Below are 144,179 nucleotides of genomic sequence, written 5' to 3' on the forward strand. Positions count from 1 at the left end.
GGCATTTGGACCCGGCATTTGGACTCCCTGATGCTCCCATTTGGTGAGGTGTTATTCTGAAACGTGTACGCTGGGAGTCTGGAGTAGACGTGACAGTAGTTTACCAATAAAGTGGTCTGATGGTGATGTGGATATAGTGCTCGGTATACATATCCCGAAATAAATAAATAATCTCACTCCAATACATTTTTGTAGATAAGATCTTGCTACCATGGAAAGGTAAATACCTTCCTATTTGTGGAAAAATCACCCTGATTGACTCTTTCGTCATATCCCAGTTTACCTATTTGCTTATTGTCTTGCCTACACCTAGCAAACAGTTTTTTTAATATATAAGAAAAAAATATTCCATTTTATTTGGAACAACATTCCAGACAAAATTATATAATGAATATGAATTCGGAGGGCAGAAATGATTAAATATTATTGCATTAGACCTTTCACTAAAGGCTTCAGTCATACAAAAGTTAAACTTAAATTCAAACTGGTTCTCTAGGAAATTAGTAAGAATATCTCACCCTATGTTCAAGAAAGGTCTTCTTCCCTTTATTCAGATTACAACCTCTCACTTTCAGTTATTTGAAAAGGAAATAATCTCCCAAATATCTGTCACGGCTGTCGTAGGAGAGAGAGGACCAAGGCGCAGCGGGTTGCGTGCTCAACATTATAATTTATTAAATAAACGTGAACACGGAAAACAGAGACCGACAGTTTCCCAGGCTAACTAACAGCAGTGCGAAATACAACTACCCACAATTAACAACCCCAAACACATACCTATATATAGGACTCTCGATCAGAGGAAAATAGAAACACCTGCCTCCAATTGAGAGTCCACACCCAAACCTAAACATAGAAAAACGAAACTAGACAGAACTAGAAAATACAACCTAGAACATACCCAACACCCAGAATTAACAAATCACACACCCTAAACACAACCAACCACCCCGAACCAACCAAAACAAATACCCTCTGCCACGTCCTGACCAAACTACAATACAAATAATACCTAAACTGGTCAGGACGAGACAATATCGCTATTTATAAAAACAAGCCATACAAAGTTGGTTGCAATTTCAATTTAATCCACCAGAAAAGACAGAACAAATAATACAACAAATATTGTTGTTAAACTCAAATAAATTAATTGATAAAAAATTCTTTATTTTTTGTATAAAAAATGTAAATGGTATAATCTTCGTAAATGCTATCATAAATATGACTGGTAGAGTTATGTCATCCATACAGCTACCTAAAAGATATGGAAATGTCTGTATTTTCTGAAAAAACTTTTACAAAAAAAAAAGCTAAATCACAGGGATAAACAAAAATGAGCTAACTGCAGTAGCTTATAGAATCGTATAAGATGTCGCTGTGAGCACTCGTAATGATCTTTTTGAAAGCAGAAATGGTGATATTCAAGCAGTGTTGCCTCCTGCCGTAGGCTATATTTGAAGTTTATAACCCAGCCCCTGGAAGAGATAAAACAACTGGCTTTAGTGGTGATGTGATGTGACTGAATGACACCACTACCACCTAGTGAACAGCAGATGGAAGCCATTTTAGCTCAGTGGGGGAGAAATGGGATAATGGTGGATTCTAGTCGTGACTTTATTATGTAACTCTAGTATGTGACTTTATTTTAGGCAGTTCCTGTGATAAGAGATTGCGTCGGTCGTAATGTGTTTGAGTGTTAGCTTCAGCTAGCTAGCTAACATCTGTCAGGGGCTTCTCCATGTAACACCATTACTCTCAGTAATCACTACCATGGCAGGTGATTTTTAACAGTGGAGGAGAGGAGACCTGTTCTGCCTTACCTCCATCTTCCCTACACTCCTTCCTCTTCATTGCCTGTTCTGCCTTCTCTCTCTCTCTCTCTCTCTCTCTCTCTCTCTCTCTCTCTCTGAATGATGTGGTCTGGTCCAAACCTTATTAGGAAAAGGAGTCATGTCATTCCAGCCCAACCAGATCTATTAACCACACTTAATTTCTTTATGTAGTAGAGGTATTAATATCAGTGTACCCCAGCCAGAAACAACCCCTAGCCACTTGTAGAGATCAGAAAGGAGAGGTGTATGCAATATGGTCAAACTCCGTCCAAGCATATTAGAGTGAAGGTTGAGCTACTTCCATATTGAATGATGTCAAATCCTTTCACATCTACATGAGGTGCCTAGGCAGTAGTGGTTATGGGCCTAGGGGCTGTAACTAGTCCAGGGCGGTTTTAATAGTGTCTCAGAATATGAGTACTGATCGAGGATCAGTTTATCCTTTTAGATCCTAATGAATAAAACAGGGGGACCTGATCCTAGATCAGCACTCTTTATGAATACAGTCTTTTCCCAGAGCACTCTCCATGGTCCTGAAAGCCCAAACTGTCCACATTACATACAGAGATATAGCTACTGTTTGAAGATCATCATCTCATTTGATTGTTTGATTGTTTGCAGCTTGTTGAAAAACAGATAAATATGCTTGTTCATTTTCTGTTCAGTTTCTCCCACTGAACATGTAAACAGTGCCTCTAATCCTAGCCATAATCATTCAATCAGCCCCTCTGTTTGTCTGCACTCATCATACATAGGAGCTGTGTGTGTGTGTGTGTGCGCGCATGTGTGCACGTGTGAATATGTGTGTTTGGCAGTGTGGCCAGTCTGAGTCACAAATTAGCACTGCCCAGAAAGCTAGAGAGAGGCCACACATTTCTGGTCATTGATCTGCCTGGCTTGGCTGCAGTTCGGGTCTCCCTTTTCTACCGCACCTCTCTCCCTCAGGCCTCAAATATAGGATGGATTCCCAGGGCAGTGTGTGGGGGGAGGGGGGCTGTTTTGGATTGTGTTGAGCATTGTCATAGTATTGGATCATCCAACGTCTGTCTGTCTGTCTGTCTGTCTGTCTGTCTGTCTGTCTGTCTGTCTGTCTGTCTGTCTGTCTGTCTGTCTGTCTGTCTGTCTGTCTGTCTGTCTGTCTGTCTGTCTGTCTGTCTGTCTGTCTGTCTGTATGTATGTATGTATGTGTTTGTACCTGTGGTAGGGCTTGGACCACCGTATCCAGCAGAGCTCTCATTCCTTTAGGCAGCTTCAGAACTGGGATGGAGAGAATAGATGGAGAGAGAGAGATAGAGAGAGAGAGAGAGAGAGGCAGAAAGACAGAAAAAGGTTAAGATGAGGGCTGGGGAGAGGAGAAGTGGAGAGGGAGATTATAAATGCTGGGCCTTTAGGTTATTCCCTCCGGTTCAATTCTGGACTAAACGGGAAACATCCAGCCACCGAAAGGTCATAGCTAAATTTACACCCAGCACACACACTTTCACAGATACGGTCATACACACAGACTCTCACACACACTGTCATACACACACACACTCTCGCTCTCTCATGGCCCTCTCACTGGCCCAAACATTAGTCATGACCTGTAGCTTTGGTAGGATTAATGATGAAGCAGTGATCCCCTGCTGTACACTGGGTCTGAACACTGGGTCTGAACACTGGGTCTGCGGACTGGGTCTGAACACTGGGTCTGAACACTGGGTCTGTACACTGGGTCTGCACGCTGGGTCTGTACGCTGGGTCTGTACGCTGGGTCTGTAAACTGGGTCTGTACACTGGGTCTGTACACTGGGTCTGAACACTGGGTGTGTGCATGCTATCCATAGATTCCAGAGAGGGGTGAGTAGGAAAGGTGTTGTACTGTGTGTGTGTGTGTGTGTGTGTGTGTGTGTGTGTGTGTGTGTGTGTGTGTGTGTGTGCCAGGGTGCGTGCATGCGTGCGCTACCTCGTGCGATCCTCAACACCCTCATGATGCGTATGATGGTAGGGTTGATGGGGAGAGAAGCGCTGTAGTCAATCTCCTCCAGAGTGATGCCCATCACTGACAGCAACACGATGGCCAGATCCAACTGGTTCCACCTACACACAGAGTCAGAGAGCAAAGGGTCGTCACACTGGAGGACATGTTCCATCAGGGTCATTCATGTACTGTACAGGTACAGGCATGTGTGTGTGTGGTGTGTGTGTACTGTATGTGTGTGCCCAGTAACCCAGTCTGTTTCCATCTGCCTGCATCTCCACTATGTCCCAGTTTAAGACACACTGAGAAAACTCTGATCCCTAAATCTGAGTGTGCAGAGAGACTGTCCTGCCAGATGTCACTGATGTCATAGAAAAGAGACAAGGTGCTGTCCAATCACACTAACATACATCTCTCTCTCTACCCCCCTGTACTCTCTCTTCCTTTTTCTCTCTCTCTCTCCATCCTTTACCTCTCTCTTCTTTCTCATTTATTTTATCTCCTCTCTCTTCCAACCCCTCCCCCCTTTTCTCTTCTACCCCCTCCCCCTCTCTCTCTTTCTCTGCCTCCATCATAGAAAATGGGTCAATACCATTAAAGCACCAGGTAAATGTTTGTGTTTTGTTCGCGTCAACATCTTCAACGTGTATGTGTTGTCAACAGCAGCAGCAGTTCAGCACCAACCATTCAGTACTGAGTCAATTAAATGAATAGATATCCAACATCAGCCACAATCTATCTGCTTCATCACTAACCCATTATGTTGAATGGGAAAACAATTAGAGAAAGAGAATGAGTAGGAATGGCTCTAGTGATGCTCCATGTATCTGTGAGTGGGTTGATCAGGGTCCTGTTAACAGTAATGTGGGTGTAATTGAATTAATAACAGTAATAATAGAATGGGAGAAATCACTGCTCCACCATATTGCTCACAGTGTGGGTGAGATATTGGACTGTAGAAACTAGAGAAAACACACACAGACACACAGGATTTCTGTCAGGAAACTGGCAGGTCGCCTGAAATGATCCCATAGCCTGCTACAGTCTTGCCAAAGATGACATCTGAGATACCGGGTTGCTGTTCTGTGTGTGTGTGTGTGTGTGTGTGTGTGTGTGTGTGTGTGTGTGTGTGTGTGTGTGTGTGTGTGTGTGTGTGTGTGTGTGTGTGTGTGTGTGTGTGTGTGTGTGTGTGTGTGTGTGTGTGTGTGTGTGTGTGTGTACAGGAGGAGAGAGGAAAGAAGAAAGAGGGGACAAAGAGAAAGGGGAAGAAAATAAGTGAGAGATGCACACGCACACACACGCACACACACACCCGCTTGTCACAGTCTCTCACTTCCTCTTACTGGAGTGGCAAAGAGAGGATTAGTGATCAGCACCACGGACAGCCTACAGGAATGTGACAGTATGTGATAAAACCAAAACAGCCCATTGCTACACGTTGACTTGTCTGTCGTACTGACAAAGCCCCGAATCACATAGTGTAGTTACAGTACATAAAACAGTCACAATATAGATAGTATTAGTGTTGGGAAAAACATTTCTGAATTAGGCCTATAATAATATCAATTCCCAACCAGCCAGTCGGTATAATGTGTGGTCAGATGTGTTGATAATTCAAAGAAAAGCAAAAAGGTTGAGTAAATATTTTGTCCAAAATATTGGGTCACTGAAACTAAAACGGTTCATCCCCTGAATGAGGTAGCAAACAATGTACTAGCTGTGATTTACATCCTAATAGCAATATTTATTTGACTACCTTGATATTTTAGACCGATATGATTATCTATTCGTTTCATTTCTAGAAATTAGTTAAATCATCCATTTTAAGAAATAGCTGATATCACCGAACTATGAGAAAAACGATTTTTGGTGTATTTTCTATTATTATTGGTCGCTTGGCGCCTCCTAGTGGTGTTATCGACAATAGTTGATGAGTGACCAATAAATCCATCATTTCAAATTCGGTGTTGAGTGATTGCTCACCTGAGACACCTCGTCATCTTCTTACTACTTATTTCTTTAATGTCGATGTGGACCTCTAGTTCCCACATTGTCCTGCATGAATTCCATTCTATGAGGATCACGCTTTCCCCAAAAGTAGCAAGTGTGACCTGGGAGGTAGGCATAACAGTACATTACCAAATGACATGATGGGGGCGATGAGACAACGGAGCCCCATTTATTTTCTTTTGACGGAAGCGAAGTGGCCGGGGAACCATTGGGCTATGCCAGCATGGGCTAGGGAACGTGAACATGTCTGGAACAAAGTTGTGGAAAGCTGAACTTTAAGTAAATACCCTGCGACATCGCTGTGCTATTGACCAATCGAAGATCACTATAGTTTCTTGCCCCTACTGGATTGGCTGTTGATACCTAGCACTACTTTATTTTTACATTTAAAAAAAAAAAATTACACTAACATGCAAAACATAAAGATAACATCCAGAGGGATTCCAAAGAAGTGAGAAACGTTTTAAAGACTCTAAATAGTTTTCCAAATCAGATAAAAAAATTAAGAAAAGGGGCTTTTTCTTCATAAATTTTGATTTGAGTATGAAATATTTTCAGAATAAAATAAAGAGATTTATGACATACTCACGTTCAATTGTGGAATCAGTGTAGCCTTCCCTGTAGCTCAGTTGGTAGAGCATGGTGTTTGCAACGCCAGGGTTGTGGGTTCGATTCCCACGGGGGGCCAGCACAGGAAAAAAATGTATGAAATGTATGCGTTCACTACTGTAAGTCGCTCTGGATAAGAGCGTCTGCTAAAATGAAAAAAATAAATAAATAAATAAAATAAAAAAATAAAATAAAATGTCAAACTTAGAAATTTCAATGGTTGTATGCAATTTGAGGCCAAGATGTATTTTTACATCAGTCCAGAACACTTCACTATATAAACAATTACAGAATAAGTGTTCAATAGATTCAGTTTCTAGTTCACAAAAACTGCATTCACTGGTAACATCAAGTATATACACTGCTCAAAAAAATAAAGGGAACACTTAAACAACACAATGTAACTCCAAGTCAATCACACTTCTGTGAAATCAAACTGTCCACTTAGGAAGCAACACTGATTGACAATAAATTTCACATGCTATTGTGCAAATGGAATAGACAACAGGTGGAAATTATAGGCAATTAGCAAGACACCCCCAATAAAGGAGTGGTTCTGCAGGTGGGGACCACAGACCACTTCTCAGTTCCTATGCTTCCTGGCTGATGTTTTGGTCACTTTTGAATGCTGGCGGTGCTTTCACTCTAGTGGTAGCATGAGACGGAGTCTACAACCCACACAAGTGGCTCAGGTAGTGCAGCTCATCCAGGATGGCACATCAATGCGAGCTGTGGCAAGAAGGTTTGCTGTGTCTGTCAGCGTAGTGTCCAGAGCATGGAGGCGCTACCAGGAGACAGGCCAGTACATCAGGAGATGTGGAGGAGGCCGTAGGAGGGCAACAACCCAGCAGCAGAACCGCTACCTCCGCCTTTGTGCAAGGAGGAGCAGGAGAAGCACTGCCAGAGCCCTGCAAAATGACCTCCAGCAGGCCACAAATGTGCATGTGTCTGCTCAAACGGTCAGAAACGGACTCCATGAGGGTGGTATGAGGGCCCGACGTCCACAGGTGGGGGTTGTGCTTACAGCCCAACACCGTGCAGGACGTTTGGCATTTGCCAGAGAACACCAAGATTGGCAAATTCGCCACTGACGCCCTGTGCTCTTCACAGATGAAAGCGGGTTCACACTGAGCACGTGACAGACGTGACAGAGTCTGGAGACGCCGTGGAGAACGTTCTGCTGCCTGCAACATCCTCCAGCATGACCGGTTTGGCGGTGGGTCAGTCATGGTGTGGGGTGGCATTTCTTTGGGGGGCCGCACAGCCCTCCATGTGCTCGCCAGAGGTAGCCTGACTGCCATTAGGTACCGAGATGAGATCCTCAGACCCCTTGTGAGACCATATGCTGGTGCGGTTGGCCCTGGGTTCCTCCTAATGCAAGACAATACCTGACCTCATGTGGCTGGAGTGTGTCAGCAGTTCCTGCAAGAGGAAGGCATTGATGCTATGGACTGGCCCGCCCATTCCCCAGACCTGAATCCAATTGAGCACATCTGGGACATCATGTCTCGCTCCATCCACCAACGCCACGTTGCACCACAGACTGTCCAGGAGTTGGCGGATGCTTTAGTCCAGGTTTGGGAGGAGATCCCTCAGGAGACCATCCGCCACCTCATCAGGAGCATGCCCAGGCGTTGTAGGGAGGTCATACAGGCACGTGGAGGTCACACACACTACTGAGCCTCATTTTTACTTGTTTTAAGGACATTACATCAAAGTTGGATCAGCCTGTAGTGTGGTTTTCCACTTTAATTTTGAGTGTGACTCCAAATCCAGACCTCCATGGGTTGATAAATTGGATTTCCATTGATTATTTTAGTGTGATTTTGTTGTCAGCACATTCAACTATGTAAAGAAATAAGTATTTAATAAGATTATTTCTTTCATTCAGATCTCGGATGTTTTGTTTAAGTGTTCCCTTTATTTTTTTGAGCAGTATATTTAGAAATCAAGCTATTACGCGGATAGAATCTATGGATTATCTTAAAGGAGATCTCCTTTACTTTATTGGTCACCATAAATGTGTGTGGAGTGAGCCAAGCACCGCGCCAGTTTACATCAAACGATGAAGCCCAACAAAATATCGCAGAGGGAATAGACTTCCTCGTATCTAGTAGACCAATGCCATTCACCTGAATATCGCTTACAATCGGAGATATTCCAAAATAAGCATTATTCTGAAGTAAAGTTTTTATCCCACTAGGTATAGCTTTAATAACAGTGTCATATTCCTTGCTTGAAATCTCAAAGTTGTATCTTTCCATAAATTCTCTCCGTGTAAATAGATTCCCACTAATATTAACTAATTGGCTGACAAGGACAATGTTTTTCGAGAACCATTTATGGTTAAATAACATCTTGTTTCTATATAATATCCACCCATTGTTCCATATAAAACATTTATGAGGTGAAAAGTTGTGTTTATACAACAAAGCCCAGCACATTAAAGCCTGCTTGTGAAAATCTGCCAGTTTCACAGGAAGTTTACCCACAATATATGGACATTGTAGTAAAAAATGAAGCCCTCCGAGCTTCTGAAAAACAAAATGAGGTATAATATTCCAGAAACTATGAGGATTTTTTATGTATCTTTTAATCCAGTTGACTTGATATCTGATTGAAGAGAGTGAAATCTAAGACATTTAGACCGCCATCACAAACCCTGTTGGTGATAACATCTCTTATTATCTTATGTGGCTTGTTTTTCCATATGAAGTTGTTCAAAAGCCTATCTAAGGTACAGCAAGTGGATTTGGGAATATCAATAGATGAAAAAAGATAGCATGCACAAGATAGCCCCTCAGCTTTGGATAAAAGCACCCTTCCTTGAAGACTTAAATCCCTCCCTATCCATGAGGATAATTTTTTTTGACAGATTCAGTTACAGGGTTCAACTTAAGATCATTCATAGCCTTAAGATTTTTGGTGATCTTTACACCAAGGTAGGTTACAGTATCTTTTTCAGAGATGTTACAATCTGCTGGATTGACAGCTCCATTCAAAACAAACATCTCACATTTGGAAAGATTTAATGCCAAACCTGAGATTTTGGAGAACTGCTTCACGATATCCAATGCTAATCTAGCTTGAGACACATTTTTCAAAAAAAGTGAGGTGTCATCCGCCAGTTGGGATATCTTGATCTCTCTGGCCTGGAATGTAATGCCTTCAAATGGACTTTTATGAACTAATGAGCATAACATTTGAGATACTAACAAAAATAAAAAAGGTGAAATTGGACAACCTTGTCGTATTCCTTTGTAAATGTTAAACCTCGAGGATGTTCCATGACAGAGTTTGATACAGCTATTGCCACCATTATACAGAGTTCTAATAGCATCAACAAAAAAAAGACCAAATTTCAAATACTTATTAAGACAATCAAAGATAAAATTGTGACTTACTGTATCAAATGCTTTCTGAAAATCCAAAAATAGGATAACAGGGAACTCATCTAATAGAGCACAATACTCAACCAAGTCTAACACCAGCCTCAAATTATTAGATATATGGCGCGCTTTCATAAACCCTGATTGACATTCATCAATCAGATCATTTAAGCAAGACTTTAACCTTTTTGCAAAGATTAAGGCTATAATTTTGTAGTCGTTATTTAGGAGTGTGATTGGACGCCAATTATCAATACTTAGGAGATCCTTGTGTGGTTTAGGTATAAGAGTAATAACCCCTTGCTTCAGAGAGGCAGGTAGTTCTCCCTTCTCTATAGCCTTCTTAAAGGTTTCAAGTAAAAAAGGTGCTATTTCTTCAAAGAATGTTCTGTAAAATTCAGAGGTTAATCCATCACAACCTGGAGATTTGTTATTTTTTAACTGAGCAACCCCGTACTGGATGTCCATAATGGATACATCTTGGCAACAAGACTGATTGAGTTCTTCACTAACCGAATTAACATTCTCTATAGAATCAAGGAGGTCCTTAGAGTTACTCAAATGGTTATCTAAGGAGTAAAGATTCTCATAAAACTTAGTGGTAAAGTCTGATAACAACTCTCTATCCTCAGTGGTAACCCCATTAATCTTAAGTTTCCGAAGTGTGTTGAGTTCCCCTCTCATCTTCTCCAAATTAAAAAAGTATCTACTGTTCTTTTCACCTTTTTCAAGCCATTGTTTTCTGGATCGTATGAAAGCTCCTCTAGCCTTTTCCTCATACAATGTATCTAGTTGATTCTGTAAATCATTAAATTTAGCTTTCTCATTAAGATCAAGATGCTCAATCTCTGTGATATCGGCAATTGTTTTAGAGAGTTCAGCTACCTCACATCTCCTTCTTAAAGCAAGCCGTTTTCCATAAGTAATACAGGCTGAGTGGATTTTAAATTTCAGCAGTTCCCAATATTTCCCATATTCTGCATTAGATGTAGCTAAACTCCAGTAAACAGAAATTAGATTCTTAATCACATTTTTTTAAATCATCATGCAATAACAATGAGTTATTTAATTTCCAGCAACCACCAGAGTATTTCTTACCATCATTACTGCACATTCTTACAGTCAACCATATGACTTTATGATCCATCAGGACTGCAGGCAGTATTTTTACCCCTACAGTGTTGGGCTCAAGACTAGAGGTTATCACCCACAAATCAATTCTTGATTGTAAGGAACGATCTCTATTACTCCATGTGTATTGTATCTCTCCAGGGTTTTTTACTCTCCATATGTCAATTAAGTCCAGGTTTTGGCAGAAATTCACCAACTTCTTCACACCAATGTTAGGCCTATGAGGCAATCTATCAGTCTCATTATAATAAACCATATTAAAATCTCCACCAACTATAATCTGACTGGATGGATATTTTCTCAGAACACTTTTAAGAATTTCTTCAATTTCCTCTAGAAGTAAGTTATTTGGAGGACTAGAACAGTATCCATATACATTACACAACACAAATAATCTGTCCATGTGGTTGATGACCGCTACTAGCCAATGTCCATTGGAGTCCATTTGAGTAAACAAAAATTTCCCTTTGAAATTGTGTGCTAAAATTGCAACCCCAGCTGAATGATTAGTCCCGTGGGCCAAAAAATGTCACTGCCCCACTGATTTTTCCAATAATTATTGTCCTCTTTGCATGAATGTGTTTCTTCAACGAATACAAGATCTGCGTTGCAGTCCTTACAAAACAAAAAAAAGCTACCTAGCACTACTTAGCCTGCTATCACCAACATGAGGGTGACACTGGGCGCGAGCAAGATGGCAGTCAGTGCAGATGCGCTTTTTTGATAGCTCAAGGTATTGTTGGATTTCCTCACCCAAATATGACCAATTGCTCATTTCTAAGCCCATAAAACCCCTTTGTTTGTTTACCAAAGTAATTGATTACTCTCTGCAAGTTATTCACCTCTTAAACTATTAAGTTAGCGACAACACTAGCTAGCTCAAAAACTAGCTTGTCTACATGGAAACTTCCACGACCACAACCAAAAGAAATTGAGAAATCATCAGATTAGCAATTACCAGCAAAAGATGGTATGGTTTTGGGTATTCCTCTTCAGAATGTATCTGTGGGGGAACATACTGCTGTGGTTGATGAAAATTTGGTGAGCACGGACAACAATGCTGACAAGTTACACCCATCCAGTCCCCAGCTTACGACCCCGACACTCCAGTTCAACCCAAGGGGAAAAAGATGAGAGGACAAGAGGGTGTGTCACTTCTTGAGATGCACAAGAATATTGTGATGCTTTTGACAGCAAATATAGATGAAAGGCCAATTGGCTTGGAGGACATGGTTAGGGTGAATACGATGAAAATTGAGGCCATAAAAAAATCTGTTGACTTTATCTCTGAAGTGAAAACCTTCAAAAGTGACATGAAGAAAATGGAAGTTATCTGACGGGAAAATGAAAAGAAGGTGGCTGAACTCGAGCAAAAGGTGAATAAGGCGGAGAGATTCCAGCCCTGGTGAAACCTGAGGCTCCATGGAATTCCAGAGCAGGCGGGTGAGGACATCAAATGCAGAGTTGTTGACATCTGTGAAGCTGTCATTCCCGAATCAAAAGCCAAACTTCAGGAAAATGTAGACATCGTTCATTGTTTGGGAAGACTCAAGGATCAAGACAAGAGACCGAGGACAACCATCATCAGGTTCACCAACAGATCTACACGGGATCTTCTCTGGAGACGAGCAAAGAGCTGTGAGTTCCTCATCAAGCAAAAATTAAGGTTCACAGAGGATCTGACGTCAGTGGTGAAAGTGACACAGGAGAAACTGTGGCTGATGGCAGCTGCAGCTCGAAAGGCAGGGAAAACGTAATTTTTTGTCAGTACAAGAGTGATCATCGATGGGAAAGAAATGCGGCCAAATCAGAACATTTGAGAAAGAGACAAAGTCTAACTCGGACAGAACTGGTTGGCCTAAACACTGCCTATTTGCCAGGTGAAAAACAGCCTTTTATTGTAAACAATTTACACAAACACTTGAATGAGAAAAGGCTGACTTGAGAACTGGTAAACCAAACACTAACTATGGGTGAATAACTGCTTATTGTAAGGTCTACACAATGTCTCCCCCTTGTGGGAGTAAGAATAATTTGGTAACTTTATGACCAGTATTTCTTAGTTTTTTGTTGGAGGGGTTAATAATGGGACGGAAATCCTTTTGAGTTACATATCCTTTGGAAAAGCCTACATTAGCATACCAAGGATGTTGGTTGAAGTTTGTCTCTTTATCTCTTTGTTAAATTAACGTCAGGGGTATTCATAATTTACACAAACGTAAGGCTATTTTCATATATTGCAAATAGTTTAATGCAGACTTTTACTTCCTACAAGAGACTGTATTAATGCCTTCTCACATGTATCTAGTTTATCTCTGAATATTAGGAAATGTGAATTATTTGCGTTGAAAAGATGTGACTTAAACTCAGTATGTAATATCGGGGCTCCCGAGTGGTGCAGCCGTCTAAGGCACTGCATTTCAGTGCTAGAGGTGTCACTACAGACCCTGATTCAATTTGAGGATGTATCATAACCGGCCTTGGGAGTTGGAGTTGGATTCGGAGTTCCATAGGGCGGTGCACAATTGGCCCAGCGTTGTCCGGGTTAGTGTTTGGCCGGGGTAGGCCGTCATTGTAAATAAGAATTTGTTCTTAACTGACTTGCCTAGTTAAATGAAGGTTCAATTAAAAAAATAATATCCCTGTAAAAGATGTCATCACATATCTTGGTATTAAAGTTAGCAAAGATCAGAAAGAAAGGGCCAACTTAAATGTCTCTCCTATTGTAGAGAACATTGGAAAGAGATTTAACTCTTTCTTAATCTGGATGTGTACTTCTGTACTTTTGTCAAAATCTGAAGGGCTGTCCAGATTAGTTCATACCTCCATTGCCTTGGATGTTCCTCTGTCAGTAACTAAAATGGTTGATACTAAATTATTTAACTTCATATGGAGGAATAAATCTCATTATTTAAGAAAAGCGGTAATATGTAGCACCCAAAGTGAGGGAGGGTTGAATGCTCTGGATTTTAAAACCAACAATATAATCTTTAAGATCAAATGGCTACAAAACTGTTTGAGAAATAAGAATTGCATTTGGAATATAATCCAAACTTTGACATGGATGCCTATTAAGCTTGCTAACTTTCATAAACAGGTACTTCTAACTTGGAACCTCATGTACAAACATATTTTTTCCCAACATAGATATACAATCTGGAATAATAAAGATATAAAATACAACACACCAGAACTGGTTTGACAACAGCATTATTTGGGTTAAAAAATGATTGATGGACAACAATATGATTATCCAGAATTTATGAGAACACACAATGTTACATTCACTCCTGAGGAGTTTCTAATAGTTGTTAGAGCTGTCCCTAAAGGTGCTATTCTTCTTTTAGGAGAAAATAACATTACTCCAAGTGCAACTGTTGAGGATTTTGTAGCCTCAAAACAGCTAGAAGAAATGTACATTTTAAACTATAACTACTATTACATGTATATAAGAAAACTATGTCAAGATGTTACTATTCCCTCTGCTATGCAGCCCTAAGACAAGTGAACTGGAACATAGTCTCGTTGTTGTCTGGCAAATATTGTATCATACAAACTCATTCATAGACTCTACCGGGCGGTAGGTTGCTTAGCGGTTAGAGCATTGGGCCAGTAACTGAAAGGTTGCTGGATCAAATCCCTGAGCTGACAAGGTACTAAAAATCTGTTGTTCTTCCCCTGAAAAAGGCAGTTAACCCACTGTTCCCTGGTAGGCTGTCATTGTAAGTAAAACTTTGTTCAAAACTGACTTGCCTGGTTAAATAAAAAAATACCTTTATTATACACAGATTCAAATTAGCTACTGATAACAAATGTGTATTTTGTGGTTGTGACCCAGAGACTCCTGACCATTTATTTTGGCACAGTTCTTATGTCAGAAGATTTTGGAGTGAGTAAGATTTTATTTGAAAATAAACAACTATTAATGTTAACCTGAGAGACTCTGATATGATGTTTTATTTTTGATCCAAATGATTTGGACCCTGATTTAACTTTCATTGTTAATTTGTTTATCTTTCATGGAAGATTCTTTATCCATAAAATGAAGTGGGCGGAGAACAAGTCCCTCCTGAAGCAAAGCACCCCCATAACATGATGCTGCCACCCCTGTGCTTCACGGTTGGGATAGTGTTCTTCGGCTTGCAAGCCTCCACCTTTTTCCTCCAAACATAACAATGGTCATTATGGCCAAACAGTTCTATTTTTGTTTCATCAGACCAGAGGACATTTCTCCAAAAAGTACAATCTTCGTCCCCATGTGCAGTTGCAAACCGTAGTCTGGATTTTTTATGGTGGTTTTGGAGCATTGGCTTCTTCCTTGCTGAGCAGCCTTTCAGGTTATGTCGATATAGGACTCGTTTTAATGTGGATATAGATACTTTGTACCTGTTTCCTCCAGCATCTTCACAAGGACACTGTAAAGTCCATGGAGAATAAGAGCACCTCCTCCCAGCTGCCTGCCGCACTGAGGCTAGGAAACACTGTCACCACCGATAAATCTGCGATAATTGAGAATTTCAATAAGCATTTTTCTACGGCTGGCCATGCTTTCCACCTGGCTACCTCTACCCCGGTCAACAGCCCTGCACCCCTCACTGCTACTTGCCCAAGCCTCTCCCATTTCTCCTTCACCCAAATCCCGATAGCTGATGTTCTGAAAGAGCTGCAAAATCTGGACCCCTACCAATCAGCAGGGCTAGACAATCTGGACCCTCTCTTCCTAAAATTTGTAGAAGGCTACCCGAAACGTTTGACCCAAGTTAAACAATTTAAAGGCAATGCTATCAAATACTAATTGAGTGTATGTAAACTTCTGACCCACTGGGAATGTGATGAAAGAAATAAAAGCTGAAATAAATCATTCTCTCTACTATTATTCTGACATTTCACATTCTTAAAATAAAGTGGTGATCCTAACTGACCTAAGACATGGAATTTTTACAAGGATTACATTTCTGGAATTGTGAAAAACTGAGTTTAAATGTATTTGGCTAAGGTGTATGTAAACTTCCGACTTCAACTGTAACTGCAAAGGAGTTGCATCGCTCATTCAATTCATTAATAATTAGGCTGCATGAATGAATCTGTAACCTAACATCTTGTAATGCATGTAATAAAGTCACTGAAGAATACTAGCCTATCCAAAGTGCTATTATGGATAAATTATCTCTAACATTGATAGCTATACAGACATTTACAAAAAGAAAACCTGCTGATTAAAATCACACATTTTCACAAAGGAAGATACAATCTGAAATGGTTCATAAAAATATCATTTTAATGAACAAATACTTTGCACTTTTCTTAAACCACTTCTGGAATGATCTGGAATGATTGTTCCACATTAGTGAAATACACATTTATCTTCAATAAAACAATTGAAATGAATTTAACTCCCAGGGAACTTTTCACATTTCAACACTTCCAAGCTTGTAATGTGCTGCTCCTGTAAAATATATATTTTACTTGTAGGTTTCACTTGTTAGTGGCTCCATCCATTGGTTAGGAATGGCAGCATTAAAACTAACTTAAAACTATGGTGAGTGAGTAAAAAACAGAGAATAAGGCGTGTGTGTGTGTGTGTGTGTGTGTGTGTGTGTGTGTGTGTGGACCTCTGGAAAGCCAATGAGCAGCCGGACAAGAAAGCTAAAGATCCAATTGAGTGCCTAATGGAGGATTCTTCTCCACTCTGACTCGTCTACTTGATCTCGACGCCCTGGATCCTGACGTCGCCCTCGAAGTGCATGTATTTATACTTCTCGTCTCCTTGGCGATTGGGGAAGTGGATCTCAGAGCCGTCGGGAAGCGAAACTAGGAACTGCTCCTTGGTGAAAGTGATATTTATCTGAGACAGAAGTAATTACACATTTTTATCCAAAGAAGTGCTTAGGTATTTGGGATGCAGTGATTGCAAGTCATTACCACCAGAGGTCCCTAGTAGAACTCCCTTACACACATGGGAAGAGAGGAAGACATTCACATCAGCATGGGTTAAATTGAAAACGTACACATATCCACCTGTGCTCACACACACACACAGACACACACACACACACAGTGTAATTTCTCACCTTAAACTCCTCTCCCTGGTTGAAGGGGAATCCTCCCTCTCTGTGCTCCTCACACCACTTGCCTCCATGGTAGGAGTTACACACCACGGCCCGGGTGTCTCCGTGGGCGTCGAAGCGAGGGTTCATGTGCAAGGCGATGTCATCCTCGCTGTTGCCCACGTTGATGACAAAACTACAGGAAAGGAAGAGGAGAGCACACAGACAAGGGATAAGGAAATCCTTTAACCTACTGAGAAAGAGGATCTGGATTGATAATTACACAGAAACAGTTTATAGCTATAATCTACTTTTTCATTGTAGTTTGATAATGTATGTTGTGAATATGAACTGATCATTCTCGTGATACAGTGACTAGTTTCTCTATGAGGTCTCTAGTCTGCTGACTGAGAAGTGGAGTGACAATGAATTGTGTCTGAATTGGGTTAGCTACTCACTGTGTTGCTTCAGAGTTAGGGATCCCTGTTATGGTCAGGGTCTGGCCCAACTTGAAGGACATGTTCTTTACCACAACACCCTGTAGAGAGAGAAGGGAGAGACAGAGAGAGAGGGAGAGAAATAAGGGAGAGAGAGAGGGAGAGAAAGAGAAGGGATAGAGAGAGAGAAGGGAGAGACAGAGAGAGAGAAATACATCAATTGAAAAACATAAAATGTGCAATTAGCTGATAGTTAATACGTAATTGGCCATAAGTTATGGCCTATAACTTCTGAAAAAAAGATGGTTCTATAAAACCATTGTTATAGTAAGTACTCACAATGCACAGACGTCAATTCAATGTATATTCTACATTAAAATGATGTGGAAGAACGTTGATTCAACCAGTGTATGTTCAGTGGGTATAATGTAGATGTGGAGTCTTTACGTAGCTCTGGTGTAGAGAGCAATAGAGTATGGCTACACTTTGCTAAACCCTTTCCTGTACTTTTATCCTAGCCCCATCAGTCTAACAAATACAACATCTGTCTCCAATTAAAGGTTTTCCATCTATGGAACGGCCCAAAGATTTGTATAAATCCCAGTCCTGGACAGCGTTCCCATTTTCCCTTCAGTGATTTGGAATTTGGAAGGGGAGGCTAAATCTGTCCATAAATGATGGGGGAAGGAAGGCTGGGTTACACTCAGTAAGGCTGAAGTGAAGTCACATTTTCCGCAGGGCCCATATTATGGTGGGCAGCCAACATGGGACCAATGGAGGTTGGGCACGGCACAGAATCAAAGTAATGAGTGATCTTTACATGTGGCAGGGGAAATGGTGTTTAGATGATGTTTGTCTGCACATATACAGTTCTCTTAATGATCTGCATATAGACCTCTTATTGTTGCCCTTCTTTCCACATGACATCTATTGGCCGTGGTGTGTAGTAAATGTTACGCATTTCTGCCACTTGGCAACACCCTGTTCCTTCTCTGACAGAAGACATAGTTAGCCAGTTTAGCTAAAGACCAGGTTGATAATATACTGTATAACCCTGGGCAACAGCAGATAATCAAACAGGATACTCACCAAAGGGAAATGACATCAACATTTGTACTTCGGTTTTGTTTCTGTCAGCAACACAGTGGGCAGTTGACAAGAAAAAATGTCACACATTACCCCTTAATATGTGTTTTAACTTTCTTCCTTGAATGCACTTCTTGTACGTCACTGGGGGATAGGAGTGTGAACTTACACTGCTTACAGTGTAACATTGAACGTACAGTAAGTGCCTAATCATTGCTTACAAGACATATACAGTAGGACACAGTACCTGGCCTTTAACAGTCCAGAGCCAGACACAAACCCATTGACACCCAATCCAGACATAGAACAGGATAATATAACATTAAAGCTCTTAGTGTTGGCACAGACTAGAAGGCTACATTCTGGCAAGAGAGAGAGAGAGAGAGAGAGAGAGAGAATGTAGAGGAGAGAGAAATAAAGAGAGAGGAGTAGAAAGGGAGGGGTTGAGGTTGGATGAGAGGACCGACAGACAGAAAGAAGAGTTACAAAAATGAGAAATAGGGGTAGCGGTATAAAGTTCAAAGAGAGAGTGGGGGATTGTGAAGTGTTGCATTCTTTCCGTGTTAGTCCTCCCTCAATGTAAATCTATGGCGCTAGCTGGACTTGGCTACATGCAGCCCAGTGCTACTTCAGACTACAGTTCCCATCCCAGTGTGAGACATACCTCCCCACACTGTTTGAGAGACACAGGACAGCTGGGCTGCAGCTGCAGGCAATGCAGAAATAGGATGGGTAGAATGGATATACATAGTTTGGAAATCCACATGATAACTCCTGGCTGTATACATTACTTACTATAAAGCTTACCTGACTGACATTTACATTCTAGTTATTAAATATCAGATGCTCTTATCCAGAGTAACTGCACACATTTTCACACTGGTCCCCTGTGGGAATCAAACCAACAACCTTGGAGTTGCAAGCACAATGCTCTACCAACTGAGCTCTGGACATGACAACCAATCTAACCCTTGTTAACCTGACATTTACTGTAGGTATATCCTATAGCTCCGCTTGGGGAAGATCATACTGGCTCACTGGATATAACATCACTCTGCTACTCTATCTATTCTGACCTCTGTTTACGGTAACTTTAATTCATTTAGATCTGAATAGAATTAACCCTGTTGCTCTCCCAACACATCTATGATTACCATGGTAACCACAAAATAGCAAAGGTGAAACAAAGCCTTTATTATCACACACAGCCAGTTAACTCAGAGAGTGTTAACACACACACAGCCAGTTAACTCAGAGAGTGTTAGCACACACACAGCCAGTTAACTCAGAGAGTGTTAACACACACACAGCCAGTTAACTCAGAGAGTGTATTACAAGACCAAGGAGAGAGTCATTGTTAGTCACGTCCAAGACAAAATGCTGCACCTTCAGTTCCTGTTAAAAGTGAGGGACTGGAGTAAGTAATATTAATGGCTAAATGTGGATTGTAATGTCCAGGAACAGTAGGGGTGGCCCAGGTTGAACCCACAGTGATGTTGTTCATGATCATACTCTGATCAGAGGCTGTCTGTCCCACACTGCCTACTGTACCCACATAACTCCCAACCAGCCAACTGTACCGTACCCACACAACTAAATACATATGGGTTCAAATTACACACCCTAAAAATAGTGGTCCGGACCAAAGTCGATCTTATCAACACTCCTGGGGTTGCAGACATTGATAGCCTATACTTATGCTTATGGTTTCCTGATTTGTTAAGGGTGGACCAAGCACCCCCATAGTTCAACCCATTCAAACCCTACTAGTACATACTGATTAGATCACTATATCTAAAGATCACATGGAAGGTTTGAAGAGTATAAAGAACTATTTAGAAGACACATGGATCTTATTATCCCCCCCAAAAACATATCACTGCTGTCCTTCTTCTACATGCCTGCCCCACCCTGCCCTATGTCCACAACCTCTGCCATCAGTAGTAATTGCAATAAGTTTAAATCATTCACTGAGAGAATCAAATGAACTTTTGCAATGATAAAACTACATATCCTATTGCAATGAGACACCCTTCTCATCTGTAGTCACTGCAGAACAATAAAAAATGCCATGTAATAAAACCTAAACAAGACAGTCAAGCCATCTAGCATGCCAAAAGTCTGATTAGTCTTCTTAGACGCATTGACAACAAGGTTGACTATAAAAGGGCATTGTTAGAGGACATTGCTCTATTATATTGGGCTACAGCACATAGGCTATTCAAATCGACGCATTATGTTCCCAACAGCTGTTTAATAGCGCCAACATGAACCGTTATGAACTTGCACTGCATGTGGGCTACTTTTCAGATAACAATCAAATGAACTAACATATCAGACATTGTAAACCAATAAAATACAAAAAGTTGTACTTACACTCATCTTGACTGCACAAACCGCAAATGTTCACAGCGGGAAGAATGCTTAGCTGGCTTCGGACTGCAGTAGAACAGAGCAGGCGAGCTTATATGGTCAAGTGCACTAGCCAAATGTGAGTGACGCTATAATAAACCAATAGGAGTGTAGGCGCTCAAAAAGCGGACCAATCACAGATACGTTTTTAAAAGCGTTATAAACTATTTAGCAGGCAAGAGAGGACGAAAATAAAACGTCCATAGTTGAAGGTGATTGAGAGTGAGAAGATAATTAATGAAAGTTTATTTATGATCTACTTATAATAACATTATATTTGGGTGAGTCAGAGGACAGGATGTAGAACACCACAAGACCAGAGACACAAGTAGAGATCACTTTCTTGTTGCCTGGGAGACAGCAAAATATTTGGTGCCAGACAAACTTTTTTAGCTTTTGACCATGGGAAATTAAATTGTAGCCTTTAACTGAAATTTGGTTTTAAAATCATTGAGCAAGTTTGATGTAGGACGGTGTGGAAGAAAAAAAGAGTAGTCACAAGCTGACATCAAGATAGTCTTACAGTAGTGAATTTTGGCAGCAGGCTCCCATCAAACAATAAACGGACTCTTATGACTGCCTCTGCCTCTCTTTCCCAGGACAACATTTTAAGATCAGCAATAAAGCAGAAATGCATATTTTCGTCAAAATGTGGCATGATATTTCACCAACACAGAGTACATTTCATGGACTAGCTTGTTGGGGGTAAAGTGGTCTATTTGTGACTTTGGCCAGTGGTGGTGGGGCATCTGTGAGGTGTGTGTGAGAATGCTCTGGCGTGTGTGTAGGACGCAGGGAGAGAGAGGTGTGACCATTGGTTTGTTTATGTGAATATAGTTGGACTGAGCACTAGACTGATTAATTAGGCCGTATCTCAGCAATGGCTCTGTTTACACACCACTCATATAAATAATCAACAAGACTCTCTTTCTCTTGCATACACACTGACCTCATGCACGCGGGCACACACAAATAATCAACCCAGAACACACATGTAATAAAAATCGAATCAAATAATACTCATATTCCCTACTCAACACAAAATGATCACACATCATTTTGACAATGTCACCGTGAGTTCACAGTTATCAGAAAATATGGACTGCGATCAGTACGTTTTTACGTTCTGGTAGGTTCAATTGAACGGAAATGGTGCTGTACTGTACGGCCAGTTGAAAAATGGGGAGGGGTTTGGTTGGGGGTTGGGGGTTGGGGAACGCTGTCAAGTTTCAAGCCACAATTCGCAACACCCACCAAACGGGAGCAAACATACCTCAAAGTCTGTTCAAGAACTTACAAGAACGTTTTGGGGAAACGTGATGTTCAGTAAAAACCAGCGGTTGGAACCGGTTCAGGGAACAGAACCGATTTGTTTTGAGGAACAGAATCAGAACCACAAACTAAGGTGATCTATACTGTTCCAGAACAGAACCTTTATTTTAAAATCATAGGAACAGGTTAATAATCCGGGCATTTTTTTTGGTCACACAAAAAATGCAACAAAGCCCCTTTGCAAAGCCCTCATAGTATCATTCAGCAACTTATTCCAGTGTCTGCCTGCCAGAAAATATTTGCCAGTGTGTGCCAGGGGTTTATAGCCTATTTTTTGTTTTATTTTTTACTTTCTTAAAACAATAATTGTCCATCTCATGGTTCAGCTGTCAGAGATTTTGCCACTAAATACATCAGGACATTGCATGCATAGGCCTATAGGCTTAGATGTCCACTATATGATATTACAAAAAAATAATACCATCAAATATATATAATGTAAGAGAAGCTTAGGACTAGCCCCGAGAGATAGAGAGATAGAAAGAGAGAGAGGTATGCCAGCGGCATGCTACAACACCAACCTGCATTTCTTTATATCAGACGGCTACTGCATCTAATATACAGATATAGACCTACAGCTGGAGGCTACATCGTAACCGATGTGAAATGGCTAGTTAGTTAGCGGTGGTGCGCGCTAATAGCGTTTCAATCGGTGACGTCACTCGCTCTGAGACTTGAAGTAGGGTTGCCCCTTGCGTTGCAAGGGCCGCGGCTTTTGTGGCGCGATGGGTAACGATGCTTCGTGGGGTGTCAGTTGTTGATGTGTGCAAGGGTCCCTGGTTCGAGCCCAGGTTGGGGCGAAGAGAGGGACGGAACCTACACTGTTACATTGATGCTGTTGACCCGGATCGTTGGTTGCTGCGGAAAAGGAGGAGGTCAAAGGGGGGGTGAGTGTAACCGATGTGAAATGGCTAGTTAGTTAGCGGTGGTGCGCGCTAATAGCGTTTCAATCGGTGACGTCACTCGCTCTGAGACTTGAAGTAGGGTTGCCCCTTGCGTTGCAAGGGCCGCGGCTTTTGTGGCGCGATGGGTAACGATGCTTCGTGGGGTGTCAGTTGTTGATGTGTGCAAGGGTCCCTGGTTCGAGCCCGCGTTGAGGCGAAGAGAGGGACGGAACCTACACTGTTACATTGATGCTGTTGACCCGGATCATTGGTTGCTGCGGAAAAGGAGGAGGTCAAAGGGGGGGGTGAGTGTAACCGATGTGAAATGGCTAGTTAGTTAGCGGTGGTGCGCGCTAATAGCGTTTCAATCGGTGACGTCACTCGCTCTGAGACTTGAAGTAGGGTTGCCCCTTGCGTTGCAAGGGCCGCGGCTTTTGTGGCGCGATGGGTAACGATGCTTCGTGGGGTGTCAGTTGTTGATGTGTGCAAGGGTCCCTGGTTCGAGCCCAGGTTGGGGTGAAGAGAGGGACGGAACCTACACTGTTACATAAAGATAAGCATTATAATGTTAGATTATGGGAGTAACACTGGTAGGCCTTAAACATCTTCCTCACCTCAAGTTCAAATGTCAGAGGCAGTTGTTCAGGTGCTTACTGCCTTCATATCATAGGCCTGCAGTAGCTAAAGCTTAATAATAGCCACACCACACTAAACCTTCAGAAATGATTCTAAACTTATTTTAAGGTAATATCAAAACTAAGTCAGGCCATTGTTTATTGAGAAAATATGAGCATGCTATTATGTTGCCGCAAACACAGAATTACAGTTAGAACTTAATTTGGCCAAAGAAAATGTCTCAACAGAATAAACAAAACACTTGCAAACTGGTTTAACCCACTGTCGTAACGTTTGCTGTTATTAAATGTGAAGACTGTTATATTATCAAATCAATTCTCTATGTGTAATTATTCCGTGATTAAACGAATCACGGAATAGTAATTAACTAGGAAGTCGGGGCACCACGGGAAAATATTGTTTAAAGAGTTGCAATTTCCCGAATATAACTCTACAGATATTTTATTATCTTATCAATTACAGTGTTCTATTAATGTATTATTACCTCATCAGTCTCATTCCTGAATGTCGCAAACCCTTGGATATCTGCACAAACCCTAGCATCAGAAATCATGAATCAGCGATATACAAATTGGTTTAATTATTTATTTACTAACTAACTAATCAATCACAGAAATACATAATCACACACTCAATAGTTATATGTTGTTTACTGACATGATACACTGAAAAGTCCCTAGTGGGCTATGGTGATATGACGGCTTGGTAGACAAACGAAAGGGGTGGGGCCAGCTCAAGAGCGGGAAACTCAGAGTGAACCCACGTCGACTACACTACACTCATGGGAATGCTTATACTTTGGATAGTCAATCGACAGAAAGTCTCTGGTTTGTCCACCAGAGATCAAAGTCTTTCGTAGTTGTAGTTTGTTATAATGGATACGTCAGAGTACCATTTGGTCGTTCGACTTGTTGCGTTTACCAGACTAAAGTATTTAACCTTTCTGGCGCAGGCGTTCTGCTAGTGACCCACCTCGACAACATCCAGTGAAATTGCAGAGCGCGAAATTAAAATTACAGAAATAGAAATATTTAACATTCATGAAAATACAAGTGTCATACATCAAAATAAAACGTAACTTCTTGTTAATCCAGCCGCTGTGTCAGATTTCAAAAAGGCTTTACGGCGAAAGCACACCATGCGATTATCTGAGGACAGCGCCCCGCATACAAAAGCATGAAAAACATTTTTCAACCAGGCAGGTGCGCCACGAAAGTCAGAAATAGCGATATAATAAATGCCTTACCTTTGAAGATCTTCTTCTGTTGGCACTCCAAAAGGTCCCAGCTATATCACAAATGGTCCTTTTGTTCGATAAAGTCCTTCATTACATCCCCAAAAACTCAGTTTAGCTGACGCGCTCCATTCAATAATCCACCGGTTTCCCTCCTTCAAAATGCATACAAAATGAATCCCAAACATTACCAATAAACTTCTCCAAACAAGTCAAACAATGTTTATAATCAAACCTCAGGTACCCTAATACATAAATAAACGATAAAATTTAAGACAGAGAATCTTTATTGTCTTTACCGGAGATAAACAACAAAGAATGTGCTCTCATCCACACGCATGAAAACACTACAGACAAAATGGGAGCCACTTAGAAAAACTACAAATTCTAGCTCATTCTTCCAAAAACAAGCCTGAAACTCTTTCTAAAGACTGTTGACATCTAGTGGAAGCCCTAGGAACTGCAATCTGGGAGGATTTCGCCTCATAATAAACATGACAGCCATAGGAAACAGTGGTAGGCTGAACATTTTTTTGTTGTTGGATGGTTTGTCCTCGGGGTTTCGCCTGCCATATCAGTTATGTTATACTCACAGACATTATTTTAACGGTTTTCGAAACTTTAGAATGTTTTCTATCCAAATCTACCAATTATATGCATATCCTAGCTTCTGGGCCTGAGTAACAGGCAGTTTACTCTGGGCATGCTTTTCATCCGGACGTCAAAATACTGCCCTCTAGCCCAAAGAGGTTTTAAACAGCTGCAGCCTGAATAATTGGTCTTTAGTTTGTAGATTTCTTAACCATTTCAGCGTGGGGATGATCTCCACGTTCTCCGGTCTTGTCCTTTGGTAAAGTTGCCAACTATTTCAACATGTAGCGACAGCTCCATGTTTTCTGGTCTAATGTAATTTTGTCGGAAGTGGGTTTTATATTTAGTAGAAAAGGGGGCGTTCCATGACGCCGTGTAATGTCTGTGCTCATGGGGGCGTGGCCACTGACTGATCCTAAGTTACTATGAAAAACAATTCTTATTTAAAAGACTAAGATCACATTGTTATCTTTCCAAAAGTATTCCTATACTCAATCATTTATTTTATACAACATTCAGATGCAAACGCCATAATTGATAAGTGTATACAAACAAAGAAACAGTAATGTGTGTCTCCTGTCCTTCATGAGGTCACCAAATGAAACAAACTCGACATGACTGTTCCTTAAGTGTCCACGGACCACTCCAACTGCTTGAAATACTGTTTTATTATTCACCCTTTTGACGTCCATGTCTCTGTGTTCCACAGACATTCCAATCTCAATACTACAGAGCCCAGAAGCAGAGTATTTTACGACCGCCATAAAGCGGCCCCCTCCACCTCTGTGGGAGAGAGAGGGCGCTGTAGAGTGGACCCACTGTAACCTGATCCTTCAGATCTTCACATGAGAGTCATGACACCACAAATGTTTTGAACAGGCTATATTGCAGCAATTACCCAAAAAGGTTAGTGCCTACCATACCCAACAAATGACAACAATAGCCTACTGTTATTTATTTTACAACAGGCCTACTTATAATCTATCTTTATCTAAATATGGATCACACAATTAAAAAGACAGATTCAACTACATTTAGCCAATGAAAATGTTCAGATTTGGCATATTTAAAGAACTGATTTTGATTAATAAATAGGCTAACAATAATAACTATGATATACAATAACAATAATGATAAAACAAATGATTACAAATACAAAAATAAATACATGTAAGTTCCAAAATTGCAATCTACCTGAATATCGAGTTTCACAGTAGCCTGCATTTGTCCGCTCCAAAGTTCTTCTCATCTTAGTCCAATACAATATTAAAACTTGTCCACACAGAGAACATTCCTCTTGTAGGCTTTTCACTGTAGGCATTGTACAAACTGTTCCACAATTTAGCAAACGTTCAAGCGAACTGAACGTACCTCTGAACTTACTCTGCTAATCACCATTCCTCTCCCTTCCTCTGATATATAAGCAGCATGTTTTACCTCAGTATTTGTTGAGTGTTTGTGGTGACATAGACCATGTAACTGACAATGTCACAAAAATTATGTGCAAGCTTCAATGGGGCAGAAGTCCATGTGTTGTTGTGATTCTGGATAGCCAGATAACTAGTGACAAAGACAAGAAATTGCCATATGGGGAATCGTAGGCTAGTTTTATGTTGTTTTGAGTTTTTTTGACTGATGTCATGTCTATGCTAGTGGAGCAAAAAAATGGCTAGCTAGCTAACAACTGTAACAATGTATTTGAGAGACAATTGTTCATTGTACAAATGTATTTGTTTTCAATAAACATTGGAGATTAAATATAGTTTACATGTTGTCAACAATCTAATCCAACCTCTTCTGTTTTGCCCCATATTTGCGCACATAGCCATGGAAAGTAGGGGTGCTGAGGGTGCTGCAGCACCCCCTGAAAAATCTAATATTTTTCACAAAAGTAGCTGTTCTTGAAGTGTTCTTCTGCCAAGGCCTAGCTGTCCCTGTTCTCTAGGAACATGAGGGAAGCCTACATGAGCCATGATGATGATGTAATAGAACACAATTAGTGGGGGATAACGAGGCGATGCACAGCTGTGGGAAGTGAGGATAGCCCACATTTAGTATACTTGAGACTGCATTGCCACTGTTTACAAAAATATATCCTCCATTCAGTAGCACACACACACCATCCAGAGAATTAGACGTTTACAATGATCATTCTATGGTTCTGTGGTTTCATGCACACATACCCACATACCAGCACAGTATCAGGCCAAATTCAGATGACATTGTGTGTTGCTAAATGTGGTGTAAGAGTTTAATGTGTAGCACAGACTCAGTTCCCTTGGGCTGGTCTTGAGACAGTCATAAGACTCAATTACAACACAGAAACCAGAGCTGGATGGACAGAGGAAACAGCTGCATAACTGATAGTTCTACAGCAAACTGTACACTGGGTTAGATATAGAGGACAATGTTCCAGTCACATAATGTAGTCCAACAGATCTTTACACATTATCATTTTATTATAATAATTTGGTGGCTGCTTATATTTGTCATGTCCAAGTGTGTATTATACACATGTGGTTATTGGAAATGTGTTTTTTTGCATATCCTTCTCTTCCTGAGAAACCCTCGGAGAGTGGGGTCACGGCCAGGGTCTGCCATTATCAGTGGAGACCATGGAGCAGTTACGGTTAAGTGCCTTGCTCATGGGCACATCGACAAATGTTTCACCTTGTCGGTTGGGGGAATTTGCCCACTATCATTAGTAATATCTATGTTGGTCACCAGCCCACTATTTCTCAGGCTTGGGCACACCCAGTTACTGTAAACTGTGCACATGGCATCTGAATAACGATATCCACATAAACCATTCCTCCCTCATCATATACTGCCGTCGTGTGTTGTCACTGGGCAGTACACTTGCAATAGAAACCATAATATAGGCCTACAATAAATGCCAAGTTCAAATCACATTTTATTTGCCACATGCGCCGAATACAACAGGTGCAGACTTTACCGTGAAATGCTTACTTATGAGCCCTTTCCTAAAAATGTAGTTAAAAAGTAAAAACAAATGTGCCGAAAGGAAATCGTTGCCAACATACACATCATAGGCCATCATCCAGCCTACATATCAGTCAGTCAGACTGAGCGGTAAGGGTCATTACTAATTCATATTAAGTAGGTAGACTTGAGTAGGGAGAAAATGTTATTTAATTTCCATGGAAAAAATCCTTCTCTTAGGTATGAAACCTCCATGTACTGTATTTAGCCCCTGTACCTTCCTGTATGAAACTCATTCAATTCAATGGGCTTTATTGGCATGGGAAACATATGTTAACATTGCCAAGCAAGTGAAGTAGATAATATACAAAAGTGAAATAAACAATAAAAATGAACAGTAAACATTACGCTCACTCACTCTCTATATGTGTCATTGACTAACGTTACTACGGCCGCTGCCAAGAGGTCTACGTCTTAGCGTCACAGTTGGTAGTGTGCCTGCCCCATGACTGCACACTGGCTGACTCGCTGGCAGGCTACATCATAGCTTCGTGGTCTGTTTATACCAAAGTTCCATCAGAATCCTCAGTTGCTGTTGACAGCTCTTGCTGTTTCCCCTTTATCATCATAGTATCACATTGGCATCTCACGAGGAAGTGTTTCCTGTTTGCAGATTTCCCCTCAATGTCTGGTTATTACTTGGTTACAATTGACCTATGGCTTGTTTGGGAATAACGTTAGGCATGTCAGGCATGTTTTGCAGCTCTTTGCATCATTCCGTTTAAGGGACTTTATCTTTATTCAATGAATGAGCAGGAACCAATCCTGATATAATGAGTTGACGCATTGCTGATATCAACCACGCCTATATTTTAACCATGCTGGACGTTTTTAATAATTATATGTGACGGACTCACTTGCTCTGATTGGTTTATTCTGGAATATTATTTGGGTGTTCGGCGCGCAATTGGTTAGATTTTTGATAAAAAGGCGTGTCAGAAGAAAAAAAAAAAACAATGAACTCCCTTATGTTTTTTAATTTACGGCACCGCAATTTTCTCATATGTTTTATTGCTAGCTCACAGAAAGCAGATAGCCAAAACGTACGAGAGAAATTTTGTATTCTGCCTGTATCATACAATTGCTTTGTTTCTCAGTTCTGTGTAATAACTGCACATATCTGCTGTTTAGTGGTCTGAATTGTTTGCCAACGGTACTGAAGCTAGCTGGCTGTCATAATCATCAACACAAGAGACAGCAAGAAGACAATATAGCAATCGTTACTGCAAAGCTGACATAATGGCATCGTTGGCTGCACACGAGCCGAGTATAAGCCCAAATTCGATACCAGTCCTCGCAGACGCTCTGATGCCCGCGAGCATTTTCGCTCCGGATGGAGGAGGTTGTGGAGATCATGACGCCGGGGAAGAGTGCTTCGAGGACGGTGACCTCTTCAACGGCGAGACCGGGGATCTCGGTATTGACTTCACTAGCAAGGTAGTTAGCTAGGCCGCGCTAGTCGGGGCTGTGTTTATCATCTTCAAATTGGCATTTATTATGCCTAAACTTGCTGTCATTCTGGCTGCTGTATTGCAAGCTAAGTTAGCTAGTTAGATGAACGATTGTGCTATATACTAATCAATCTAGCTGAATGCCCAGCTTGCTTAAAACGTTATGCAGAATTGCATATCTAAAAGTTCATAACTATATTTTGTGGCAAATTTTTGTGGTTTTAAATGTCCTACTGACTCTGTCACCTTAAGCTTCGGTTGAGCTAACGTAGGCTAATGCAATTAGCATGAAGGTTGTAAGTAACAAGAACATTGAAAAAAAGGGGTTGATCCTTAAGAGGTTTTAGCTAGACTATCAGATCAGATGTGGTTTGAATGGGTCTTGAAGGTGTTATGGCTGATGGAACTGCTGGCTAGAGAGAGGACACTCCAGCAGCAGTGTGACTCACAAACAGGCTAGGTGTGTGTGTTTTTTTTACATTTTTTATTTAACCTTTATTTAACTAGGCAAGTCAGTTAAGAACAAATTCTTATTTACAATGACGGCCTACCAAAAGCCCCTGTGCAGGGACGGGGTTTGGGATAAAAAATACATTAAATATAGGACAAAACACAGACAACACTACATAAAGAGAGGCCTAAGACAACAACATAGCAAGGCAGCAACACATGACAACACCGCATGCTAGCAACACAACATAACAACAACATGGTAGCAACACAACATGGTAGTAGCACAAAATATGGTCCAAACATTATTGGGCACAGACAACAGCACAAAGGGCAAGAAGGTAGAGACAATAATACATCACACAAGCAGCCACAACTGTCAGTAAGAGTGTCCATAATTGAGTCTTTGAATGAAGAGATTGAGATAAAACGGTCCAGTTTGAGTGTTTGTTGCAGCTTGTTCCAGTCGCTAGCTGCAGCGAACTGAAAAGAGGACCTTTAACAGAATGTGACTGGCAGAACGAGTGTTATATGTGGAGGATGAGGGCTGCAGTAGGAATCTCAGGTAGGGGGGAGTGAGGCCTAAGAGGGTTTAATAAATAAGCATCAACCAGTGGGTCTTGCAACGGGTATACAGAGATGACCAGTTTACAGAGTAGTATAGAGTGCAGTGATGTGTCTTTTATAAGGACCATTGGTGGCAAATCTGATGGACGAATGGTAAAGCACATCTAGCCGCTCAAGAGCACCCTTACCTGACGATCTATAAATTATGTCTCTGTAATCTAGCATGGGTAGGATGGTCATCTGAATCAGGGTTAGTTTGGCAGCTGGGGTGAAAGAGGAGCGATTATGATAGAGGAAACCAAGTCTAGATTTAACTTTAGCCTGCAGCTTTGAGTAATAATGACATTGAGTAATAATGACTTGGAGTCATTATTATGATACCACTGGGATGATTTACAAATCTGCCATCAATGTATGTCTCGAAAAATCCCAAATAAGTCTTCTTCTGATGCAACACTCGGTAATAGAAAGCTGTCAGGCAAGTTCACATGCTTTTGATTGGGCGATTTCTTTTTCCGTGGCTGGGTGCTCTGGGTGGGTAGAGATTTCAGTTTAGGACCAATGGAATGGTCTTAAATGTGCAAACCCCGCCCACCGGGGCCCCGAGTGATGCAAAATGAACTCACTCACTGTTTGGATTAATCTATTTCACATAAATAGTGGAGCATTCACAACTCTAAATGGTCTTTATCAGGCTTCCCTAAGCTGAGAACATTGTATAGAGATTGATTTGGACTTAAAGCAAGCTTGTAAGGTAAATCTACAGCCAAATCTGAGTACCCAGATAGTCAAATGTTTTTAGACAAGATGTATAATCTATTTTTCACAAAAATAGTGTAGCATTCACACCTCTACCCAGATGGAGGACAATACAAGATGAATAGCCCTATAGCTTTTGATAAGGTACAATTAGGCCTATATCAATGGAAATATATGTAGGCTTTCCACCATGGCCATGTTATAGGATACCCAGGCCTACATCAACCAAGCAGGAATCTAGATTGTATACATTTTCTGTCTCTCTCCTTCCCTCCCTCGTCAGTTGGCCCTGGTCAGCCCAAATGGAGAGCAGTATGACTCGTTACTACGACAACTCCGGGAGAGGATGGACGAGGGTTGTGGGGAGACCATCTACGTTGTTGGGATGGGCTCAGGTAAGTCGGCCTCACTCACTCACTCACTTAATGAGGCTATTCAGTATGCACTGATTTGCTCCTACATTCACTAACTCACAGAATCAGTCACTCACTGTAGCGAGTGACAGTTTACACCGATAAACCTCAACCCCTGACCTCTCATCCCTCTCTATCAGATGGAGGTGACTATGGTCTGGATGAGGGAGACATGGAGGCGTCTGTAGCCACAGTTCAGTCCCTGTGTGAGCAGACAGAGTCAGAGTTGATCCTGCTGAGGGAGCGTATCGAAGCTGGGGGGCAGGTACGCGACTACCTCATCCGCCGACGCGTGGGTGATCAAGACTTCCTGGAGGTCAGGTGAGTTGGGGGAAGGTCATTGGTCAAAGGCTGACTTGATCAACAATTAGACGTGTATTGACCTTTGGCCATGCACTAACGAGGACAAGCATGTCTCTCAAATGCAATTTAAATTTAAAAAAGCTTTAGGGGATGTTGACATAACGGGGGAAAATTCAGTGTTGTCAAAGCAACACACGAGCAGTACTCTGTTTTCATCCCTCTTCTCTTGATCTGATCTTGTCTCCCAAATGTCAAATCTCTCCTCCCCTTTCTCCCTCTCTCTCCCTTTCTCCCCCCCTTTCTCCCCCCCTCTCTTTCTTTCTCCCCCTCTCTCTCTCTCTCTCTTTCTCCCTCTCTCTCTCCCTCTCTCTCTCCCTCTTCCCCTCTCTCAGGGTAGCGGTGGTGGGTAACGTGGATGCAGGTAAGAGCACCCTGCTGGGGGTGTTGACCCACGGGGAACTGGACAACGGCAGGGGGTTCGCCCGCCAGAAACTCTTCAGACACAAACACGAAATGGAGAGTGGCAGGACCAGCAGTGTGGGGAACGACATCCTGGGCTTCGACCAGAAGGGACAGGTGAGGGAGATGACATAGGAGGGGCGTATAGGTGACTTAGTGGTGACTTAAGGGTGATGGAGATTACACTGGGATAACATTGACATGAGACTTAAGAGATGACAATGTAAGGGCTGCTTCATTGATAATTTTGTTGATGAATTGGTTTTATAGATGGAGACATGAAGTTGTTGTTGTGTGTAACCCCTCTCTATCTCTGTCCCTGTATCCTAGGTGGTGAATAAGCCAGACAGCCATGGTGGCAGTCTAGACTGGACTAAGATCTGTGAGAGGTCCTCTAAGGTCATCACCTTCATAGACCTAGCTGGACATGAGAAGTATCTCAAGACCACGGTGTTTGGAATGACTGGACACCTGCCTGACTTCTGCATGCTCATGGTGAGTGAGGGGGTAGTGTGTGGGCTTTGGTGCCTTTTCTGACTTTACTATCCATCAACAGCACCACTGATGAATCTTTCACCATTTTCCTTTGCTCGCTCTCTCCCTCCTTCCACCCTCCCTCGCTCTCTCCCTCCTTCCAACCCCCTCGCTCTCTCTACCCTCCCCCCTCGCTCTCTCTACCCTCCCCCCTTGCTCTCTCTATCCCCCCTCAATCTCTTTACGCCCTCTCCCTGTCCATCTCTCCCGTCCTCTCTGTAGGTGGGCAGTAATGCAGGTATCGTAGGGATGACTAAGGAGCATCTAGGTCTGGCCCTGGCCCTCAATGTGCCTGTGTTCGTAGTGGTCACCAAGATAGACATGTGTCCTGCCAACATCCTACAAGGTCAGTTCCTTTCTTTCTCTTTCTGGGTGCATCTCGAGTCTAAATCTGCTTCCTTTCCTGGACTCCTTCCCCACATCTGCACTGATATGAAAGAATTATACAGGTGAAACCATATTCCCTCTACCCTACCATACTGCTTCTCTTAGATTTAGTGATGAGATGAGAGGACCCCCCCCCCCCCAATATTGACAGTCATCACAAAACCTGACTTTACTGGTTGTGTTATTGTAACAGAGACGTTGAAGCTGCTCCAGAGGTTACTAAAGTCCCCAGGCTGCAGAAAGATCCCTGTTCTGGTCCAAAACAAAGATGACGTCATCGTCACAGCCTCCAACTTCAGTTCTGAGAGGTAACGTTAAGGTTCACACTTTGTAGTCACAATCACACACTCTTTATAAACCGGATTTTGCTTCAGTTATAGGGGACCATAATTCAGTGTATGTGTGTTTGTGTAGGATGTGTCCAATCTTCCAGATCTCCAATGTGACAGGAGAGAACATGGACCTGCTGAAGATGTTCCTCAACCTGCTGTCTTCTAAAACCTCCTTCAGAGAAGACGAACCTGCAGAGTTCCAGATAGATGACACCTACTCAGTACCGGTTAGTCACATACACAAAGCAGCTACTACACATGCATATTGATGCCACACACACACCTCTCTAACCATGTTTACCTTCTCCGTCAGGGTGTAGGCACAGTCGTTTCAGGGACTACTTTACGTGGATTGATACGTCTGAATGACACAATGCTGTTAGGCCCAGACCCACTAGGCAGTTTCCTCCCCATTGCAGTCAAATCTATCCACAGGAAGAGGATGCCAGTCAAGGAGGTGAGAGGTGGACAGACTGCCTCCTTCGCCCTCAAAAAGGTATGTTTTCTCTTTAGTGTCCCCTGCTGGAGTTGTTTGGTATTACAACACTTTTCTGATGCATTGATAGATAATGTTTAGTTGAACTGAATGTTTTTTGCAGTGAATAGGAGTCAACACCTCAAGTCTCTCTGTTTCTCTCCCCTACCTTCCCGCTCCCTCTCTCCCTCTCTGCTCTCTCCCTCTCTGCTCCCTCCCTCTCTCCCCCTCCCTCCCTCACCACGTTCTCTCTCTACCTCATCTCTCCCCTCCCCCTCCCTCTCTCCTTAGATCAAGCGTTCGTCCATAAGGAAAGGCATGGTGATGGTGTCCCCCAGGTTAAACCCACAGGCATCATGGGAGTTTATGGCTGAGATTCTGGTTCTGCACCACCCAACTACGATATCACCCCGCTACCAGGCCATGGGTGAGACACACACACACAGCTGTCTCATGTCTGACTATATGTCTCTCCTTCTCTTATCATTCCTCTTTCTCCCCCTCCGCAGTGCACTGTGGCAGCATCAGGCAGACAGCCACTATCCTGACCATGAACAGAGACTGTCTACGAACAGGGGACAAGGCATCGGTCCACTTCCGCTTCATCAAGACCCCCGAGTACCTCCACACAGACCAGAGACTGGTGTTCAGAGAGGGACGCACCAAGGCTGTGGGCACCATCACCAAGGTCAGGGGTTAGAAAGGCTCATGAAGGGTTTATGAATGGTTGGAAAGGGTTTATGAAGGATCATGTTCATGAAGACCCCAGAGTTCCTCCACATAGACCAGAGAGTAGACTGGTGTTCAGAGGGACACACCAAGGCTGTGGGTATCATCACCAAGGTCAGGACTTAAAGGCTTATGAATGGTTCTGAATGGTTTACGAAAGGTCATAAAGACACCAGAGTACCTGCATGCAGAGTACTTCCCTCATGTCTTACTCTTATTGGTGGGTGGGTATTTACAGCTGCTGCAGTCGACCAATAATCTGCCATCAAACTTCAAACCCCCGCAAATCAAAATGCAGTCTACGAAAAAGGCCCCGTACCGCAGAGAGGATGGAGCCACGCCAGCCAATGAGGACGAAGCTAGCACAGCCCGACCAGACAGTCCGCACCAATCGCAACAACCGGTGAGAGGAGGAAGTGAAGGAACGATGTGAACGGACTGAAAGGATGGATGGAACGATTGATGAAGGGAGTGGAGGGGATGGTTAGATGGCGGGTCGAGTCGTGAAAGTAATAGTTTCAGGGCAGTTGAATAGGTGTAAGTGTTTAACTTGTGTGTGTGGTGCGTAAGCTTTCCTCTTCACTTGCCTTACTGCTTCTAGAATGTTCTCTTCTGTAGCTGTGTCTGTCTGATCTGCCTAACACCTCTCCTTTCCTACTATTCTTCTCCTCTTCATCATGTTCACACCCTACTGTTTCCTTCCTTTTCATTGCTATTCTCATTTACTGATTACTCCACCTGCCACCCTGTCTCTTTTCCTCTCACCCTGTTTCATTCTCTGCATTCTTTTCAATTTCCACGTTCATTTGCTCTTCATCCTCTTTGTGCATTACAATGTTACTACATCCTTGATTTGCCCTCCATTCCTCCTCTTTCTCCTCTCTCTGTGTTGGTGCTTTGCTTGCTTCCTCAGACAGAGGGGGAGGATGACCCTCAGAGTAATGAGGGAAACAAAGAGAGCAAGGTAAACAGAAACAAACAGAGCAAGATAAACAATGGGAACCAGGCAGGTAAACAAAAGATAATTAGGTCAAATTAGTTATGTAACAATTGAGACGTGGGAAATGAGTCTTGTCCAGTAACTTCTGTAAATATCCTGAGACAATGCATGCCTCAGCTGCTGTGAACCAATCATGAATCTTCTAGAGATGTGTACACGGCCTGTAGTTCAGTTTGATAACGTCAGTCTCAGCTGGGTGTGATTTTGAATGGTAACCTCATTGTTAACCCAGTTGTTTCTATGTTCTCCATCTGTCTGATTGTGATCTGTTCTCTACAGACAAAGTCAGGAGGAGCGAGCAGGAGACGAGGAGGACAGAGACATAAAGGCAAATCAAACCAGAGCAGCTCCACCACAGCAGCCCTGTCATCAGCAGGCACAGGAGGTTCCTGAACTACACCCCTCTCAGCCCTCAAACTACAGTACTTCCTCCATCCACCTGTTTCAGCAGACTACTACCCCCCCCCTTCCCAAAACTACTCCACCACTAACCCCAGTCGAAAAAAATGGGGTCGTAAATGGCCCTGTCCCCACCTCTCTCCCTCTATACCACCCTGCTATCTATCGCCTTATCAAGTGTCTTTATCACTCATACCAGAGAAAGTCTTAAGAGGGACTAGGTGAAAAGCAGCTCCCGAAGGGGAGACACAGCTCTGTGCTTGTAGATGGTTACCTCTGCCTCCTCATCTTAACTCCGATTAGTTTAGAAAGCATCCTTATATTTACAGTATATGAACCTGATATGCCTTCTTTCATTGGGTCTATAGTGAGAATCACTGTAATACTGTGTATATTTAATCATGGGCCCGAAGTCACAACATGAGCAGCTATTCCCTTACAGTAGAGTAACCCAGCTCCATGCACTATAGCTCATTGTTTCTCTGTTTAGCAGGCATACTAGTTTCTCTCATTTCCTATTTACCACTAGAATCCCCCAATATGACATAATGAAGCATGTTTTCTATTTAATTTTATACTAAAATGTAAAGATTAATGAAAGGAAGGTCACAACTGTCAAAGTGAATGGTACATTTTAGTGGGCCTTCATTTTGAGTGAAATATTGTAGATAAGATGTTTTATTGGCTATTTATGGCCATCAGTGAAACCATAAGGAAACCCAGGGTTTGTCTGACTCATCACATACTTGTCCTTTCTCATTTGGGAAAAAGTCCATGGCCCGGAAACTGATAAGCGGTTGAGTGTTTGTAGGCGAAATTGAAAAATATCCTCCGCTCCTCGATAGCCACCTTTCATGGAGGCCAGTGATGTGTATCCTCTTCTCTGAAGAGTTAACAACTATACCCCCTGTGAATCAGCTGTTGTTTTCTGACAAAAACATGCACAACTAAATGCATTTATCACTTTTACACTGATTTTGGGATCACACCTGTAAATGAAATTTGCCTGAGCAGAGGAGTCATTTCATACAAGTTCCTATTTTTCAGGAGGCAAGAGGAGTTGAAGGCCACTTGTCCTGTCTAAAATAAATTATTCCATTTACACTGAAAAAGGTTTATTTAAGAATATAATGTACACTTGATTAGGAACTGTTTAAGTGAGACATTGATTGTAATAATAGTTGGTGCTGTTTGGACCATCACTGTTTACATAGTTGTGGAATTCCATTTGCTTCTGACATTCACCAATAAAACAGGCTTTATTGATCTCTGATTGGTCAACTTGTGTACATGAAATTAATGTATATTTAAACAGTGCAAACTATAGGCATAGGGGTTGAAATTAGGGTTAAGTTTGTGTATAGTTTCAGTGAGGTTAGTTATTCCGCTTCTGATGAAGTCATTTGTCTCTGTGCAGTAAGTTAGCTTTGCTAAGGAATACAAGTTATTGGGTTAGTATACCACCACCTTTCATGTAATATTAGAGAGCACAACAGGGAGATTCTGAGTTTATGTATATTACTGTACAAGGTGAAAGTCTTGGCTTTTCTTCAGTAATTAAACACCAAGATGAAAGTTAATTTGATGGCAGGTGGACACACTCATTGTAATATGAAGACTGTTTTACAAAGAAATTAACTGAAATGAAAAGTTTACATAGATCCCATTTCATTTTTGGACACAGTTCTTCCCAGTCAGCACAAAGTGACTATTACAGCTACAGTGGTTTCACACTGTTTAGTAGCCCACAAACCTGGTTTGGGTGCCATGTTGGCGCCAAACATTTGGAGACAATAGTGGACGGAATGCAGAGTAGAATGGGATTGTTGGGTGCCAACACAGATCGACAGGGTGGTTGCGGAGTACGAAACACTTCTCAATCAGCACATCCTACTACAGTACTGGTAGCAGGACACACTTGTGAACACAGGTGCTACTAGGACATCAGATCAGTGCACACTGTAACAAAACATTTCACAATGGAAAACATTTGAAAACCAGTTTCTATGGGACATATTCAGGTACATTCCTCCCCGTTTTGTTCCGTTTGGTTCCTAGTGATACACCCCAGTCCTTGAGTCTGAGGAAATACTTTGTATGGGACAGTAGAGGTGACTACTCTGTACCTAATGAATGATACAGAAAGTGCTGATTGTATGTTCCTAGTCGTCTTCACCTGATCTGAAGTATCAGAAACACTGGTGTGGACAACATACATAGTAGCTTAACCCAAGAACTAAGAGCCATGGTGACAGCCAGGACTATCAACCTTGGTTACATGCTAATTACTTCCTTAACAGACACCTGATTGGTTAGCAAGCTCAGAGGGTAAATGTAATTAGTTGATAGACATGGAAAGTCTTTGGGTGTGTCTCAAATGATACCCTGGCCACGTTAAGTTGCCAAACGTTGCAGATAGAAATGCCATGAATAGAGCTGATGTTATTCCTCATCCTACATGTCAGAGGCATGTTTGTTCTACAATGCCAATTTCTATCTGAACATTCCAAAACATTGCGTTGTGCTGAACGTGCCCCCTATAGACTATTATCCTCAGTAGCAAAGGCTCCGGATGCAGTTTAGTTGAGACTAGGAAGGGAAACCACGATGCATATCAATGTGTTTGTAGAATGATGATCAAATGTCTGAACAATACAATACTTCCTAGTGAGAGGTAGTGATGGAAACACTAGTAGTGGGTTCTGACATAGCAGTCAATATGAAAGAGACAGAAAGATCACTCTGGTAGACACACAGCATGTGTTGGGCAGGGGAGTTTTTTGCAGGCTTTGGGTGTGTGTGTTTAGCCATCGATGTCCCAGCTGAAGAGATGATGCTTCACCAACATGTCTTGGACTCCTTCCTTCAGTGGCCTCTGATCTTTCTCCTGGAGGGAGGGGGAAAAAGAAAGAGGCTGTTTAAAGGGAGTGTATAAGGAACAGCAGTTGCTGGGTGCAGTTTAAAATGTCCACAATGGAGGTCAAAGGGTCATGGGTGAGGTGTGCGCATTGGGATGGTTTTCACCAATGTTCACTATTCTATCACTAGCCACCACCAGCTATGTTCTCCAACAACTGAACCAGGAACAGCTTGTTGTTTAGATAAGAGTTTTCGATTCTAGTCCCTAAACCCATAGTTGAGTAACTAAACCAAATACATTGACCTGAGATCAGAGTTTACCTAGAGATCCCAACTAAAGAGGTAATGGTCAACCAACATATCTGCAACCCCTTCTTTGAGAATGGCTGAATTCTGCAAGACCACACACAGGTATGAAGTCACAGGGTGGGTATATGTTTCACACACGTACATACCTCTTTCTTGGCAGGCAGCTCGCAGTCCTGAGAGAGACTGAAGGCAAACTTTGAGAGAACCCTAAGGAAACATCACCTTTTTAAAACCACACCACCATCCTTTTCACACATACACTATTATATATCCATTTCACTTCATCCTGGCCTCTAAGTCTTTCAAAAATAATCTAGCTGTTAATACGTTTGAATCGTGCGATTTAATCTTGTAATATTCTGCTGGCACTGTCTTGTGTGAATCGCTCTCATTCATTCTCACTTGTGATCTCACAGTTTCACTCAAATCTCTCGTTTGTTTTATTTCTCAATCATTCGCTCCAATCTCTTTTCATTCTCTTGTAATCTCTCCCACTCTGTCTCTCTCGTGGACATCTGTCTCCATTTCTTACCTGAGCTCACACTTGATCTGGACCCATCCTGGGCTGCGTAGGAAGGACCAGGGCTGGTACCACTTCTCTACTGCAGGCATACTGGAACACAACACCTCCAACCACAAGTGTAACACCTGCTCACTGTGGGGTGAGAGAGATGTGGTTAGGGAGTGTTCACTGATAAGAGGGACAGCCAGGATCTCTGAGTGAGAGAATCTGTGTGACTCACTTGAGGCCCACGCAGAGGAGCGAGCGGAACTTGACGTCCATCTGAGCTTGTGCAGAGTCGTGGCTCATATTTACAGACTGCACCGCCTGAAAGAGACAGACGGAGGGCGCTGAAGCATCACTGAAACAAATGCTTATGAACAAAACATTCACTGCAAAACTATCTGTAGCTTAAGGCCTAAGTTTCTAACAGTCGACCTTTACAGCCCATTGGTCCCTACAACTAGGCACTTCCTCATTCCCCCTTTGAAAGCACATGAAATGCAGATACTAAGTATTATAATTTTTTAAATTGTACTTTTTACCCCCTTCATCTCCCCAATTGGTAGTTACAGTCTTGTCCCATCGCTGCAACTCCCGTACTCGGGAGAGTTGAAGGTCCAGAGCCATGCGTACTCTGAAACATGACCCTGCCAAGCCACACTGCGTGTTGACACACTGCTCTCTTAACCTGGAAGCCAGCAGCACCAATGTGTCGGACGAAACACCGTACACCTGGTGACTGAAGTCAGCGTGCATACGCCTGGCCCGAGACATCCCGGCCAGCCAAACCCTCCCCTAACCTGGACGACGCTGGGTCAATTGTGCGCAGCCTCATGGGTCTCCCAGAAGTTTGTCAGTGAATTATTGTATAGTCAGTCTAGCCCGGGATTGAACCCGGGTCTGTAGTGACGCCTCTAGTATTGAGATGCAGTGCCTTAGTCCGCTGCACCACTCAGGAGGCCCAGATACTGTAAATTCAATAGAGAACTAGGTTCCATATTACACAGTTCTTTCAGATCTTGGAGATGGAATGAGGAAGTGTTTAGTGGCAGGAAGTGTTTAGTGGCAGGGTGTGAGGAAGTAAACAGGCTTGTTATAGGATAACATTTACAAGAGGACTCACTCTGTAGAGCAGCTCCTCTGGTGTGAGAACCTTGCCATCCTCGTCTAATCTGGGGGGAGAGAGAGAGAACTGATGGACTGCACCACACAAATAAAGACAACGTGTAGGAATCATAGTTGTTCATATGGTACAGAGGTCTGTGTGTGTCTAAGTTACCTGTACGTCTTACACAGCACCAGTCTGGAGTAGACTGAGTTAAAGTCCCTCTCCACCTCTCTACTGGCTGCCTGAGGAGAAAACAGACCAAAGAACAGTCAGGTATAGCACCGACAGACAGACAAACTGAACCCAGCCCTCTGTTTCCTACCTCCTCTATGAAGAGCCAGGGGTGGCAGGGTCCTCCTAGTATGGAGGGTTTCTTCAAACCGTGTTGGAAGATGGCCTTCAGGGCAGGACACAACGTCCCTCTGACCAGGTCTGTCACCGCCTCAGTCACTGAGTCATCACCCGCCAGAGAGTACTGGGGACAGCAGACCAGTTAATACTGACAGTAGTGGGGACAGCAGACCAGGTGATAATGACAGTAGTGGGGACAGCAGACCAGGTGATAATGACAACACCATACATAGAATACTGACAACACAATACTGACAAACCCATAGACTGGATATATCCACTAAAAGAGCACTGACAAATTTAAATCTGTTTTTACTAGACTGACTATACAATAATTCACTGACAAACCTCTTTGCTCCGCTCATCGAGGATTTCTACGAACTTGGCTGGAAACCAACCTTGAGTAAGAGAACAGATCATGAGATAGGAAAACATGGACTACAACATTCTACAGGACGTGTGGAGGAGAGATTGGGATAGAGATGGACATTCTACAGGACGTGTGGAGGAGAGATTGGGATAGAGATGGACATTCTACAGGACGTGTGGAGGAGAGATTGGGATAGAGATGGACATTCTACAGGATGTGTGGAGGAGAGATTGGGATAGAGATGGACATTCGACAGGACGTGTGGAGGGGAGATTGGGATAGAGATGGGGTGTTTCCACTCACCTCTCAGCCCGTTGAGCTCTCCCACCCAACAGTGCTCATCTTTCTGGGAAAAAATCTGAGAGAAAGAGAAAAACAGAGGGATGAGATGGAGGAGTGAGAGTTAGTCACTTACGTAAAAGTTTTTTTTTTTTTTTTTTTTACACGCACGTTCACATAGTTTTCATGCTGTGTTTGCAAAAACAAAGTCACTGTGTTGCTAACAGTATAGCTTTCCCACTGTCCCTGTCCCATACCGGGCTCTAACTAGTGATACTCTGCTCGCAAACACATGTGACCAACTTCCTTGACAACGTACCAACGGATTGAGCTATACAAATACACGGCAACATTTAAAGAAAGCTGTGGAGTGAAACTACAGCACTTAACTCCATTACATGTATGTGTTCTGTCCACTCACTGTGATGATGTCGTTCTTCCTGAAGCCCAGTTCGTCGTCGTCATGGCGCTCAAAGTCCAGCAGGGCTTTGGCCCGTCTCCGTCGGTTACGAGACACAACCAGGAAGTTCTCGTGGTCTCTCTGGTGGCTCTCCATGGAGTAGTCTGGAGTCAGGTCCTGTGAGGAGGGACAGATGGAGGGAAAGAGAAAGATGAAGAGAAGGCGAGAGGGGGAGGGACATAGATTAGTCTAATCAAATTAGCTCAGAATGTGCTAGTGACTTGTGCATCAAACATGTCAATCAGAATGACTCCACTATTTCCTAACTGTGTCGCAGTGTGAAGCACCATTGATTCGGTGATTTGATTTAACCTGTCTGGGCTAGGGGGCAGTATTTTCACGGCCGGATGAAAAACGTACCCAATTTAAACAGGTTACTACTCTGGCCTAGAAACTAGAATATGCATATTATTAGTAGTTTTGGATAGAAAACACTCCGAAGTTTCTAAAACTTTTTGAATGGTGTCTGTGAGTATAACAGAACTCATATGGCAGGCAAAAACCTGAGAAAAAAATCCAAGCAGGAAGTGAAAAGTCTGAGAATTGTAGTTCTTCTTTTGATTCTCTATCGAAGCTACAGTGTCTGTGGGTGACGTTGCACTTCCTAAGGCTTCCATTGGCTGTCTAAAGCCTTCAGAAAGTGGTTTGAGCATTTTCCTGTCACTGGGCAGAGTATAGGAGCTCAGTTACTGAATGGTCTGCCTGGCAACAAAGGGATTGGATATGCTCGGTCCCGCGAGCGCACCCCTCCTTTTTCTTCTTGAATGAATATGCTATTGTCCGGTTGGAATAGTATCGCAATTTTACGTTAAAAATACCATAAAGATTGATTTTAAACAGCGTTTGACATGCTTCTAAGTACGGTAATGGAACATTTAGACTTTTCATCTCTCGTTCCGCACTCGCGCGTTATGCCTTTGGATAAGTGATCTGTACGCACGAACAAAATGGAGGTATTTGGACATAAATATGGATTATTTGGAACAAAAACAACATTTCTTGTGGAAGTAGCAGTCCTGGGAGTGCATTCTGACGAAGATCAGCAAAGGTAATACAATATTTCTAATACTAATTCTGAGTTTAGGTTGTCCCGAATTTGGCGGGTGTCTGAATAGCTCGCCGTGATGGCTGAGCTATGTACTCAGAATATTGAAAAATGTGCTTTCTCCGTAAAGCTATTTTAAAATCTGACACAGCGGTTGCATAAAGGAGTAGTCTATCTATAATTCTTTAAATAATTGTAATGTATTTTGTCAACGTTTATGATGAGTATTTTTGTAAATTGATGTGCACATTCACCGGACATTTTGGTGGGAATACATTTTCTGAATATCACGCGCCAATGTAAAATGCTGTTTTTGGATATAAATATGAACTTTATCTAACAAAACATATATGTATTGTGTAACAATGTCCTAGGAGTGTCATCTGATGAAGATCGTCAAAGGTTAGTGCTTCATTTCGCTGTGTTTTGGGTTTTATTGACACGTCCTTGCTTGGAAAATGGCTGTGTGATTATTTTTGTCTATGTACTCTAACATAATCTAATGTTTTGCTTTCGCTGTAAAGCCTTTTTGAAATCGGACAATGTGGTTAGATTAACGAGAAGTGTATCTTTAAAATTGTGTAAAATAGTTGTATGTTTGAGAAATTTGAATTATGACAGTTGTTTTTGAATTTTCCACCCTGATATTTCACTGGCTGTGTCCCACCCATAGAAGTTCATGACCGAGTGACTCATTGTTGGGTAACATGACTCACGGTGCTGCTGTGTCAGGGGAAGAATTGAATTATATGACTCATGCCATGATTATACCAGGCACTGCCTAAAGCCATCAAACTACTGGAGATCAGTCAAGGGAAAGGGGGATAACCTAGTCAATTGTACAACAATGCATTCAACTGAAATGTGTCTCTGAATCAGAGAGGGGCAGAGGGCTGCCTTAAACTGACATCCATGTCTTCGGCACCCAGCATGGGGAGGACAAGAGATGCATACATTCAGTGACTTAACGGCCAGCGACTATGAGCTCAGAGACCAGAAAGTCCCAGATTTCTGCAAATTAGCAGCAAGGCGACCACAAGATACCCAGTTGAAGGAGGGACGGACTCCCTACCTAGCATTGTCACCATGCCAGATAGGCTAAGGTGATGTTGTGCATGGTGTTTAGGGAGAGCTCAGCTACTTCTTACTACAAGGCAGCTTCTCTCTTAAACGCGGGGTCAGTGAAACTGAGTCGATTCAGTAGTGAGACTCAGGGTGCTGGTGTGTTGGGGGTCCAAACAGCTATATGATTCAGTAATCTGATTCAGTAGTGAGACTCACAGTGCTGGTGTGTCGGGGGTCCAGACAGTGGAAGTGTTCAGCGGTGCGGGTGATGGCCTCTCGGAGCGCTGCTACCAGCTCTGTCTGCTTGATGTTCTTAGACTTGAGAGCCTCCGCCTCGTCCTCACCCCACAACAGAGAGCTCAGAGTGGACTTCCTACGTACCGACTGTCTCCTCACAACCTATAGACACACTCTGGTTAGACATGCCATCACACACACACACACACTATCAGACCACTCACTTTATTGAGGTTGTTGTTGAGTGTGTGGGAGTTGTTGGTGTTGAGCTGGGCCTGCTCATTGAGGATGTAGGCCAAGTGTTTGTTCCTCTGGGCCTCCAGCGTGTCCTGGGACAGCGCCCCCGCCAGCCTCATGGCCTCCCCCAGTACTGCAGCCCCATCACCCAGCTGGCTGGGCAGATCGGACAGCGTGTTGAAGATGGACGCAGAGTTCTCAGAGGACACCAGCTCCTCCTCCTGTAGGGGAGAGAGGAGAAGGTCAACCTCCTGTAGGGGGGAGAGGAGAGGGTTAAACAGGGGAATGACCAATCCCAAATCCCCAAGACACTTGTTGTCCTCTAGATCTGAAAGGGTTGGATAGCTGTAAGAAAAAGTTATTACCATATGACTTGCAATACCAATCCAATCCTTTCTGATCTACACAGGTCTAGGGAGTAGGGGTTGGTTTAAAATCAAACCAGCAACCAGCCAGCCAATCAATCAGAGTCAAAGAGAAACAACTATCCCACCTTGATCTTGAGCATGCCCAGTGTGACCTGGAAGAGGACCACAGAGCCCTGGTAGAACAGCAGGTCCCAGATCCTCAGCAGGATGCGGATGTCCACCACACTGGCAAACGATGTCAGGAACCAGTGCAGCGTGATCAGAGACAACTCTGGGGGAGGGGAGGAGACGAAGGGAAAGGTTAGGACACACAGGCAGGTTGGTCTCCTACACTACACCTGGCATTCTTAGCAATGTTTGTGGCCTCTAAACACCAGACTTTAAAAGCCTTGTTTTTGCAGTTTCCCTGTAGCTCCCCTAGATCCCTATGCACATGTTTACATGAACAGTTAGTCATTTAGCAGACACGTTTATCCAGACTGACTTACACTAGTGCATTCAATCTTAAATTAGCTGGGTGAGACAACTACACTGCGTGCACAATTATTAGGCAAATTCTATTCCTCGGGATTCATTTTACTGTTGAACAAACACAATGCTGTCAGTCAATCCAAAATGTTATTGAACCTCAAACCTGAATGTTTAACAAAGGAAAAGTGAGTTTTGTCTTTCTCAGGGAAATATATAAGTGTGCACAATTATTAGGCAACTAAATTACAAAAATAAATTCTCTCAACTCACTTGTTTATTCTCAATTTTTAGAGTAAGTAAAACAGATAACACAAAATGACAATTATATAACATTTTTGGCCTTTCAAAAATATTCAGTGACCAATATAGCCACCCTTATTTTCAATAACTGCCATGAGCCTTCCATCCATGGAGTCTGTCAGTTTCTTGATCTGTTCACGATCAATTTTCGCTGAAGCAGCAACCACAGCCTCCCAAATGCTGTTCAACAAGGTGTATTGTCTTCCATCACTGTAAATCTCACGTTTGAGAAGGGCCCACAAGTTCTCAATAGGATTTAAGTCAGGTGAGGAAGGGGGCCAGGTCATTATTCAGGCATCTTTGAGGCCCTTGCTGGCTAGCCAAGCAGTGGAGTACTTGGATGCATGTGATGGAGTATTGTCCTGCATAAAGATTATGGCCTTCTAGAATGCTGAGGACTTCTTCCTGTACCACTGTTTGATGAAAGAATCTTCCAGAAACTGGCAGTAGGTTTGGGAGTTGAGTTTCAGTCCATCTTCAACCCGAAAAGGTCCAACTACCTCATCCTCAATGATAGCAGCCCATACCAGTACCCCTCATTCACCTTGCTGGCACCTGACTTAAAGTGGTGCCCTTTGTCCATTACTGATCCAGCTACGGGCCCATCCATTTGGTCCATCAAGAGTCACTTTCATGTCATCTGTCCATAAAACCTTTGAAAAATATGTCTTCAGGTATTTCTTTGCCCAATCTTGACGCTTCAACTTGTGAATCTTATTCAGTGGTGGTCTTGTTTCAGTCTTCTTGACCTTGGCCATGTCTCTGAGCACTTGACACCTTGTACTTCTGAACACTCCAGGTAGGTTGCAGTTCTGGAATACGGTGGCACTGGAGGATAATGTGTTCCTGGTAGTTTGACGTTTAATTCTTCTCAAGTCTTTTGCAGTTAATTTGCGCCTTTTCTTCCCCATGCGTTTTTTGCGCCCTAGTTGACTATTCGCAACAAAACGTTTGAATGTCCGGTGGTCACACCTCAATAGTTTAGCTATTTAAAGAGTGTCGCATCTGTCTGAAAGGCATTTTAAATATTTGGCTTTTCAGTGTCAGTTAAATTAGTTTTTTGGCCCATTTTACCTGAGGTAATGAGGCTGCCTAATAATTATGCACACCTTGATATAAGGTGTTACTCACTTCCGCCACACCCTCCCTCATTACACAAATACATATCACCTGAAAATGATTAAATCCAATAAGCATTCAAGTTAATATGGTTTGGAGTTCAAAAATGTGATTAGAAACAATGATAAGATCAGAATACTCACTTGCCTAATAATTGTGCACGCAGTGTACGTTTCAGAGTCACAGTTCCTTTTTCCTCAATAAAGTAGTTACCAGCAAAGTAGGAAAAGACAAGTGAGAGTGTTAAAGTGTAAAGAACCCCCCATCTCTCTCACCGATGTCGTGCTCCTGCAGAAGCCTGTCCAGGCTTGGTAGGTACTGGACTATGAGCTGTCTGAGGACCCTCTGGTCTGTCTGGACCCCCAGCAGGGTGGAGGAGAAGTAGGAGGGTGGCAGCAGGTCCTCGATCAGGGCACACATCATCCACAGCACGTCCTCCTCCTCCAGGAACAGCAGCAGACATGACACCACCTGGGGATGGGGAGAGGGTGGAGAAAAGGAACAGAGTAGATCTTTATTGTCCCCGTTGGGCAATTCGGTTGCAGCAAAAATACAGAGTCTGGGCAGATACAAACATATACAAATTACAGTAGAGGCATTACAAACTCCCTAGATTAAATAGTTAATCAAGAACACAAGATCAAAGTTATATTTAAAATACTATTTAAAACGTGCAGAAAGGGGAGGTGGTGAGAGGGAGTGAGAAGTTCTTAACCTTTTCTGAAAGGGACCTGGATCATATGCCAGGTCTTTGCCAGCCAGAGGAAAGTGTATAGACCGTAACAACACAATAGAGTACAGTGAATGTCCTCCTCACCATGCCTGTGCCCTGGCAGTAGCCGATGTCTGGGTAGAGCCATGCCAGGCCCCGCAGTACCCGCCTCAGCCTGGGAACACCCACACTCTGCAGGCTGCAGAAACACGCGTTGGAGGGCATGGTCCTCAGCAGGTCCTTCTCTATCTGAGAGAGGGGATGGACGGAGAGGGAAGAGAGGGGGTGGAGAGAGAGAGGGGAAGGGATGGACGGAGAGGGAAGAGAGGGGGTGGAGAGAGAGGGGAGACAAAGAAAGGGGGAAATTGTTTTTCAACCAATGTGTTGTAAGAGTTTATTCATTTATAGATGCTAATAAATCTGTAATCAACCATTAATAAATCCCCCCTTTAAAACAGGTTAACAATGTTTGATTCTCCATCACAGATTTTCATCAAGGGAGAGACAAACATCTTACATCATCAGTACCATTCCACCCCTCCACCTGGAGTAATCTGGATATACAGTACCTCAGCATCCAGTACCTGTTTGGCAGCAGTGGTCTCGTCGTTGGTGCTGTTCTTAACGATCTCTTTGTAGGAGATCTCTGTAGTCCTCTTCTTCTGCAGAGCTCCAGACAGACGCATCCACAACTAGCACGACCAGAGAGAGGGGGCAGTGAGACAACAGACATCTCTGAATCAGGTTATATACCGTAGTAGGAGTTGGCCCTTTGACCACTTTACCTCCCATTACTGGTCTGTGGTCTCATTCTGCCTTTTCCCTTTGTTAAAACCGCTACTGCTGTGTTTTCCCCATTCTAGGCCTTCTTACCTGTGGTCTCATGCTGTGTGGTATGCCACCCAGCACCAGGGAGCGGAGGCGTTCAGAGCGGGGCAGGACGGGGGAGATGAGGTCCCAGGTCAGGTCTCCTACGGTGTGGTTGTGGGTGAACTCCAGGTGGGCCTGCCAGCGCAGCCTCTGCTGGGGGTCCTCTCTCTGGGGCTCTGGCCTCGGCTCTACACCATCTGGAGGAGGGGGAGAGGGGAAGATGGTGTTCAACTTCAGTTATCGTTGTTCAGTGTTATACCCCTGCATTCCTGTTACTTTGGCACTCAGTCTGCTTCCCCTGTTTAACTGGTTTCTCCTCCTCCTCCACGACCAAGGTCTGCTACCCCTGTTTGAATGGTTTCTTCTCCACCAAGGTCTGCTTCCCCTGTTTGAATGGTTTCTCCTCCTCCTCCACCAAGGTCTGCTTCCCCTGTTTGAATGGTTTCTCCTCCTCCACCAAATGTCTGCTTCCATTGTCCTCCCCTGTTTTAATGGTTTCTCCCCCTCCACCAAAGATCTCCTTCCACTGTCCTCCCCTGTTTTAATGGTTTCTCCCCCTCCACCAAAGATCTCCTTCCACTGTCCTCCTGAATTGATCACAGGCATTGAATTGATCGGTCACACGTTGCATACCGTAACTGTAGAGCTTTGGCTGAAAAAAATCTGAAAGACAATGGCAGAGCTTACCCATGTCGTCGCGTAACTATTTTATTCAATAAGTCAGTTTTAGTCAATGTATGGAATATTTGGGCTTGAAATGACAAATCCGAAGTGCCCCTTCGTGCAAATTTGTGTGAATGCGCTGTCTTTTCCTATGATATATGACATACACATTATTTTCAGCCTAAGTTACATTTCAGGGCTGGGTTTTATTTGAGTGTTACCACCAACCAGCATGCTATTGTTAATTCATCAGAAACAGGTGCAGTGTTATTCATTTCCATGACTGAGATGAGCCAAAAAGCCTTGTGTCCACTGGAGCAAATTAAAATGGGGTGTGGAAACTTGTTTTTGCACCTCCACTTTTTTTTTTTTTTTTTTTACCAGCAATGCATCATCCATTGGATAATATATTTTTAATAAAGACTAGCTAAAAAACATTTTAATTTATCTGACTAGTTTATAAATGGAATAATTGCGTGATGTTAATATTATGCAAACCCGCAGTCCGAAGACAGATGTTTTTGACCACTAAAGCTGCTTCTCTACACGTTCCACTGCTTTGATTGGTGTAATGTTAGCTAGAAACCACAACTGTCTATCAAGATAATGAAAAGCACCCGTGAAAAAACATTCGAAAATTCAGATGAATAACGTGCCCAAATTAAACTGCCTGCTACTCAGTCCCAGAAGCTAAGATATACATATTATTAGTATATTTGGATAGAAAACACTCTGACGTTTCTAAAACTGTTTGAATGATGTCTGTGAGTATAACAGAACTCATATGGCAGGCAAAAACCTGAGAAAAAAAATCCAACCAGGAAGTGGTTTGAAGTTTTTCAAGTAATTGCCTAGCCAAACTACAGTGTCTACAGTGCATTTTGCACTTCCTAAGGCTTCCACTAGATGTCAACAGTCTCTAGAACCTTGTTTCATGCTTCTACTGTTACTGGGGAGAGAAAAAGAGCTGTCTCAAGCCTGGGACCAGTGAGTTCTTTACTGTGCAGGCACACAGGTGCGCCGTTCTTTCTTTTTCCTCTAATGAATACGCTATTGTCCGGTTGGAATATTATCGAAGATTTATGTTAAAAAGACCCTAAGGATTGATTGTAAACATCGTTTGACATGTTTCTACGAACGGTAATGGAACATTTTGACTTTTCATCTCTAGGTTTTGCGCTCGCGCATTTTGCCTTTGGATAGTGATCTGAACGCGCAAACAAAAAGGAGGTATTTGGACATAAATATGGAGTTTATCAAACAAAATGAACATTTCTTGTGGAACTGGGAGTCCCACGTGTCCCAGAGAGGTTAAAAGAACCAAATCCGGTTCAAATGAATGCATGCAATGAGTGATACGTATCTGTGATGTAGAAGGTTAGAGTCCTTTGTTTGCTTTATTAAAAGGTTAGAGTCCTTTGTTAAAGGTTTGAGGCCTCTGTTTTTGTTAAAGCACCATCAGTTAAATAAGCAACAATTGATTAAGGGTGTGAAACCTTGTTGTTGCATAGAAGTGAGTTGCTAGTTGAGTAGCAATTGTTACACGTGTGGTTAATGTAAGCCTTGTGAGCATTCAACAAGCTTTTGAAGTGAACACAAGTTTTATGGGTAACCAGGCCCTACAGAAACAATTTGTGTTCTATAGATATGTTTGAATCCTCAAGGGGTTATGCACATACACACACACCACACACACACACACACACACACATTTAGGGTTAAATAAATATATAAAAACATATAGATATATATTATACAACTTTTGAAGTTAATGTAATGTCATTGTTAAGTGAGAAAACCACTGGAGAAGGGGGGAGAACAGCTCCTCCGGATGTGAGCATGAAAAAAAATTCACTGTCTAGTGATATGAAGAACCATTGCAAAGTAGAGAAGTGTAGGCAAGAGAAATAAATATTCCGTCATTGTTGACAAAGATGGAATATGGAATCTGTCTGATATACAAAAAGCTTGGGGAAAAATACAGAGAATGACTAACTCGTTGACAAAAACACGATGGTCTAACGGTATTAAGAAATAAGAATAAGGGATGAGAAATTGTCTTGATAACTGTGATTAGACATTGCAGAGAGATCCTACTTTACAAGCATCTCGCTACACCCGCAATAACATCTGCTAAACATGTGTATGTGACAAATAAACTATCTTTAAATCAAATCAATTTTGAGTGTGTGACCTGATAAAAACCTTAAGAAGGAATTCAACAATTACAGGCAAGGGTCGTAAAAGCAGACTTGGCCCCCTCCTGTGGACCCTTTGTTCCGTCAATCTACCCTCAGGCTGAGTTGCGCAAGGATGACCAGGTTTCAAGCATCTGGTCAGCATTGCCTGGCTTTGAGTCAACAGATACTGACAGCGTTGACGAATGATGTCTTAGGCCAACAAGAACGCAGGCTGTAAAAGGTAGTAAAGACAAACCTCAAGTGACCGTAATCACACATAAATCAGCATCTCCAAAACAGAAGCATCCATGAGACGTGGGAAGACATGGGACAATTTGAAGCGTTAAGAAACTCTACAATCTACATCCTTATGATGGGTTACAGTTATTAGCCTTTGTTTTGAACAACCGTGAACATGGCGTACTTGAAGAAAAGGTTTATAGAGCTGTGGGTGGTGAAGAGCAAGATGTGGCCGATGGATGGAGAGCCATACATGTTTTCCTTAAGTGTTTGACTAATGCAACCACTAGTTGGGGAGAGATAACCAAATGTGTTCAAAAACCGAAATAACCATTTGATGAATTTGAAGAAAGGTTTAGAGCTGAGGTGGTTAGACACAGTGGGTTACTGGACATGGAAGATGAAAATGCACACAATTCCTCCAAAAATGGGGCAATCACCCATCAGTTGATGCAATCCATACATGATTTGCGAAAAAAATGTGTTTCCACAACTACTGATTGGGAGAGAAAACTACGGCGACATGGACAGGCTGTCAAGACTGGACAGACATCAATCAACATAATAAACTGGATGTCAGAGTTGTGCAGGTTCCAAGTGAAACCAACAACATTCGTTCAGCAGAAGAGAAACCTGGTGTATGTCATTATTGCAGGATTTCTGGTCACTGGCAACGAGACTGTCGGAAAAGAAAACGTGTCCTGGCCAGGAGAAGCAGGGTCCGTCTAAGGGAAAATGGAATCAAGACAACAGCCCCAACGACAATGCTGATATAGAAATGTAAGAAGCTCTCTCCAGCTCAGCAGCAGAGTTAGCTGGATACTGTGGAGAGAAACTAATAGACCCCTCTTACATCCCATCTCAGCTGGTGTACATATGAAATCTGATGGAATATGTGAACATGATGGTTAACAACTTTGCAGTAGATGTTTTAGTAGATACAGGTACTGAAGTCAGTGTATTGCCCATAGCTTATGCAAAACAGGTATGTCCTCAGTACATGGGAAAGAAGATGAGAGCAACAGGAGTGTGTGTGTGTGGGGTGGGGGGGGTGGGCAGATATGAAACAGATCAAACCATTATCAATTTCTATTGGTCCAATGAAGACTGATGCAGGGGTTTGGATAAGCTCCTTTGAACAACCTATTTTAGGCCTTGATGTTATTATGCAACTTGACTCTACATTGAACATTTCTGAAGGGAAGGTGACGTGGCAAATTAGACAACTCCAGAAATCTATAGTTCAGAACCATCCTATTTAGAAGACGAAGAAAAATTAGTGGAACTTTGGATATGGAACCAGTGTGCTTGACAGGTGTTACCCCACCTTGCACAAAACAATATCCCATTAGCAAGGAAGCTATGGCCGCTACTAAAGTAGTGATTAAAGATCTATGGGACATGGGTATAGTTGAAAAGACACTGGTGAGTGTCGTTGGACTACAGGAATGCAAATGAAGCCATCTCCAAGCTCACTCCACAGGTGGCTGACACTTCAACCATTTTTCCTCATTGTCACCTGCTCACTCTGTGTTCAGTCATTGATATGGCTGGTCGGTATCATTATAGCCAGAGGTCCATCCATGGCTTGCTTTTTCTGTGGATGGTTAACAGTATCAGTGGACTAGGACTCATGGGCCTTCATAATAGTCCTTCCATTTACCATCAGGCATTGCGGAGACATCTCCAAGACCTTCCTCCGATGTCATCTGTTGTCATACAATATGTTGATGATATATTGTAGGCATCGGAAGATGAGGAAATGCATGCTAAGGATCTAAAATCACTGTTAGACCACCTGAATGCAAAATACCATAAAGAACCTGTGATTGCATGAGTTGGGCTATCTACCTTAGTCAACTGGTCTCACAGGGAAAGAGAGAGAGAGATGACAAAGTTGTACGGCTGCCAAACAAGCTTCCAAGGAGCCCACTACCATTAATGAACTTCGCTCCTTCATGGGCTTGTGCAACTACAACAGATGCTGGGTGGACTCCTTCGCCGAAATTGCACAATCCCTTAACGACCTCAAGGGAGACCCTGATTCAAAATACTCTGTAGACTTCACGGAAGAACAGAAAGAGGTTTTTGGCCAGCTTAAACTAGCTCTGCATCACTGCCGGAATTGGGCATTCCAGACTCAGGCCAACCATTTATCCTCTTTGTGGCTGAAAAAGATGGCTACATGACCTGTGCTGACAAGACCATGGTGATTGTCAGAAACCTGCAGGCTACTATTCGAAGAAATTGGATGATGTGGTGATGGGACGGGGTCCCAGTCTCAGAGCTATGCAGGCTACTTATGTCGCTGTGTCGATGGTGGCATCGCTTGTTCTCGACCAACATCTTACCATCAAGTGTCCACATGCTGTTCATATTCTTTTGCCAATGAATCAAGCTGCACAGGTCACAGCTGCTCGTTGGAACAAATGGTCAATGGTGTTTGTGTGATGTTAGGAGCCTCAATGTGGCACACCATGTAATCCAGCCACTGATGTATCCTCCAGATATCACATTACTTGAACACGACTGTTGTGAGTTGATTTTGGATCAGCTCTCCGATTGGTTTATTAAGAGTCATCCGTTGGAAATCCCGGAGTTTATCTTATACACAGACGGTTCAAGCATTGTGGAGGGGGGTGTGAGGAAGGCAGGCTGGGCAGTTACTACAATGGACAATGTGATAGTGACAGGCACGTTACCTGCAGGAACATCAGCACAGGTGGCGGAACTGGTGGCTTTGACAGAAGCATGCAAACAGGCTGAAGGAAAAACAGCTAATATCTACACAGACTCAAGGTACAGACTGAATGCTCTCCACTTACCTGGACAAGTTCAATTTTGAAAATGAAAGCACATGGAGAAATCATAGACAGACAAGTAAAAGAGTCGTGGGGAATAACTCCCGAGGGGGGACATGACGTAGTACCAGGACAGTGGGTGATGGTAAAAAAAAGATGTAACAGAGACATTAGGGCCAAAATGGAAAGGTCCTTATCAAGTTTTGCTCATAACGAGGTCAGCAGTGAAAGTCCAGGGAAAATCACGATGGACACGTCATTCATTGCAAGGTTGTCCATTTTGATGACAAAGCGGAGCCTGGAGAATAAAGTACTGACTGATTAGCAAATTGGGGGCCAATCTCAGGTGAAGCAGCATAGTAAGATGATCAGAACCTGATAAGCTTCTATGTTGTACACCGCAGTCGTCATATTAGGGATATCTAGGTGAAATGTCCAACTTTCTCCTGAAAATCTGGACATGCTTACTTAGGGAAATCTATAGGAAATATACATTTCTCTTGAAACCAGGACATGTTACTTTCACTTTTTTGGTTCCTTCATTACAGGTTATGCGAATCTACCGTCTGAAGATTACCAGTGAAGTGTTAGAGAAGTCCTTATCAACCAGTGGAATGAAAGTAGAATCTCACTAACGACACTTTCCTCCCCCTGAACATTAATTTAATAGTTATCTATGTGGGACTGATACCAGTGTGGAAGAGCTGGTCACTTTAAAAAGGACTTGGTGAATGATTACCTTGACAATAGGACGATTGAATATTATTGTCTTGCAGACTATTTATTTTGTGAGTTTCCTCCTACAGAATGTGGTGGGAGTCGTAAGGGAAATCATAACATTTTTAGAAATCTATTACTTATTATAACAGCAAGTAAAATATGTCCTTGTGTTTTATAGAAATGCAAGTTTAATGTAAATCATTTTAGGCTTACTTCTAATGTTTTTTTATACTGTGTCTATTTATTCATGTTTTCTAAAAATACATTTTAAGTATATTTCTTTTTAAAATGGTCTAGGGGGAGTGTAAGAATATTTTAAGATAATACACAACGCAGAGGACTAAAAGTCAAGAGGGAATTAACGATCAATGGAAATAGTGTTTTTGTCTAGGCATTGAGCCTGAAAAAGGATACTTGTTATTTGGCCATTGGCCAAAGGAATTCTAATTGGTCAACCACAGGCTAGGGTTGGGTTATAAAACTACATCCTGTCCCTTTGTTCTGTGGAAAGAATCACTGACGACAGGTATGCCTGATATGGCAACTGCTCGGCCTCCGACCACAAGGCACTACAGAGGGTAGTGCGAACGGCCCAGTGCATCACTGGGGCCAAGCTTCCTGCCATCCAGGACCTCTATACCAGGTGGCGTCAGAGGAAGGCCCTAAAAATTGTCAAAGACTCCAGCCACCCTAGTCATAGACTGTTCTCTCTGCTACCGCACGGCAAGCGGTACCGGAGCGCTAAGTCTAGGTCCAAGAGGCTTCTAAACAGCTTCTACCCTCAAGCCATAAGACTCCTCCTGACCAACTAATCAAATGGCTACCCAGACTGTTTGCATTGCTCCCCCCCCTCTTTTACACTGCTGCTACTCTGTTGTTATCATCTATGCATTGTGACTTTAATAACTCTACCTACATGTACATATTACCCCAACTAACCGGTGCCCCCGCACATTGACTCTGTACCGGTACCCCCCTGTATTTAGTCTCACTATTGTTATTTTACTGCTGCTCTTTAATTACTTGCTACTTTTATTTCTTATGCTTATCCATATTTTTTTAAACTGCATTGTTGGTTAGAGGCTCGTAAGTAAGCATTTCACTGTAAGGTCTAAACCTGTTGTATTCGGCGCGTGTGACTAATAAAATTTGATTTGAATGAAAATCTACCTCTCAGCATAACATCTATGATTTGTCCTCTTTGAATAAATCAATTTTCCTCCCCCTGATTTGCTTTGGAGTCTGTGTTATTGAAGAGTAACATCGACTGCTAACACAGCCATAGACCCAGCTGGCTAATCTGTTGAATACGGTGTAGGTAAAAAATAAAACCAGCAACAGATAACATTAGCTAGCTAGATAAGGTTAGAAAGACAGCCAGCAAGCTAGATGAGGTTAGCATGCTAGCTAGCTACACTGACAGCTGTCAGTGCCCTATTTGTCTATGTTTATGAACTCCACATATAAATTCCCACACCTAATTCATGAATAATTAAACTCAGCAAAAAAGAAACGTCCCTTTTTCAGGACCCTGTCCTTCAAAGATCATTCGGAAAAATCCAAATAATTTCACAGATCTTCATTGTAAATGGTTTAAACACTATTTCCCATGCTTGTTCAATGAACCATAAACAATTAATGAACATGCACCTGCGGAACGGTCATTAAGACACTAACAGCAATTAAGGTCACAGTTATGAAAACTTTGGACACTAAAGAGGCCTTTCTAATGACTCTGATAAACACCAAAAAAAAAAGATGCCCAGGGTCCCTGCTCATCTGCATGAACATGCCTTAGGCATGCTGCAAGGAGGCATGAGGACTGCAGATGTGGCCAGAGCAATAAATTGCAATGTCCGTACTGTGAGACGCCTAAGACAGCGCTACAGGGAGACAGGACGGACAGCTGATCATACTCGCAGTGGCAGATCACATGAAACAACACCTGCACAGGATCAGTGCATCCAAACATCACACCTGCGGTACAGGATGGCAACAAAAACTGCCCAAGTTACACCAGGAACGCACAATCCCTCCATCAGTGCTCAGACTGTCTGCAATAGGCTGAGAGAGGCTGGACAGAGGGCTTGTAGGCCTGTTGTAAGGTAGGTCCTCACCAAGCGTCACCGGCAACAATATCACCTATGGGCACAAACCCACCGCCGCAAACCCACCGTGGACCAGATAGGACTGGCAAAAAGTGCTCTTCACTGACGAGCAGTTTTGTCTCACCAGGGGTGATGGTCGGATTCGCGTTAATGGTCGAATTAATGAGCGTTACACCGAGGCCTGTACTCTGGAGCGGGATCGATTTGGAGGTGGAGGGTCTGTCATGGTCTGTGGCGGTGTGTCAGAGCATCATCAGACTGAGCTTGTTGTCATTGCAGACATCCTCCTCCCTCATGTGATACCCTTCCTGCAGGCTCATCCTGACATGACCCTCCAGCATGACAATGCCACCAGCCATACTGCTCGTTCTGTGTGTGATTTCCTGCAAGACAGGAATGTCAGTGTTCTGCCATGGCCAGCGAAGAGCCCGGATCTCAATCCCATTGAGCACGTCTGGGACCTGTTGGATCAGAGGGTGAGGGCTAGGGCCATTGCCCCCAGAAATGTCCAGGAACTTGTAGGTGCCTTGGTGGAAAAGTGGGGTAACATCTCACAGCAAGAACTGGCAAATCTGGTGCAGTCCATGAGGAGGAGATGCACTGCAGTACTTAATGCAGCTGGTGGCCACGCCTGATTCTAACTTATTTTGATTTTGACCCACCCTTTGTTCAGGGACACATTATTCAATTTCTGTTTGTCACAAGTCTGTGGAACTTGTTCAGTTTGTGTCTCAGTTGTTGAATCTTGTTACGTTCATACAAATATTTACACATGTTTAGTTTGCTGAAAATAAACAGTTGACAGTGAGAGGATGTTTCTTTTTTTGCTGAGTTTTTAAGTAGCCTTCATTATTCTTTGGAGGTGGAACCGAAATGTGCATGTCCTCTCTAGAACAGGAAATTAAATTGAAATAATGGCGGCAACTTCCTCAGGGGGGCTCCTTTAACAGATATTCTCTGATGTTATTTTCTCCTCAGGTCTAATATTAGCTTAGCGAGAAATGCATTTGAGTGAAATACAGGATAAATAAAAACAACTAAGTGGCTAACTAATATGAGTGTTTTTACCGTCACTGTCCAGCCTGAAGCCAAACACATCATACTGCAGTTCTGTCTCCTCTGTTGGGTCCTTCTGTAAATGGAGACAATAAGAGCATACAACGAGTTCCATGACATATTATATTAAAGCACGAGATAAATCACAGCAAACACTAAGGGTTAAGCAGTACCTTTATAGGGCAATGTGTGCAAACAAGATGCTACAAGAATGAATGGCAAAAAATATGAATATGGGCAGGTGGGGTAAAAACGTTCACATTCAATAAATCCAGAAATAGCCTAGACAACCACAGTATTAAGCTAGAGGCTCCCTCTCCTCAGTGTTGACCTAGCAATACCAAGATATTGGTTCTGTCAGGTCAGTCCTTACCTGATAGTACTTGGCCAGGATGTCCTGGGGCCACATACTGGAGGTCAGGGCTGAGAAGGGGCCCCCAGGGGCCGGAGTGTAACCACCTGGAACACAGAGGGGGGAAGGAATGAGAGAAGAGGGAGAAAGAAGAGGTAAATGAGGTACTGTGAGGAGAAACTGATGGAGAGAGTCAAATAATGTGAGTGACAAAGAAAATAGAAGGACATGAGAGGAAACATGAAGGGAAAGGGGCGAGGTGGCATGACAGAGGACTGAATGAGAATAGACTGACGGGGATAATCAAACCCTGACAGAGAAGTTTGAGAGAAAGACGGAATGGAAAAATGTGAGGGGTGAGGGGGTTGATAGGAGAAACTGGCAGAAGGATAATCAAAAGCACTATCAGAAAGGGGAAGCGTAAGGGAAAGAAAAGGGAGAGGATTGAGGGAGGAAGGGAAGAGAGGGATGGGAGCCCTTACCTGACATGCTGGAGGAGAGCAGAATGAATAAGGTGTGTGTTGGGGTAGACAACCACTCTGGGAAAGGAGGGAGATCAGATACTAGCACCGACTCTGGAAGGAGAAAACACAAAACAGACAAATTACCCATCTGACCCAGTAACTCACTCACACTAATGTCCCAAAGATTAGTCCCCCTTTAGTGAACTCCTTTTTGAATCCAAAGAGTGGCAGAAGAGCTCTTGCATGTTCAGTTTGGTCTTCAATTCCATGTAGCAAGGTAGCCAGCATCAGTACATCCTTTCGTAATCAGTCTTTCCCTCCCCTAGTAAGGAGGGGTGAGTTCAAACACATGAACAGACACTAGACAGAGCACACAGTAAGAGCTTAACCCTTCTCCATGTGAAGCAGTAGAACTACTGGATCAACAGCCTCGCTCTCAAACACACCTCTTCCTTATAGAAAACAAACAAAACAGAAGACACTCACATTACCTATTCTTGCACCATGCAGCTGGGATCAAAACTGATAGAACAAGAGAGGGAGGTCAGGATGGAGAGAGATACAATGAGGAAAGAGATTGAAGCGAGAGATGAGGAAGAACAGATAATCAGAGCAAGAGAGGGAGAGAGCGAGTGGGAGAAAGAAATAAAACTGGGGGTGTGTGAAGGAGGAAGAAAGAGGGATAAAACTCCCTGAAGCACCAACTGTTCTCATGCAATAATCATGGCAGCGTGACCATGGCTGCTGTTCTACATGCTGTAAATATCGCCCTTTCTTGACTTCTCTCACAAACACTATAAGAGTGTTATTGTCTTGAAAGTAAACCCATGTCATGCCTAGCACCTCAGGGAGTAGAAGGGGGGGGGGGGGGGGGGGGGCTGGCAGTAGCATTTGTTTGAACTCAGTGTATTTGAATGAACAGCAGTTAACCTCTATGGGCTAGACCCTAGTCAACAGCCAGTGGAATCCCGTGGCGCGATATTCAAATACCTTAGAAATGCTATTACTTCAATTTCTCAAACATATGACTATTTTACACCATTTTAAAGACTCTCATTAATCTAACCACACTGTACGATTTCAAAAAGCCTTTACAACGAAAGCAAAACATTAGATTATGTCAGCAGAGTACCAAGCCAGAAATAATCAGACACCCATTCTTCAAGTTAGCATATGTCACAAAAACCAAAACCACAGCTAAATGCAGCACTAACCTTTGATGATCTTCATCAGATGACACTCCTAGGACATTATGTTATACAATACATGCATGTTTTGTTCAATCAAGTTCATATTTATGTCAAAAACCAGCTTTTTACATTAGCATGTGACTAGCATTCCCACCGAACATTTCCGGTGAATTTACTAAATTACTCACGATAAAAGTTCACAAAAAACATAAATTATTTTAAGAATTATAGATACAGAACTCCTTTATGCAATCGCGGTGTCCGATTTTAAAATAGCTTTTCGGTGAAAGCACATTTTGCAATATTCTGAGTAGATAGCTCGCCATCACGGGCTAGCTATTTTGACACCCACCAAGTTTGGTACTCACCAAACTCAGATTTACTACAAGAAAAATTGGATTACCTTTGCTGTTCTTTGTCAGAATGCACTCCCAGGACTTCTACTTCAATAACAAATATTGGTTTGGTTCCAAATAATCCATAGTTATATCCAAATAGCGGCGTTTTGTTCGTGCGTTCAAGACACTATCCGAAGGGTAAAGAAGGGTGACGCGCCCGGCGCGTTTCGTGACAAAACATTTCAAAATATTCCATTACCGTACTAAGAAGCATGTCAAACGCTTAAAACGTTTAAAAATCAATTTCTATGCGATTTTTCTCGTAAAAGGAGATAATATTCCGACCGGGAGTCGTTGTTTTCGTTCAAAGACTGAAAATGTAAACATGGAGTCGTCTCGTGCACACGCGTCCCAGTCTCATTGTTCTCAGATCGACCACTTACCAAATGCGCTACTGTTTTTCAGCCATGGCCTGCAAAGTCATCATTCAACGTTCTGGCGCCTTCTGAGAGCCTATGGGAGCTTTAGAAAATGTCACGTTACAGCAGAGATCCCCTGTTTTGGATAGAGATGATCAAGAAGGCCAAGAAATGGTCAGAGAGGGCGCTTCCTGTTTGGAATCTTCTCAGGTTTTGGCCTGCCAAATGAGTTCTGTTATACTCACAGACACCATTCAAACAGTTTTAGAAACTTTAGGGTGTTTTCTATCAAAATCAAACAAATTATATGCATATTCTAGTTACTGGGCAGGAGTAGTAACCAGATTAAATCGGGTATGTTTTTTATCCGGCCGTGCAAATACTGCCCCCTATCCCCAACAGGTTAAGGTAAGTGTACCCATTAAGCCCACTTCCAAAGAAGAAAAAGAAAAATGTTCCACTATTTAATGTTTCAACCAGTTATTCTAAGCCAATGAGATGTTTTATTATTAAGTTATGGACAGTTCCTACTAGTGGCCAATTTCAAAGCTGCAAAAACACTTGGTGACTCTGATAACATTCCTGATATTTTTAGTACTACCTCAGATGTGATCATACCCAATGTAAAAATAGGAGATTAATGTGTTGATATATGCACATGATAGCCGACTACATGTATTAATTACTATTTATTGCCAATTGAAAATAGGTTTTTCATGCTAGCAGTCGCACCAAGTCACAGTCAATACTGTAGCAACAGAACTTGGTGAACCACAACAATATAATCAAATCACATTTTATTGGTCACATACACATTAGCAGATGTTAATGCGAGTGTAGCGAAATGCTTGTGCTTCAGACAATGTAGTAATATCTAACAAGTAGTCTAAAATTCACAATGACTACCTAATACACACAAATGTGAAGGGATAAATAAGAATATGTACCTATAAATATATGGATGAGCGATGGCCGTGTGGCATAGGCAAGATGCAGTAGATGGTATAGAATACAGTATAAACATATGAGATGAGTAATGTAGGATATGTAAACATTATTAAAGTGTCGTTATTTAAAGTGACTAGTGATACCATTATTAAGTAAATGTATTAAAGTGGCCAGAGATTTGAGTCTGTATGTAGGCAGCAGCCTCTATGTTAGTGATGGCTGTTTAACAGTCTGATGGCCTTGAGATAGAAGCTGTTTTTCAGTCTCTCGGTCCCAGCATTGATGCACCTGTCTGAACTGACCTCGCCTTCTGGATGATAGCAGGGTGAACAGGCAGTGGCTCGGGTGGTTGTTGTCCTTGATGATCTTTTTGGCCTACCTGTGACATCGGGTGCTGGCGTTGCAAACACCATGCTTTACCAACTGAGCCACACGGGACCATTTATTTATTCTTATAACAAGACATAGGCTACTTGTAAAACACAGTATGTAACGTCACTGATGCAGAACCTACATCTCCATGTAAATGCAACTGGTATCTTAGTGGAAGACACACAAAGGATGCAGTATCAACTCTGTTACCCTGTCAGTAATAAAATGAGAAGCACAGTAAACTAACACATGAAAATGGCAGATACTGCTCTTTGCTTTGTTATTACCCTACAATTTGTAACTTATCATGCCAAGGAAGAAGGCAGTAACTGATGTTTAACCTGTTATGGCTAGGGGGCAGTATTTTCACGGCTGGATAAAAAACGTACCCGATTTAATCTGGTTACTACTCCTGCCCAGTAACTAGAATATGCATATAATTATTGGCTTTGGATAGAAAACACTCCAAAGTTTCTAAAACTGTTTGAATGGTGTCTGTGAGTATAACAGAACTCAAATGGCAGGTCAAAACCTGAGAGATTCCTTTACAGGAAGTGGCCTGTCTGACCATTTCTTGAACTTCTTTGCCATCTCTATCTTTTACAAAGGATCTCTGCTCTAACGTGACACTTCCTACGTCTTCCATGGGCGCTCAGAGCCCGGGAAAAAATAGAATGTCGTCATCCCAGCCCCAGGCTGAAACACATTATCGCCTTTCTCAAGTGGCCGATCAAGGGACTGTGGGCTTAGGCGCGTGCCCTGGCCGCCCCCGTCTTTGTGATTTTTCCTCTGTTTGCCGAAAAGGAGATTCCCGGTCGGAATATTATCGCTTTTTTACGAGATAAATTGCATAAAAATTGATTTTAAACAGCGGTTGACATGCTTCGAAGTACGGTAATGGAATATTTAGAATTTTTTTGTCACGAATTGCGCCATGCGCACGACCCTGATTTACCATTTCGGATAGTGTCTGGGACGCACGAACAAAACGCCGCTATTCGGATATAACGATGGATTATTTTGGACCAAACCAACATTTGTTATTGAAGTAGCAGTCCTGGGAGTGCATTCTGACGAAGACAACAAAAGGTAATCAAACTTTTATGATAGTAAATCTGGTATTGGTGAGTGCTAAACTTGCCGGGTGTCTAAATAGCTAGCCCGTGATGGCTGGGCTATGTACTTAGAATATTGCAAAATGTGCTTTCACCAAAAAGCTATTTTAAAATCGGACATATCGAGTGCATAGAGGAGTTCTGTCTCTATAATTCTTAAAATAATTGTTATGCTTTTTGTGAACGTTTATCGTGAGTAATTTAGTAAATTGTTAGCAAATTCCCCGGAAGTTTGCGGGGGTATGCTAGTTCTGAACGTCACATGCTAATGTAAAAAGCTGGTTTTTGATATAAATATGAACTTGATTGAACAAAACATGCATGTATTGTATAACAATGTCCTAGGGTTGTCATCTGATGAAGATCATCAAAGGTTAGTGCTGCATTTAGCTGTCTTCTGGGTTTTTGTGACATATGCTAGCTTGAAAAATGGGTGTCTGATTATTTCTGGCTTGGTACTCTGCTGACAATCTAATGTTTTGCTTTCGCTGTAAAGCCTTTTTGAAATCGGACAGTGTGGTTAGATAAAGGAGAGTCTTGTCTTTAAAATGCTGTGAAATAGTCATATGTTTGAAAAATTGAAGTTTTTGTATTTTTGAGGAATTTGTAATTCGCGCCACGCCTATCATTGGATATTGGAGCAGGTGTTCCGCTAGCGGAACGTCTAGATGTAAGAGGTTAAGGGTCAAAGGTCACAGAGGTCAGGGTCAAAATTAATAAAACATTTTACTCATAGTAAGACAACAGATCACTACAGTACATCTCTAATGATCTCCCTAGAATTAACTTAGCTGGAAAGTTAAAAAAAGAAAAGAAAAAGCAATATTTCTCAGCTCCAAGCTATGAGCAGTAACTGCCTTTTTGCTTGGTAGCGCAGAATAGATCTCACAGCTATTTTTTACACATTTTGTTTTACTGTTAAATGAACCTTGCATTATTATACATAAATGCAATTCTTGTAAATTTCACATTTATCTCAGGTGGGCTTAAAGAGTACAGTATCACAAAAATCCCCCCCTCTAAACAGAATGTAAATGGATATAAATATTGTTCAATATAATCAATAGTAACTTTGCATAATATTGTAGTATATTCATATCCCAGACAATTGGTTTCCAAATATTTTGAGTAATGTGACCCAGCTTTCAGATAACGCAACTTTTTTAATGAGTTATGGTCTTTGTGCATGGAGTCTTGTCCACAGAGGGTCGGTGCGGGGGCAGGGTTTTAGTCTAACCAACCAGTAACACACCTGATTCAACTAATCAAGTCTTGATTGAAGTCTATGATTAGTTGAATCAGGTGTGTACTGGTTGGCAAGAACAAAAGCTTGGGACCAAATTGATCTCTGTGGTTACAATTAGACACCTAACTCTACTTTCATGATGAATAGAAATGGGGGAGATGATTATAATGCAATCTTACATAAATTATAAGCTGACATTTCTTAACATTTGGAAATTAATTATTTAAGAGGTGAGCATATTTGGAACACCCATGGGCTTAAAGTGTACATTTGATACCCATTATGCCCACTCCAGACTTTTCACATTTTATCAAATATTTTTACCTCGCATACAAAAATGTAATAAAGGCCTAAAACTGCACAATAGATAAATATTTCATTTTATCTTCACTTTTTGAATTGAAAAGTAGGGATGTATACATTAAAGATGTCTAACCTTAGATTTTGTTGGGTACAAGGGATTCAAGCAAGGAAAAAGAGTGGCTACTTTCAAGAATATCGAATATATTTTGATTTGTTTAACACTTTGTTGGTTACTACATGATTCCACAGATTGTAGAATAATAGTGAAGACAATGTATAAAATAGTAAAACAAAAAGAAAAACCCTTGCATGAGTATGCCGAATACAACAGGTGTAGACCTTAGTGAAATGCTTACTTACAAGCCCTTAATCAATGCAGTTAAAAAAATACCTAAAAAAAAGGTAAGAGTTAAGAATAACAAATAATTAAAGAGCAGCACTAAATAACAATAGCGGGGCTATATACAGGGGGCACCGGTGTCGAGGAAATCAGTACATGTAGGACTTGTTATTAGGTAGTGACTACACATAGATAATAACAGAGTAGCAGAGAGTAGGGGTGGGGGGTGACGCAAATAGTGTGGGTAGCCATTTGATAAGATGTTCAGGAGTCTTATGGCTTGGGGGTAGAAGCTGTTTAGAAGCCTCTTGGTCCTAGACTTGGCGCTCCGGTACCGCTTGCCGTGTGTGGTAGCAGAGAGAACAGTCTATGACTAGGGTGGCTGGAGTCATTGACAATTTTTAGGGTCTTCTTCTGACACCGCCTGGTATAGAGGTCCTTGATGGCAGGAAGCTTGGCCCCGGTGATGTACTGGGACGTACGCATTACCATCTGTAGTGCCTTGTGGTTGGAGACCGAACAGTTGACAAACCAAGCAGTGATGCAACCAGCCAGGACGCTCTTGATGGTGCAGCTGTAAAACCTTTTGAGGATCTGAGGATCCATGCCAAAACTTTTCAGTCTCCTTGGGGGGAATAGGTTTTGTCGTGCCCTCTTCACCACTGTCTTGGTGTACTTGGGCCATGTTAGTTTGTTGGCAATGTGGATGCCAAGGAACTTGAAGCGCTCAACCTACTCCACTACAGCCCTGTCGATGAGAATGGGGGCGTGCTCAGTCCTTTTCCTGTCGACCACAATCTCCTTTGTCTTGGTCACGTTGCGGGAGAGGTTGTTGTGCTTGCAACACACAGTCAGGTCTCTGACCTCCTCCCTATAGGCCGTCTCATCGTTCTCTGTGATCAGGCCTACTACTGTTGTCATCGACAAACTTAATGATGGTGTTGGAGTCATGCCTGGCCCTGCAGTCATGAGTGAACAGGGAGTACAGAAGGGGGCTGAGCACGTACCCGAGGGGCCCCCGTGTTAAGGATCAGCGTGGCGGATGTGTTGTTACCTACCCTTACCACCTGGGGGCAGCCCGTCAGGAAGTCCAGGATGCAGTTGCAGAGGGAGGCGTTTAGTCCCAGGGTCCTTAGCTTAGTGATGAGCTTTGAGGGCACTATGGTGTTGAACGCTGAGCTGTAGTCAATGAACAGCATTCTCACATAGGTGTTCCTTTTGTCCAGGTGTGAAAGGGCAGTGTGGAGTGCAATAGAGATTGCGTCATCTGTGGATCTGTTGGTGTAGTATGCAAATTCGAGTGGGTCTAGGGTTTCTGGGATAACAGTGTTGATGTGAGCCATGACCAGCCTTTCAAAGCACTTCATGGCTACAGACGTGAGTGCTAGCGGTCGGTAGTCATTTAGGCATGTTACCTTAGTGTTCTTGGGCACAGGGACTATGGTGGTCTGCTTGAAACATGTTGGTATTACAGACTCTACAGATGCGCTCATGCATGTTTCAGTGTTACTTGCCTCGAAGCGAGCATAGAAGTTATTTAGCTCGTCTGGTAGGCTTGTGTCACTGGGCAGCTCCCGGCTGTGCATCCCTTTGTGGTCTGTAATAGTTTGCAAGCCCTGCCACATCCGACGAGCGTCGGAGCCGGTGTAGTACGATTCGATCTTAGTCCTGTATTGACGCATTGCCTGTTTGATGGTTCGTCGGAGGCCATAGCAGGATTTCTTATAAGCTTCCAGGTTAGTGTCCCGCTCCTTGAAAGCGGCAGCTCTACACTTTAGCTCAGTGCGAATGTTGCCTGTAATTCATGGCTTCTGGTTAGGGTATGTACGTACAGTCACTGTGGGGACGACGTTGTCGATGCACTTGTTGATGAAGCCTGTGACTGATGTGGTGTACTCCTCAATGCCATTGGCAGAATCCCGGAACATATTCCAGTCTGTGCTAGCAAAACAGTCCTGTAGTTTAGCATCCGTTTCATCTGACCACTTTTAAAGCAGGTGCTTCCTGTTTGAGTCATTAAAACTTGTTTTCAACCACTCCACAAATGTTTTGTTAACCTGTCTGGGCTAGGGGGCAGTATTTTCACGGCCGGATAAATAAAAAATTTCCCTGATTTAAACTGGTTACTACTCTTTCCCAGAAATGAGAGAATATGCATATTATTAGTAGATTTTGATAGAAAACACTCTGAAGTTTCTAAAACTGTTTGAATGGTGTCTGTGTATAACAGAACTCATATGGCAAGCAAAAACCTGAGAAAAATACAACCAAGAAATGAAAAATCTGGTGCCTTTAGCTTTTTCAAGTCATTGCCAATCGAACACACAGTGACTAAGGATTCATTTTCCACTTCCTAAGGCTTCCACTAGATGTCAACAGTCTTTAGAAAGTTGTTTGAGGCGTCTATGATGAACAGAGACCGAATGAGAAGGCTGGGAAGATGGTCACCCAGGGAAGGACATCTGTTCATTGGCGCGCATTCACGCGAGAGGTAGCTCTGTTCCAAAATGTTTTTCAAGACAATGCAAGCGTGCGGTTGAAATATTACTGAATCTTCACGTTCTAAAGGCCCTAAAGATTGATGCTATACAACATTTGAACGAACGTAAATTGTTTTTTTTTTTTTTTTACTTTTCGTTGTGACATTTTCGGCACACTTCCTACATTTGGAGTAGCTGAACGTGCGAACAACAAGGAGCTATTTGGACATAAATGATAGTTTATTGAACAAAACAACAATTGTTGTGGACCTGGGATACCTGGAAGTGCCTTCTGATTAAGATCATCAAAGGTAAGTGAATATTTCTAATGCTATTTATGATTTTAGATGACTCCAAAATGGCGGCTATCTGTATTGCGTAGTGTATTTTTCTGAGCACAGTACTCAGATTATTGCAAAGTGTGCTTTCCCAGTAAAGTTATTTTGAAATCTGTCAATGCAGTTGCATTCAGGAGATATTAAACTGTTATTCAAAGAATTATAGATTAACAGTTTAATATTTTATCACCGTTTATGCCAAGTATTTTTGTAGATTGTTGTGCTGATTCACCGGGAGTTTTGGGGAAATACATTTTCTGAACATCACGCGCCAAATTAAAATGCTGTTTTTGGATATAAATATGAACTTGATAGAACAAAAAAATGCATGTATTGTCTAAAATGATGTCCTAGGAGTGTCATCTGATGAAGATTGTCAAAGGTTAGTGCATAATTTTAGCTGGTTTTCTGCTTTTGGTGACGCCTGTCCTTGCATTAAAAATGGCTGTGTGTATTTTTTTGGTCTATGTACTGACCTAACATAATCTAACTTTATGCTTTCGCCGTAAAACCTCTTTGAAATCGGACAACGTGGTTGGATTAACCTCTTACATCTAGACGTTCCGCTAGCGGAACACCTGCTCCAATATCCAATGATAGGCGTGGCGCGAATTACAAATTCCTCAAAAATACAAAAACTTCAATTTTTCAAACATATGACTATTTCACAGCATTTTAAAGACAAGACTCTCCTTTATCTAACCACACTGTCCGATTTCAAAAAGGCTTTACAGCGAAAGCAAAACATTAGATTATGTCAGCAGAGTACCAAGCCAGAAATAATCAGACACCCATTTTTCAAGCTAGCATATGTCACAAAAACCCAGAAGACAGCTAAATGCAGCACTAACCTTTGATGATCTTCATCAGATGACAACCCTAGGACATTATGTTATACAATACATGCATGTTTTGTTCAATCAAGTTCATATTTATATCAAAAACCAGCTTTTTACATTAGCATGTGACGTTCAGAACTAGCATACCCCCCGCAAACTTCCGGGGAATTTGCTAACAATTTACTAAATTACTCACGATAAACGTTCACAAAAAGCATAACAATTATTTTAAGAATTATAGAGACAGAACTCCTCTATGCACTCGATATGTCCGATTTTAAAATAGCTTTTTGGTGAAAGCACATTTTGCAATATTCTAAGTACATAGCCCAGCCATCACGGGCTAGCTATTTAGACACCCGGCAAGTTTAGCACTCACCAATACCAGATTTACTATCATAAAAGTTTGATTACCTTTTGTTGTCTTCGTCAGAATGCACTCCCAGGACTGCTACTTCAATAACAAATGTTGGTTTGGTCCAAAATAATCCATCGTTATATCCGAATAGCGGCGTTTTGTTCGTGCGTCCCAGACACTATCCGAAATGGTAAATCAGGGTCGTGCGCATGGCGCAATTCGTGACAAAAAAATTCTAAATATTCCATTACCGTACTTCGAAGCATGTCAACCGCTGTTTAAAATCAATTTTTATGCAATTTATCTCGTAAAAAAGCGATAATATTCCGACCGGGAATCTCCTTTTCGGCAAACAGAGGAAAAATCACAAAGACGGGGGCGGCCAGGGCACGCGCCTAAGCCCACAGTCCCTTGATCGGCCACTTGAGAAAGGCGATAATGTGTTTCAGCCTGGGGCTGGGATGACGACATTCTATTTTTTCCCGGGCTCTGAGCGCCCATGGAAGACGTAGGAAGTGTCACGTTAGAGCAGAGATCCTTTGTAAAAGATAGAGATGGCAAAGAAGTTCAAGAAATGGTCAGACAGGCCACTTCCTGTAAAGGAATCTCTCAGGTTTTGACCTGCCATTTGAGTTCTGTTATACTCACAGACACCATTCAAACAGTTTTAGAAACTTTGGAGTGTTTTCTATCCAAAGCCAATAATTATATGCATATTCTGGGCAGGAGTAGTAACCAGATTAAATCGGGTATGTTTTTTATCCAGCCGTGAAAATACTGCCCCCTAGCCATAACAGGTTAAGGAGATGTTTATTTTTGAAATGGTGTAAAATAGTTGATTGTTTGAGAAATTGAAATTATTAGATTTTTGCTATCTTGTCAAGCAATCCCGGTAACGGGAAGGTGTCCCATAGAGGTTAACAAACTATAGTTTTGCCAAGTCGGTTAGGACATCTACTTTGTGCATGACAAGTAATTGTTCCAACAATTGTTTACAGACAGATTATTTCACTGTATCACAATTCCAGTGGGTCAGAAGTTAACATAAACTAAGTTGACCGTGCCTTTAAACAGCCTGGAAAAGTTCAGAAAATTATGTCATGGCTTTAGAAGCTTCTGATTGACTCAAATGATGTCAATTAGCCTATTGGAGGTGTGGATGTATTTCAAGGCCTACCTTCAAACGCAGTGCCTCTTCGCTTGACAGCATGGGAAAATCAAAATAAATCAGCCAAGACCTCAGAAAAAACATTGTAGACCTCCACAAGTCTGGTTCATCCTTTGGAGCAATTTCCAAACGCCTGAAGGTACCACGTTCATTTGGACAAACAATAGTACGCAAGTATAAACACCACGGGACCACGCAGCTGTCATACCGCTCAGGAAGGAGACACGTTCTGTCTCCAAGAGATGAACGTATTTTGGTGCGAAAAGTGCAAATCAATCCCAGAACAACAGCAAAGGACCTTGTGAAGATGCTGGAGGAAACCAGTACAAAGGTATATATACTGCTCCAAAAAATAAAGGGAACACTTAAACAACACATCCTAGATCTGAATGAAAGAAATACTCTTATTAAATACTTTTTTCTTTACATAGTTGAATGTGCTGACAACAAAATCACACAAAAATAATCAATGGAAATCCAATTTATCAACCCATGGAGGTCTGGATTTGGAGTCACACTCAAAATTAAAGTGGAAAACCACACTACAGGCTGATCCAACGTTGATGTAATGTCCTTAAAACAAGTCAAAATGAGGCTCAGTAGTGTGTGTGGCCTCGGCGTGCCTGTATGACCTCCCTACAACGCCTGGGCATGCTCCTGATGAGGTGGCGGATGGTCTCCTGAGGGATCTCCTCCCAGACCTGGACTAAAGCATCCGCCAACTCCTGGACAGTCTGTGGTGCAACGTGGCATTGGTGGATGGAGCGAGACATGATGTCCCAGATGTGCTCAATTGGATTCAGGTCTGGGGAACGGGCGGGCCAGTCCATAGCATCAATGCCTTCCTCTTGCAGGAACTGCTGACACACTCCAGCCACATGAGGTCTAGCATTGTCTTGCATTAGGAGGAACCCAGGGCCAACCGCACCAGCATATGGTCTCACAAGGGGTCTGAGGATCTCATCTCGGTACCTAATGGCAGTCAGGCTACCTCTGGCGAGCACATGGAGGGCTGTGCGGCCCCCCAAAGAAATGCCACCCCACACCATGACTGACCCACCGCCAAACCGGTCATGCTGGAGGATGTTGCAGGCAGCAGAACGTTCTCCACGGCGTCTCCAGACTCTGCCACGTCTGTCACATGTGCTCAGTGTGAACCTGCTTTCATCTGTGAAGAGCACAGGGCGCCAGTGGCGAATTTGCCAATCTTTGTGTTCTCTGGCAAATGCCAAACTTCCTGCACGGTGTTGGGCTGTAAGCACAACCCCCACCTGTGGACGTCGGGCCCTCATACCACCCTCATGGAGTCTGTTTCTGACCGTTTGAGCAGACACATGCACATTTGTGGCCTGCTGGAGGTCATTTTGCAGGGCTCTGGCAGTGCTTCTCCTGCTCCTCCTTGCACAAAGGCGGAGGTAGCGGTCCTGCTGCTGGGTTGTTGCCCTCCTACGGCCTCCTCCACGTCTCCTGATGTACTGGCCTGTCTCCTGGTAGCGCCTCCATGCTCTGGACACTACGCTGACAGACACAGCAAACCTTCTTGCCACAGCTCGCATTGATGTGCCATCCTGGATGAGCTGCACTACCTGAGCCACTTGTGTGGGTTGTAGACTCCTTCTCATGCTACCACTAGAGTGAAAGCACCGCCAGCATTCAAAAGTGACCAAAACATCAGCCAGGAAGCATAGGAACTGAGAAGTGGTCTGTGGACCCCACCTGCAGAACCACTCCTTTATTGGGGGTGTCTTGCTAATTGCCTATAATTTCCACCTGTTGTCTATTCCATTTGCACAACAGCATGTGGAATGTATAGTCAATCAGTGTTGCTTCCTAAGTGGACAGTTTGATTTCACAGAAGTGTGATTGACTTGGAGTTACATTGTGTTGTTTAAGTGTTCCCTTTATTTTTTTGAGCAGTGTATATCCACAGTAAAACAAGTCCTATATCGACATAACCTGAAAGGCTGCTCAGCAAGGAAGAAGCCACTGCTCCAAAACCGCCATAAAAAAGCCAGACTACAGTTTGCAACTGCACATGGTGGCAAAGATCATACTTTTCGGAGAAATGTCCTCTGGTCTGATGAAACAAAAAAAATAACTGTTTGGACATAATGACCATCGTTATCATTGGAGGAAAAAGGGGGAGGCTTGCAAGCCGAAGAACATCATCCCAACCGTGAAGCACGGGGGTGGCAGCATCATGTTGTGGGGGTGCTTTGCTGCAGGAGGGACTGGTGCACTTCACAAAATAGATGGCATCATGAGGATGGAAAATTACGTGGATATATTGAAGCAACATCAAGATATCAGTCAGGAAGTTAAAGCATGGTCGCAAATGGGTCTTCCAAATAGACAATGACCCCAAGTATACTTCCAAAGTTGTGGCAAAATGGCTTAAGGACAACAAAGTCAAGGTATTGGAGTGGCCATCACAAAGCCCTGACCTCAATCCCATAGAAAATGTGTGGGCTGAACTGAAAAAGCATGTGCGAGCAAGGAGGCCTATAAACCTGACTCAGTTACACAAGCTCTGTCAGGAGGAATGGGCCAAGTTTCACCCAACTTATTGAGGGAAGTTTGTGGAAGGCTACCCAAAATGTTTGACCAAAGTTAAACAATTTAAAGGCAATGCTACCAAATACTAATTGAGTGCATGTAAACTTCTGACCCACTGGGAATGTGATGAAAGAAATAAACCACTGTACTATTATTCTGACAGTTCACATTCTTAAAATAAAGTGGTGATCCTAACTGACCTAAAACTGAATTTCTACTCTGATTAAATGAGTTTAAACGTATTTGGCTAAGGTGTATGTCAACTTCTGACTTCAACTGTACATGTCTAGACAATAGTGACCCATCCACTTACCTATATGCGTCTGGGGGTGGTTAAAGCATTTCTTTCACATGACCCATCAATTTAGACAAGTGTGTCTGGGTTAGAGGTCGACCGATTAAAATCGGAATGGTCGATTTCAAGTTTTCATAACAAATCGGTAATCTGCATTTTTGGATACCGATTATGGCCGATTACATTGCACTACACGAGGAGACTGCGTGGCAGGCCGACTACCTGGTATGCGAGTGCAGCAAGGAGCCAAGGTAAGGTGCTAGCTAGCATTAAACGTATCTTGTAAAAAAAAAAACGATCAATCTTAACATAATCACTAGTTAACTACACATGGTTGATGATATTAATAGGTTAACTAGCTTGTCCTGCGTTGCATATAATCAATGCGGTGCCTGTTAATTTATCATTGAATCACAGCCTACTTCGCCAAACGGGTGATTTAACAAGCACATTCGCAAAAAAAGCACTGTCGTTTCACCAATGTGCACCTAAATAAACATCAACCCCTTTCTTAAAATCAATACACAAGTATATATTTTTAAACCTGCATATTTAGTTAATATTGCCTGCTAACATGAATTTCTTTTAACTAGGGAAATTGTGTCACTTCTCTTGCGTTCTCTGCAACAGTCAGGGTATATGCAGCAGTTTGGGCTGCCTGGCTTGTTGCGAACTGTGTGAAGACTATTTCTTCCTAACAAAGATAGCCAACTTCGCCAGATGCTTTAACAAAAGTGCATTTGCAAAAAAAGCACAATCGTTGCACGAATGTACCTAACCATACACATCAATGCCTTTCTTAAAATCTATACACAGGAGTATATTTTTTTAACTAAATATGCAGGTTTAAAAGAAATTCATGTTAGCAGGCAATATTAAACTAGGAAAATTGTGGCACTTCTCTTGCGTTCATTGCACGCAGAGTCAGGGTATATGCAACAGTTTTGGCCTCCTGGTTTGTTGCGAACTAATTTGCCAGAATTTTAAGTAATTATGACATAACATTGAAGGTTGTGCAATGTAACAGCAATATTTAGACTTATGGATGCCACCCGTTAGATAAAATACGGAACGGTTCCGTATTTCACTGAAAGAATAAACGTTTTGTTTCCGGATTTGACCATATTAAATGACCTAAGGCTCGTATTTCTGTGTGTTATTATATTATAATTAAGTCTATGATTTGATAGAGCAGTCTGACTGAGCAGTGGTAGGCAGCAGCAGGCTCGTAAGCATTCATTCAAACAGCGCTTTCCTGCGTTTGCCAGCAGCTCTTCGCAATGCTTCAAGCATTGCGCTGTTTATGACTTCAAGCCTATCAACTCCCGAGATTAGGCTGGCAATACTAAAGTACCTACTAGAACATCCAATAGTCAAAGGTATATGAAATACAAATGGTATAGAGAGAAATAGTCCTATAATAACTACAACCTAAAACTTCATACCTGGGAATATTGAAGACTCATGTTAAAAGGAACCACCAGCTTTCATATGTTCTCATGTTCTGAGCAAGGAACTTAAACGTTAGCTTTTTTACATGGCACATATTGCACTTTTACCTTCTTCGCCAACACTTTGTTTTTGCATTATTTAAGCCAAATTGAACATGTTTCATTATTTATTTGAGACTAAATTGATTTTATAGATGCATTATATTAAGTTAAAATAAGTGTTCATTGTTCATTCAGTATTGTTGTAATTGTCATTATTACAGTATATATAAAAATCGGCATCGGCTTATTTTGGTCCTCCAATAATCGTTATCGGCGTTGAAAAATCATAATCGGTTGACCTCTAGTCTAGGTAAACATTATCTAATAATTATAAAATATTTTTTTGGACAGCTTCTGTTTTTGATATTGGTACTATACAAATATGCATGTAACCATTTCACTCATTTCCACCTTTTGTATCCTGTGCATGTGACAAATAAACTTCAATTTTATATAGTGTGTGTTTACTAGAGACGGTAATGTGAAGAACATGACCTGCACCAAAGTCAGAGTAGGATATAGGCCAAGACAGTGTATTTTTACCTGGAGTTTCCTTCTTGTAGGCTACTACTTTTAGTCTTGAAATCTTTGGTTGTTTACTACACGACTCTGTTTCGCACATGGCCTCACATGTGAGTCCTTAAAGAAATGGGTGGGGCTAAGGCTTAAGAGGATGTGAATGATGCTGAATGGGTGTAGACAAAGAAGAGCTCTCCAGTAAGTGTACCAAAACACTAAAAAGGGCAATTCTCTCAAAACTGGGGTTACAAGTTTAACTTTCAAAACAGAATTACTTACACTGCAGTTGAGGAACAATGGGTATCATATACAATTTTTCAGGCTCAGAGTCTCTACTTTTATCCCAATAAAAAACAAAAGTAAACGTTTGTAAATGTTTCTCCATAGGACTGAATCCAGATGGTGGGTCACAAATATCCACATCCTAATACACCAATATTACCTGTAACGTCACTTTGTTACTTTTAAGTCCGCTTTTGAAAATACATGCATACAATTACAGTACTTATACTTACTCTGAAATAAAGGGTATTTTAGTAAATTGCATTACGATCAGTGATTTTAGTATTATGCAAGTAATTTGGGATTAACAAATGACACTGATGATTTGTTGAGTTACTGAATCTCTGATAGAAATCAATACAGTTAAACTATTCACTACCAAAACATGTAGTCTCATCTCCGTAACCTGCGTATCATTACCGTAATGCACCGATATTGAGGAGATTAGGATAAATAAAATGTATACTTTAAGCAATTTTGTCTTAATCGTCATCCAGATATATGTGCATAAATACAATAACACACTGTATACATAAGTGATGACAAAAACCTTTTTTTTTTTTAAGTTGTGTTACTGTAATGAGAAATTATAAAAAAGTTACATTTGTAATATTTTTATTTTCATTGTGATGTTTAACTCAGGCCTTGTCATTGGGGGAGCAATGTTACAAAATATTAGAAATAGATTTGCTTACAACTTTTTAGGACTTTGAAAACTGTTGCAATAATGAACGTTTTTGAATTGGTAGTTGTGGAAATTGTGGTAAAATGCATATCTGATAAAAAAAAATGTATCCTAATAATAATAATAATAATAATAATAATAATAATAATAATAATAATTATTATTATTATTATTATTATTATTATTATTATTATTATTATTATTATTATTATTATTATTATTATTATTATTATTATTATTATTATATAGATCTCAGTGATCCAAGAGGAAATGTCATGAAAAATAATCATTTTTTGGGTCAAATTTCAGTTGTGTGAGAATGACCCACGCTTTTGTATGTTTGTACGTGCGTTTGCAAGGACAAATCAACAGGCGTTAGCCTATCTGGTGAATGAATAATGAAGGCTAAAATCATGTGAGTGAGTGAGTGACCCTTCTGCAGCCATGACGGTCAGTAGAAAATCCCCACTCGATAACACACAACTCACACACAGTAGTGTCCCTATCAGTTCATACCCTGACTCATATCACAGCGAGTCAAGATAGAGCTTACAGTGTCGACTTTTAATCTTGGGTTGGGAGGAAAACTCACTCAAGTCTTATGAGCTGTGTAGCCTAGATGTTTGTTTGCCATTCCTCTGCGCCAACAAGTCATGTTCTCTAATCACTATGACAAAAACACATTACAGCGCCCCTGGGCCCTAGTAACACAGTGTTCATGGTAACTAACAGTACTTAGCCTATTGAAGTTGTAATCAGCGACAGTCAGAGACTTGTTGGCCGGAAGTGATGTGGGGACAGGTCACACAGAAGGGAAAAAAAAAAAAGCACACGTGCTCACACCTTATAGGTTTTCCAGATGCATTTTACGACACCAGGAGACCTTTTTACAAACCTGTTTAGCTTGCTGAACTGTGACAATCACTCCCGGCAACTATACCATGGTAACCGACGGCAGCTTTATGGAAACAGACACTGTCGGAAAACAAACGTTGCGGCAACAACACGACCACCTTGAAAACAAACAGCAGGAGGCTCGCTCTTCTGAGACAACTTCCTAGAGACCATTCATTCACAGTTAACAGCCCCACTACCACCTCCTCATAAACAGACTACATTAGCATAATAGCTATAACCAGCCAGCTAAGCATATCAGGCCAACCACCATGGCAACAAAGCAGTCATTCATCCAGACAGGGAGTATCAGTATATGAAGAGGATATTTGGGACTTGAGAAATCAAACTGGTGGTTTGGAGAATAGCCAGAGCAGTCCTAGACTAGTCCTTGTGTGTTTCCTGTTTCGGGGGGTACAGGGCAACAAGTAGGCTACACAGTCATTGGTTGGATTGGTATTACACATTTATAGTGCAAATGTATCCCTTTTCTACATTCTTAAAGACAATTCTGGAAGAAAGCAAGATAAAGAGAGATGGCTGGACAGATTTTAAGGCGAGGCTATCCTGTGTTTACCTACACTTTACACAATGAAGATCCTGCTGTGTGGGCTGGGAGTGCCCTGTGTGTGTGTGAGCCCTCAGTCACCAGAGCAGGAGATCTGGCTTGCAGATTCAGTGCCTCTTTAAATCCCTGCTGAAGACACATTTTTATAACGATGTGTTTAATGCATGATTTTAATTATCCATCTTGTTTCTTTCTCCTTCCTCCGGTCTTTGTTAGTACTTATATGTTATGTTTTATGATGTGAAGCACTGTTGCTTGTATTGAAAGGTGCTATACAAAACATTTTTTGGATTTATTATTATTAAATGGCAGCTACATTTGACATTCGAGTCATTTAGCAGATGCTCTTATCCAGAGCAACTTACAGGAGCAATTAGGGTTAAGTGCCTAGCTCAAGGGTACAGACAAAAATGTTCACCTAGTCGGCTCTGGGAATAGCCTTTCAGTTACTGGCCCAATGCTCTTAAAGGAAGTGCTGTAATGGGTCCTCTCCCTCTCTGCTGCTGCAGACTCTGGTGTGTGTGACCTGTTCTCTGCTCAAAATCCTTAATCCATCCCCTTACTCCCTGGCTCTCCCTTCAGCAGGTCCCCTCAGAGCCAGCCAGTCACGTCAGCAAATGGTGAGTCACAGCAGACTATATCATTGGACACACACACAATGCAAGAGACTAGCTGCCACGAGCACCACTCTGCTCCACAGCTAAATGATGATCAGCAAGGCCCAATTCTCTTTGGCATGCTGGCACCGCACACACTAACATGTGTGACACGGTAACGAGAAATGCCACTTTCTCTGAAATCCCAAATACTATTCTGGGGAAAGCGCCATAAATCCACAGCCTTCCAAGGAGCTTAGAGGGAACTTAAAATGTCATCACATCACTCCCTACTGAGGAAACAGGCTCTGCCTCTGATCCAAACGAACACAGTATGCAACAGAATCAGTCACACTGTGGTCTTTAACCAACAGGTGTTAAAGGAAGAGTGTGTGGTGGAGCCAGTAAGACGGTACCATTCATTTCAGTATTGAGACGTGCAGATGTTTACAACACACTGGAGCAACGTACAGAAGACTGAGACTTGTTCTTTTTTTTGTTGCTGCATTGTATAGGCTTAATACAACCATCCTAGGCACTCAGACCAGTCGCCAATAACAAAACAGAGCCATGCATGACAACCTAAATCAATACTTAACGGTGCCAGTAAAGTAATGCACACCACTTTAAACATCTAATAAGGATGAAAATTACACACACACCCCCTGCAAGCACCTGACTGAGGGATGGGCAACTTTGTTCATGGCTCAGGGGTCTGCCTTTTGGGGCACTATGTGAAAATGTCTTGGGCCCTCCCCATCCACAGTGCAAGCAAAACATTCCCCCACCCTGACAGCAAAAAAAATACAAAATATTTTTGGTTATATTAAAGATTTCATGCAATTTCACTCATTTTGCCACGGGGCGGATTTTTTGTTAAATTAAATGCACTACGCATTATGCGGGTTGAATTCTATAACAGAATAAAACTATTTATACAATTTCCACAATGGTAGTGACTGCTCATGATGGCTTATCACTTATTAACCATCACTTATTCACATTACTTTAATATTTCAGTTGTGTACATTACATTTGTTTTATTTGATTACTATAATTTCATTCCAAGTCATCATCTCAATAGAGCTGCTGCCTACGCTGTCTGACAAAAAGCACTATTTTAGTAGTTCAGAGTAAATAAGGCAGACTTATGACTGCTGAATACCAATACCTCGAAGCAACTGCTCTCCGTGTATCCCCTCTTGATCCTGCATTCATCTGTAGCTTACGTAGCAGGCATAAAAGAAACAGAACGGACAAGTAGCCGCGCAATGGATTAAAGGTCAGTGTAGTTAATTATCAGTGTTTTCTGCACTAAACTATGTAGAACATTGGCCAGTTGGAAACTAAAACATCGTACATTTCAGACATGATCCGATTTCTCTACAGAAACTGCAGTACATTGACAGAAAAAAATAGAAACAAAAAGGAATTTCAAATAATTAGCTAGTTGTGTAACCGACACTTCGGTTAAATCCCTAAGCACTAGTAGTGGCGCGCTACTCCTGTGGTTGGAGTCGCCTCTTGCTCGACTCCAAAATACGCTGAAACGGATGCGCACACACCACCTCATTATTGCTGAGTACTACTAGGAAGACTGCATTTGCACTCTAGAGGACTGACATGAGCATGATGCTGCCCCTTTGCTCATCAACTTAGCCTATAAATAGGACTAGGTGATGTGTAAGAACAAGAATATTTCTGTGATATCTCTGCTGTGTTCAGCCTTGATGGACCCCATGGAATGACGTGGCGCAATCTACACTGATAAGGCTAGCAAGTTAGCAGATTTGAGGAAAATTAAATTAAACATTTGGTCCCATTTAGAAAATGGATTTATGTTAAGGAAACATGCATTTCATAATCCACCGAAATATGTCTGCATTAACATGGCCTAGAGGAGTGTCCCAGTTTGACAGTAGGTGACAGTAGGTCAAAATGTCACTATTCTAAAAAGGTGGGGTCCACCATGGGGCCCATCAAGGCTGCGCACAGTCACTTAGATTTACATCCCATTACAAAATATGTAATGAATATCCTTTCTTAGTGAAAAAAAGAAAACAATAGAACCTTAACATTAATTACCTGAGAAACACTGTCATTTGACTTACCATTATGCCTCTAGTCATAATGTCATTACACGGGATGCCACGCCCACAATGATGCCCATTGAACCAATTTTTTAATCAGTCACATACTTTCTCAATAACACACAGGCATTGATTGTTATTGTAAACATTTATAGGATAGCCATTACAAAGCTTAAGTCTCCCACTTTGCCAGGTGTCCTGCTTAACAATACTCACCCTATACTTGAATATGTTTGATGAATTTACGAGGCATTAATAGACAAGATATTGCTAGATACAGATTACCAACATATAACCTATGCACATGGTTCTGACTGTCTGCCCCGATCCTCTCTTTCCCTTGCTGGCTTGCCTGTTACTCTTTCTCTTCGCTATGAAAAATGCTAGTGTGTGTTTGGTCTTCGGTATGTTGAGTGTAGAATAGCTCAGCATACTCACTGATAGCCCCTACTTGAATTAATTTGCGCAAGACAAGAAATGGCAAAATACAGCATGGTTCTGGCTGTCAGCCTAGTGGCCGACACACCTACCTATGCCTGGCTGTGCCCCCGCCCATCACTTTCTCCCTTGCTAGCTGGCTCTTTCTTTGCTGTGAAAGATGCAAGAGTTTGTGTTCTCGAAGTAGACTATGGCAAATAGTTTCCACCTTTGCAAAAATACTGAATCTTTGGAGTTGATTCCAAGTAGGGCAGATGACAGAATGGGGCAGATAGAGGGGGGCAGATAGTCGAGGAATCGATTTATTTGGAGTCGACTCACCACTAAGCACAAGCAGTTTTCAGCTAATTTCCTGCAATTCTACATATGTTGCCATAGGATGTAGAGAAATGTTTGCAGTTAATATGACGAGTGATATCTGAATAAGGGCCCCTGGTCGCTCATTTGACCATGATTACAACAAGTTTAGATAGCTGGGTAGACTAATTTACCAATCTAAAAATGTTTTGCTGACATGGGCTAATTGAGTGACCATCTGTGACAGCCATAACAGAAAACTACTGATGCACAACCACATTTCGAAATTGCACCTTGTGTTTCTACTATTCTAACTCAGTAAGTTGAGACGAACCGAGTTCCTAAAAATAAAAAAATAAATATCCGCGGGTCTACAAAAGGTGTACAAGTGTACACCACGCATGTGTGGAAAAGCGTATTAAGTACCATCATCAATGCCATGGCAGCGATCACAAATCCTCATCAATGAACTCGCCATACTAACGTTAGTTAATTTAAATTTTTCGGTTATAAATAACATTATTGTATTCCATTGTAGCAGCAACACATTAACGTTATATTGATGTCAATAGTCCAACCATATGTCACGACTTGGATGGATGGAAACCTTTATCGTTCGTCATCACTTGACATGAACATACTTTGATTCGTGATTGTATTGGCTACCCAACAAGCTAAACTTCAGTTTACTAATATGCTGTTCAGAACATCCTAGCTACATTGCCAATCATGATAGATAGATTCAATGAACATGCATGAAGCCTGGCTAGTAAGTTACAGTTCTAGCTTGCTTGATAACAACGCTAATGTTACCTAACTGGCGAACTAATAGCTAGCTAGGTAGCTAACTATATGTTAAATATGGCTCTGGCTACAACAAGTGCAGTGTCAGTGCCTACATTACAATAGCTAGTGTCTTACCTTATTGTCATTCTGTACAATTACAAAGGCTGTCCAATGTTTTCCGACGGCGTTTCTTAGTTGTAAAAATAGCCAAATCTGCTACAACTAGGGTTCTCTGTTTTACGTCATGCACCTGTTTGCGGTGCGTTTCTCTTTGGTATCATTGCGCTTCTCCAGTGTTTTCCAATGTGAAAGGTAGTCCCAGATCCCGGAACTACAGTACGTAACGTAATCTGTCTCCATATCCTTCCGCCTTGGACTCGATTAATGACGTGAGTGTGGATTGATATGATGAATATGGATCAATTTCTTTATTTAAATGATATAATGTATACTTTGAAAGTGATTCAGTCCAAGAACATATATGAATACATTTAACGATGAAGAATACTGATATTTGAGATAAATAAAGTGAGTATCGAAAGAATAGGCATTGAATTTCCTGTTCAGACGTTCTCTGACATCTGCTCAATGTGAACAGACGCATTGGCGGATTGCTCTTTGCCTGTCTAATATCAATCCACCGACCTTGCAATGGCAAATACAGACCATTGCCAGTGAGTGATTAGCTAACTATCAGTTGGTAGAGCATGGTGTTTGCAACGCCAGGGTTGTGGGTTCGATTCCCACGGGGGACCAGTACGGAAAAATGTATGAAACGTATGCATTCACTACTGTAAGTCGCTCTGGATAAGAGCGTCTGCTAAATGACTAAAATGGTAAAAAAAAAAGTTAAAATAATGGCTGATTGATAAGGTTGTTCAGATATATATTCTCCTCCCTCTTTCCTTTTCTCCAGCTCCACCACTCCCCCTTATTTCTCCCTCTAGCACTCTCCTATTCATCTATTGTTTGTGGAATTCTCAGCTGTGGTCAGACAGAGGGTCTGGCCCTTGACATAGAATAAACAATGGGACCACAAGAGTGGGAAGAGAGAGAGAGAGAGAGGGAGTGTGTGTGTGTGTGTGTGTGTGTGTGTGTGTGTGTGTGTGTGTGTGTGTGTGTGTGTGTGTGTGTGTGTGTGTGTGTGTGTACACTTGTGCACAGACATGGAACACTGATCACTTTAATGGAACACTAATCACTTTAATAATGTTTACATACTGTTTTACCCACTTCATATGTATATACTGTATTCTACTCAAGGCCTATCCTAATTTAACTATTGCTGTACATATACTATTTTATCCTACATATTCCTTCAGATATACTACATATTCTATCCATATACTCTCCATATATTATATATATATATATATATATATATATACATACTCTGGACTCAGACATTGCTCATCCTAATATTTCTATATTTCTTAATTCCATTTTATTGCTTTTTTAGATTTGTGTGTATTCTTGTGTATTGTTAGATATTATGGCACTGTTGGAGCTAGGAACACAAGCATTTCGCTACACCCGCAATAAAATCAGCTAAATATGTGTATTCGACCAATCAAATTGATTTGCTTGAGATTTAGGAGAAGCGTAAACTGCTTCTATGGAAACCTTTCATCTCTGTATACTCGTCGCAAGACCCTCTGGTTGATGCTTATTTATAAAACCCTCTTAGGCCTCACTCCCTCCATCTGTGATACCTACTGCAGCCCTCATCCTCCACATACAACACCCGTTCTGCCAGTCACATTCTGTTAAAGGTCCCAAAGCACACACATCCCTGGGTCGCTCCTCTTTTCAGTTCGCTGCAGCTAGCGACTGGAACAAGCTGCAACAAAACACTCAAACTGGACCGTTTTATGTCAATCTCTTCATTCAAAGACTCTATCATGGTCACTCTTACTGACAGTTGTGGCTGCTTCGCGTGATGTATTGTTGTCTCTACCTTCTTGCCCTTTGTGCTGTTGTCTGTGCCCAATAATGTTTTTACCATGTTTTGTGCTGCTACCATGTTGCGCTGCTGCCATGTTGTGTTGCTGCTACCATGCTGTGTTTTCATGTGTTGCTGCCATGCTATGGTGTTGTCTTAGGTTTCTCTTTATGTAGAGTTGTGTGTCTTTCTTGTCTTGATGTGTGTTTTGTCCTATATTTTTATTTTCTGTTTTATTTTTAATCACAACCCCGTCCCCGCAGGTGGACTTTTGCCTTCTGGGAGTCCGTCATTGTAACTACGAAGTTGTTCTTAACTGACTTGCCTAGTTAAATGAAGGTTACATAAAAATAAATTAAATAAAAATAAACCTGTGGCTAGAGCTGGATTTATAACAAATTTCAATAATGCACTTATCTTCATCACCACACGGTGTTGCCCTTCCCTATATTTTCCCCCCTGCATGTCAATGCCAGATCTGGCACCCTGCCCTCAAAGACTTAACTCTATGGTTCATCACAGTAAGAGACAGCCTCAGAATGGAACTTCATAATGTGGAGGCAGGTATTAGAGGTGAGCAAGGGGAGCCTGGAGGCGAACAAGCCCTCCTTTCAGATGTAAATATCGTGTAGAATAGACCTTGGGACCGGGGACGTCAGCCTGGTCTCATAGACTAGATGCAACATGCTAGATATAAAAATTAGTATAATATGCAGTGGTGGAAAAAGTACCACATTTTCATACTTAGGTAAGAGTAAAGATACCTTAAAAGAAAATGACTCAATAAAAAAGTAAAAGTCACCTAGTAAAATATCACTGGACTAAAAGTCTAAAATTATTTGGTTTTATGTACTTAAGTATCAAAAGTATAAGTAATTTAAAATTCCTTATGATAAGCAAACCAGACGACATGATTTTCTAGTTGTTTTAATTTACAGATAGCCAGGGGCACAGTTCAACACTCAGACATAATTTACAAACGAAGCATTTGTGTTTAGTGAGTCTGCCAGATCAGATGCAGTAGAGATGACCAGGGATATTCTCTTGATAAATGTGTGAATTAGACAATTTTCCTGTCCTGCTAAGCACTCAAAATGTAATGACTACTTTTGGGTGTCAGGGAAAATGTAAGGAGTAAAAGGTACATTGTTTTCTTTAGGAATGTAGTGGAGTAAAAGTAAAAGTTATCAAAAATATAAATAGTAAAGTAAAGTACAGATGCACACTAAAACGACTTAAGTAGTACTTAAGTACTTTATACCACTGATAATATGTTATGTTGGTATGGTTACATAAGACAGATGGTTACTTAAGGCAAAAGTCTCAAATGTCTAGCAACCCAATGGTTGTGAGTTCAAATCTCATCATGGACAACTTTAGCATTTTAGCTAATTAGTACATTTTCAACTACTTCCTACTTTTTTGCTATTTTGCAACTACTTAGCATGTTAGCTAACCTGTCCCCTAATCCTAACCTTAACCCTTATAGATAACCTTAACCCTTTCACCTAACTCCTAACTTAACACTTACCTTATCCCCTAATCCTAACCCATAGCCTAGCTAACGTTAGCCAGCTAGCTAACGTTAGCCACATAGCAAGAATTCATAACATACATATTTTAGCATGTACAGTTGAAGTCGGAAGTTTACATACACTTAGTTTGGTGTCATTAAAACTCGTTTTTCAACCACTCCACAAATTTCTTGTTAGCAAACTATAGTTTTGGCAAGTCGGTTAGGACATCTACTTTGTGCATGACACAAGTAATTGTTCCAACAATTGTTTAAAGACAGATTATTTCACTTCACTGTATCACAATTCCAGTGGGTCAGAAGTTTACATACACTAAGTTGACCGTGCCTTTAAACAGCTTGGAAAATTCCAGAAAAGGATGTCACGGATTAAGAAGCTTCTGATAGGCTAATTGACATCATTTGAGTCAATTGGAGGTGTACCTGTGGATGTATTTCAAGGCCTACCTTCAAACTCAGTGCCTCTTTGCTTGATATCATGGGAAAATCAAAAGAAATCAACCAAGACCTCAGAAAAAAATTGTGGACCTCCACAAGTCTGGTTCATCCTTTTTCCAAACCCCTGAAGGTACCACGTTCAACTGTACAAACAATAGTATGCAAGTATAAACACCATGGGACCACGCAGCCGTCCCGTCATACCGCTCAGGAAGGAGACACGGCCTGTCGCCTAGAGATGAATGTACTTTGGTGTGAAAAGTGCAAATCCGTCCCAGAACAACAGCAAAGGACCTTGTGAAGATGCTGTAGGAAACAGGTACAAAAGTATCTATATTCACAGTAAAACAAGCCCTATATCGACATAACCTGAAACGCCGCTCAGCAAGGAAGAAGCCACTGCTCCAAAACCGCCATAAAAAAGCCAGACTACAGTTTGCAACTGCACATGGGGACAAAGATCACACTTTTCGGAGAAATGTCCTCTGGTCTGATGAAACAAAAATAGAACTGTTTGGCCAAAATTACCATTGTTATGTTTGGAGGAAAAAGGGGGAGGCTTGCAAGCCGAAGAACACCATCCAAACCGTGAAGCACGGGGGTGGCAGCATCATGTTGTGGGGGTGCTTTGCTGCAGGAGGGACTGGTGCACTTCACAAAATAGATGGCATCATGTGGATGGAAAATTGTGTGGATATATTGAAGCAACATCTCAAGACATCAGTCAGGAAGTTAAAGCTTGATCGCAAATGGGTCTTCCAAATGGACAAAGACCCCAAGCATACTTCCAAAGTTGTGGCAAAATGGCTTAAGGACAACAAAGTCAAGGTATTGGAGTGGCCATCACAAAGCCCTGACCTCAATCTCATAGAACATTTGTGGGCAGAACTGAAAAAGCGTGTGCGAGCATGGAGGCCTAGAAACCTGACTCAGTTACACCAGCTCTGTCAGGAGTAATGGGACAAAACTCACCCAATTTATTGTGGGAAGCTTGTGGAAGGCTACCCGAAACGTTTGACTCAAGTTAAACAATTTAAAGGCAATGCTACTAAATACTAATTGAGTGTATGTAAAATTCTGACCCACTGGGAAGGTGATGAAAGAAATAAAAGCTGAAATAAATAATTCTCGCTACTATTATTCTGACATTTCACATTCTTAAAATAAAGTGGTGATTCTAACTGACCTAAGACAGGGAATTTTTACAATGACTAAATGTCAGGAATTGTGAAAAACTGAGTTTAAATGTATTTGGCTGAGGTGTATGTAAACGTCCGACTTGGTGGGGCAAACAATTTTTTTAATTATTTTAGATGCGTGCCAGCAAAGCCACTACACAACACAACACTAAACAATACATTAATAGCACTATAACGGTGACAAACGGTGCCCACAAACTGTTAGGTCCTACATAAAGCTGCCCCAATAGCAGAGTCCCAACAGCAATCCTAACACCTTACCACTGCTACACCTGGCAATCAGCGGAGCCTTGTCTGGCAGCGAATCATTTCATTCAGCGTCATTTATGGCCTTTTAAAAAAACATAGCTTATATGGCTGACTTGCTTAAACAAATGTGATTTCTACTGGAAATTGAGATGTACAAACTATGGCATAAGAAGATGATGAGCAGATAAGAGGCAATCCGTAATTTTGATTAAGACATTAATGAGCGAGCTAGGATGGACGTAGTCAGTATAACTATTTGTTCAGCACTTTAAAATGTACAGTGACAGGATTCAGAACATGGGCCGTTCTTACAGTATACTCCCTGTATATGAAGTCAGAACCATAGGATAAATAAAGGGGGCATATAAGCAGACAATGAAATCTCTTACAATATTATACTTCTCTAAGGCAAAAGGCTACATGTGCACCACCAAGTCAGAGCTGTAGGTGAAATTAAGAGGGGGAAAAGGGACCAAATTATGACATTATTACATGGGCTACTACACAACATACTTAGTATTACTTTCTTAGCTACAGTATACATATCTCCCTTGCATATTACATCATTTATGCAGCAACATACAACACATTTTTGGACTCACCTTGTTGTACCGTGTTCATTTGAACAGGAAGGTGGCGAGGGGTTCCTTTGTGGGCAAATTTTGTCATCAAACTTTGTCATCAAAGTCTGTCATTCTCTGAATTTATGGTGCTTTCAAGACAACTGGGAAGTCGGAAAAAACAAGGTTGAATCATGATGATGTCAGTGATCTTCAGATCGGAACGCTGGAAAGAGGCCCAAGTTCCCAACTTGCAATTCCGAGTTGGATAACCGCTCAAAACGTATTTTCCCAGTCAGAGCTAGTTTTTTTCTGAGTTCCCAGTTGTCTTGAGCTCACTGAAGTCAGATTTCCCAGTTCTAAGTTTCCAGTTGTTTTGAGCGTGGAAGAAGTCATGCCGGATTGACAGCATGGCCAATGTTGAATGTTTATCCTTGAGGACAGACTTTCCGCTAGCGGAACGCCGAGCCAACATCCAATGGAACAGCAGGGCGCGAAATACAAAACCTCAAAAAGCTAATAATTTCAATTTCTCAAACATATGACTATTTAACACCATTTTAAAGATACACTTCTCCTTAATCCAACCACATTGTCCGATTTCAAAAAGGCTTTACAGCGAAAGCAAAACATTAGATTATGTTAGGAGAGTACATAGACAAAAATAACCACGCAGCCATTTTTCAAGCAAGGATATATGTCACAAAAACCCAAAACACAGCTAAATAAAGCACTAACCTTTGACGATCTTCATCAGATGACACTTCTAGGACATCATGTTACACAATACATGTATGTTTTGTTCAATAAAGTTCATATTTATATCCAAAAACAGCATTTTACATTGGCGCGTGATGTTCAGAAAATGTATTCCCACCAAAACTCCCGGTGAATTTACAAAAATACTCATCATAAACGTTGACAAAATACATAACAATTATTTTAAGAATTATAGATACAGTACTCCTTTATGCAACCGCTGTGTCCAATTTTAAAATAGCTTTACGGAGAAAGCACATTTTTCAATATTCTGAGTACATAGCTCGCCATCACAGCAAGCTATACAGACACCCGCCAAGTTCGGGGTCACCTAAACTCAGAATTAGTATTATAAATATTCTCTTACCTTTGCTGATCTTCGTCAGAATGCACTCCCAGGACTGCTACTTCCACAAGAAATGTTGTTTTTGGTCGAAATAATCCATATTTATGTCCAAATACCTCCGTTTTGTTCTTGCGTTCAGGTCACTATCCAAAGGCATAACGCGCGAGCGCAATTCGAGACACAAAAAGTTAAAATGTTCCATTACCGTACTTAGAAGCATGTCAAACGTTGTTTAAAATCAATCTTTATGGTATTTTTAATGTAAAAATGTGATAATATTCCAACCGGACAATAGCGTATTCATTCAAGGAGAAAAAGAAGGAACAGCGCGCTCGTGGGACCGCGCATATCCAATCCCTTTGTCCCCAGGCAGTCCACTCAGTGACTGAGCTCCTATACTCTGCCCAGTTACAGGAGACAGATGAAACAACTTTCTGAAGGCTTTTGACAGCCAATGGAAGCCTTAGGAAGTGCAACGTGACCCCACAGACACTGTAGTTTCGAAAGAGATTAGAAAGAAGAACTACAATTCTCAGATCCTCCACTTCCTGGTTGAATTTTTCTCAGGTTTTTGCCTGCCATATGAGTTCTGTTATACACAGACACCATTCAAACAGTTTTAGAAACTTCAGAGTGTTTTCTATCCAAATCTACTAATAATATGCATATTCTAGTTTCTGGGCAAGAGTAGTAACCAGTTTAATTTGGGTACGTTTTTCATCCGGCCGTGAAAATACTGCCCCCTATCCTCAACAGGTACTTGGAAAAGAGACCCTTAAACCTAGACTTGGAACCACACACCCACTCCACTGAATAGCAGGGTAGTGATTGCTTTGCAATGCTTGCAGTTTGCCACTAATTCCTTCCAAACCACTCATTGTTGAATTTGCGATTTCCAACTTGTTGTGTAATGTTTATGTTCAATGGCCGATGAGCACCGATACGTTTTATCTATAATTTCTCTTCATTATTTCTCTTCATATGACAAGGATTAGAAAGCATTTGCCAGTAGATTTTTGACTTGATTCATGATGATGACTGCTAGCTTGCTAGCTAAGATTTTGAAAGTATGAACATGATCAGTTCAATCACAGCTACTGTAGATATAACGTGATTTGACATCATTTTATCTGTGGCCAATGACATTGAGCCTTCTTGGATGGACACTTCTAATGTAATTCTATGGCAGCACCCAAGGAGCTTACATTTTCAAGCTCTACCCTTAGATTTGGCGGTGAAGTAGTGTCCCTGCGAGTGACAGAATACTGAGCCAATCACGGCGCAACTAGAGAACATTACCAACCCCTACACTCCATATTTTCCGCTGGCTGCCCCACCTCCACAGAAAGCACTGAGCTAGGCTGAAACACCAGCATTTGGAGCTCCCTTATTCAAGAAAGTAAAAAAAGAGACCAAGTTTGTATGGGGCTTTATTAACTCAATTATTATTTAATCTTTTGATATGTGACACGTATTAATGTCAAAATAACAGACTAAAAAGGTGGGGCTGAATGACGGGTCGCCACTGTGTATCATACATAGCACGCAAATTCGTAACATATTGTACGTTTTGCAAAGCCGTAATATTTTTTACATTTTGCAAATTCATAACATATAATACAAATTGTAATTCATCAACATATCATGCAAAATGGGAGATGGACATCCACAAATTAATACATATCATACTAAACGTAACATATCTTACTCAATAGAGCATGTCGGATTTACATACAAAATAATACAAAATGCTCTAAGACCAGGTTGGGGATGTCCTCAGGACATTCACAATGTTCCCTAGTGGTCCCTTGCTGGTCTTTATGGAAAGTTGACTTGCCTCTCGAAAATAATAATAATTTATTTTACTTGTGTAGAACTTTTCATTAGAGAAAATATTCTCAAAGCGCATATGTAGAGTAAGGAATCATGTAATCTCTATTCATTACATTTCTATCTGTATTTTCAGGACGTTTTTTGGTGTTTTACTTATCTGTCAGGAAATGGAAGGCGTCAAGAGGGGTTTTGAAGCCAAATGATCCTATCAGCAGTTTATTCTGTCATGAAAGTTCCAGGCACAACCTTTACATATGATTTAATGATACGGCTGGAAAATCTGCACAGTGGGAGGTCGTATTTCATCTCTGTACCTCCAGCTGAATATAGCATTGGTTATTGGTGTGTGTGTGTATGTGAGTGCATTTGTGCATTCGTGAGTGATTGAGTGTGTGTGAGTTAGTGTGTGTGTGTGTGTGTGTGCCTGCATGCGTCTGTGCACGTGTGGATTTTGTGTATGAATCTAGCAGTGGTTATCTGTGTGTGAGGGTGGGAGGGAGACCTGTAAATAAATTAAACAAAGTGATGAAGAGAGTGTGTCATTTGTAAAGGATTTGCAGGATTGTAAATGTGCAGGTCCATGTTTGTTTACACATTGTAATTGTTAATGTATATGAGCATGCGCATGGATAAGGATATGAATGTCTGTGCCTGCATGTGTGGCTGTGTGTGTGTGGCTGCGAAAGAGCAACGTTGCACAGTCTCCTGAGTCAGCAGCCAATCCCTTTGGAATGCTAATCACTTAGAGTTTCTCTCCACCTGCACCTCCCTCCTTCTCTCTCTCTCTCTCCCTCCCTCTGGCATCTCTCTCTCTTTTCCCTTCTTTCTCCATTCCTCCCCTCCCTTCTCCCTTTTCATTCCTTCTCTTCCTCTCTATGTCCAACCTTTCTTTCTCTCACTCTTCTTCCCCTTCCCCATATATCCTCTCTCCCCCTCTCTCCCTCTCTCTCCCTCTCTCTCCCTCTCTCTCTCTTTCTCTGACATGTTTCTATGAATTTGGTCTGTCTATTAGCTGGCCCTGTTGCAGGTTGATGTTTGGTCCTCTGCAGCAGTGGTGGGGTGAGTCAGACATAGAAATGTGACTGATAGAATAACTTTACTTCTTCTCAGGGGAACTTATCCAGAGACTGGTAGCAGCCAGTCTGTTTAAAGACAGATTATAGGGAATATTATTCTAGCATCACTGTGACGTGGTCTGTAGAGCCTGAGTTTAGTACACACCTCTCCTCCTCCTCCCCCTCCTCATTCCGTTGTCCATAACTAGCCCCCAGACAGGTGGAGAGATGTATGATGTTCTGCTCTGCTCGATGTTCTATTCGGCTGCAGTTGCTATGACGGCAGAGAGGGGAAGACAGCGGTGCTAGAGAGAGGGGGAGAGAAGAGAGGAGAGGAAGAGTCAGGCTGACAGGGTTCACAGGGTTTGTTTTGGGATATTTTCCATTCTAATAGAACAAATCAAAATGTATTTGTCACATGCTTCGTAAACAAGAGTTGTAGAGTGAAAAGCTTAACTGTTCCAACAATGCAGAGTTAAAGATATACTGTATATCTTTTTTTTTAAATTGAGAAATTAACAGGAGGAATAACGAATAACAATAACGAGTAAAAAAGAACATGGTCTACCTGTACAGAGTCGATGTGCAGGGTACCATGTCAACTTGTGGATGTGAGAGGGCTGTGGGAACACGCACAGTGACACTGACCATGGTCATATTGATTACGGTCATATTGACCATGGTCATAATAGATCACATTCATTAGGATGAATCAGCAGGTTGTTTTCACATGAAATAACAGAGGGGAGAAGAAAATCTTAGTGTTCAGTTCTCTCACGGATTCAATTCGCTGCAGTCATGCAGTTATTTTATTGGACAGAAGAGAGCGCCTTTTGATAAATGAGGAAATGTGTGAAGAATCTGTGTGCTGTAGTTGAGAAAGAGAGATTATTAAATTGTGTGTAGGGGTTGTGTGTGTGGTGTGTGTATGTGTGTGTAAATTTGTGTGTGTGTGTGTTTGTGTATACAGTTGAAGTCAGAAGTTTACATACACTTAGGTTGGAGTCATTAGAACTAGTTTTTCAACCACCAGATCGTACTTTTTGGAGAAATGTCCTTTTTTACGAGGATTAAATGTCAGAAATTGTGAAAAACTGAGTTTAAATGTATTTGGCTCAGTGTATGTAAACTTCAGAATTCAACTGTATGTGTTTGAAAGTTCATTAACACTGTTCACTGTGTATCTTTATCGTTGATCTTCACTCCACAGTAACCAGCACAGAACCATTGAAGATGTCCATAGACAGGATATCATAAGCTAATGATTTCACATATCCACTGGACCCCCTCACCAAGCCCAGAGACCAGATCCCAGGAGGGACAAATAGTTCGGAGTTGTGTAACATGCATGATGAAGTCTTGCCTTGAGGCCACGTTACATCATTCACATGCAGGCAATGCTAGCTCCAGTCTCCAGGGGCCTTTAACGCTTCTGTTGCCCCACTCTGAAGACCCTGTCCTTTGGTATGAAGGCTGAATGTAAGGGGCTGCTGTAAGATGCCATGGTTCTATGATCCTGCTCAGTGGTTGACTTGGTGTTTGGACAAGGAAGGTCTGAGGCTGTTGGGTGTTTCTGTCTTGGACCCCCGGGGCTACACAAGGCTGGGCAAGTGGCTAGTATAACAGCATGTTTATTTCACCAAGTCTGTATTGTAAAATAAGTAAAATGTTCAAATAAAGCAGTGTTAGTGTTTTAAATGGTGATGGCTTTTGATGCAGTTTGATCTCTGGGGGTGGGGAAGTATCTATTTTACTTTAACAGGCTCATGTAAGTCAAATCCCTCTCTTTTTTTCTTTCTTTCTCTCTCAGTTCTCAGAGCTTGTTCTGTACTGGTGTGTAGAGACACTGAGCTATCTGTCATAGAGAGAGACGGAGAGAGAGAGAGAGAGAGAGAGAGAGAGAGGAGGGAACGAGAGAAAAGAGAGAGAGAGAGTGGGATAAAGGAGAGCGAGGGGAGAGAGCGGGATGGAGGAGAGCAGGACAGAAGTGAAGGCGCGTAAGAGAGGGTAGGGGGTGCACATGCAAGAGAGGGAGTGCAAGGAGTGACAGACAGGCACAAAATAAAAAGGGAGAGAGAAAATGATTGTGAGAAGGAGACGAGAGAAGGAAAGGGAGATGGTGTGGAGTGATATACAACTTCGGAGATTTACAGAGAGAAAGAGAGTAATGTTCAGGACAGAGACAGATAGGCAGGCAGAGAATGATGTAGAGGGAGAGAGAAACCAAAAGAGAGAGAGTGAGACAGAGCGAGAAATGTTAAAGAGAGAGAGAGGGAGGGGGAGAGAGAGACCAACAGATAGACAGAGACACTCTCCAGTCCCGTTGCCACATCAGGTCACTATGGTAACAGCTGTAGCAACCGATCCGTCATCATTAATGATCCATCATATTTCCCTATAATTCATGTTTATCATGCCATGTGCTGGGACTGTACTGTATTGCTGATATAATAGTAATGTGGATATTGAGGTGAGAAGCAGTTCAGTGCTTCGGCCATATTGCTTGAACCCCCAGACCCTTAGTTCTGTCAACACCACAGAGTGTTTCTTCAATCAATCTTGGTAACTGCGTTTCTATAGCCTGTGTATTTGTTTCTGCATGTGTGTATCTTGCCAAACAGTCTGGAATTATTCAATGCAGCAGTATGACTTTGTGCAGAAACAGTAGGGTTTCTAAGCTAAAAATGGGATACTCAATTAAATCAAAACATAATTCTTCTTGCCCAGCATGAATGTATTTTTGAATTCATATTTTCTTAAACAGGGGTGACTGGTTAATCATGCAGCTGAACAAATGACTCAAGAGTTGACTTCTGGGTTAACAGAGATTAGGCCGGGCTGGGACACACAATGAAACTGTAGACTAAACCACTCCTTTAGCCCTCCCAGATACAGCATTGTGCATGGTGTCCCAAATGGCACCCTATTCCCTGTTTAGTGCACTACCAGGGCCCATTTGGGACACAACCCATGTCACTATTAAGCTGGATGTTCACCCGCTATAGAGCTGTAGCTAGCTATGTAGCACGGCGACAGGGCAAAAGTTCAGGCCCTGGTTCTCTAAGCTGGTCTGACAGAACAGCCGGCAACGTCACTCTGACATCTCCTTTGATACGGACGGCTAATTAGATCTGCTGTAATAGAGAATAGTGCTGGAGGCTGGAGGTGGTTACATCTGTCCCAGGAACAGGATGAGTGGATACAGGACCACAGGATACAGGATACAGGACCACAGGTACAGGACCACAGGATACAGGACCACAGGATACAGGACCACAGGATACAGGACCACAGGATACAGGACCACAGGGCTGGCAGAGAAGGGCTATGGCACCATGCACACAGGAAAGTAAACACACACACACATTCTTATTCTGGCTCCTACTCTTCAACCTTATAAGCTAAACTTCCGCTTAACCTTATCTAGACAAAACAAAGTCAATCATGTTTTCACGTGGCTTGGGCCACGTGGGCTTCGTAGACAGCGGATGCATCCTCCACCTTCAATCAATCAAATGTATTTATAAAAGCATTTTTACATCAGCAGATGTCACAAAGTGCTAAACAGTAACCCAGCCTAAAACTCCAAACAGCAAGCAATGCAGATGTGGAAGCATGGTGGCTAGGATAACCTCCCTAGAAAGGCACGAACCTAGGAAGAATCCTAAAGATGAACCAGGGTCTGAGGGGTGGCCAGTCCTCTTCTGGCTGTGCCAGGTGAAGATTATAAGAGTACATTGCCGTTTAAGTCCAGATTGTTCTTCAAGATGTTCAAACGTTCATAGTTGACCAGCATGGTCAAATAATAATCACAGGGGTTGTAGAGGGGGCAACAGGCCATTACCTCAGGAGTAAATGTTAGTTGACTTTTTATAGTCGAACATTCAGAGGTCAAGACAGCAGGTGCGGTAGAGAGAGAGAGAGAGACGAAAACAGCAGGTCTAGGACAAAGTAACACGTCAGGTGAACAGGTCAAGGTTCCCTAGCCACAGGCAAAACAGTTGAAACTGGAGTAGCGGCATGACCAAGTGAACTGGGGACAGCCAGGAGTCATCAGGCCAGGTAGTCCTGAGGCATGATCCTAGGGCTCAGTTTCTCATGGAGGGGAGGGAGCACCCGGCCTCACCCTGCTAGAATCGGAAGTCAAATGTCTACTGTTTACTGATGATCTGGTGCTTCTGTCACCAACCAAGGAGGGCCTACAGCAGCACCTAGATCTTCTGCACAGATTCTGCCAGACCTGGGCCCCTGGATTAAATCTCAGTAAGACAAAAATAATGGTGTTCCAAAAAAGGTCCAGTCGCCAGGACCACAAATACAAATTCCATCTAGACACTGTTGCCCTAGAGCACACAAAAAACTATACATACCTCGGCCTAAACATCAGCACCACAGGTAACTTCCACAAAGCTGTGAACAATCTGAGAGACAAGGCAAGAAGGGCATTCTATGCATTCTATGCCCTTCTTAACAGGAACATAAAATGCGACAAATCAATTAGGATCTGGCTAAAAATACTTGAATCAGTTATAGAACCCATTGCCCTTAATGGTAGTCCGGGGTCCGCTCATCAACCAAAAATTCACAAAATTGAGAATGCATGCAGAATTCGGCAAAAATATCACCCGTGTATAACGTAAAACACCAAATAATGCATGCAGATCATAATTAGGCCGATACCCGCTAATTATCAAAATACAGAAAATAGATGTTAAATTCTACAACGACCTAAAAGGAAGCGATTCCAAAACCTTCCATAACAAAGTGTAACGTTCGTCGCCTGGTGACGAGGAAGCGGACCAAAACGCAGCTGGGAGCGAACACATGTTTATTCAACACACTGGAATTAAACATGTACACAAAAATCAAGAAGAATGCAGATACGTTACGTGCTCAAACAAAGAGACAACACCCCACAAACAGCGTGGGGAAAACAGCAACTTAAATGTGATCCCAATCAGAGACAATTAGCGACAGCACCCAACATAGAAATAAACCCACCGAGAGCCTACACAAGGCTAAAACGTAAACCAAACACAAACCAATGAAAAATACCTAACATGACACACCCTGACCCAATATACCCGAGTTCACCTGGTCAGGGCGTGACACAAAGCCATCACCTACAGAGAGATGAACCTGGCGAAGAGTCCCCTAAGCAAGCTGGCCCTGGGGCTCTGTTCACAAACACAAACAGACCCCACAGAGCCACAGGACAGCAACACTATTAGACCCAACCAAATCATGAGAAAACAAAAAGATAATATATTTATGATCAGAGATCTGATGATGACAATAGCCAGTATTCTTCCAGCTAAAGACATTCAAGGTAAATGCTATGGGAGTAGTATCAACAATGACTCCATCATTTAAATATATGCTGCATCATCAGATATACTCCCTCATCTGATGGGAGGATGAGGCACTCATGGTGCATTGATGCTTAATGGCGGGTGCAGGCTGGTTGGGGTTGATGATGGTTGGGTTGGGGACGGCCATGACGCTAGCCATCCTCTGCAAGTAGCGGTTCTTCAGATACTCCTGCTGTAGGGTCTTGTACTGGGCCGGAGCCACAGATAGCGGCTTGTTGGTCACGATGCGGCTGTTCATCTCCGTCAAAGCCTTGGTGGCGTAACAAATCCAAAGCCTTTGCTTCAACCGTGCTCCATCATCACCTTGGTGCTAGTGATTGTTCCAAAGCGGCAAAGCTCTTTCTGGAGATGATGACCATCCCAGCTATCATCCATATTATTCATGTACAGATTGACTCCGTTAATGCGGCCTTCCTCCTCAGCTCAATCCTGCATTTTAGCACCGTCTGGCACTTGCATTTCCAGCCAGGTCACCGGTGATACAAGTCAGGATTAGATGTCGATCCATGTCTGAGGATGTCGGGAGATGACGTAGAAACTGGCAACTTTTTTGATTTTTGTTTTAAGCCTATCTCAAACCTTAACACTTACCTTAACCATTCACAGTTAATGCCTAACCTTAAAAATTCAGAGTTAATGCCTAAACTTAACCTTAAACACTTCTAAATGTTACGTTTGGAACAACTTCGAAATCTGACGTTTGAGAAACATGGATAAACATCTAATTCTGAAATTAGATTGTGAGAGCTTGTTGCGCATTTCTTCTGGGCGTGGCCCACATAGATCACCATCCTGTTCACCTCCTTCTCATTTATCTGATCCACAGCCTGACGAAGTCAGATACACTCCAATGACACACTGGTCTCCCAGACACTGAGCTCCGTAACACATCTAGACAGTGACAATAATGGATGGCATCTCTCACCTTCTGTGCATTCTCCTTCCTTTTGAAACTGAGGAAGCCAAATCCTCTGGATTTCATGCTGTGATCAACCATGACACTCCCTGGAGGTGAAAAGGACAGAATCGTGCTCAACTCAATAAAAAGGTCAAATAAACAGACATGAAACACAAGGGAATATACCACAGTAGGCTACACAAGACACATCTGCCAAACACTCACCATGTCAACCATGTCTTGCAATTTGTCATCGTCCATGTTGAAGCCAGAGTTCTTGATGTACACATAGGTGAACTCCTTGGCCCTGGATCCAAATTCAGCCTCTTGCTGTTTGCATGATTTAAATGGTTCAATGCTCACTATTTCATAAGCCAACATCTTACCATTCAATATCTTGGCTTGTTCAACAGCGTCCTGGGTTGTGCAATCTATATAACCATACGCTCTCATTGGCTGGCCTTCGCTTCATAATCGTCGCCAAACACATTGGCTCCAGGTCATCTACAAGACCCTGCTAGGTAAAGTCCCCCCTTATCTCCGCTCACTGGTCACCATAGCAGCACCCACCTGTAGCACGCGCTCCAGCAGGTATATCTCTCTGGTCACCCCTAAAGCCAACTCCTCCTTTGGTCGTCTCTCCTTCCAGTTCTCTGCTGCCAATGACTGGAACGAACTACAAAAATCTCTGAAACTGGAAACACTTATCTCCCTCACTAGCTTTAAGCACCAGCTATCAGAGCAGCTCCCTGCACCTGTACATAGATAGACCATCTATAATTTAGCCCAAACTACTACCTCTTCCCCTACTGTATTTATTTATTTTATTTATTTTGCTCCTTTGCACCATATTATTTATATTTTAACTTTGAACTTTCTTCAAACTACAAATCTACCATTCCAGTGTTTTACTTGCTATACTTTATTTACTTTGCCACCATGGACTTTTTTGCCTTTACCTCCCTTATCTCACATCATTTGCTCACATTGTATATAGTCTTATTTTTTTCTACTGCATCATTGATTGTACGTTGTTTTACTCCATGTGTAACTCTGTGTTTTTGTATGTTGTCGAACTGCTTTGCTTTATCTTGGCCAGGTCGCAATTGTAAATAAGACCTTGTTCTCAACTTGCCTACCTGGTTAAATAAAGGTGAAATAAATAAATAAATAAAAATACCCTCGTGATATGCCTTTAGTATCACAAACAACCTTAGAGGACAGAATATAAAATTTGTCCCCTAATGCTTGGCTTATCCAGATTCTTGACGATAATATTCACAACGATGCTCTTCCTCAGAGAAGGATCTTGTTGATTCCACGAGTCACATTCCATTTCATACTGTCCAAGGCAGACTCAACATCCTTTTGGTAAAAGTTTATATATCTACAGTATATCCCAATGATCGTTGGGTCTTCCTATCTCCGCAGACCTTAATTGAGTGGATCGTCCCTTTTGGACTGAATTTATGGAATAAAGTGTGTTCATTCGTAAGAATATGTAAATTACCTACATATAAGGAGACAAAAGGCACCCTCATTTCCATGACGACCATACAAGGGTTAACAAATTTGACAGTCTAATATCTTCTCAGTACAACAGTTTGATAGATACATTGCATGCAAGACAAATGAGTGTTCCAGCACATGAGACGTCAACAAGTATGATTCTGGAACCCCTATGTCACAGGCACTTTGTGATGTCATAAAGAGTGTGTATCAAGAATGTAATCTATCAAAACAACATTTTACATTAAGTTTCTCCTTCCATTTATTAGTGTGCTTCCATCAGCAAGGTTAGGGTACAAAAATACTAACATATAGCTTTTTGATACCATTTCTATACTTTTAAAACTGCACCGGTTTTTGTTCTCCCAAGAACCTCCCATCCTCTCCAATGTTATTTCTTCAACATTCTAAAACTTCCATTGTTAAGTCGCTATGACATTACACATTCTAGCTACTGTAATCCTTTCAATCACATCCATATACGCAATAGAATAGGATAGAATAGAAATTAATAGAATATATTAAAATATAATATAATTTTACAGAATCAAATAGAATAGAATAACTAGTTCCCCTTGAGGGAACTTGACTCCATCCCTTCACACATTTCATTATGAATTATTGATTAGATTGTATATTGTCAGAAACATACCCTAGGGGGGTGTATGGATTCAGAGAGGATGGAGTGTTCAGTTATTTAAACACTGTCACAGTCCAATAGTTGCACTGTTACACACAGCACATCTGATTCAGTGGAGGCTTCTGAGGGGAGGACGAATTATAATAATGGCTGGAACGGAGCGAATGGAATGGCATCAGACACCTGAAAACCATGTGTTTGATACAATTCCACCTATTCTGCTACAGCCATTACCCCGAGCCCTTCCTCCCCAATTAAGGTCCCACCAACATCCTGTGGTCTGATTGTATTTTGTGTTTGTTTGATATCAGTTTATCTCATTTCTAATCTAGCCATGATGATGAACTGTTTGTTAGTTTTGAATGGGACACCCGGTTTACTGTTTCATTCTCCTATTCTATTTTCTCTGCCTTATATACTCTCTACCTTCTATTCTCTCTGCCTTCTATTCTCTCTGCCTTCTATTCTCTCTACCTTCTATTTTCTCTGCCTTATATTCTCTCTACCTTTTATTCTCTCTGACTTCTATTCTCTCTGCCTTCTATTCTCTCTGCCTTCTATTCTCTTTACCTTCTATTCTCTCTGCTTTCTATTCTGTCTACCTTCTATTTTCTCTGCCTTCTATTCTCTCTGCCTTCTATTCTCTCTGCCTTCTATTCTCTCTGCTTTCTATTCTGTCTACCTTCTATTTTCTCTGCCTTATATTCTGTCTACCTTCTATTCTCTCTACCTTCTATTCTCTCTACCTTCTATTCTCTCTACCTTCTATTCTCTCTGCCTTCTATTCCCTCTACCTTCTATTCTCTCTCCCTTCTATTCTCTCTGCCTTCTATTCTCTTTACCTTCTATTCTCTCTGCTTTCTATTCTGTCTACCTTCTATTTTCTCTGCCTTCTATTTTCTCTGCCTTCTATTCTCTTTACATTCTATTCTCTCTGCTTTCTATTCTGTCTACCTTCTATTTTCTCTGCCTTATATTCTCTCTGCCTTCTATTCTCTCTACCTTCTATTCTCTCTACCTTCTATTCTCTCTGCCTTCTATTCTCTCTACCTTCTATTCTCTCTACCTTCTATTCTCTCTGCCTTCTATTCTCTCTACCTTCTATTCCCTCTGCCTTCTATTCTCTCTCCCTTTTATTCTCTCTACCTTCTATTCTCTCTGCCTTCTATTCAGTCTGCCTTCTATTCTCTCTGCCTTCTATTCTCTCTATCTTCTATTCTCTCTAACTTCTATTCTCTCTGCCTTCTATTCTCTCTGCCTTCTATTCCCTCTACCTTCTATTCTCTCTACCTGATATTCTCTCTGCCTTCTATTCAGTCTGCCTTCTATTCCCTCTACCTTCTATTCTCTCTACCTGATATTCTCTCTGCCATTGTAATTCAGTCCAGTTGAGTTTCATATGAGGCCTGGTTGCTCCGTACAGAACATCTGTGAGTGTCAGTGATGTATCAGTCCTGCCAGGGTTCTTTGAGAAGGTCTAGATTCTACAGTCTAGACTCAGATGGTGACTCTTAGTTCATTTGTGAGTGTGTTATACAGAAAGGACTGTGAGGCTATGAGAGATGAAAGTTAACATTCACATGTATAGCGGCTTGTTGGTCACAATGTGTGTGTATTAGTATGTAGGTGCGTGTGTGTGTGTGTGTGTGTGTGTCACTGTAAGAATTTAATTGGTAAACACAGGTGTTTTCCACTACTCTTGCTGTTGATAATAACACAATTCCCCACTGGGACCTCTGGAAAGGTCAGTGTCATATGTGGCCATTATAGACCAAGATAAGCTTTTACCCTGCTACTGTAAATCATCCCCACAAACGCTCCTCTCCCCACCTCTCTCCCTCACTCCCTCCATCGCACTCACCATCCCTCATCATCCTGCTCTCTAGCTCTTTCTTTTGCTCTCTCTGTCGCTCTCACCATCTTTCATCTTTTCTCTGCGGAATTCCCTCGGCCTTCCCGAGTCACTCTCCTTCTCTCTCCCTCTCTTCCTTTCTACCTCATTACCTCCTCTTTCTCCATTCTTAACATTTACTTCCTGACTCCCAGTTCCCTCTGCCATTTTTCTCTCTCTCTCTCTCTCTCTCTCTCTCTCTCTCTCTCTCTCTCTCTCTCTCTCTCTCTCTCATTCCCTTCACCTCCCTTTCTGTTCCTTGTTTTACACTGAGTGGACAAAACACTGCTCTTTCCATGACATAGGCTGACCAGGTGAAACCAGGTGAAAGCTACAAGTCTGGAAGATATAGAGAGGGGCTGTAGCAGTAGCCGACAGACAGACAGACAGAAGTGCTGTTTTCTTTCTCTGTTTTGTCAGGCAGCTGTCTGATGTAATTAGCCACAGCGCTAACACTAGCCTATTGTTAGCTTCCGATGGCTTGTTTAATCTCCATACCCCCTGCCTGCATCCCCTCCGGGTAGAGCTGTAACCGTTAGCCGACGTTGCTAACGACCCGTCATGGCATCAGCTAACGAACATTAAAAACAAAGGGATGGGGAGAGATAAGAGAGATTGAGAGAAAGGGAAGATGTTTCATGTCCCACATCTCCCGACTAATGACCATCAGCTACAGAGGGAGAAGGGGAAGACAAAGGAGATGTGTCATGTCACACAATGAACTATCAAAATAAAGAAAGTAGCACACTCCATGTATAAACTCCCAGCAATTTAATGGGTATTTACCAATGTTTTGGCATCAATGTGCCTTCTTCACCCTGCACAGCAATTTAATTTTTAATTTTTAATTTCACCTTTATTTAACCAGGTTGGCTAGTTGAGAACAAGTTCTCATTTGCAACTGCGACCTGGCCAAGATAAAGCATAGCAGTTAGACACATACAACACAGAGTTACACATGGAATGAACAAAACATACAGTCAATAATACTGTAGAAAAAATAAAACAAAAAGTCTATATACAGTGAGTGCAAATTAGGTAAAATAAGGGAATTAAGGCAATAAATAGGCCATGGTGGCAAAGTAATTACAATATGGCAATTAAACACTGGAATGGTAGATGTGCAAAATATGGATGTGCAAGTAGAGATACTGGGGTGCAAAAGGAGCAGAATAAATAAATAAATACAGTATGGGGATGAGGTAGATAGATGGGCTGTATACAGATGGGCTATGAACAGGTGCAGTGATCTGTGAGCTGCTCTGACAGCTGGTACTTAAAGTTAGTGAGGGAGATGGGAATCTCCAGCTTCAGAGATTTTTGCAGTTCGTTCCAGTCATTGGCAGCAGAGAACTGGAAGGAAAGGCGACCAAAGGAGGAATTGGCTTTGGGGGTGACCAGTGAGATATACCTGCTGGAGCGCGTGCTACGAGTGGGTGCTATGGTGACCAGCGAGCTGAGATAAGGCGAATATGTTGTAGAATAAGAAAGACTCCTCCAGTCTTATTCAGAGCTCTGAGGCTGCAGCACCTCATCAGTGTACAGACACTGTAGCCCATACTGACAAGGTACAAGCCTGAGAAGTAAAAAAAAATAAGATGGGTTAGGTCTGTCTGTCTCTCTGTGTGTGTGTGTGTGTGTGTGTGTGTGTGTGTGTGTGTGTGTGTGTGTGTGTGTGTGTGTGTGTGTGTGTGTGTGTGTGCGCGCGCGCGTGTGTGTGTGGTCGATTGTGATGCCCAGAACAAGTGCTGATTCCTGGGTTCAGCGGCTTCTACCCCCTCAGCGCTATGGCCCCTGATCCAAGTTCTCACTTTAAATCTAGCATACTGAGAATGTGTCAGTCATTTTCAGCCCTGTGAATGCCTGTATTGGCTTAAAACAGGCAATGTTCCTTTGAGACTTTCCTAATCCTTGGTTTTCAGTAAATAGTCTTGACAGCAGGCTCCATTGAATAGCAACAGGAACCTCTCCAACTTTCCAATAGCTCAATCTGTCAAGGGAACACACACTCATGCTTGAGTAAACGCACACGAATGCACACACACCACACCTCCGAACAGATACACTGACGCATGCACATGATGCACACACACACATACACACACACACACACACACACACACACACACACACACACACACACACACACACACACACACACACACACACACACACACACACACACACACACACACACACACAAGCACCAGTCTAACAAAAAAACATGACGAGTTTCCATGTCTTCAAAGCCAGCAAGGCCCTTAGCGGTAAATTTGACCGACAGTCAATCATTTCATGGATCCTCAAATGGTGGGAGATAGAGACCCTGGGAGATTGTCTGACTAACTTGAGGAGAAGACAGGCTCTGGTATTAATGTCAGTGAAGTTCCCTGGCTGTCTGGGACAACCTCACCAAATATGGCTGTTATTATATATTCATGCTACTCACTTACATAATGTGTGTATATTTGTGTGTGTTTCTGTGTGTGTTGCTGTGTGAATGTATGTATGCCACAGTATTTAACACCTGTGCTGTAAAAATATTGAATAAGACAACAGTTAGTCAGTTACTCATCTTTTTTGAACAACACAGAGAGCGTCCCAGCCTGTCTCCTTACGCATATTTATGGCAGTGAAATGGCCCAGTACAGCCACACCGCCGCTTGACTGAGTGGGCGTAAATTGAAAAAGCAACATGAGGGTCTGCCACTTCAAATTCCCTCCCGCCTCGACAATATGAATCAAGATATGTTTGTGTGTCCGTGTGTGTGTTTGCCTTCAAATCAAATGTCCAAAAGCAATTAGGGGATTAGTGCTGTAACGATCACAGTGCTGGTGAGTGTCTGTCCATCCATTCATCTTGCCATGCAGCATCACTGGCAGCAATCGATACAGTCAAACTCATTACCTTTCAAGAGAGTTAGAGTCCCACAGGATAGCCAGCCTCACCCTGCCTGTTCATTCACACCAGACCAGGATTCAAATACTATTCGGAAATAATTTCAAACACTGTATCTGTGCTTAATTTAGCTTGCCTGATGTAATGTAACCAATAGAAATGCCTAAAAAGTGTGAACCCCACCCATCAGGCACTCCAGGCAGGCTAAAGCAAACGATGAAAGTATTTCAAATAGTATTTGAACCCAGGTTTGCTTCACACTGGGATTGTTAATATGATTCTGCTCAGCAGGTATTGAGCTCATTATATTAAAGCCTTGTGTATGATCCGTACAGTCTGTAGATTTAATACAAAGACTGATTTGATTTCAAAGACATGCCACCTTTTGAGATCCAATCACTGTATATCAAATATCCCATTACAAATAAATGTACTTGTAAGTGGATACACTTCTGGTTAGGTTAACTGCGTTATGCATAAGCTTAGGATAAATCAAGGGACAAATAGTAACGTTCAACACTCCTGTGGGTGGGATGAGGGCCTCCGCATACTGGGACCTAAAAGGTTGGCATTGTCACGCCCTGACCTGAGAGATCCGTTTTTTCTCTGTTTGGTTAGGTCAGGGTGTGATGTGGGCATTCTATGCTATCTATTTCTTTGTTTTGGCCGAGTATGGTTTCCAATCAGAGGCAGCTGTCTATCGTTGTCTCTGATTGGGAATCATACTTAGGCAGCCTTTTTCCCACCTGTGTTTGTGGGTAGTTGTCTTCTGTTTTGTATAGTGTACCTGACGGAACTGTTTGGCTTTTCATTTTGTTATGTTTTGTTTGAGTGTTTTTTGATAAATAAAATCATGAACACATACCACGCTGCGCTTTGGTCCCCTTCTTCCGACGAACGCTGTTACAGGCATGTATTATGTTGTACATCAATTGTACCTGCAAGAGATTTGTCCCAGTTGTGAGAGTGAATCACCTTTCAAGTCTCCCCAAACTTTCAATAGCAGCTTTCATCCATACTCAAAATCAAAGACTTGTAGAAAAAGAGGATTCACTGTTTCCCCCCACTCCCAAACCTGGAAGTCAAAACCTGCATATGCTAACACCATATACTGAAAGCCTGTGTATCAAATCAAATCAAATCAAATGTTATTTGTGACATGTACTGAAAACAACAGTTGTAGACCTTACAGTGAAATTCTTTCTTACAAGCCCTTAACCAACAATGCAGTTTTAAGAAAAGTAAGTGTTAAGTAAAAAATAGATATGTTAAAAATAACAAATAATTAAAGAACAGCAGTAAATAACAGTAGCAAGGCTATATACAGGGGGTACGGGTACAGAGTCAATGTGTGGGGCACATGTTAGTTGAGGTAATTTCGATAATATGTACAGTACATGTAGGTAGAGTGAAAGTGACTATGCATAGATAATAAACAGAGAGCGCCAGAAGCGTAAAAAGAGGGGGGGGGGGGGGGGGGCAAAATGCAAATAGTCTGGGTCGCCATTTCATTAGTTGTTCAGGAGTCTTGGGGGTAGAAGCTGGTAAGAAGCCTTTTGGACCTAGACTTGGCGCTCCGGTACCGCTTGCCATGCGGTAGCAGAGAGACCGTCCATGACTAGGGTAGCTGGGCCTTTCCTCTAACACCACCTGGTATAGAGGTCCTAGATGGCAGGAAGCTTGGCCCCAGTGATGTACTGGGCCGTACGCACTACCCTCTGTAGCGCCTTGCGGTCGGAGGCTGAGCAGTTGCCATACCAGGCAGTGATGCAACCAGTCAGCATGCTCTCGATAGTGCAGCTGTATCATTTGTTGAGGATCTGGGGACCCATGACAAATCTTTGGGGACCATGATAGTTTGTTGGTGATGTGGACACCAAGGAACGTTAGGCTCTCAACTTGCTCCAATACAGCCCCATTGATGAGAATAGGGGTGTGCTCGGTCCTCCTTTTCCTGTAGTCCACAATCATCTCCTTTGTCTTGATCACGATGAGGGAGAGATTGTTATCCTGGCACCACACGACCAGGTCTCTGACCTCCTCCCTATAAGCTGTCTCATCGTTGTCTGTGATCAGGCCTACCACTTTTGTGTCATCGGCAAACTTATTGATGGTGTTGGAGTTGTGCTGGGCCATGCAGTCATGAGTGAACCGGGTGTACAGGAGGGGACTGAGCACGCACCCCTGAGGGGCCCCAGTGTTGAGGATCAGCGTGGCAGATGTGTTGTTACCTACACTTACCACCTGGGTGCGGCCCATCAGGAAGTCCAGGATCCAGCTGCAGAGGGAGGTGTTTAGTCCCAGGGTCCTTAGCTTAGTGATGAGCTTTGAGGACACTATGGTGTTGAATGCTGAGCTGTAGTCATTCTCACATAGGTGTTCCTTTTGTCCAGGTGGGAAAGAGCAGTGTGGAGTGTAATAGAGATTGCATCATCTGTGGATGTGTTGGGGCGGTATGCAAATTGGAGTGGGTCTAGGGTTTCTGGGATAATGGTGTTGATGTGAGCCATGACCAGCCTTTCAAAGTACTTCATGGATACAGACGTGAGTGCTACGGGTCGGTAGTCATTTAGGCAGGTTACCTTAGTGTTCTTGGGCACAGGGACTATTGTGGTCTGTATACATCTGGCCCTTCTTTGGACACTGTGTTAACTAACCTCCAAACGAGCTTCAACGCCATACAACTCTCCTTCCGTGGCCTCCAGCTGCTCTTAAATGCTTATAAAACAAAATGCATACTCTTCAACCAATCGTTGCCCGCACCCGCCCGCCCGGCTAGCATCACTACTCTGGACGGTTCTTAATTAAAATATGTGGACAACTATAAATACCTACGTGTCTGGCTAGACTGTAAACTCTCCTTCCAGACTCACATTAAGCATCTCCAATCCAAAGTTAATGTTACATTCGTCGAAATGAGTAGACCAAGGTGCAGCGTGGCAGGCGAACATTTTCTCTTTATTTAAATGAACACCATCAAACAACGAAATACAAAAACAAACTTAAAGTTCTGCAGGCTTCAAAGCAGCTATAAAAAACAAGATCCCACAAAAACCCAGTGGTAAAAGGCTGCCTAAATATGATCCCCAATCAGAGACAACGAAAGACAGCTGCCTCTGATTGGGAACCATATCAGGCCAACATAGAAATACAATAAAGTAGAATGCCCACCCAAATCACACCCTGACCTAACCAAATAGAGAAATAAAAAGGATCTCTACGGTCAGGGCGTGACAGTACCACCCCCAAAGGTACGGACTCCGGCCGCAAAACCTGACTCAATAGGGGAGGGTCCGGGTGGGCATCTAGCCTCAGTGGCGGCTCCGGTGCGGGACGTAGACCCCACTCTGCTCGCGGATCCGCCATCCTCGGTGGCGACTCTACTCCGTGGATCGTTGCCGGAAGCTCCGGACCGTGGATCGTCGCCGGAGGAAACGGACCGTGGATCGTGCCGGAGGCTCCGGACTGTGGATCGCCGCCGGAGGGACGTGACCGTAGATCGTCGCCAGAGGCTCTGAACTGGGAACCCCCGCTGGAGGCTCTGAACTGCCGACCGTCGCTGGAGGCTCTGGACTGCTGACCGCCGCTGGATGCTCTGGACTGCCAACCGTCACTGGAGGCTCCGGACTGGGGACCCTCGCTGCAGGCTCCGTGCCATGGATCATCACTACAGGCTCCAGGCTATCGATTATCACTGGAGGCTTCGTGCCATGGATTATCACTGGAGGCTCCGGGCCATGGATCATCACTGGAGGCTATGTGCCATGGATCATCACTGGAGGCTTCGTGCCATGGATCAACACTACAGGCTCCGGGCCATGGATCATCGCTACAGGCTCCGGGCCATGGATCATCACTGGAGGCTTCGTGCCATGGATTATCACTGGAGGCTTCGTGCCATGGATTATCACTACAGGCTCCGGGCCATGGATCATCACTGGAGGCTTCGTGCGTGGAGCAGGCACAGGGCACCCTGGGCCGTGGAGGCGGACTGGAGGTCTGGAGTGTAGAGCTGGCACAACGCGTCCTGGCTGAATACCCCCTGTCGTACGGTAAGTGCGGGGAGCTGGCACAGGACGCACTGGGCCGTGAATGCGCACTGGAGGCATAGTGCGTAGAGCCGACGCAGGATACCCTGGACTGTGGAGGCGGACTGGAGGTCTGGAGCGTATAGCTGGCACAACGCGTCCTGGCTGAATACCCCGTCGTACGGCAAGTGCGGGGAGCTGGCACAGGCCGCACTGGGTTGTGCTGGCGAACTGGGAATACCGTACTTAGAGCTGGCGCAGGATATCCTGGGCCGAAGAGACGCACCGGAGAGCAGGAGCGCTGAGCCGGCACAATCCGTCCTGGCTGAATGCCCACTTTAGCACAGCAAATGCGGGGTGCAGGCACAGAGCGCACCGGGCTATGAACGTCACCGCATAACCCGGTGCCTGACTGGTCACACGCTCCCCACGGTAAGCACGGGGAGTTGGCTCAGGTCTAAACCCTGACTCCGCCAATCTCCCCGTGTGCCCCCCCCCCCAAAAAAAAACATTTGGAGCTGCCACTTCCGTTGTTGTTGTGCTAATTCCTCGTAGCGTCGCCATTGCTCTTTTGCTGCCTCCATCTCGTCCCTTGAATGGCGATACTCCCCAATCTGCATCCAGGGCCCCTTGCCGTCCAGGACCTCCTCCCATGTCCAACAATCCTGGCCACGCTGCTTGGTCCATTTTTGGTGGGATCTTCTGTTACGTTCGTCGAAATGAGTAGACCAAGGCACAGCGTGGCAGGCGAACATTTTCTCTTTATTTAAATGAACACCATCAAACAACGAAATACAAAAACGAACTTAAAGTTCTGCAGGCTTCAAAGCAGCTATACAAAAACAAGATCCCACAAAAACCCAGTGGGAAAAGGCTGCCTAAATATGATCCCCAATCAGAGACAACGAAAGACAGCTGCCTCTGATTGGGAACCATATCAGGCCAACATAGAAATACAATAAGGTAGAATGCCCACCCAAATCACACCCTGACCTAACCAAATCGAGAAATAAAAAGGATCTCTACGGTCAGGGCGTGACAGTTAAATCTAGAATCGGCTTCCTATTTTGCAACAAAGCCTCCTTCACTCATGCTGCCAAACATACCCTCATAAAACTGACTATCCTACCGATCCTCGACTTCGGCGATGTCCTTTACAAATTAGCCTCCAACTCTCTACTCAGCAAATTTGATGCAGTCTATCACAGTGCCATCTGTTTTGTCACCAAAGCCCCATATACTACCCACCACTGCGACCTGTATGCTCTCGTTGGCTGGTCCTCGCTACATATTCGTCGCCAAACCCACTGGCTCCAGGTCGTCTATATAGCTCCGCCTTATCTCAGCTCACTGGTCACCATAGCAACACCCACCCACAGCACGCACTCCAGCAGGTATATTTTACTGGTCATCCCCAAAGCCAACACCTCCTTTGGCCGCCTTTCCTTCCAGTTCTCTGCTGCCAATAACTGGAATGAATTGCAAAAATCACTGAAGTTGGAGACTTAATATCTCCCTCACTAACTTCAAGCATCAGCTGTCAGAGCAGCTTACCGATCGCTGCAGCTGTACACAGCCCATCTGTAAATAGCCCATCCAACCAACTACCTACCTACCTCATCCCTATATTTGTTATTGTTTTTCTGCTCTTTGCACATTTCCACTTGCACATCCTCACCTACACATATATCACTCCAGTGTAAATTGCTAAATTAGTTATTACTTCGCCACTATTGGCCTATTTATTGTCTTACCTCCTTACTTCATTTGCACACACTGCATACAGATTTTTCTATTGTGTTATTGACAGTACGTTTGTTTATTCCATGTGTAACTCTGTGTTGTTTTTTTTGTCGCACTTCTTTGCTTTATCTTGGCCAGGTCGCAGTTGTAAATGAGAACATGTTCTCAACTGGCCTACCTGGTTAAATAAAGGTGAAATAAAAAAATAAAAAAGTAAAAAATAAGTGTCCGTGTTAGAATCCCGTTCCTTGAAAGCAGCAGCTCTACTGTTTAGCCTCTTACATCTAGATGTTCCGCTAGCGGAACGCCTCGCCAATATCCAATGATACAGCGTGACGCGAATTAGAAACACCTCAAAAATCCCAAAACTTCCATTTTTCAAACATATGACTATTTTACACCATTTTAAAGACAAGACTCTCCTTTATCTAACCACATTGTCCGATTTCAAAAAGGCTTTACAACGAAAGCAAAACATTAGATTATGTCAGGAGAGTACCCAGCCAGAAATAATCACACACCCATTTTTCAAGCTAGCATATAATGTCACAAAAACCCAAACCACAGCTAAATGCAGCACTAACCTTTGATGATCTTCATCAGATGACACTCCTAGGACATTATGTTATACAATACATGCATGTTTTGTTCAATCAAGTTCATATTTATATCAAAAAACAGCTTTCTACATTAGCATGTGACGTTCAGAACTAGCATACCCACCGAAACTTCCGGTGAATTTACTAAATTACTCACGATAAACGTTGACAAAAAAACATAACAATTATTTTAAGAATTATAGATACAGAACTCCTTTATGCAATCGCGGTGTCCGATTTTAAAATAGCTTTTCGATGAAAGCACATTTTGCAATATTCTGAGTAGATAGCCCGGCCATCATGGCTAGCTATTTTGACACCCACCAAGTTTGGCACTCACCAAACTCAGATTTACTATAAGAAAAATTGGATTACCTTTGCTGTTCTTCATCAGAATGCACTCCCAGGACTTCTACTTCAACACCCAATGTTGTTTTGGTTCCAAATAATCCATAGTTACATCCAAATAGCTGCGTTTTGTTCTTGCGTTCAAGACACTATCCGAAGGGTGACGCGCCAGCGCGTATCGTGACAAAAAAATTCAAAATATTCCATTACCGTACTTCGAAGCATGTCAAACGCTGTTTAAAATCAATTTTTATGCGATTTTTCTCGTAAAATAGCGATAATATTCCAACCGGGAGACCTTGTTTTCGTTCAAACACTGAAAATAGAAAATGGAGTCTTCACACGCGCGCCAGTGTCATTGTTCTCAGAACGACCACTTTCCAAAACCGCTACTGTTTTTCGCCCAGGGACTGCAGAGTTCTCATTCCCCGTTCTGGCGCCTTCTGAGAGCCTATGGGAGCCTTAGAAAATGTCACGTTACAGCAGAGATCCTCTATTTTTGATAAAGAGGCTACAGAAGGCCAAGAAATGGTCAGACAGGGCACTTCCCATATAGAATCTTCTCAGGTTTTGGCCTGCCATATGAGTTCTGTTATACTCACAGACACCATTCAAACAGTTTTAGAAACTTTAGGGTGTTTTCTATCCAAATCAAATAATTAGATGCATATTCTAGTTTCTGGGCAGGAGTAATAACCATATTAAATCGGGTACGTTTTTTATCCGGCCGTGAAAATACTGCCCCCTATCCTAAACAGGTTAGCTCAGTGTGGATGTTGCCTGTACTCCATGGCTTCTGGTTGGGGTATGTACGTACAGTCACTGTGGGGACGACGTCAGTACAATACAGTACAATATCCGGACCCCTTCTACTTCCGGTACGGCACACGGAACCCCGCCGATCCTCTACGACTGGAATACCGACATAATCTGCCCGAGGATTCCAACAGGCCCCTCAGGCTCGACATCCGCTGAAGGCCATTCTGCAAACCGCGGCCTACTAGCTACCTAGAGCTACTTGGAACCCTACTAATTCCACGACTGGTCTATCGACGTCACCGCACGAAGAGGCAAAAACAGACTTACCCCCATCACGACATCCCCCAAAGGCTAACTTGCTAGCACTGGTCTTTTAACCGCTAGCTTGCTTGCCCCGGTCTGCTAACTGCTAGCTTGCCTGCCCCGGGCTCTGCTAACTGCTAGCCCCGGTCTGCCAACTGCTAGCTTGTTTAGCCCCGGCCTTCTAACTGTTAGCTTGTTAGCATCGGCCTGCTAACTGTCTGAATCGCAGTGTCCCCAGTCAGCCCAACCACTCACTGGACCCATATGTTCACTTGGCTACGCATGCTTCTCTCTAATATCAATATGACTCGTCCATTACTGTACTGGTTAGTGATTACTGTCTTATTTGACTGTAGAGCCTCTTGCCCTGCTCAATATGCCTTAACCAACCATGTTGTTCCACCTCCTACATATGCGATGACATCACCTGGATTAAACGTCTCTAGAGACTATATCTCTCTCATCATTACTCAATGCCTAGGTTTACCTCCAATGTACTCACATCCTACCTTACCTTTGTCTGTACACTATGCCTTGAATCTATGCTATCATGCCCAGAAACCTGCTCCTTTTACTCTCTCTTCCGAACGTGCTAGACGGCCAGTTCATATAGCCTTTAGCCGTACCCTTATCCTACTTCTCCTCTGTTCCTCTGGTGATGTGGAGCTTAATCCAGGTCCTGCAGTGCCTAGCTCCACTCCCACTCCCCAGGTGCTCTCATTTGTTGACTTCTATAACCGTAAAAGCCTTGGTTTCATGCATGTTAACATTAGAAGCCTACTCCCCAAGTTTGTTTTACTCACTGCTTTAGCACAACCTGCCAACCCGGATGTCTTAGCCGTGTCTGAATCCTGGCTTAGGAAAACCACCAAAACCACCAAAAACCCTGAAATCTCCATCTCTAACTATAACATTTTCCGCCAAGATAGAACTGCCAAAGGGGGCGGTGTTGCAATCTACTGCAAAGATAGCCTGCAGAGTTCTGTATTACTATCCAAGTCTGTACCCAAACAATTCGAGCTTCTACTTCTAAAAATGTACCTTTCCAGAAACAAGTCTCTCACTGTTGCCGCTTGCTATAGACCTCCCTCTGCCCCAGCTGTGCCCTCGATACCATATGTAAATTGATTGCCCCCCTTCTGTCTTCTGAGCTCGTGCTACTAGGTGACCTAAACTGGGACATGCTTAACACCCCGGCCATCCTAAAATCTAAGCTTGATGCCCTCAATCTCACACAAATTATCAATGACCCAACCAGGTACAACCCCAATTCCGTAAACACGGGCACCCTCATAGATGTCATCCTAACTAACTCGCCCTCCAAATACACCTCAATCAAGATCTCAGCGATCACTGCCTCATTGCCAGCATCCGTAATGGGTCTGCGACCAAACGACCACCCCCATCACTGTCAAACGCTCCCTAAAACACTTCTGCGGGCAGGCCTTTCTAATCGACCTGGACGGGGTATCCTGGAATGACATTGACCTCATCCCGTCAGTAGATGATGCCTGGCTGTTCTTTAAAAGTGCCTTCCTCACCATCTTAAATAAGCATGCCCCACTCAAAAAATGTTGAACTAGGAATATAAATAGTCCTTGGTTCACTCCAGACCTGTCTGCCCTTGACCAGCACAAAAACATCCTGTGGCATTCTGCATTAGCATCGAATAGCCCCCGTGATATGCAACTTTTCAGGGAAGTTAGGAACAAATATACACATGCAGTTAGAAAAGCCAAGGCTGGCTTTTTCAAACAGAAATTTGCATCCTGTAGTACTAACTCAAAAAAGTTCTGGGACACTGTAAAGTCCATGGAAATTAAGAGCACCTCCTCCCAGCTGCCCACTGCTCTGAGATTAGGAAACACTGTTACCACCCATAAATCCACTATAATTGAGAATTTCAATAAGCATTTCTCTACGGCTGGCCATGCTTTCCACCTGGCTACCCCTACCCCGGTCAACTGCCCGGCACCCTCCACAGCAACCTGCCAATGCCTCCTTCATTTCTCCTTCACCCAAATCCAGACAGCTGATGTTCTGAAAGAGCTGCAAAATCTGGACCCATACAAATCAGCCGGGCTAGACAATCTGGACTCTCTCTTTCTAAAACTATCTGCCAAAATTGTTGCAACCCCTATCACTAGCCTGTTCAACCTCTCTTTCGTATCATCTGAGATTCCCAAAGAATGGAAAGCTGCCGCGGTCATCCCCCTCTTCAAAGGGGGTGACACTCTAGACCCAAACTGCTACAGACCTATATCTATCCTACCCTGTCTTTCTAAGGTCTTCGAAAGCCAAGTTAACAAACAGATTACCGACCATTTCGAATCCCACCGTACCTTCTCCGCTATGCAATCTGGTTTCAGAGCTGGTCATGGGTGCACCTCAGCCACGCTCAAGGTCCTAAACGACATCATAACCGCCATCGATAAGAGACATTACTGTGCAGCCGTATTCATCGACCTGGCCAAGGCTTTCGACTCTGTCAATCACCACATTCTTATTGGCAGACTCGACAACCTTGGTTTCTCAAATGATTGCCTCACCTGGTTTACCAACTACTTCTCTGATAGAGTTCAGTGTGTCAAATCGGAGGGCCTGTTGTCCGGACCTCTGGCAGTCTCTATGGGTGTGCTACAGGGTTCAATTCTCGGGCCGACTCACTTCTCTGTATACATCAATGATGTTGCTCTTGCTGCTGGTGATTCTCTGATCCACCTCTATGCAAAGGTGTATACCTCTGTATACTTCTGAACCCTCTTTGAACACTGTGTTAACTAACCTCCAGACGAGCTTCAATGCCATACAACTCTCCTTCCGTGGCCTCCAACTGCTCTTAAACGCAAGTCAAACTAAATGCATGCTATTCAATCGACCACTGCCCGCACCTGCCCAACCGTCCAGCATCACTACTCTGGACGGCTCTGACTTAGAACACGTGGACAACTACAAATACCTGGGTGTCTGGTTAGACTGTAAACTCTCCTTCCAGACTCACATTAAGCATCTCCAATCCAAAATTAAATCTAGAATCGGCTTCCTATATCGCAACAAAGCATCCTTCACTCATGCTGCCAAACATACCCTCGTAAAACTGACAATCCTACCGATCCTCGACTTCGGTGATGTCATCTATAAAATAGCCTCCAACACTCTACTCAACAAACTGGATGCAGTCTATCACAGTGCCATCCGTTTTGTCACCAAAGCCCCATACACTACCCACCATTGCGACCTGTACGCTCTCGTTGGTTGGCCCTCGCTTCATACTCGTCGCCAAACCAACTGGCTACAGAATATCTACGAGTCTCTGCCTTATCTCAGCTCACTGGTCACCATAGCAGCACCCACTCGTAGCACGCACTCCAGCAGGTATATCTCACTGGTCATCCCCAAAGCCAATTCCTCCTTTGGTAGCTTTTCCTTCCAGTTCTCTGCTGCCAATGATTGGAACGAACTGCAAAAATCTCTGAAGCTGGAGATTCATATCTCCCTCACTAGCTTTAAGCACCAGCTGTCAGAGCAGCTCACAGATCACTGCACCTGTACATAGCCCATCTGTAAACAGCCCATCTATCTACCTACCTCATCCCCATACTGTATTTATTTATTTATCTTGCTCCTTTGCACCCCAGTATCTCTACTTGCACATTCATCTTCTGCACATCTACCATTCCAGTGTTTAATTGCTATATTGTAATTACTTCGCCACCATGGCCTATTTATTGCCTTAACTTACCTCATTTGCAATCATTGTATATAGAGTTTTTGTTTTCTTTTGTTCTACTGTATTATTGACTGTATGTTTTGTTTATTCCATGTGTAACTCTGTGTTGTTGTATGTGTCGAATTGCTATGTTTTATATTGGCCAGGTCACAGTTGCAAATGAGAACTTGTTCTCAACTAGCCTACCTGGTTAAATAAAGGTGAAATAAATAAGAAATTAAGTAAATCGATGCACTTAATGATGAAGCCAGTGACGGATGTGGTGTACTCCTCAATGTCATCGGAGGAATCCCGGAACATATTCCAGTCTGTGCTAGCAAAACAGTCCTGTAGCTTAGCACCTATGTCATCTGACCACTTCTTTACTGACCGAGTCACTGGTGCTTCCTGCTTTAGTTTTTGCTTGTGAGCAGGAATCAGGAGGTCTGTGTACAAATATACACAGACCGCCACTCCTTGTCTTACCGGAGGCTGTTCTATCTTGCTGATGCAGCGTAAACCCCACCAGCTGTATGTTATTCATGTCTTTGTTCAGCCACGACTCGGTGAAACTTAAGTTATTACTGTTTTAATTGTCCTGTTGGTAGGATATACGTGATCGTAGTTCATCTATTTTGTTATCCAATGATTGTACGTTGGCTAATAGGACTGATGGTAGAGGCAGATTACCCACTTGCCATCAGATCCTTACAAGGCACCCAGACCTACCTCCCTGATATCTCTGTCTCTTTCTCATGTGAATCACAGGGATTTGGGCCTTGTCGGGTGTCTGGAGTAAATCCTTGGTGTCCGACTCGTTAATGAGAAAGTCTTCAACCAGTAAAGGTGAGTAATCTCTGTCCTGATATCTAGAAGCTCTTTTCAGTCATAAGAGACGGTGGTAGAAACATTATGTACAAAATAAGTTACAAATAACGCGAAAAAACACACACAATAGCACAATTGGTTAGGAGACCGTAAAATGGCAGCCCTCTCCTTCGGCGCCATTATAGGAACAAACAAACATGCTTAGCATGCTAATGTCATTTTAAATAATTGATCTCCATCATCCATATTGATGTTTGAGCTTTCTCTGACTAGATTTACATACCCAGGAGGGTGTTACAATAGTTTTATCACTTGAATTTATGGGCATGTTAGGGGAATTAAAGGTTGATACGTTTAGTGTGCTGCAGAATGGCCTTGATAACCACATGCTACCTCAGCACCTAGGCTCTGACTGCAGGCAACACACACATCGCTGCTTATTACTGACGTGCGTGTGTGTGTTTATAGTCTTGCAATTGTGTGTGATTGTATGCATTTTTACGGGGATGTGTATTTGTCTGTGTGCACGTGTGTGTGTGTTTATGTGTGTGTGTGTGGGGGGGGGGGGGGGGGTGTATTTTTGTGTGTAAGTGTAAAGATGAAGGGGAGGAGACAGGTTAAATAAGGATTATTAAGCTTCGAGACAATTGAGACATGGGTTGTGTATGTGTACTATTCAGAGAGTGAATGGGCAAGACAGAAGATGTGACTTTGAATGTGGTATATAGTAAGTAGGTACCAGGTTATTCATGTTCAACAGTTTCCTGTGTGTATCAACAATGGTCCACCACCCAAAGCACATCCAGACAACTTGATACAACTGTGGGAAGCATTGGAGTCAACATGGTCCAGCATCCCTGTGGAACGCTTTTGACACCTTATAGAGTTCATGCCCTGACAGATTGAGGCTGTTCTGAGGGCAAAAGAGGTGCAACTCAATGTTAGGAAGGGGTTCCTAATGTTTTGTACACTCAGTGTATGTGTTTGTGTGCCACATCGCCTCCACTTAAGTGTCATAAAACTAATAACCAAGCTGTCCCGCTCTACTTCACACAAAACCCCTTCACCCCATTAGACTTCTCCCTCCCTTCTTCCCTCCCTCCCTGCCCTCTCTCCCCTCGTTGTCCATCTCTTTGACAAGACCACTCTTCCATCTCTTTTCCTCTGCTCTGTGATTTCCATTTAAATGCAATTTACAACCTCTGCTCTCTCTCCTCCCCTTTGTCCTCTCTGGTCATCTCTGCTGTCCTCCCTCCATCTATCTTCCTCTCCTCATGTCTATCAGTTCCACCCTTACCCTAACCCACTCCTCTTCTCCTCCTCCTCTCCCCTTCTCCCCTGTAAGCACACAGACACGCACACGCGCTCACACAGACACACACACACACTCAATACCCCCTCCCCTTTAATCCACACAAACATACCCCTTAAATATGTCCTCAACATGTTTGATTAATCAGTATTTTATCCTGAGTCATCATGCTGTTGAGTATTTCCTGATATAAAACATTGCTAAAGCAGAGCTGCAGTCTGGGATAAGGCCTAGTGCACAACCCCAGGCAAACTTCACTTTCAATAGGAGTGCTGAAGCAGCGAGATAGCACCATGAATAATGCCAGAATTCATGTCAGGCTTAATATTATTGGTTGGGGAATTCAGGAAGTCCCTGAAATGTGATGGACAAGGCCGTATATCATATTACCATCAGAGGAAGTACCTGACACTTTCAGCTGTGAAGGTGCTTCCTGTGCGTGTTTGCCGGTTAAAATACAGAACTCCGACAAAATCATTAAAACACATCTGAGAAACGCTTCTGGTGAATTTCCATGCATACCTCAGCCTTGCGAAATCTTCTTTTTTTGTTGTTGCAGAAAGTTCGATTTTTGATAGAGATGTTTTACCTCGGGGAAGAAGAAGGAAATGAAAGAAAGTACGCTTCACTCTAGCTGCATAATCAATCCAATCCCATCTGTCTACAGTCATTTTCATAAACCACATGTTTATGCAAATAGAAAATAAATGAAAAAGCACTCAGAGGTTCTTCATGTAAACAATATTCCCATCATGTCATCATGACACAATGGGATGATTATGAGCATGCTGAAGATGCTGATGTGACACTAGACTGACTGAATAGACGTTAACAGACAGGTAGGTCTCACACACAACACAACACAGTAACAGTGGATGAGTTGTATAGAAATGGAAATGGACGGGTGTTACCGCGGAACCATGGTAAACTATAGGTAAGGTGTGTAGGCCATGCGTAGGCCATGATTAAGTGTGACACCCGAGTATCATAAGTATCTGCTCTCTCTCTAAAAGGCTTGAGATTATACCAAACTGTGTCTCAATCTTCTCACTGTGTCTCATTGGCCAATGAAATGCACAATGGGATGTTATCTACTGTATGTCTGCCTGTGGATACAGACAGCATATCAAACTTCATCTCATTAAACGGGATATAAAACAGATCAATAAAACCTGTGAGTGACTTCAAGTTGTACATCAAAATTAACAGAGAATATAACTTTGTTGGTGTGTGAAAAACATCTCATTAAAACATGTGATGGATAGTTTTGAATGGACCCACTCTGTAAACTGTCTCACTGTTCACATTTTAAAGATTAGCTTGACCAATCACTTCTGGATTGGATTTCACTTGATGACCCATCTTAGCAACAAACACCAGACACCCTGGTCCTGCACTGTTCTAATGATGAGCTCTGTACAAGGCTGCTTTCAACAGTTTCCACATCGTTAGCCAATGACCTCACTCAACCTGTAAAAATACACAAAGTTTTACATCTAATTGGTCTTTAAAACTCACCCAGTGGCTGTCTGTAGTCTCCACTCACCATGCCTTCACAAGCCTTTCAAAATCCCAGAATCTACGAGTGAGAGGTGCAGACTGGTTTAGAATGGTTGAGTGTTGAGAGAATTCGAGGGAGAATTGACCTATTGCTTTAAACTTGTTCGCCTCTATTATTATAGAAATATGATTGGCTGTCTAAATCTTTCCTTTAACATGGAGTGTTCAGTAATGGTAGCTAACCTCGGCTGACCTTACCTTTTAGAACTATGGATTATTAGACTTTTTCACTTGAGTTTCTTCTGAAAACTAAAAGGCTTTATTTCTATAATAGATATAGACCTGGCCACTAAACATCATTATCAGTTTATACGTGTGTGAAATGGGTGTCCAATTGAAACGGAAGTATGTTCTCCTCAATAGCTGCTGTTTCAGTCTCTCCTCTGTGACTAGATAAATGACTCTTCCCCATAATGATACCTTTACTGATTCAGTGGGGTGCTGGCAGAGTGGCATTTCATACTTTATTCACTGTATCTGACATCATTATGTAGATACGACTCCAGTGGAGATGAAAAGAGTGAGGTAATACTGAAGGAAAGAGAGAGGAAGAACACAAAGAGAGTAGGCAGAGCAGACCTGGGTTTAAATACTGTTTGAAAAAAAATCTAATATGACAAATAGCTGGACTTGATTGACCTTTCCTATTGCACAAGAACGAATAGAAAGTCCCAAAATTACAAACCCCTGGCACTCTACACAGGCAAACGCTCAAGGTATTTGAACCTACCGTTGGTCTGGAACAGAGGGAGGGACACAGAAAGGACAGAGGAGGGTAAGGGACAGAGAGGATGGTGATGGTAATGTGGGGATGTGGAGTGGACAGATCAGGGAGCTAGGGACATAGATAAGAGGGAGGGAAGAATTTAAGAAGATGTGTACACAATCACAAAGGGAGATAAGGTACAATGGTTTTCAGCTAAGAATGAAGAAGAGGGGGAGAGAAGAACAAAGCGATTGTCAACAGCTGCGATGATAGTGAGAGGAGGAGAGGGGAGGAGAGGAACCATGGCAGAGAGACTGCTCTGGGGTGTAATTAAGACTCAAAATCCTGTTTGCTACTGACCGTTGAGAGACAGAGAGAAAGAGAGAAAGAGAGAGAGAGAGAGAGAGAGAGAGAGAGAGAGAGAGAGAGAGAGAGAGAGAGAGAGAGGAAAAGAGAGAAAACCTACTGTATAGCAATGTAGAGACTGAGGGAGCAAAAGAGAGAGAGGCGGGGGGGGGGGGGGCAAGGGAGAAAGAGTGAGAGGGGCCTGTATTCTTTAATCAGTATGCCATCGCTCCAGGGACCTGGCTGTCATGAGTCGCTGTGACTGATGTAATGTCTTTCATTCTCATCTTTCATCTCCCTCTCCCCCTCCCTCTTTCCTCTCCGATTTTGCGTCTGCTTTAACAATCGATTTTTCCCTCACTCTTTCTCCTCTCCTTCTTCCCCCAGTCCTCTCTCCCTTTCCATACGTCTCTAATGGTCTCTCCCCTGACTATAGCCTAGACTCTCTCGTTGATCTTCTATTTACTCCTTCATTAAGTTAGTCATCCTTCCACTTACATTGGCCAATCTCCCTCACTACTGTATTCACCTGTGATATGTAAACCAGAAACCCCCTGCTTTCTAGACTATTACCTGGCTATAGCGTTTCTTTACAGCAGCTATTACATGTTCCACTTAGAAGCCCTATGGGCCCCTGTTGTCAAAGAGATGTCATGTCAATGGAACATAAAAACGTGGGGGCACAGTGTCCATGTAAGTGTTGTTACATAGATGCTGTGTTCACGATGCATGATTAATACAAAATTCATGGTTTATTTGATGTAGTAAATAAATAAATGATTTATTGATGTATAGATAAGAATTTAAATGTGATGTAACATGTAAATTAACGTTAGGCCATTGTTTGTGTTTTTCTAACGTTCTCTGTTGTGTTACTGCTACGGAATTTGTTAATTGACTGTGTGCAATCTATCTTAAGCAGATCTTAGTCTGAGTCATAATTGTTGATGGCAGAGGCTAAGAAAGACAGTAAAGGGACTTTCAAGGGACTTTAAGGATTCAAGAACCTCTTTTCAGGACAAGCAGCCAACGAGGTATTTTGAACAACCTATAGAACTTTGTTTATAGTCGCGCCAAGTTCCATTTGTATTGTCGCGCCAAGCGCCATTTGTATTTCTTTGTTTCAGTACTGTATAATTTATCAACGTTACTGTGTTCATTCAAACATATAGTTCTCACGGCGTGACGTGGATGCATCGGAGAAAAAGACGTGCAATGCAATAAACGCCCGTTTCAAGGAACCAACCTGTGTCTGTTGTCGTAAAGAGAGCTAAAGTCCATGTTAGGACAGCCTAAGACTGAGGCTGTCCTAATATGGACACTGTATTGATCAATAAAATATTGATGTAAAGCTATGGAAGCCCACTTTTGACAAAATGGCCCTTGAATGTTTTGGTACACCTACTGGAGAGCTCTTCTTTGTCTACACCCATGCAGCATCGTTCACACCCTCTAAGCCTTAGCCCCACCCATGTCTTTAAGGATTCAGGTAAGGCCATGTGCGAAACAATGAGTACAGTAATGTACAACCAAAGATTTCAAGACTAAAGGCTGGTTTATACTACGTCTATCGACATGTCTGTATTCAGTTGTCGCAGTGACATCATGAACATTCTTTGTCATCCGACATCAAACTTGTTGTTGTCGTTATGAAAAAGTATAAACACAAAAACGACAGGCTGCATGACATCAGCAACCTGGTGGTTCAAAATAGCATAACTGATTTATTTTAACACCAATAAACCCATCTGTTTAAAAATGTAGTTAGTATATGTCAATCTAGCAAACTAGGCAACCAAAAGCCACTTTCTAAGCAATGTTTTTGTTTGTTTATAGCTTGTTAGCAAGATAGCTAACATTAGGCTATAACTAGCAATGCAAATGACTCTGAGATACGAATAATATTACTGCACAGATCATACACGTAACATATAGCTAACCGTACGCTTTAACTTGCAATGAAAATTACTTTCTGACAAAATTAGAAACGTATAACATCTGAAAATGTAGCTAGCTAGACTCTTTTACCTGTATACATGGATGAACTCTTCTTCCTCTCTGTCACGGATGCCATGATGACCCTTAGTTTGAAACTGTAATGCGGAGACAGGTGTTTTATACAACAGCCTTCTGTGTTCTCTTTTTGACTCCCTCCACATTTGCAATCAAACGGCTGAATTTTCTCCATCTCCTTAGCTATTATTCTCTCCTTCCACTGGGCATTCCACTGATTTCAAAACTTGGTCCTCCAGAAAGTGGAGAGCCTTAGCAACACTTTTGCGGTTCTTTGTGATATCTTTGAAAAACGCTGCTTTAGAAGGGATTACCTACACATTCTAAGCAGCTCATGTTAAAGACAGAAGCGAGCTACATGGCTGACCAAACTGAACTCATCTCTCGGCATGTCCAGCCCATCCATTATCTCAGCCAATCATGGCTAGCGGGAAGGTCCCTGTCTTTTTCCGTGGCTAAACCAACTAGGCTTGTAATTTAATGATTTTATTTGTATTTACAGATGGCACACACGTTTGTTATTAAGGCACATGATAGTTCACATATTCCAGAAGGAATTTCTGCCAAAAACCCCCGCATTTTTATCAAACTAAAAAAGGTCCTGTTAAGTAGTGACACACGACATATGTCCTAGTTTCCTGAAACGAGTCACACATGACCTAATGTGACATACTGTATATGACAGGTGTGACAGGTATGACAAATGCCTCATTAACTCTCTCTTGCCACCACGCAATTTACCCTCCAACAAACCTGTCAATGTCAATAACACTGTAATAGAGCTGCAGTACAACAATACACTATGACAACAGGTCAAAACCAAAACAACCAAAATAGTAATAATGAGAGTAAGCTATGAAAGCAGATCTCAGGCTGACTCCGATGAGTGCTGACAGTTGAAGTAGAAAGCTTTAGATGAATTTTATGTGCTGTGGTCTCATGGGGTTTGTTGGCGATGTAGTGATGTTCTGATGTTAGGCTCCCTAGGGAGACATAGTGAGTCAGGTTGCCTGTCTAAACTCATTCTCTATCACACGGACACACTCTAGGGACAGCATGACTGATCCTGTGTGTGTGTGTGTGTGTGTGTGTGTGTGTGTGTGTGTGTGTGTGTGTGTGTGTGTGTGTGTGTGTGTGTGTGTGTGTGTGTGTGTGTGAGCGAGAGAGAGAGAGAGAGAGAGTGATGAATCAGCTCTGTATATATCATATACAGTATGTATAGTACATTACATGTTCACAAAACACTGGGATGTTGCTTAGGCTTACATTTTCTGAAGTATGCTTTTATACAAGAACATATTTTTAAGGGCCTATAAGTGCCTATAGCTTTTAAAGTGTTTTGCAAGCGTTTGCTCTTTGTTGTGCTGTGTGTCTGTGTATGAATTAATGTGTGTGACTAAAGTACAATACACTCAGCTCACTGTCAATCTGTATCTATCTCTCAATACATCTCTCTGCTCTCCACATAACCACAGAGGTTAAACTGCAACTAATAATCTCCACATACAGCTCCTCGTCTCCCTCTTCTCCCTCTTGTCCTCCTCCCTCTCATTTTTCTGCATTGCTCTCAGTTCATTCCATCTTCATTCTCCATTCCTTCCTGATGAGTCTGTGGTGGAATCCATTTTGTATGTTACAAGAGAACACGCAATCGGATAAGAACGCAAACGGCTGTACAGTAATACAGACTAAAACAGGCTAACAGAGGCCCTATGAGTAATCAGTAGTATTTCAGAATGCCCTTTGTAAGCAGCAGAGATCAGAGTGAAGATAGGCCCTGTGACTGTGTTGACAGCAGAGGAGAGAAAGCCTAGAATGTTCTCATGTGCTGCTCTCCTTAATTTCCGCTCTTTCTCACGCCTTTAGAGAAAGCACTCAGCCAGCAAATTGTCTCTCAAGAAATGCTTATCTTAGAGAGAGAAGAGGGGTACAGAGAGAGAAAGAGAGAGTGGGGGAGAAGGATTTAGAAAAGAGGAGGAGGGAAGAAGGCTATAGCAGTGGAGAGTGAGACTGGGGGAGTCCGATAAAAAAGGAGAGGGAGAGAAAGGGTACAGCGAGATAGAGGGAAAGAGAACCATGAAAGGGAGGGTGAAAGAAACAGAGATTGTTAGAGAGAAAGATGTGGGGAGACAGATGATTGGCAGAAATACTAAGGGATCGCTGGAGGATAGAGGTAGCGAAGAGACAAACACAAAAAGAGAAGAGAGAGACTCGTATCACTGATGTGTCAGAAGTAGAAACGTCAGTCAACGTGATGTGACACTAGTGACACAAAAGAGCTCAGAACAACACCACCTCTCAGAGAAGTCTCTGTGTGTGTGTGTGTGTGTGTGTGTGTGTGTGTGTGTGTGTGTGTGTGTGTGTGTGTGTGTGTGTGTGTGTGGGTGTGTGTGTGTGTGTGTGTGTGTGCTTGTGTGTGTGTGTGTCCGTGTGCGTGTGTGCTTGTGTAGCTGCCTCTGTGTGTGTGTGTGTCTGTGTGTGTGTGACTCTGGTCTGTCAGGTTCCCATATGATCTCCACGTCCTTTGCCATCATGCTCAGGGATGTCTGCTCGCTCAGAAAGAGGTGTGTGTGTTTGTACATGTGTCTGTGTGTGAATGTGTGTTGGAGTGTGTGCGTGAGTATTCATGAGGTTATACGCAGATGTTTTAGACTGTGCATATAAGTGTTTCCCACACTCGGTCCTCAGGACCTCTATGGGTGCACGTTTTGGTTTTTGCGCTAGCACTACACAGCTGATTCAAATCATCAACTCATCATTAAGCTTTGATTATTTGAATCAGCTGTGTAGTGTTAGGGCAAAAACCAAAACGTGCACCCATAGAGGTCCTGAGGACCGAGTGTGGGAAACGCTGGTGTATATGATTGCGAATATTGTGTGTGTGTGTGCGCGTGTGTGTGTGTGTGTGTGTGTGTGTGTGTGTGTGTGTGTGTGTGTGTGTGTGTGTGTGTGTGTGTGTGTGTGTGTGTGTGTGTGTGTGTGTGTGTGTGTGTGTGTGCCCAGGGCAGAAGGCAGTCACAGACGGGTAAGAGTCTGCCCCCAGACACTATATCCTTACATAAACACCAGGTCTGACGCACACACACCCCTGACTCATCTCTGACCTTCTCTCTAATCCTCTACCATCTCTCTCTCTCTCTCTCTGTCTGTGTACCTCTCTGTCTCTCTGTCTCTCTGTCTCTCTCTCTCTCTCTCTCTCTCTCTCGCTCTCTCTCTCTCTGTGTCTCTCTCTCTCTCTCTCTCTCTCTGTCTGTGTACCTCTCCCTCTCTCTGTCTCTCTGTCTCTCTCTCTCTCTCTCTCTCTCTCTCTCTCTCTGTCTCTCTCTCTCTCTGTCTCTCTCTCTGTCTCTGTGTACCTCTTGTGTTCTCTATCCTCTGTGTTCCTCTTCCTCCTCTCATTCCTTGTCTCCTTCCCTCTTGTATTTTCTCCATGTATCTCTCCCTCCCTCCTCTCTCTCCCTAGTCTCTCTGTGATTCCTATGGAAGTCAGTCAGGAATGTTGTTACTGGTAAAAAGAACATCTATTGCCCCAATCCACCACAACAAAACATACCCAAGGCCTTGTATTTATTATAGTAGAGCTCACAGTTCCCCTTCTCTACTGATGACAACAGTAAATGTTTCTTCTCTTAGAATCTAGGAGAGGGAGAGGAAAATCACTGAATAGTTGAAACCATCCTCCACTGTTGCATCAGTATACCTGTCAATGTATTTGATTAGTATGCTGAAGCAATGTGTGTGGTGTTTTCTGTGTGTGTGTGTGTGTGTGTATGTGCGTGCGTGCGTGCGTGCGTGCGTGTGTGTGTGTGTGTATGATGTATAATGATATCCGTTGGGTACAATTTGTTAAAGCCTGCAAGTTCTAATACTAAGTCTATACTGTGTGTTTAGAAGTGTGTGTGGATAATAGGGTTTCATATTGTCCATCAGATGAAATATAAAGATTTTTCTACTCTGCATCATTTCATCATTTTGATGACAGAGAGACAATAGGTGTAAGAGTGTGTAATGTCGCTCTCTCTTTCTGTATATGTGTGTGTGTGCTGTCTCTCTCTCTCTTTCTGTGTGTGTGTTTTATGAGTGATACAGTAAACATGTCTCAAGGCCACCGTTTGCGTTTACCCTTCTCGCCATCTCGTGGGTGTGCTTGCATGTGTGTGTGGGTATGTGTGTGTGTGTGGGTATGTGTGTGTGTGTGGGTATGCGTGGGTATGTGTGTGGATGGGTGGGTATGTGTGTGTGTGTGTGGGTGTGGGTGGGTATGTGTGTGTGTGGATGGGTGGGTATGTGTGTGTGTGTGGGTGGGTATGTGTGTGTGTGGGTGGGTGGGTATGTGCGTGTGGGTGGGTATGTGTGTGGATGGGTGGGTATGTGTGTGGATGGGTGGGTATGTGTGTGTGGGTGGGTATGTGTGTGTGTGGGTGGGTATGTGTGTGGATGTGTGGGTATGTGTGTGTGGGTGGGTATGTGTATGGATGGGTGGGTATATGAGTGGATGGGTGGGTATGTGTGTGTGTGTGGGTGGGTATATGAGTGGATGGGTGGGTATGTGTGTGTGTGTGGGTGGGTATGTGTGTGGATGGGTGGGTATGTGTGTGGATGGGTGGGTATGTGTGTGTGTGTGGGTGGGTATGTGTGTGTGTGGGTGGGTGGGTGGGTATGTGCGTGTGGGTGGGTGGGTATGTGTGTGGATGGGTGGGTATGTGTGTGGATGGGTGGGTATGTGTGTGTGGGTGGGTATGTGTGTGTGTGGGTGGGTATGTGTGTGGATGTGTGGGTATGTGTGTGTGGGTGGGTATGTGTATGGATGGGTGGGTATATGAGTGGATGGGTGGGTATGTGTGTGTGTGTGGGTGGGTATATGAGTGGATGGGTGGGTATGTGTGTGTGTGTGGGTGGGTATGTGTGTGGATGGGTGGGTATGTGTGTGGATGGGTGGGTATGTGTGTGGATGGGTGGGTATGTGTGTGGATGGGTGGGTGGGTATGTGTGTTGATGGGTGGGTATGTTTGTGGATGGGTGGGTATGTGTGTGGATGGATGGATGGGTGGGTATGTGTGTTGATGGGTGGGTATGTGTGTGGATGGGTGGGTATGTGTGTGGATGGATGGATGGGTGGGTATGTTTGTGGATGAGTGGGTATGTGTGCGGATGAGTGGGTATGTGTGCGGATGGATGGGTGGGTATGTTTGTGGATGGGTGGGTATGTGTGTGGGTGGGTGGGTATGTGTGTGGATGGGTGGGTATGTGTGTGGATGGGTGGGTGGGTATGTGTGTGGATGGGTGGGTATGTTTGTGGATGGGTGGGTATGTGTGTGGATGGGTGGGTGGGTATGTTTGTGGATGGTTGGGTATGTGTGTGGATGGGTGGGTATGTGTGTGGATGGGTGGGGGTGTGTGTGGATGGGTGGGTATGTGTGTGGATGGGTGGGTATGTGTGTGCATGGGTGGGTATGTGTGTGGATGGGTCGGTATGTGTGTGGATGGGTGGGGGTGTGTGTGGATGGGTGGGTATGTGTGTGGATGGGTGGGTATGTGTGTGGATGGGTGAGTATGTGTGTGGATGGGTGGGTATGTTTGTGGATGGGTGGGTATGTGTGTGGATATGTTTGTGGATGTGTGGGTATGTGTGTGGATGGGTGGGTATGTGTGTGGATGGGTAGGTATGTGTGTGGATGGATGGGTATGTGTGTGGATTGTTTGTGGATGGGTGGGTATGTGTGTGGATGGGTTGGTGGGTATGTTTGTGGATGGGTGGGTATGTGTGTGGATGGGTATGTTTGTGGATGGGTGGGTATGTTTGTGGATGGGTGGGTATGTGTGTGGATGGGTAGGTATGTGTGTTGATGGGTGGGTATGTGTGTGGATGGGTAGGTATGTGTGTGGATGGGTGGGTATGTTTGTGGATGGGTGGGTATGTGTGTGGATGGGTGGGTGGGTATGTTTGTGGATGGGTGGGTATGTGTGTGGATGGGTGGGTGGGTATGTGTGTGGATGGGTGGGTATGTGTATGGATGGATGGGTATGTTTGTGGATGTGTGGGTGGGTATGTGTGTGTATGGGTGGGTATGTGTATGGATGGTTGGGTATGTGTGTGGATGGGTAGGTAGGTATGTGTGTGGGTGGGTAGGTATGTGTGTGGGTGGGTAGGTATGTGTGTGGATTGGTAGGTATGTGTGTGGATGGGTGGGTATGTGTATGTATGGGTGGGTATGTTTGTGGATGGGTGGGTATGTGTGTGGATGGGTTGGTATATGTGTGGATGGGTAGGTATGTGTGTGGATGGGTAGGTATGTGTGTGGATTGGTAGGTATGTGTGTGGATGGGTGGGTATGTGTGTGGATGGGTTGGTATATGTGTGGTTGGGTAGGTATGTGTGTGGATGGGTGGGTATATGTGTGGATGGGTGGGTATGTGTGTGGATGGGTAGGTATGTGTGTGGATGTGTAGGTATGTGTGTGGATTGGTGGGTATATGTGTGGATGGGTGGGTATGTGTGTGGATGGGTAGGTATGTGTGTGGATTGGTGGGTATGTGTGTGGATGGGTGGGTATGTGTGTGCATGTGTAGGTATGTGTTTGGATGGGTGGGTATGAGTGTGGATGGGTGAGTATGTGTATGGATGGGTAGGTATGTGTATGGATGTGTAGGTATGTGTGTGGATTGGTAGGTATGTGTGTGGATGGGTAGGTATGTGTGTGGATTGGTAGGTATGTGTGTGGATGGGTAGGTATGTGTATGGATTGGGTAGGTATGTGTGTGGATGGGTAGGTATGTGTGTGGATGGATAGGTATGTGTGTGGATGGGTAGGTATGTGTGTGGATGGGTGGGTATGTGTGTGGATGGGTAGGTATGTGTGTGGATTGGTAGGTATGTGTGTGGATGGCTAGGTATGTGTGTGGATGGGTAAGTATGTGTGTGGATGGGTAGGTATGTGTGTGGATGGGTAGGTATGTGTGTGGATGGGTGGGTATGTGTGTGGATTGGTAGGTATGTGTGTGGATGGGTAGGTATGTGTGTGGATGGGTAGGTATGTGTGTGGATGGGTATGTATGTGTGTGGATGGGTAGGTATGTGTGTGGATGGGTAGGTATGTGTGTGGATGGGTAGGTATGTGTGTGGGTGGGTAGGTATGTGTGTGGATGGGTAGGTATGTGTGTGGATGGGTGGGTATGTGTATGGATGGGTGGGTATGTGTGTGGATGGGTGGGTATGTGTGTGGATGGGTGGGTATGTGTGTGGATTGGTAGGTATGTGTGTGGATGGGTAGGTATGTGTGTGGATGGGTGGGTATGTGTGTGGATGGGTAGGTATGTGTGTGGATGGGTAGGTATGTGTATGGATGGGTAGGTATGTGTATGGATGGGTAGGTATGTGTGTGGATGGGTAGGTATGTGTGTGGATGGGTGGGTATGTGTGTGGATGGGTGGGTGGGTATGGGTGTGGATGGGTAGGTATGTGTGTGGATGGGTAGGTCAGTGTGTGGATTGGTAGGTAGGTATGTGTGTGGATGGGTAGGTATGTGTGTGGATGGGTGGGTATGTGTGTGGATGGGTACGTATGTGTGTGGATGGGTAGGTATGTGTATGGATGGGTAGGTATGTGTGTGGGTGGGTAGGTATGTGTGTGGATGGGTAGGTATGTGTGTGGATGGGTAGGTATGTGTGTGGATGGGTAGGTATGTGTGTGGGTGGGTAGGTATGTGTGTGGATGGGTAGGTATGTGTGTGGATGGGTGGGTATGTGTGTGGATGGGTGCGTATGTGTGTGGATGGGTGGGTATGTGTGTGGATGGGTAGGTATGTGTGTGGATGGGTAGGTATGTGTGTGGATGGGTGGGTATGTGTGTGGATGGGTGGGTATGTGTGTGGATTGGTAGGTATGTGTGTGGATTGGTAGGTATGTGTGTGGATGGGTAGGTATGTGTGTGGATGGGTGGGTATGTGTGTGGATTGGTAGGTATGTGTATGGATGGGTAGGTATGTGTGTGGATTGGTAGGTATGTGTGTGGATTGGTAGGTATGTGTGTGGATGGGTAGGTATGTGTGTGGATGTGTGGGTATGTGTGTGTGTTGCAGCGTATGCCTCTCTGCTCTCAAAGTGCATCTTGAACGGTGTTTTAAACATGTTGATGTTCTAAGTGCTGATCATTTCCATCTCCACTTTTATTCCCCATTACCCATTCATCTCTCTTCCTCTTATCTCTCTCTTCCCCATTACCCATTCATCTCTCTTCCTCTTATCTCTCTCTTCCCCATTACCCATTCATCTCTCTTCCTCTTATCTCTATCTTCCCCAATACCCATTCATCTCTCTTCCTCTTATGTCTCTCTTCCCCATTACCCATTCATCTCTCTTCCTCTTATCTCTCTCTTCCCCATTACCCATTCATCTCTCTTCCTCTTATCTCTCTCTTCCCCAATACCCATTCATCTCTCTTCCTCTTATGTCTCACTTCCCCATTACCCATTCATCTCTCTTCCTTCTATCTCTCTCTTCCCCATTACCCATTCATCCCTTCTCCTCCTATCTCTGTCTCCCTCCCATTCATCTCTTTTCCTCCTATCTCTCTTCCTCCTACCTTCTCACTGTCTCTCTCCTAACGTCTCTCTCTCTCTTCTACTCCCTCTCTCTCTCCCTCCCATTGATCTCTTCTCCTATCTCCCTATTCCTCCTACCTTCTCTCTGTATCTCTCCCTCTCCTAACTTCTCCCTCTTTCTCTCTTCTACTCCCTCTCTCCCTCACTATCTCCTCTTTCCATTCCCTCCTTCTCCCTCTCTTTGTGCATGGTTGTTAATTAAGGAGTTGACGGTACAGTAGCTCCTCTTCTCCTGGCCTTGCAGCACTGAGAAATATACATGAAATATTCAGCCAGCCACTCTGAAAGGTTATTCAACACTGAAACATTTATAGCTCCTCCGGGTACACCCTCAGGATCGGAGGTGGGATGTATATACACTGAGTATACTAAACATTAGGAACATCTTCCTAATATTGAGTTGCAACCCCCCATTTTGCCCTCAGAACAGCCTCAATTCGTCGGGGCATGGACTCTACAAGGTTTTGAAAGTGTTTCACAGGGATGCTGGCCCATGTTGACTCCAATGTTTCCCACAGTTGTGTCAAGTTGGCTGGATGTCCGTCGGGTGGTGGACCATTCTTGATAAACACAGGAAACTGTTGAGAGTGAAAAATCCAGCAGCGTTGCAGTTCTTGACACAAATCAGTGCACCAGGCAACAACTACCATACCCTGTTCAAAACACTTAAATCTTTTGTCTTGACCATTCACCCTCTGAATGCTACCTGTCTCCTCCACTTCGTCTACACTGATTGAAGTGGATTTAACAAGTGATATCAATAAGGGATCATAGCCTTCACCTAGATGCACCTGGTCAGTCTATGTCATGTGTGTATGTGTGTCAGGTAGGGGTTAATAGGTAGGAGGGTGTGATCGGGGGTTACAGATGTGATTGTATAGTCCTCCTGGGTCAGATGTAGGTTAAAGAGGGGGCTGGTGGCTGAAGGTTGAAGGAGGGGGCTGGTGGCTGTAGGTTGAAGGAGGGGGCTGGTGGCCAGTTGTTTAAAGAGGGGGCTGGTGGGTAGTAGGTTGTGGGAGGTGATGGGTTGCTTTATTGTGCTAAATAAATGGAAACTGAACTGTCATTTTGTCGACCCACTGCCTATCAGTGTGGAAGAAGTGGTGTGACTTCTCTCTTCTTCCAAAAAAATGTAATGACGTGACCAACGGAACTGTTGCTGGTTGCTGATGACCTTTACAATATCATTCTTAACAGTGCCCTTTCTTGTCATGAGCGTCACACCATACCTTATCATGACACGCAGAACATTCACTGACATGACAACAAAATTATGGCTTTATTCGCTGCCACGGCAATCTGTCAGAGCGTGAGCTTGGGGCTCTCCCCAATGAACTGCGAGCATGGTGAAGGGGGAGGACGAGGGGCTGCAAAGCCTTCTGGGAGGGTCAGTCAGAGAGAGGGGGGGTGAAAGAGAGTGGGAGGGAGAGGAGGATAGAGAGAGAAAGAGCGAGAGAGAGGGGTGAAAGGTTGAAGAGTGTGTGTGTGTGTGAGAGAGAGAGAGAGAGAGAGAGAGAGGGAGGGAGGGAAAGAGAGGGAGTGAGCGAGAGAGAGTCGGAGATAGACAGTGAAGTAGTCATACTATAGTAGGGGGAGAGGCTTCCAGAGACCAGTATGTTCACTATGCAGACAGATGTCATAAAAGGACCAGTATGACAGTGTTACCCTAATAGTGAGCTGGGACTCAGTGGAACTCACTGGCCCTGCAAAGTCCTTTTGGGTCACAGATAAACACACACACACACACACACACACACACACACACACACACACACACACACACACACACACACACACACACACACACACACACACACACACACACACACACACACACACACACACACACACACACACACACACACACACACACACACACACACCCTGCCACCCACACACCCCTCTGTCTAAGCCTATGTACTGTCTTTGTATGTTCTGTAATAGGCAAGCTGTGATGATGATGTGGTGATGAGGATCAGCCATGTCCTCTTCTCTCATCATCACAGCAGATTCAGCTGCACTCTGAGCCCTCCACTAGGGTTTAACAGATATACACCAGTGGAGGCTCCTCAGAGGAGGAAGGGGAGGACCAGAAAAAATAAATAGTGAAACGTTATTTTAGATCAAACTATACTAAATATATTCACGTCACCAAATTATTGTGTTATGTTTTGCAGTGAAGGTCTACAGTAGCCTCAATAGCACTCTCTGGGGTGGCACCATGGTGTAGTTTCCGTCCTCCTCTGGGAACACTGACTTCAATACAAAACCTAGGAGGCTCGTGGTTCTCACCACCTTCCATAGACATACACAGTAATTATGACAACTTCCAGAGGACACCAAGCACTGCAGTGCATAAAATATGGTTAGCAGTTGACTCAGAGAGAGAGAAATACAACATTTTTCAACAAATTCATTTCTTCAAAAAGGAGAAGTGCACACGCGCGAGAGAGAGAGAGAGAGAGAGAGCTATATTTTGTTGTATTTTTCTCTTCACTTTTGGTTTTATTAATTTATTGCCACCAGGGTCTCGATGTAACTGCTAAACTGCTTGCTGTCCACTGTACTGCATGATTGTAGCGGGTTTACTAACGCATTAGTTCTAGTAGCTATGTTGACTATGACGTTAATATGGTGAAAAGGATGTAGGCCTGGTCACAGACAGCTGATGTGTTGTGCACTGAAGCCCACGAGCGAAGGGAAAAGGTGAGAGGAGGAGAGAGCGTAGATGCTTGAAGGAATTATGCATCGATCAGATGGATCATGCTGTTTGTACTCTGTGGCTTCTTTGAAAGTGTTTGCGTGGGATCAGGGATGTATTCATTCCGCCGATTCTGTTGAAAAACATTTCTTAGACGGAAGCAAACGGAACACAACTGTTGGACTAATGATTACACTCTAGATCAACTAGATGCAGGCAAGTGGTATTGAATGTGTCAATGTCTGTCACCTTGATTACTCAAATTTCTCTCGATCTGTGCACCTACGTTGTAAACTTCCTAGGCTAGGTTTTAGCAACATCATGATGGGTATAGGGAAAATTAGAGTATCATGTAGTACCTTAAATCTATTGAGCTGGGTGAAGGGATTATGAATGACAGTCATCCAATTTGCTGTAACAGAAACAAGGTCATGCTCATAAAATAATATATCGTCCTTCCTCATCTTAAACAACACCACCGTCACTGCTTTACACACACAGCTTTAGATAGGACCTTCAGAGACAGTTACAGGGCAGTCCCCAGACACACACACAGCTTTAGATAGGACCTTCAGAGACAGTTACAGGGCAGTCCCCAGACACACACCAGCTTTAGATAGGACCTTCAGAGACAGTTACAGGGCAGTCCCCAGACACACACACAGCTTTAGATAGGACCTTCAGAGACAGTTACAGGGCAGTCCCCAGACACACACACAGCTTTAGATAGGACCTTCAGAGACAGTTACAGGCAGTCCCCAGACACACACACACACACACACACACACACACACACACACACACACACACACACACACACACACACACACACACACACACACACACACACACACACACACACACACACACACACACACACACAGCAGCCTCTGTTAGAGCCCCAGTTGGTCATGTGATTGTCTACTTGGTTTATCTACATACAGACATGTAGACAGCGGTACACAATAACCTATTACACTCTACATATTTATGGACGCTAACCTTTTTTATGTCAATACCCTACACTTATCCCCTGTGGAGCGTGTACCAACCCTCACACCAGGGTGAGGGCTGGTACAGGGGTGTTTTAAATGGGATGTTCTGTTATTTTTTCCTGCCAGTACCCCTAGAATCCATGTTATTTTTTTCTGCCAGTACCCCTGGCATTCATGTTATTTTTCCCAGCCAGTACCCCTGGCATTCATGTTATTTTCTCCTGCCAGTACCCCTGGCATCCATGTTATTTTGTCCTGCCAGTACCCCTAGAATCCATGTTATTTTTTCCTGCCAGTACCCCTGGCATTCATGTTATTTTCTCCTGCCAGTACCCCTGGCATTCATGTTATTTTTTCCTGCCAGTACCCCTGGCATTCATGTTATTTTCTCCTGCCAGTACCCCTGGCATTCATGTTATTTTCTCCTGCCAATACCCCTGGCATCCATGTTATTTTTTCCTGCCAGTACCCCTAGAATCCATGTTATTTTTTTCTGCAGGTACCCCTGGCATTCATGTTATTTTTTCCTGCCAGTACCCCTGGCATCCATGTTATTTTGTCCTGCCAGTACCCCTGGCATCCATGTTATTTGAATTATGCAATTATTACAACTGAAATAACACAGTGATTGGAATTGACTTCACTGAAATCATGAAATCATGAAATCATGTGCAGCTACTGCCTTCGTGGATAGTCTTCAGAAATACTAATATAAATGTAGCAATAAGCCAAATTCTCCCCATCGGCCCAATGCCTTTTCCTTGTCAAATTACCCGTTGTATTACTAGCTGGTCTAACTGACCCTGGGAAGGATCTGAGGTCTAATTCTCTGTGACCTGGAGCCATGGGAGTCCACAGAAAACGGCCACATCATAATTGGCTAATTGTAACTGTGGCTTGGAGGGTCTTCCTGTAAAAACAGAATCCAGACAAATTCATGGAATCAAAAGGAAAACAGAGCAGCAAATGAGCTGTAGGGCTATCGGTACCAAAGCATGGGGGAATATAATAAAATAGAGACGGTGCTCCCAATTCTCTGTTTTTGCGTGCAGTAAGGCCTTGATATTGGCGTGTTGCTATCGTAAACCCATAACCTTCTTTTGTGGCAGTTTGTGGACGGTATCACAAAAAGAATCTTACTCAGCTGTAAGTGGCACATTTTAGTCATAAAACTGTATAGGAGTAAGTGCTTTCCAACAGGATTCACACGGTCACGAGTCATGACTCAGAGTCAAGGTAAAACCAACCCGAGGTTACCCTGAGTAATCAAACATGGATGTGAGTGATGATCAGCGCTAGTCCCATGGAGAGAAAGAGAATAATAACCTAGTGATTATACACTGTTCAAAAAAATAAAGGGAACACTAAAATAACACATCCTAGATCTGAATGAATGAAATAATCTTATTAAATACTTTTTTCTTTACATAGTTGAATGTGCTGACAACAAAATCACACAAAAAATAATCAATGGAAATCCACTTTATCAACCCATGGAGGTCTGGATTTGGAGTCACACTCAAAATTAAAGTGGAAAACCACACTACAGGCTGATCCAACTTTGATGTAATGTCCTTAAAACAAGTCAAAATGAGGCTCAGTAGTGTGTGTGGCCTCCACGTGCCTGTATGACCTCCCTACAATGCCTGGGCATGCTCCTGATGAGGTGGCGGATGGTCTCCTGAGGGATCTCCTCCCAGACCTGGACTAAAGCATCCGCCAACTCCTGGACAGTCTGTGGTGCAACGTGGCGTTGGTGGATGGAGCGAGACGTGATGTCCCAGATGTGCTCAATTGGATTCAGGTCTGGGGAACGGGCGGGCCAGTCCATAGCATCAATGCCTTCCTCTTGCAGGAACTGCTGACACACTCCAGCCACATGAGGTCTAGCATTGTCTTGCATTAGGAGGAACCCAGGGCCAACCGCACCAGCATATGGTCTCACAAGGGGTCTGAGGATCTCATCTCGGTACCTAATGGCAGTCAGGCTACCTCTGTCGAGCACATGGAGGGCTGTGCGGCCCCCAAAAGAAATGCCACCCCACACCATGACTGACCCACCGCCAAACCGGTCATGCTGGAGGATGTTGCAGGCAGCAGAACGTTCTTCACGGCGTCTCCAGACTCTGTCACGTCTGTCACATGTGCTCAGTGTGAACCTGCTTTCATCTGTGAAGAGCACAGGGCGCCAGTGGCGAATTGGTGTTCTCTGGCAAATGCCAAACGTCCTGCACGGTGTTGGGCTGTAAGCACAACCCCCACCTGTGGACATCAGGCCCTCATACCACCCTCATGGAGTCTGTTTCTGACCATTTGAGCAGACACATGCACATTTGTGGCCTGCTGGAGGTCATTTTGCAGGGCTCTGGCTGTGCTCCTCCTGCTCCTCCTTGCACAAAGGCGGAGGTAGCGGTCCTGCTGCTGGGTTGTTGCCCTCCTACGGCCTCCTCCACGTCTCCTCATGTACTGGCCTGTCTCCTGGTAGCGCCTCCATGCTCTGGACACTACGCTGACAGACACAGCAAACCTTCTTGCCACAGCTCGCATTGATGTGCCATCCTGGATGAGCTGCACAACCTGAGCCACTTGTGTGGGTTGTAGACTCCGTCTCATGCTACCACTAGAGTGAAAGCACCGCCAGCATTCATAAGTGACCAAAACATCAGCCAGGAAGCATAGGAACTGAGAAGTTGTCACGCATTTCGTCGTGTTGAGGAAAGGAGGACCAAAATGCAGCGGGATTGTGGACACTCATGTTTATTACTGATAAAACATGTAAGGTATCTACTTGAAAAGAAACAAAACAATAAACAATACTCACAATGGCAACAGTGTGGCAGGCTCAAACAAACGCAGTGCACACAAACAATCTCCCACAAAAGACACATACAAACACACCCTAATATATGGGACTCTCAATCAAAGGCAAATGACAACACCTGCCTTCAATTGAGAGTCCCAACCCCAATTGACCACACATAGATATACAACAGCTAGATCAATCATAGACATACATAACAAGGAACAGTGCCCAAAAACCCCGGAATACACAAATCAAATCACCTACAACAAACACACCACCCCGAATACCATAAAACGAATACCCTCTGCCACGTCCTGACCAAACTACAATACCAATTAACCCTTATACTGGCCAGGACGTGACAGTACCCCCCCCCCCCCCCCCCCCTAAAGGTGCTAACCCCGGAAGCACCTTAAGAAAAAACAACAACCCCAAACAACAACAACAACAACAAAAAATTCCCCCTACTAAAGGGAGGGAAGGGAGGGTGGCTGCTGTCAACGACGGCACTGTGCTACACCCCCCCTCCCCAACCCACCTATATCTGGAGGTGGCTCCGGTTCTGGCCGTTCCAGGCAGTCGGGCCACTCTGGCAGGCCCGGGGGGCAGTCGGGCCACTCTGGCAGGCCCGGGGGGCAGTCGGGCCACTCTGGCAGGCCCGGAGGGCAGTCGGGCCACTCTGGCAGGCCCGGAGGGCAGTCGGGCCACTCTGGCAGACCCGGAGGGCAGTCGGGCCACTCTGGCAGACCCGGAGGGCAGTCGGGCCACTCTGGCAGACCCGGAGGGCAGTCGGGCCACTCTGGCAGACCCGGAGGGCAGTCGGGCCACTCTGGCTGACCCGGAGGGCAGTCGGGCCACTCTGGCTGACCCGGAGGGCAGTCGGGCCACTCTGGCAGACCCGGAGGGCAGTCGGGCCACTCTGGCAGGCCCGGAGGGCAGTCGGGCCACTCTGGCAGTTCCGGGCAGTCGGGCCACTCTGGCAGTTCCGGGCAGTCAGGCCACTCTGGCAGTTCCGGGCAGTCGGGCCACTCTGGCAGCTTCTGACTAGCGGGCGGCTCTGGCGGCTCCTGACTAGCGGGCGGCTCTGGCGGCTCCTGACTAGCGGGCGGCTCTGGTGACATACGACTGGCGGGCGGCTCTGGTGACTGTTGACTGGCGGGCAGCTCTGGTGACTGTTGACTGGCGGGCAGCTCTGGTGACTGTTGACTGGCGGGCAGCTCTGGTGACTGTTGACTGGCGGGCAGCTCTGGTGACTGTTGACTGGCGGGCAGCTCTGGTGACTGTTGACTGGCGGGCAGCTCTGGTGACTGTTGCCTGGCGAGGCTGGGTTTACGCACTAGATGCCTTGTGCGTGGGGCTGGTACTGGACGTGCCAGCCCGGAGACACGCACCTCAAGGCTAGTGCGTGTAACGGGAAACACCGGACCGTAGAGGCGCACTGGCAGTCTTAAGCGCAGGGTTGGCATCTCCGGTGCTGGCTCGATGCCTACTTTCCCATGGCACGTGCGGGGTGCTGGTATTGAGCCTACTGGCCTGAAAATACCAGGCCTTACCATGGCACCTAACCCAAAGCACGGGACCTGTCCAGTCTGTTTACCTCTAACAAGGGTACGGGGCGCTGGCCTGGGTCTCCAGTCTTGCCCCGTCAAACAGCCCTTGTGCCCCCCCCTAAAAAATTATTGGGGGTGCCTCTCGGTCTCCCTTACCCGTCGTGTTCCCCAGTCCTCGCCAGAATTCTTCCGCTGCTTGGTCCGGGTTTGGTGGGAGATTCTGTCACGCATTTCGTCGTGTTGAGGAAAGGAGGACCAAAATGCAGCGGGATTGTGGACACTCATGTTTATTACTGATAAAACATGTAAGGTATCCACTTGAAACAAAACAATAAACAATACTCACAACGGCAACAGTGTGGCAGGCTCAAACAAACGCAGTGCACACAAACAATCTCCCACAAAAGACACATACAAACACACCCTAATATATGGGACTCTCAATCAAAGGCAAATGACAACACCTGCCTTCAATTGAGAGTCCCAACCCCAATTGACCACACATAGATATACAACAGCTAGATCAATCATAGACATACATAACAAGGAACAGTGCCCAAAAACCCCGGAATACACAAATCAAATCCCCTACAACAAACACACCACCCCGAATACCATAAAACGAATACCCTCTGCCACATCCTGACCAAACTACAATACCAATTAACCCTTATACTGGCCAGGACGTGACAGAAGTGGTCTGTGGTCACCACATGCAGAACCACTCCTTTATTGGGGGTGTCTTGCTAATTGCCTATCATTTCCACCTGTTGTCTATTCCATTTGCACAACAGCATGTGAAATTTATTGTCAATCAGTGTTGCTTCCTAAGTGGACAGTTTGATTTCACAGAAGTGTGATTGACTTGGAGTTACTTTGTGTTGTTTAAGTGTTCCCTTTATTTTTTTGAGCAGTGTATTACTCTTAGCTCATGGCCAAATGGGTGTGTTAGCATAGCTTAACCATGTATTGCTAACCTACAGTAGCTCTAAACACACAGGCACGCGCGCACAATCACAGGTACACAACTAGTGGTCCAGCACTGTATGGGCATATACATTACATCAGCTAAAAGCTAAACTACTTTCTTGGGGTTACTTTGGTTGAACCATCTGCTAAGAGTCCTCCCAATTGAACACTACATTGACTGTGCTTAAAGCTAACAACCCAATGGACCTAATAATGTAAATGTGCAAACATGGGCTAAGCTTGTGGGCTATACTGCATTACATTTGCTTGAGCTATCTGCCAGTAGCAAAACTATCTGCATGTGGTCCACTGCGTGCGTTGGTTTGCTCCCACTCTCAGCTCAGGGTTTGATATGTGCAGCACTGTGGCTGACACCTCTGGGTTCTGTCTGTCTGGGTCTCTATGGCTGAACTGTCATCTCTTGGCCTTGTCTCTGTTTCACACTGTGGCTGGCCCCATTTCTCAGGCACCAGATAGATGTCAGTGTGTGTGTGTGTGTGTGTGCATGTGGTGTGTGTTTGTGTGTGCGCGTGGTGTGTGTGTGTGTGTGTGCATGTGCGTGTATGTGTGTGGTTGGAGTTCTGTCCACCCCTTGGCCTTGGTGACATTATTGCAGTCCAGTGATCTATGGGGTTCCCCAGGCCAATAACTGCTGTCTTCCTCCTTATACCACTGGGCGATACACACACACACACACACACACACACACACACACACACACACACACACACACACACACACACACACACACACACACACACACACACACACACACACACACACACACACACACACACACACACACGTTGAAAACATATCCAACATTTATTAAATGCCATTCATATTTAAGCAAAATGAATAAAACATTGGGCAGAAAAGCAAATTCTCATTTGACATAAAAAATATATAGACACTGCCATCAGGTCTTTAATGAGCCTGATTGGTTGACTCAGCAAGCAGCTTCTGCCGCTCCGGAATTATACAGTAAAATCTTAGTAGAGACCGTCTCCAGTCTGTAATGAAATAGAGAGAGAGGGTGTGTGTGTGTGTGTGTGTGTGTGTGTGTGTGTGTGTGTGTGTGTGTGTGTGTGTGTGTGTGTGTGTGTGTGTGTGTGTGTGTGTGTGTGTGTGTGTGTGTGTGTGTGTGTGTGTGTGTGTGTGTGTGTGTGTGTGTGTGTGTGTGTTCGCCTGTGTGTCTGTGTGTGTGTATGTATTCATTTACATTCAAAAACCATCTCCACCGCACAGTTATTATTCCATCTAATAGTGACAGCAGTGCTAGCTGTAGTATGATTAACTACAGGAATTACAATAAAAACAGCAATTATCATACAAGCATGAGGAAAACGCTGGCATGCGTTGAGCTATCATTACCTCCAGAATTGGAATCATCAGGATGTCTGGGTGTGTCACAGCTGTAAACTAATGGCAGGAGACTGGGCGTGGCCTGGGAACTGAGCTGAATTTTACCTGGGGCCTGTTCAGGAGGATGTAAATGTTACTGTGCGTTCAGATAGATATGTATTGTAGAACAGATAGGATTGTCTGTCAAGTGGAATAGGGAACCGTGTTAGCTCTATTCATTGTATTTCCGTCTGCAACATTCAGAACGTTTTATGTTCTGACTGTTGCTCTTGTTCTAGAGGTCCACAGTGTATTACTGCAGGGATGAATAAAGGGCCTTGAGGGCTGTGTGATGTCACTGCGTGGCCAGAAAACCCCTGATATGTTGAATCAGGTGTGTTATTGCTGGGCTGTCTGTGGTTACCCATTACCAGGATTGAAGTATGTTACCAGATGAGTCAGAAACAGGTCTTCCATTCCTAGAGGATTCAGCATTTCAGCTATTCTAAGAGAGCAAGTTCACTCACGTTCATGTCATGGTCAAATATTAAGCAGAATGGGAATGCACGAAGTGGTCATGTAGAAACACTGGTCCTGCCCTCTAAGTGCACAACTACAGCAGTGGAGGCTGCTGAGGGGAGGACGGCTCATAATAATGTCTGGAACGGAGCAAATGGAATGGCATCAAACACCTGTGTTAGATGTATTTCATGCCGTGCCACCTATTCCGCTCCAGCCATTACCACGAGCCCGTCCTCCCCAACTAAGGTGCCAGCAACCTCCTGTG

General features: G+C 43.2%; 3 protein-coding genes across 9 annotated transcripts; 1 reads left to right on the top strand and 2 right to left on the bottom strand.

The window, feature by feature from the left end:
* Positions 1 to 16,189: 16,189 nt before the first annotated feature.
* On the bottom strand, positions 16,190 to 20,947 carry leg (Beta-galactoside-binding lectin). The gene is given in 4 exon segments (NM_001141159.2): positions 16,190 to 16,776; positions 17,003 to 17,174; positions 17,437 to 17,516; positions 20,878 to 20,947. Coding segments are annotated over 4 exon segments (405 nt in total). The 5' UTR covers positions 20,884 to 20,947; the 3' UTR covers positions 16,190 to 16,629.
* An 8,595-nt stretch (positions 20,948 to 29,542) lies between these two features.
* On the top strand, positions 29,543 to 38,124 carry LOC106606809 (GTP-binding protein 1). Of its 3 annotated transcripts, XM_014203180.3 has the most exons (14): positions 29,543 to 30,030; positions 32,104 to 32,215; positions 32,374 to 32,554; positions 32,929 to 33,112; positions 33,326 to 33,490; positions 33,752 to 33,875; positions 34,110 to 34,224; positions 34,331 to 34,475; positions 34,562 to 34,744; positions 35,015 to 35,150; positions 35,233 to 35,411; positions 35,691 to 35,855; positions 36,366 to 36,416; positions 36,732 to 38,124. In XM_014203180.3, exons 1-14 carry the CDS (start codon positions 29,833 to 29,835, stop codon positions 36,843 to 36,845), a joined length of 2,052 nt encoding a protein of 683 aa, XP_014058655.3. In that variant the 5' UTR covers positions 29,543 to 29,832; the 3' UTR covers positions 36,846 to 38,124. The 3 variants fall into 3 exon arrangements, with proteins under 3 accessions (XP_014058655.3, XP_014058657.1, XP_014058656.1); XM_014203181.3 differs by lacking the exon at positions 36,366 to 36,416 and having other exon boundaries at positions 29,545 to 30,030; XM_014203182.3 differs by lacking the exons at positions 35,691 to 35,855; positions 36,366 to 36,416.
* On the bottom strand, positions 37,950 to 83,366 carry LOC106606808 (small G protein signaling modulator 3). Of its 5 annotated transcripts, none has more exons than XM_014203179.3 (21): positions 83,189 to 83,366; positions 60,119 to 60,211; positions 59,658 to 59,743; positions 59,297 to 59,360; positions 49,520 to 49,713; positions 49,216 to 49,338; positions 48,752 to 48,895; positions 48,210 to 48,405; positions 46,170 to 46,315; positions 45,664 to 45,927; positions 45,419 to 45,601; positions 43,054 to 43,209; positions 42,657 to 42,711; positions 42,332 to 42,381; positions 41,955 to 42,107; positions 41,804 to 41,874; positions 41,648 to 41,696; positions 40,763 to 40,848; positions 40,552 to 40,674; positions 40,166 to 40,226; positions 37,950 to 39,738 (listed from the first exon to the last, which is right to left on the bottom strand). In XM_014203179.3, exons 2-21 carry the CDS (start codon positions 60,123 to 60,125, stop codon positions 39,655 to 39,657), a joined length of 2,295 nt encoding a protein of 764 aa, XP_014058654.1. In that variant the 5' UTR covers positions 60,126 to 60,211; positions 83,189 to 83,366; the 3' UTR covers positions 37,950 to 39,654. The 5 variants fall into 5 exon arrangements, with proteins under 5 accessions (XP_014058654.1, XP_014058652.1, XP_014058650.1 ...); XM_014203177.3 differs by lacking the exon at positions 83,189 to 83,366 and adding an exon at positions 80,614 to 80,671 and having other exon boundaries at positions 45,664 to 45,897; positions 49,231 to 49,338; XM_014203175.3 differs by lacking the exon at positions 83,189 to 83,366 and adding an exon at positions 80,614 to 80,671 and having other exon boundaries at positions 49,231 to 49,338.
* Between the last annotated feature and the right edge of the window lie 60,813 nt (positions 83,367 to 144,179).

The sequence above is a fragment of the Salmo salar genome, chromosome 06 (assembly GCF_965601325.2).
Source record: "Salmo salar chromosome 06, fSalSal1, whole genome shotgun sequence".
Classification (NCBI taxonomy): domain Eukaryota; kingdom Metazoa; phylum Chordata; class Actinopteri; order Salmoniformes; family Salmonidae; genus Salmo; species Salmo salar.

Excerpts from the sequence above, each read along its gene's own strand:
- LOC106606808 (XM_014203174.3), bottom strand. The coding sequence starts at position 80,656 with ATGCAGGATCAAGAGGGGATACACGGAGAGCAGTTGCTTCGAG. Across the intron at positions 59,744-60,118 it reads GCTCTCCTCCAGCATGTCAG|GTGGTTACACTCCGGCCCCT; the intron begins GTAAGGGCTCCC and ends TCTGTGTTCCAG. Across the intron at positions 40,675-40,762 it reads CTCCTCTGCGTGGGCCTCAA|TGAGCAGGTGTTACACTTGT; the intron begins GTGAGTCACACA and ends CTCACCCCACAG.
- LOC106606809 (XM_014203180.3), top strand. The coding sequence starts at position 29,833 with ATGGCATCGTTGGCTGCACACGAGCCGAGTATAAGCCCAAATTCGATA. Across the intron at positions 35,856-36,365 it reads CGCACCAATCGCAACAACCG|ACAGAGGGGGAGGATGACCC; the intron begins GTGAGAGGAGGA and ends TTGCTTCCTCAG. Across the intron at positions 36,417-36,731 it reads AGGGAAACAAAGAGAGCAAG|ACAAAGTCAGGAGGAGCGAG; the intron begins GTAAACAGAAAC and ends TGTTCTCTACAG.